This window comes from Taudactylus pleione, unplaced genomic scaffold, assembly GCF_031769625.1.
Source record: "Taudactylus pleione unplaced genomic scaffold, aTauple2 ptg000760l, whole genome shotgun sequence".
NCBI classification, from domain to species: domain Eukaryota; kingdom Metazoa; phylum Chordata; class Amphibia; order Anura; family Myobatrachidae; genus Taudactylus; species Taudactylus pleione.
Genome location: NW_028285162.1, coordinates 3,056,360 through 3,200,538, shown reverse-complemented (window position 1 = coordinate 3,200,538; position 144,179 = coordinate 3,056,360). Strand labels below are relative to the sequence as shown.

Here is a 144,179-nt window from a genome sequence, read left to right as displayed (position 1 = left end):
TATGTTCCATTGCTCATTACGATTTGAATTATCCTGTAAGATTGCAGATAGAGATGGCAGATATCTGATATTAGTGGGAAAACTAGATGATAGAGAAATTACTTTAGTCTCCCTGTATGCTCCTAATACGAGACAAATCCCTTTTCTAAAAAAGATGTTAGAGGCCCTTCGTGGAGTCCAAAAGGGTGGTGTGGTGATCATGGGCGACTTCAACCTAGTACCAGATATTAAAGTAGACAAGTCAAATGTAGGGGGTTCCACTAGAACTTACTCAGATTCATCCTCTCCGCTGAGCAGTTTACTGAAAGAGTTTGATCTGTATGACGTGTGGCGAATTCACTCCCCAAGAGTGAGAGACTATACATATTTCTCACATGTTCATAATTCATATTCTCGGATAGACCTGATTCTGTTAGACAAATGGACTTTACAACACACTAGACAGTCCAAAATTGTTCCTGTAGTTTGGTCTGACCACGCAGCTGTGACCTGTTCATGGAATTGCCTCTCAATTTCCCCCTAGACAATGGAGATTCTCGGAATATCTGCTACACACACCCGAAGCAGCCACTCCTCTATTGGACGCTTTCTCAGCATATAAGGCTACTAACTCCCCGGAGGACACATCTATAACTACTTACTGGTGTGCTCTAAAGGCAGTCCTTAGAGGAGTCGCTATTCAGACGGGTTCTAGACTCCGTAAGGAATACCTACAACAACAAACTGACTTGGAAACCCGCCTGACACAAGTAGACTCCTTAAATCGAGCTCGCCCATCGCGTCTCCTTAAAAGAGAGTTGGTGTCTATTAGAAACCAACTTCAAAAATTGTTTATGGAACGTATGAAAAGCACCTTGTCTAAATTACAACAGAAATTTTATACATTAGGTAACAAAGCGGGCAAATTCTTAACGCGTAAATTACGCTTACGCCAAATAAGAAATAGAATTAAAGGTATCACTATGTCAGATGGACAGAGATTGCTTAATCCCTCGTCCATTGCTGAGGCATTTGCTAAATATTATGAAAAACTGTATAATTCATATAATGATTCTAACACCCCTCAACCCACTCACAACCTTATTTCCTTGTTTTTAGAAAAATTACATCTACCCAAATTGAAGGCTGACGAACTGGAGTCCCTAAATGCACCTTGGTCAGAGAGTGAGATTGTTGATGTTATTAAGACCCTCCCTCTGGGTAAATCACCTGGCCCGGATGGTTTTTCAAACTCCTTTAATAAACATTTTTTACTTGAGGTTGCCCCTATTCTCACTTCGCTCTATAACTCAGCCACTAAACAAGGATCCTTTCCAACTGAGATGTTGGAAGCACGGATCATTACTATCCCTAAGCCTGGGAAAGATCCCTCTTTCTGTCAAAATTACAGACCAATTGCCCTGCTAAACTCTAATGTGAAGATTTTTTCTAAAATAATTGCCAATCGCCTTTCCCCACTCGTCCCGCAGCTTATACATCCTGACCAGGTAGGTTTTGTTAGGGGCCGCCAAGCCTCGGACAATACCCGTAGGGTCTTTAAACTAGCTGAATTGTTAGTTAAAAGAAAACGGGAAGCGCTTCTGCTCTCTTTGGATGCCGAAAAGGCGTTTGATCGCCTACATTGGGGATTTCTTACATCCACCCTAAATTCGGATTTCATGGAGCAATACGCTCGTCAATAACTGCTCTATATAGTAACCCGACGGCCAAAGTCTTGAGTAATGGTTTTTTATCATCTCCATTTGTTATTTCAAACGGTACAAGACAGGGTTGCCCCCTCTCACCTTTGATGTATGTGTTAGCTATAGAGCCATTTGCCACTTCTATGAGAACTATGCCAGGTTTCCCGGGAATCACTGTAGCATCCACGTCACACAAATTATGTTTATTTGCAGACGACGTTTTATTATTTATTACCAACCCGGAGACTTCTTTGCCAGTTTTACGTGAGGTTATAGATAAATACAGCAGGGCATCCCTATATAAATTAAATACTTCCAAGACTTAGGTATTACCTTTCCATATATCCAATAGGATGCTTGCACATCTTCAAATTGAGTATAAATATCAGTGGAAGAAAGAATCCATTTTATACCTTGGTATACATATTCCAAATAATGTTACTAATATTGTTGGGATTAATTTTTCTCCTATTATATTACATGTTGCGAATCTTCTTAAAAATTGGTTGAGTTTTGAAGTCTCCTGGCTGGGCAGATTGGCAGCTTTCAAAATGATGGTTCTACCCAAGCTAATGTATCTGTTCCGCACAATTCCCTATTTGATACCACAGCGCTTTATAGCTCAAGCACATAGACTTATTTTGCAGTATATATGGAAGGGTAAAAAGCCACGAATTGCCTACAGTCGATTAACGCGTCATAGAAGCCGAGGAGGTTTAGAGGTCCCTGACCTATTGGCATATCACCACGCATGTTTGGTAGCCCAGATTAGTGACTGGGCTCTGCCTGTCGGCTCAAAACCTTGGGTTGATTTGGAAAGATCTCTGTTCCCGCATTTCCCCTTAACAGAACTGATTGGACCCCTAAGCAATTTTGCCTATCTTCACCAGACTCCCCTAAAACGATACTGGATTCTCTTGCCGCATGGGACTCTGTTATAGGTGTCTCTCGATGTATGATTCTACCAACCCGTAATATCTCTCTCTTGGCCGTTTCTCGTTTAATTCCAGACTTGCGTATCTCAAATTGGCGCTCCAGAGGTATAAATACAATGGCCGAAATATTGAGTAATAATTCTATATGTCCCTTTTCGTATTTACAGACTCAGTATAATATTCCCTCAAGTGAATTTTTTACCTATTTACGTATCAGCCATTGGGTTTCTGATGTGTTTCGAATCACGGGCTCTTTGGCTTTACCGCCCTCTACTATCTTAGCCAAAATATCATCTGGCAATGCTAGAGGTGCTATCAGATTTTGGTACTCCCTGTATATAGAAGACAAGACCCCCACAAAATCCTCTGCACAACTACGGTGGGAAACAGATTTACAAATTGTATTCACTTTTCAACAATGGGAAGAAATATATCTAACAGCACACAGGTTTTCTAGATGTTCTAATCATTTAGAGATGCAATTTAAGCTATTACATAGATTATATTTTACACCTGAAAAGCTTCACAAGATATGGCCCTCCCAATCAAAATTCTGTTGGCGGAACTGTTCAGAGCAGGGAGATATCTTTCATATATTTTGGAACTGTCCAATCATCCGTAGCCTTTGGCATGAAATATTTGGTTTAGTATATAAAGTTCTAAATGCCCGGGTTCAGGAGTCACCTTCTATAGCCCTTTTTCATATATATCCTCCAGAGCTGTCCAACCCTGATAAATATATACTAGGTCATATATTGATTGCAACTAGAGCAGCTATAGCACAAAATTGGAAGAGTCCGTTCCCACCATCTTTACAAAAAGTTTTAGGTAAAATTCACTATGCTTTCCAAATGGAAACCTTAGGTACCTCATACTCCTCAGCGGCCTCCTCCCCCATGGTAAAATGGCTCAAGTGGCAGGAGTTTGTCACAAGGGGAGAGGGAGCCACGCTGCTTCTGGATGCTAACTGAACTCTATGCATGAGCTGGTTCTTATGTAAATTTTTATTTCATTTTTTTTTTGTATATACTGTGTGGGTTAATATTATTCTTCTAGAGTACTGAGTAAAGTGTTGATAATAGGGGCTTAATGCCTAAGTGCCTCATTGCCTTACTGCCCGTCTTATTATTATTATGTTATGTTATAATTTATCTGCGGTGTCTAATTATGTTTTTATATGAGGTATTATGGATATGTTCAAGTTTTTTTTTCTTTTTCAAATATATTGTAACCAAGATGTCTATTATATTGACAGTATTGTCTGATTCCTTCTCCCATCCCTGTGTTTGTTTTTGTTTTGTGTAACTTTTTTCTGTATCCCTCCCTTTCCATATTGTTAATGGAACTAAACTTTAATAAAAATTATTGATGATAAAAAAAAAACAACCCTTATACGCCATCTGCGGATCTATAGGGATCATTGGTGGGATGTGGGGTCTCATCAAACCTATAAAGGAAGTTTGGGGGGTTTTGAGAATACATTATCTAGGATGTTTAAAAATAACATTAATAGTACATCTATGCATGACCACACGATTTTTATATTTCATCATCTGATGGTACATTCTAATTCAGGGTTGTAATACAGTTTTTCCTTGACCTTGGTATCCATATTACCATTGCTTACCACCATCATAATCTCTGTTTCTCTGTTTGCCCTTGTACATTTTCCGTACTTCAATACATTAGGAACACACCTGACACATAAGGCAATTACTAAGATGACAATAAGTATGAGGATCAAGAGCTTACCCACAGTAGCAACCAGTTCCTGGCCCACTCTCCTAGACCAGAGAACCATTTCACAGGGTTCAACCAAGAGAACCACTCTTCTATCTTTTCCTCTACTTCAGCCAGTGAGGCATTATGGTTCTTTCGAAATTCCCATTTCAGCTGCAGAATTTCATCCATCTTCTGGTCTATCATCTCCTTGGGGTCACTAGTGTTATTTGTGATGTACGTGCAACACTTGACACCAAACTGGGTGGCCAAGGTTACACAGTACCCACCAGTAACAGCTGTTAAATAATTTAACACTAGCCTATGTTGCACACGTTCTTTCTTATAAGCTTGTAGCTCCTTGCCGGTATACCTGAACGTGTCATCATACATCTCAGTGATATTATCTATTCATTTAGCAAGGTCTTGGATGTATCTAAAATTTAAAGTACCCCAAGCGATCCTGGTGGGATCTAGTGTTACTAAAATTTGGAAACCAGTTGTTTCACTAATCAACTGTGTAGCTACATGTATGTCACCAGGTATCATGTTTCTCTTGTCACGGTGTTCATAATGCTTATGAAGATATGGAGATGGTGTGTTTTTATGGATACCAAGCATTTCACCATGTGTAAGGGTTATAACCTCTGGAAGTACCCTTCCCAGATAACATAAACCTTCGGAACTCAGAGAGAGCCACTTATACGCTTTCCTTCCACATATAAAATATACAACATCTGGGAGTACATAAGGAATAGAATGCATCATTATCATTGGACACAATTCTTTGACTAATACTTCTACCCCAGATTTTCCCATTTGACTAATACATGTTTTAGGTTGTACAATCACTGCACAGTACCCTTCTGGTACTCTGCCAACCATTACCTTGGTGGAACTAAGTGTATGCTTATACCAAAAGTGCCTTCCACTGGTAATGTTTGCGTATAAGTCCACCATATTTTACCGTAACCTCATTATTACTTTTCAAATCATCCTGTGGACTTACAATCAAGTGCGGATGTTTCCCAAACAGTATTTCAAAGGGGGACAAATTAAGAGGAGCTCTAGGAGTGGTTCTGCTGCTATGGAGGGCAAGCAGTAAAGCTTCTGGCCACCCCAGTCCAGTCTCTGCCATGGTCTTACTTAGTTTGTTCTTAATAGTACCATTTACCCTCTCCACCTTGGCAATGGCTTGCGGTCGGTAGGGGGTGTGAAGTCTACTAATAATACCCATGAGCTTACACATATTCTGGAAGATGTCACCTGTGAAATTAGTACCCCTATCACTTTCTATGATTCTAGGGATACTGTATCTACATACAAACTCCTGAACAATCTTTTTAGCAGTAAAAGCAGCAGTATTAGTGGCAGCTGGATATGCCTCAACCCAATTAGAAAACACATCTGTACAAACTAATACATACTTGAGATTCCTGCAAGGTGGTAATTGGATGAAATCAATTTGTATTACCTGAAAAAGTCCGACTGTCGGAGGGATTTGGGATTGCTCAGCAGGGACTGTTTTCCCCACATTTTTCCTCAAGTAAGTCAAACAGGACATAGCCCTCTTTTCAGCTTGAGAGGAGAAGCCTGGTGCACACCAATACGCCCTGACCAACTTGCACATACCTTGCTTTCCTAGGTGAGTCAAACCGTGTGCTGCCTCAGCCAAGGTTGGGTAATATGCCTTGGGTGCAACAGGCCTACCTTGTCCATCTCTCCAAAGTCCAGAGGAGTCTTGGGCACATCCCTTTGATCTCCAGACTGCCTTTTCCTGTATGGAACACAAATTTTGCATCTCAATTAATTTCTGCACATCAATTGCTTGGAAAACCATCATTTGATTAATTGGCATGTTCACTCTTAAACCTGCTGCCCACTTGGCAGCTTCGTCTGCCCTGTTATTGCCCAGTGACACTGGGTCTTCCTCACACGTGTGGACTTTACACTTAATGACGGCTACTACCTTGGGTAGTTGAATTGCTGTCAGGAGTCCTTTTATGTGGTGTGAGTGTGCGACTGGTGTACCTGCTGCTGTCATAAAATTTCTCAGACGCCAAAGAGCTCCAAAATCATGCAATACCCCAAAGGTGTACCTGAGTCAGTGTAGATGTTAGCTGACTTACCGTCTGCCAACTCACATGCTCTCCTTAATGCCACCAGCTCAGCTACTTGTGCTGAGTGAGGTGGACCAAGTGGTTCAGCTCCTACAAAATCTTCATCATTTACAACAGCATAACCTGTGCATAATTCACCTGTGTCAGTTTGTCTATGACAACTCCCATCCATGTAAAACATCAAATCTACATTTGCTAAGGGTGTATCACGTATGTCTGATTTTGCAGTAAAGGTCTGATTCAAATATTCCATACAATCATGTGTATCAGTATACCTGCAAAACTCACCTTCAGCCAGTGGCTCACCTCTCTCCACCCTTTGTGCCATCCTAGGCACATATGGTAAGTATGTTGCTGGATTTAAAGTGTTACATTGTTTAATGGTGATATTTGCAGGTGTCGTTAGAGCTAGTTCCCATTTTGTGTACCTAGCTGAAGAAACATGTCTGGTTTGGGCAGAATTCAGCAAAGCAGATACAGCATGGGGTGTAAAAACAATCATATCATGACCTAATACTACATCCTCACTCTTATTTACCAAAAGAGCAGTCGCTGCTACACTTCTTAAACACGTTGGGAGTGATCTTGCCACAGTGTCCAATTGTGCATGCTACAGGTCTACTAGCGTCACTAAGTTTTTGTGTGAGGACACCTGCTGTGCAGCCATCAGCTTCCGTACAATATAACTCAAAGGGTTTTTCATAATCTGATATTCCCAGGGCAGGTGCTCTTGTCAGACTATCCTTAAGGTTAAGGAAAGCCTGCTCTGTCTCCTCAGTGTATGTGACATGATCGGGTTTTGAGGATGAAACTAACTCCTGCAATGGTAATGCCAAAATAGAAAAACCTGGGATCCACATTCTGCAGTATCCATACATTCCCAAGCAGGTACGGATTTGCTGTTGGTTTTGCGGCAGTGTCATGGTTTGTATGGCCTGTATTCTGTCAGTTGTCAAATGTCATAGCCCCTGGGTTAGACAGTGTTCCAAATATTTGACCCTAGTCTGGCATGGCTGTAATTTGTCCTTTGCAACCTTGTGCCCTGTTTGTGAGAGATGAAGTAACAACAGTTTAGTATCATTTAAACATGACATAAATTAATCAGAGCATAACAATAAATCATCTACATATTGAATTAGAACAGATCCATTAGCAGGTTGAGAAGATTGCAAACAGTCGTGTAAGGCCTGAGAGAAAATACTGGGGCTATCTATGAAGCCCTGGGGCAATCGTGTCCATTTGTATTGTACCATTCTGTATGTGAATGCAAATAGATACTGACAGTCAGGGTGAAGAGGGACAGAAAAGAATGCAGAACACAGGTCAATGACAGTGAAATCGGTTGCGGATGGTGGAATCTGCATAAGGTTGACAGCTGAATTTGGCACTATGGGGAAATGGCTCTCAACTACTTTATTAACCCCTCTAAGGTCCTGTACTAATCTATAGCCCCTCCCCCCAGCCTTCTTCACTGGAAAAATTGGACTATTGGCTACACTTGGTGTACGGACCAAAATTCCCTGTTGCAATAACTATCTCTACTTCTGGTTTTAACGGGTACTGGGGAATTTTTGGAGCTTGCCTACCACTTTTTAGATTTACCATTATGGGAGCTACATTTGCCATCAACCCAGTGTCCTGTCCATCTTTGGTCCAGGGGGACCCTGGTATTTGTAACAACATTTCCTTTACATGGGGTGAAATTTGCTCTAGAACGGTAGAGTACAACATTAGTCTTTGTGGGGTGACCAATATATCCCTTACCTCATGCGCAACCTTCTCTGGGATATCTAGGAATATACCATCAAGGGTACAGTAAATGACACATCCCATTTTACACAACAAATCCCTTCCCAGTAGGTTAGTAGGAGCCGCTGCTGCCAAGAGAAAAGAATGTTTGGTTTGCAATGGTCCGATAGTAACTTTTGCGGATTTGGTTAAAGGATAATTTTGCACTTTACACGTTACCCCCATGGCTGCTATGGTCTTGTTAGTAACCTAAAAATTTAATGGAGAATTTATCACTGACCTGGTCGCCCCTGTGTCTTCAAGAAAAGAATGTTTAGTACCAGCTACATCAACTGTCATTTTAGGTTCTTCCCTAGTATTCTCAGTTAACCTGACTGGCTGTAGACTACAGGTATGACCTGACCCCTAGCACTGACTATCTTCTTCCAGTAAAGCATTTACTGCCACTATGTGTGCTGGTGACTGTTGGAACTGTCCTGACTTCTGTGGGTGTTTAGGTGCCCCCTGGTAAGGTGGCCCCCTCCTCTTCTCCAGTTTCTACTTATGTGTCCTATCTGATTACAGTTATAACACCTTCATGAATATGTGTTGAAAGGTTGTTGTTGTGTGGGTTGGGGTACATGAAGAGTTTGAGGCTGTGTATGCTATGTGTGTTGAGGCGAGGTATGTTGATATGTGTTTTGTTGCGGATGCGTGTGTGGCTGCGCAGGATAGTATGTACTTAGAGCATGTTTTTGCGCTGGTGTACATGTCTCTTGTGGCTGTATATACATTGCTTCCAAAGCTTGAATGCTGACAGCCATTAGCTTTTCGCTTTGTGTTTCTCTTTTCCTGAGGATGTTTTTATCATGTTCAGTAGCAGATTCCCTGAGAGTTTCTAACGTGATTCCCCTCCAGTTATGCTGGGAGGTCTGAACCCTGGTCTTTAGGTTGTCTTTAAGACCATCCATAAGTACCGTGACTGCTACTTCCCTGTGGTGTGCGTCGTCTTTTATGTCTTCTATCCCAGTGTTAGTCTGCAGTGCTCGAGTGAAATAATCTGCTGCAGACTCACTCTCCTTCTGTTTAATGGTGAAAATTTTACTCCAGTTCACTACTACTGGGAAATATACGGCCAATTGGGTGACTATGCGGGCAATGTTATCTTGGTCACTTTCATCAATTAAGGGATCGTCTCTTAATTGAGCATTACCGAGATCCTTAACAAATTTTTGGCATTTAGCTAATTCTTTTCTAGGGTTGGGAAAGTCTGACATAGAATGCACTCTGCTCCCGTCCATGGACAATGCATAGTTACATCCCTTGTAGGCACTACATCGTTTGCATCCGCATTCCCATTAGGAACTGTTATTGTCTGGACAGGATGGATGCCTACCACATCGCTACCTTTGACCTTGGTACTTGGGGGGTTCAGTCTACTACTGCTACGTATTATATTACTTCCACCAACCACAGCTGTCGCTTCAGTTGGTGGCACTACAGCTGATGGTATCACCTCTGCTGCTATACCTGGTGGGGTCACTCCCTGTGCTTGCTGTGGTGGAATAGCTAACATTTGAACAGCATGTGAAATGGCAGACACTACAACAGGTTCATCATCTGATTCATAATCATTTTCCTTATACTTACTCAGTATAGGGTACAAGTTACTTGTTACATTTTTATTATTTTTGGTATCAAATGTACCTGAACCTTCAGCCGCATAGGGCAGCGGAGATCCGCCTGCGCTAACGCCTGCACCTTCGGCAACGCTACCTTGCCGTGCGTGCATGCTCCCTTAAGGTGCGCACACGGCGCTATTTAGCATTGCGTGCGTGCTCCCTTGTGTCATGAGCGCGGCGCTATTTTGCATCACGTGCATGGCGCTAAGCCACGTGTTCCCCTCATGTTGCCATAGTTTTAAACAATCATTATACTTTATTTGTTTCTTTAGAGATTTCACCACACAGATGGTTTCACACACATTCTGGTCATCTTAACCCATATGTCACAGTATGCAGCTGCATACGCACCATATTTTGTATACATTATATGCCTTGCCAAACCTGTTGGTCCTTCCAAAAGCAGCACATCGTCCACCATACCCAGCGTCTGCCTGGCACCTATCTGGGAAAACGCTAAGCACTTTTCGCTAGTATGTGGACCGGTGAACGATTCCCGAGAGCTACGTTCACGCACTCCTTTTGTGCACAACCGGCCCGATAAGCGTTGCGGACAGCGTGCACAGGAGGATCAAGATATTCCTATGCGATTATCCTGCTTTCAGACAGATCTCTGCAAAAGCTCTGTCTCGGCTTCTTCCCGTTATGTGCTACCAACCGCTGAGCATTACTGCCAGCGCACAACGAGGATCAAAATAATGCCTATGCACTTATTCTGACTCCAGATGAATCCACACAAGCTTCGCCTAAGCTTCCTTTTTGAGTACTTTCCACTGTTAACATTTAAGAGTTCCAAAAACTCTCACCCTTTCCAGTGATTTCATCCACTACCCCCAGTCACATTCACAGTCTGCCCAACTGTGCGGTCCAACTGCAATGCCCAGAGAACCTAACTGATCAATGGACCTTTGCAACCACTATTTGAGGGCCGAATTTCGAAAACCTACTTGTTTTCTCCAAGGTACAAAATCCCTGTTAGTGGGGTACGTCACTCCACCCCAATTATGGTTCATCTATGTCTCTGTAAGTGGCTTGGTGCCCACGTATCCTTGTAGCTCAGTCCAGCAATCGATAAGGTTTCTTGCTGTGTAATCCTAGATTGGGATTTTTGCTATTTATCAAAGTATACTGCTGTGGAAGACAGCTATTGCCTATGTAAGAAAGTCAAATTAATATCTATATGAATCACTATCGCAAGAACAAATTTGCATGAAGATAATTTGATATATAACACAAAATTAAGCACGATGTTATGTAAATATTGGACTGTAAAACATCTACCTATATAGGGCCTGATTCAGAGATGTACGCAGGCGTGTCTGACAGTTTATATGCTGTTATATAGGTGTGCATAAATCAGCCATTGCGATCACATATGCAACATGAGAGCACTCTGCGTGTCAGGAGAGATGCTGTATTTGTGACAGGTCAGACTTGCTGCAAGGGCTGCATGGTTGGTCGATGTGCGTCTATGTTAGCAATTTTTATGTAGGTAAGCAAAGTTGTATGCAGATGAGAAGGCAACAATGGACGTCGCTATACGCAGGCAGGGTACGCAGCCGCGTACGGCGCCAAGTTGTAAGGGCGTCACCATCTGAGTCTCGCCGATGTCCCCCACAGCCGCCGGCATTACTATGAGTCACGCTGACTCATTAGTTGCCACTGCCCAGCCAGCACAGCCGCTGCCTTAAAAACAGCCCAGACGTTGTTCAATGACAGACTGGGCATGGCCGGAGGGGGAGGAGTGGCTGCTCTCTTCTGCTCAGCTCCTCCCCCCAGAGTCACACAGTTTACATGTCTGTGCCTGGCTGGAGGAGTAGGGGCCTCACTTTTCCCACTCCTCAGCTTATCCCCTTTGGTGCATTACAGGCTCGGCAACAGGAGGGGACTGTCCCAGGCCCCAAGGTGCTAGGGGGCCCCGGAGTGTAAATGCTGCCTGTGCTGCTGCTGCAGTGGTCAGCAGGGTGCAGGCATGTACGGGCCCCTGTTGATCACTGCAGCAGCAACACAAGCAGCGGTTCGAGGTCGGTCCGGCAAGGAGCCACTGTATTGCACCCAGGGCTTTTAACGAGGGAGGCTTGGCCGCTCAGCTGATAGTAATGATCCGGCTGCCCATGAAGAACAAGCTGTGCGCTGGCGTCACCATGCCCAGTGAATTCCACTACCCGTGCATGTCTGTCAGACTGACTCATCATCATCAGCTATGTAAGGGAGAGGAGGCAGAGAGATCCGCTGTGTTTGCAGAAAGTACAGGCAGTGCTGCATTGTCCCAGTCCCATTCATCCCCTGCGCAGTGCTGCAGTTGAGGAGGACTCGAGGCTAAGCTGCTCAGCAAATTGTGTGAAGAGGAGCTGCCCACGGGGAAGTGGAGAAGCAAGGAATGGAAAAGAAGCAGCAGAGAAGTAAGAATTCAGTGAAATGTTCTAATATGAGGCTGTGTACTAAGATGGAGGTAGACTGTGTGACATAGCAGTGTACTGGGGTAGGGGTGACATACTAGTGTACTGAGATGGGGGGAAGGGGACGTTTGTGTGACATACCAGTGTCCTGGGGGAGGGGTTACATTCCAGTGTACTGGGGGAGGGGTGACATACTATTGTACTGAGATGGGGGGAAGGGGACTGTTTGTGTGATATACCAGTGTACTGGGGGAGGGGTGACTTACCAGTGTACTGAGATGGGGGAGGGGGACTGTTTGTGTGGCATACCAGTGTAACGGGATGGAGGGAGGGAGGACTGTTTGTGTGACATACCAGTGGGGGGAGGGAGACTGTGTGACTTGTCAGTGTACTCAGATGGGGAAGGGGACTGTCTATGTGACATCCCAGTGTACTGGGATGGAGGGTGGGGCACTGTCTGTGTGACATACCTGTATATTGGGATCGGGGGCACTGTCTTTGCGACCTACCTGTGTACTGGGATGGGAGGGCACTGTCTTTGTGACATACCTGTGTACTGCGATGGGGGGGCACTGTGTGATATACCTGTGTACTGGGATGGGGACATGGCACTGTCTGTGTGACATGCCTGTCTACTGGGATGTGGGGGTGCCCTGACAGCAGAACCCACCATGCTCATCCGCTGTCACAGGCCCTATTGCCAGATCCCCACTGCTGCATTTGGATGGCTTCTCTTTCTACTCCGGCGGATGCCCATCCAGCTCCATGACCCCTACAGCATTGGTGTCCCGCACAGCTCCCAATCCTCCCATACTCTTGAGCAGCACACACATAATAATAATAATGTTGCTTTGCAGCAGCCCACCACCTTGCTCTTCTTCCAGCTGCAGATCCTCTTCCCCGGCATACCCAGGACAGCAACCCGGGAAGCATCCCCTGCGTTAAGTCCAAGGTTAAAAGGAGCCATCCATGCGCTGCAGTTCTGGCCCCAGGTAAGAAAATTGAACTACCCTGTATTTGTCATGCACTGGCTGTCACCCTCTCCCTGTGGTCACCCTCTCTCTGTCATCCAGTGCTGTCATCCTCTCCCTATCAGCCACTGCTGTCACCCTTTTCCTGTCACCTAGTGCTGTCGCCCTGATTCTGTCGTCACCCTTTCCCTGTAACCTAGTGCTGTCACCATCTCCCTGTCACCCACTGGCTGTCTCCCTCTCACAAACTGGTTGTTTCCCTCTCCCTGTCATCACCAATTGGTCATTCTCTCCCTGTCACCCACTGCTTTCACCGTCTCCTGGCGTCACCCTCTTTCTGTCACCTAGTGCTGTCACTCTTTCCGTGATCAGGGCCGTTTCTAGGGGCAGGCGACCCGTGCAATCGCACGCCTCCTACCCCTGCTGCAGATACAGCCTGTTAGTTGCCGGGCGCCCGCTGAGATTCAGTTACCAGTGGGCGCCCGGCAGTGTAGAGCAGACGGAGACGGAGGCTCCGGCTTCCGGCTCCCGGCTCCCCCAATGTGCACTATGGGAGGACGTCAGAGAGAGGAGCAGCCGAGCGGAGCGGACGCCGGAGCGGGGCTGAAGGTAAGTATTACTGTTTTTTTTGTTTTTTTTGTGCAGGCAGCCTGGACAATACTTGGGGGGAGGCACTACCACTGGGGGCACCCAGGCACTACTACTGGGGACATTACTCTGGGGGCACTTCTGCTGGGGGAGACACCACTACTGGGGGCACCCAGGCACTACTACTGGGGACATTACAAGGGGGCACTTCTACTGGGGTCATTGCTTAGGAGACACCACTACTGGGTGCATTACTCAGGGGCCAGGGGCACTTCTACTGGGGGCACTACTACTTGGGGCTTTACTACTTGGGGCACTACTACAAAGGGAGCATTACTATTGGGGGCACTAATACAGGGGCATTAATACTGGGGAATGTATACAGGGGACACTACTACAGGGGGCATTACTATTGGGGGCAATACAACTGGGGACACTACTACTGGGGCACTACAACAGGGACCATTACTATTGGGGGCATTACTGATGGGGCATGACTACAGGGGACATGACTACAGGGGGCTCTGCATAAGTTACACTACCACTGTGGGCACTGCATAAGGGGCATAAATACACGGGACACTGCATATGAGGACAACTACAGGGGGCACTGCATAATGGGCACTTTTGCCTGAGATCCAGTGTGGGGGAAGCCTAAGACCTGTCAGGATGGAATGGCAAGGGAGGGGGCTGGAATGAAGTGTGTATTATGTGAATCATGTTTTTTTCAATGTGTTTTATGTGGTTCTGGATTTAATAATGTATTTGAGGTGGATGTGGTTTTAAAACGTAGTTTATGTGCCTCTGGCTATTCCAATCTATTATGTGGAAGTGGTTTGTTGCAGTGTATTATATGTGGATCTGGCTTGTATTTTCAATGTGCTGGGCTCGCTCCAGTCCCAACGCGACGATGCAAGGTCATACTTCTGCAAATTGCACACCAAAGGCATACACACAGAAATGCGGCGTGGGCTTGTGACAGCCTCCGGCACGCGCATGCTGTCTGTCTTTTGTTTAGCTACATATATTTTTCAGCGCTTTGCCTCTGACAGGTTAGACACCCCTGTACTCAGTGGTCACAGTGGCTGACATTCTGTGGTCTTTCTAGATCACGCTCCCTTACTGTGATACCACACCCCCTCACGATGACACCATGCCTACTCCACAATATTACTGCTTCAAGGGGGGGGGGGCGCATTTTGACTGCTCGCACTGGGAGCCTCAGACCCTAGAAACTGCCCTGTCCGTGATGTCACTCTTTCCCTGTCGTCACCCTCTCTCTGTCACCCAGTGCTGTCACCCTCTTTCCCTGTCATCGCCATCTCCCTGTAACCAAGTGCTGTCACCCTCTGCATGTCGTCAACCTTTCCCTGTCACCTAGTGCTGTTGCCCTCTCCCTGTCGTCACCCTCTCTCTGTCACCCAGTGCTGTCATCCTCTCCCTGTCGTCATTCTGTCCCTGTCACCTAGTGCTGTCACCCTCACCCTGTCGTCACCCTTTCCCTGTCACCCACTGGCTGTCTCCCTCTCTATGAATAAGTATCTTAGGGTGTAATTGTAGCTTAGCACCAAGGGTGGTCATATTTTATAGGGGCCCTATAACACTTCATACAGTTTCATGTAAGGGCCTATGTGTGTGTTTTTTTCATGCAAATCCTATATGTTTTACTATTTTTATGAGGGTGCTAATGTGTGTGTTTTTTTCTCATGTGGGGGCCAATGTGTATTTTTTTTTCCCGCAAAGCACTATGGGGCAGACATATGAAACTCTGGAAGTGATAAAGTGGAGAGTGATAAATGACCAGTCACTCAGTTCCCAACTGTCATGTTACAGACTGTGTTTGAAAAATGACAGTTAGGAGCTGATTGGTTGGTCATTTATCACTTTCCACTTTATCACGTCCCAGAGCTTCATACATCTGCCCCTGTGTGTTTTTAGTTTCATGTGGGGGCTAATGTGTTTTTTTTTTTTTTTTAATGCGAAGCCTATGTGTATTGTTATTTTCATGCAAAACCTATGTGCTTTATTATTTTCATGTGGGGGCCTATGTATGTGTTTTTTATTTATCATGTAGGGCTCTCCGCAGTGGGCTTTAATGAGTGTTTTTTTTCTCCCTGTTGGGTCCATTGTATATTATCACTAAGGATTCTGTATGGTCTGATGCAGGAGAAAATCCATGTGTGGTGACACCATGTGTGACTGCACTCGTTTACACCAACCCTAGTGACGCCACTATAGTATAGTATAGCAGGGGCAGAGGTATGGGAGACAATGGAGGCACCTGCCGCCGGGCGCCAGCACTGAAGGGGCACCTCCTCCATCACCCAAAATATATTCACCCCATTTAGGGCTGTAAATATGGGGGATAGGGGGGTACTAAATTATAACTTGCCTCCGGGCATCTGGGATGAACTTTCGCCTCTGTAGTATAGAATTACATTATAACCATTTGTACATAAAGCTGGTCTTTTCATCTACAGATCCCCTTTTGTCATTGTTACATTATTATATGTACTCCTGATATTTCACACACCGAAATATGAGGCTTTATTTCAACAAGGGGCGCCAAAATCTATATCTGCTTACCAAAAAAATTAGGCTCGGGCCGGCCCTGTACGCAGGTAAGCTTTGGAACTATTAGCATATTTGTGTAGCTGCGATCGCTTTATAATCCATCTCTGAATCAGGCCCTTAGTGTACAGCCAATAATACTCCAAACAAAAGGTCAAAAGCATAATATTAATACTAAATCACACTATAAAGGCAACACAGGTTCCAAAAGTTAATATAAACCAAACAAATATGGAAAAATTAACTGAAGTACAGTATGTTGCACAATTAGTTTCCAGCTGTTCTAGAAGCCTTGTATATAGAGACTGCAGCCATGAGCCTCTTTTGTCTCCTCCATTATGGAACCGAGAGTTGTAGGCAAGTTTGCAGGATTTATAACACAGTTTACTGCCTCTGTTACCAATCGCACTTTGGCCTCTTAAATAGTGCCCGGACAAGATGGGGTTACTCCAGTGTGTTCCCAGGCCAGGACGATTGGCACGCCCCAGGAAGTGAGATCATGGTTGCCCTGCTGGGTAATTGGTGCTCCTGGATATTTATACCCTTTGGATCCATGCCGCTTTGCCGACTATATTGGATTTGTTACTACATCGGCTGCTACATGGTCAGCACTTCACTTCCTGCTGCTGGACACGCTGTCGTCCTGCCACCACCGTGTACCTTAAACTCCAGACCGGCTGCTACTTGCTGACTCCGGGTGCTGGACGCTTCCCCTTCGGTACAGCTTCTCCAGATCCCTGTGCTGCCATGGGCTCTCCTCAGCCACAGCACCATCTGATCCTGCTCACTCCGGGTGCTGGGCGCTCCCTCTTCGGTGCAGCCTCTCCAGATCCCTGTGCTGCCATCGGCTCTCCTTAGCCACAGCACCAGCTGATTCCTGCTTACTCCTGGCGCTGGGCACTCCCTCGTTCCAGGCTAGCTTCCCTGGCATCCATGTCCTGCCATCGTCTCACTTAGCCGCAGCACCATCGGTGTTCTCACACCATCGGCTCAGTGGCCGCACCATCAGTCCTTAGACCGAATCATCGGCCTGTTGGCCACTCCATCGGCTCACTAACCATCACCATCGGCTCAGTGGCAGCGGTCCCTAGACTGAATCATTGGCCTGTTGGCCACTCCATCAGCTCACTAACCATCACCATTGGCTCAGTGGCCGCGGTCCCTAGACTGAATTATTGGCCTGTTGGCCACTCCATTAGTTCACTAGCCATCACCATCGGCTCAGTGGCCGTACCATTGGTTCCTAGACTGAATCATCGGCCTGTTGGCCACTCCATCAAGTCACTAGCCATCACCATCGGCTCAGTGGCCGCACCATCGGTCCCTAGACCAAATCATCATCAGCCTGTTGGCCACTCCATCGGCTCACTAGCCATCACCATCGGCTCAGTGGCCGCACCATCAGTCCCTTGACCAAATCATCAGCCTGTTGGTCATTTCATCGGCTCACCAGCCATCACCATCAGCCTGTTGGCCATCTCATTGTCTCACCAGCCATCACCATCAGCTCATTAGCCACACCTTCGGCTCCTTAAACCACAGGACCAGTCCGCAGGTTGCACTATCGGCTTTCTTGAGACTTCCGCTCCAATGTCTGCCTTCTCAAACTCCCAGTTAATCTGGACTTTTTTGACGGTTACCTTAAAGGTATATCTGGAGACCATAACATTATAGTCGGCCCAAATAATTAAAAAATGTTTTTTGAAGAATACATTGGGGTTGTCATCGGCCATACCCATTGCTCATTATGGAGCAAGGTCAGAATCCTGCCCAGGTGCTTGCTGCACAGATTCAAGTCCTAGCCCAGAAGGTTCAGGAACTTTCATTGCGGGTTGAGGAGAATAGTGCACCAGTGTACCCAGTTCCTCTTCAGGAACCTAAAATGAATTTACCCGATCAATTTTCTGGAGATCATCGTCAGTTTTAAAATTTTCGGGAAAGCTGCAAACTTCGTCCAGTGTCTTCAGGTACTCAACTACATCAAGTGGGACTGGTTATCTCTCTCCTTCAGAGGGATCCACAGCCTTGGGCATTTGGATTACCCTCAACACATGCTGCATTACAGACTGTGGAGGCTTTCTTTCGGCCTTAGGCCTATCATATGATGATCCAGATCGCCCTGCTCTGGCGGAGTCAAAGTTGCACAAAGTTAGCACAAATGTTAATGCTTTTTGATTGATATGTTATCAACACTTCTCAATATAACACTTCTTAGAAACTATCAAACCCATTAATTTATATGATTGCTGCAGTTGATTGTTTATTTCTTAACCCAATAGGGGACACAAAGATTTGTATCAGGAACTGGATACATGTTCCCATGTGACAATATTCCATGAATACAAATAGGTGGCCCTCATAGAGGACATTGGGCCTGATTCAGAGCCGCTCGTAAGCGGCCGCTCGTTCGTTCCGACCGATGTTCGCACAACTGCGCATGCGTACGGATTTTAATACGCGTGCGCGAACCAGTCAGTGCGGCCAAAAATCGTTTGTTCGCTAAATAGCGAATGCCTGCTATTTTGAGTGACAGGAGGAGGCGTATGTGGGTGGTAACAGGGGAAGGTGCTTGAAAACCGGGAGTGGAAATCAGAACACAGGCGTGCTTAAAGGTCAAAAGGGGCGTTTTATGGGTGTGCATAATTAATACAGGAGCTTCATTAACCACGTCACTTGGTTGATTTATAGTCAGAACTGCTCGCAAGATTATGGTAGGAAAAACCAACCACAAGAATAGCAAGCAGTTCATACGCTGTTCGATGTACTCGATTAATCTATTAAATAGCGGACATGACGTATGGTGCGAGCGGCCAGGGGGCGTCTTTTTCAAAATTACGACCGCAAGTTTTGTTCGCTCGTTCAGACATAGAGGCGTGAACAGACCGCAAAGTGCGAACGGTTCATTTGAATAGCCACCCCTTTTTAATGAACGAGCGAGCGCATATAGCGTCCGGCTCTGAATCAGGCCCATTGTGCATAATATAGCACCCATTAAATCAACCTGGTTTCTTTTCTACATTTAACAACTAAAGGTGTAATGGCATACCATAATCAATAGATGGCAGCATAATATCACCAATGGAATTTATATCTTGGTTTAGTTTCAACACAGTATATCTAACTACAATTGTGGGTAGTACATGCAGGGCTAATTGATTTCAACTATATAAATATATGTTATGATTAATGACACTGGAGACAACAACATTTAATAGAATCTTTACTCAGAAACACAACTGAAAGGGACACAGAGACCAATGAATTATTAATAATTTAATATCAATTGATGACACACATTTGTTTCAATGTTTTTATTATATTTTTTCTTGGAATACTTCACTAATAAGGTGAATTTTTTTTTTTATTAATTTATTTAATAAAGTTATATTATATATATAATTATCCTCTATGTGCACCAACAAAGAGACAATACACTTTTCTTCTCTTTTTTATGGAGTCAAGGTTACGTACCCTCAGACAGGGTCAGAAGGCAGCGGAGGATTATTACTCAGAATTCCGCCGATGGGCCATCGACTGAGGCTGGAACGATCCAGCATTACGCAACCAGTATTGACTCGGGCTGTAGGACGCCATCAAAGATATCCTTGTCCAACATTCACCCTCAGAGTCACTGGATGATTTAATGCAGCAGGCCTCTCGAATTGATAGACGGCTACGGCAACGGAGGCGTGAACAGAAAATTACCATCTGCTGACTAGACGGAGGATTGATTTCTTCCGATCATGTCAAGTTTAAAACACCCACTCTCCATGTTTCCATTGGGATACTGCACTCTGAGACTTTGTCGTTCTACCTTCTCCATTGCCCCTTGGCTCTGGTCGTACTTGGTTTCCCATGGTTTAAGGATCATAATACTACTATTGATTGGCAATCCGGGGAGATTGTCAAATGGAGTCAGACCTGTCAAGGTCGTTGCTTGGCCATTCCTATACCCTCTCTTCACCTGAGTAGATTCGTCCTGCCATTCCTTCGCAATACCAAGATTACGCTGATGTTTTCTCAAAGAGGTTGGCAGATGTCCTTCCCCCACACAGGTCCTATGACTGCACGATCAACCTCATCCCTGATGCAAAACTACCCAAAGGACAGTTATATTCCCTGTCGGTACCAGAGGAGAAAGCTATAAAGGAATACATCAAGGACGCCTTGTCTAAAGGATTTATTTTTCCTTCCAGGTCACCTGAGGGAGCTGGGTTTTTCTTTGTAGGGAAAAAAGATGGATCTCTTCATCCCTGCATTGATTATCGAGGACTCAATAATATTACAGTAAAGAGTTCATATCCCCCACCCCTCATTCCAGTCTTATTTGATCAGCTATGTCAAACTAGTATCTTCTCCAAGGTGGATCTCCGAGGGGCGTACAACTTAATTCGCAACAGAAAAGGGGTTGAATGGAAAACAGCCTTCAGTACTCATTCAGGGCATTCTGAATACCTAGTTATGCCTTTTGGTTTATCCAACGCCCCGGCTGTTTTTCAGGACCTGATTAACGACATCCTGAGTTTTTTGGGGTTTTTGTTGTCGTGTACCTGGACGACATTCAGATTTTTTCTCGATCAGTAGATTAGCATCATCTGCATGTACATCAGGTTCTTCAAAAGCTGCAAGAGAATCATCTGTATGCCAAATTTGAAAAATGTGACTTCGACGTATCACAGGCTTAGTTTTTGGGATATACCATTTCGTCTCAAGGATTCTCAATGGATTTTCAGAAGGTTGAGGGTATACTCTAGTGGGTTCAACCAACTTCGCTTAAAGCCATCCAGCGGTTCCTTGGCTTTTCAAACTATTGCCGCCGATTCATTAAATCCTTCTCCAGCATTGTGGCACCCATTGTCGATATGACCAAAAAAGGATCTGACACCGTAAATTGGTCAGTTAAGGTGATCCAATCTTTTGAAACTCTCAAGATCGCATTTACTCAGGCACCAGTTCTTCGACATCCTGATCTGGATCTTCAGTTTTTCATAGAAGTCGATGCTTCAGAAGTGGGAGCTGGAGCGATATTGTCACAAAAGGACCCTTCTGATGATAAGCTACACCCATGTGCTTTTTTTTCCCGTAAGTTTTCGTCTGCTGAACGCAATGATGACGTGGGCAATAGGGAATTGCTAGCCATTAAATGGGCCTTTGAGGTCTGGAGACACTGGCTGGAAGGAGCCAAGCTTTGAATTTCTGTCTTGACGAACCTCAAAAACCTGTCCTATATCCGATCTGCCAAGAGGCACGTTTGAGCATTAATTTTTACCCAATTCAGTTTCCTCATTTCCTTTCGACCTGGTTCAATAAACATCAAGGCCGGCGCGCTGTCCAGAAGTTTCGAACCTATTGAACAGACTTTCGGTACTAATGAGGCTATCATTCTGGATTCTTCCTTCCATTGTGCTCTTAATCAAAATCTGGTGAAGCTCATTCAAGCCTGTCAATCTGAATCACCTCCGGAGAGTCCTTCTGGTCAGTTGTTCATCCCGAAAAAGTTCAGAAGAGCAGTGTTATTGAGTTTTCCTGCTGGTAGAGCTTCTGGTCACCCAGGCATCAGTAAAACATGTGAATTGCTCTCTTGCTCTGTTTGGTGGCCATCTCTGACCCAAGATATGCGGGAGTTTGTTCTGGCTTGTGAGACCTGCGCCCGGAATAAAACACCTCGTACGGTCCCTTCAGGTTCGTTACTTTCACTTTCTATACCTAGGAGACCTTGGACTCACATCACCATGGATTTTATCATCGACCTTCCCATGTCTGCCCGATGGTTTGTGATCTGGACAGTGGTTGATCGATTCAGTAAGATGGCACATTTTATTCTGTTACAAAAGCTTCCCACTGTCAAAGAACTTTCCAGCCTATTTCCTCAACATATCTTTTGGGTACAAGGTTTACCAGTAGATATCGTTTCTGATCAGGGTACACAATTCGTTGCACAGTTCTGGAGGACGCTCTGTGCTGCACTGGGCATTGACCTCAGTCTCTCCTCAGGTTATCATCCAAAGCCTAATGGCCAAACGGAGCGTGTTAACCAATGCCGTGAACAATATTTATGCTGTTCTTTTTCCAAATGTCACAATGACTGGTGTCGCATTTACCACTTGCTGAATACCCTTTGGATCCATGCTGCTTTGCCAACTATATTGGATTTGTTACTCCATCGGCTGCTGCATGGTCAGCACTTCACTTACCTGCTGCTGGACAGTCATCCTGCCACCACCATGTACCTTAAAATCCAGACCGGCTGCTACTTGCTGACTCCGGGTGCTGGGTGCTCCCTCCTCGGTCCAGCTTCTCCGGATCCCTGTGCTTCCATCGGCTTTTCTCAGCCGCAGCACCAGCTGATTCCTGCTCACTCTGGGCGCTCCCTCTTCGGTACAGCTTCTCCGGATCCCTGTGCTGCCATCAGCTCTCCTCAGTTGCAGCACCAACTGATTCCTGCTGACTCCGGGCGCTGGGCGCTCCCTCTTCGGTGCAGCCTCTCCAGATCCCTGTGCTGCCATTGGCTCTCCTTAGCTGCGGCACCAGCTGATTCCTGCTTACTCCTGGTGCTGGGCGCTCCCTCGTTCCAGGCTAGCTTCCCCGGCATCCCTGTCCTGCCATCGGCTCACTTAGCCGCAGCACCATTGGTGTTTTCCTACCATCGGCTCAGTGGCCGCACCATCAGTCCCTAGACTGAATCATCGGCCTGTTGGCCACTCCATCAGCTCACTAGCCATCACCATCGGCTCACTGGCTGCACCATTGGTCCCTAGACTGAATCATTGGCCTGTTGGCCACTCCATCAGCTCACTAATCATCACCATCGGCTCAGTGGCCAAACCATCGGTCCCTTCACCAAATAATTGGTCTGTTGGTCATTCCATCGGCTCACCAGCCATCACCATCAGCCTGTTGGCCATCTCATCGGCTCACCAGCCATCACCATCGGCTCATTAGCTGCACCTTTGGCTCCTTAAACCACAGGACCAGTCTGCAGGTTGCACTATCGGCCTTCTTGACACTTCCGCTCCAACGCCTGCTCTTCTCAAACTATAGTCGATTACCCTGCAGTTCCGTCGGCACGTTTTTATTTTTTTCTTTACACAGGATCAATCGTTTAATTGATTGTGTGCCTCACGCGCTCATTAGGGAATAGGGACAAACAGTCATTGAAATGACTGTATTGTCACATGATGGATCGCATGAAAAAAAAAATTACACGTTCTGAATACGATACGATGGAACATATGTGCTGCACATATGATCATAAGATATGATTGAAGGACCCACGGGAGCCCGTATCGGATGAAAATGAAAAAATGCACGATTTCCACAAGATTGAACGTACGTTGAGTCGAAAATCGTGTGATCGTCCAGAAATTGCATAGGTGTATCGGAGCCTTTACAGTATCAGGGGAGAGAGGGAAATGTTTAACTTTAAGGAGAAGCACATTACATTGCTTAACCTTAAATAATAGGGATCTAAGACATTATACCCATAATATTACATTTATGTTTACAACAGAGATGCAGTATTTACCTATAATACACTACAAATTAAAAATGCTGATTAAAATAAGACTAAACATTAATATACAGTTATGTAACATTATAAATATACTTAAAGTATATTTAAAATAAGAATGTTATATTAATGATATTCCATAACCAAACGGTGTGATGGTTTCTGCAGGGTCACTAAAGTTATCCTATTGGAATACAGAACAGAACAAGCCCAAGGAATGGTGCAATATTATGAATCACAATAGCATACAATCAGATCTCATACAATCAGATTGACTAATCATTAATTTGTAACCTATATAAGTAAATGCCTTCATCCAAGATATCTATCTTTAACACTATAATTGTGCAAGCTGCTGCCAGCCGGTAAATGATTCTAAAGTGTCACTGTCAGAACCACTACTATGTGGGCTTGGCCCCGCCCACTCACAGGGTTACTAAAGGTTAGCCTGTGGTTCTCACCATTGACTTCAATGGTGGGAGCCGTTCATTGGCTGAGAGAGGTGGAGGCTGACCTCTCTCAGCCAATGAACGCTCAGCCACGGCACTTCAAAGGGAAATTCCATGTCTGAACCTGTCATTAAGGAGGTACCATCCTTCAAGGATGGTAAAGAGGGCCTGATTCAGAGCCGGACGCTCTGACAGAGCGCTCGCTCTGAATCAGGGCTGGTCTTTTTTTTTTTTTAGAAAGGCCTCCTGGCCGCTCGCATAGCTGTGGGTGACCACCCACAGCTATAGAGAGCGGCCAGGATGATGGTCGCGATGGTCAAGACCATCGCGACCATCCGGCTTGCGATGAGACCCTTGTCGTAGGGTCTTGTTGCCGCAAGCCCCAGAGAGATTTTGGCTCTAACAGAGCCGAAATCTCTCCCACTGACATCACTCGTGATGTCAGTGGGGCTGCCCCCAAACAGAGGCGTTCACATGGGAACGCCTCCATTTGGGCAGCCACTCCCCCGGCCCGCCCACCAAAGCGGGCGAGCTGTCACTCAACATCAACAGCTCGCCCCCTTTGTTGCGAGACCCAGAGCGACGGAGTGCCCGTCGCTATCCGGGTCTCGCGCATGCGCACGACGGAGCCGGCTCCGTCGTGCGCATGCGCACTGGCCCACCATCAACCCGGTTGCGAGCGCACAACGCTGGAGTACGGGCTGGTGTGTGAAAGCGGGTGGGAGATCCCTGGTATCCGCTGTCAGCTGCTCCTCTTCTCCCCCGGCAGCTGTGTGCAGGCGGCCGAGGCTTCCTTAGGAGCCCTGGTTCTATGTTGATATCTGGTTCTGACCTCAGCTATTCCCTGTGACCCATTTACGTCTGCTCCCTGGTACCGCATTGACCATTTGGTTCTGACCCGGCTAAGTCGACTACGCTCAAGTCTCCTGCATACCAACCCAGATGCCAGCACCTGTATAGGGAAACCTAACCTGAGGGCCGCGTCCTGTGTGTCGGACGCAGCCAAGTCCATACCTTCTTGCAAGGGTCCCTGGTGAAAACCACCGGCACATTAGACTCCGCGCCTCAGGAATAGGTCTAGCCAATTCCCTGAATACGAGTAGCATCCACTATCTGCCCGTGAGTTTGTGACATTCTATAAGTATTTTGCGAGCTCTATCTCCCCCTTACTTACTTCTTTATTTAATTTTGTTTCAGGTCAGGGTAGTTTTCCAGCAGAGATGCTGGAAGCTCAAATTTTTACTTTACCTAAACCAGGAAAACCTCCCACTACTTGCCCGAACTTCTGCCCAATAGCCTTACTCAATTCCGCTATTAAAATTTACACCAATATGTTAGCCATATGTTTATCCCCTTTAATTCATCATTTGATCCATCCGGACCAGGTGGGCTTTGTCGGTGGCAGACCGGCATCAGTCGGTGGCAGAACTGATGTTGAGGCGATGCAAGGAGTTCATTCGTCTATCTCTAGATGCTGAGAAGCCATTTGATCGACTTCATTGGCAGTTTCTCTACGAGTCACTATTGTGTTTTGGTTTTCAGGGGGTTGCGTTGCAGTCTATCAAGGCTCTATACAGCAACCCTACAGCTAGGGTTTATAGCAATGACTTTTTATCATCCCCATTCAACATTAGGAATGGTACAAGACAGGGATGCCCCCTTTCCCCACTGATGTACATATTAGCTATCGAACCACTTGCTTCAGCAATTAGAAATTCTCCTTAATTTCCTGGAGTGGAAGTAGGCATGAATTCACACAAATTATGTCTGTTTGCAGATGATATTCTTTTGTTTGTAACCAAGCCGGTTTCTTCATTGCCTACCCTTCATGAACTACTAGACAAATATAGTGCAGCTTCTCTGTATAAGCTCAACACCATCAAGATGGAGGCTCTGCCTTTTAACATCTCTGATCGGGTTTTGTCCCGTTTAAATGCCCAATATAGATATAAATGGAAATCAGACTATCTCCTCTACCTAGGTATTAATATACCAAATTGTCTAGATGACTTTGCTAAAATAAATTTTGATCCAAGCCTTAAACATATATTCGGAACCGTTACACAATTGGTTGGGCTTTGAGGTCTCCTGGTTGGGTCGCCTCGCGGTATTCAAAATGATAATTCTGCCAAAACTAATGTACTTAGGACCTCATTCAGAGGCTCTGAATGAGGGCGGCCGCTGCTCTGTAAAGAGCCGGCCTCCTGGCCGCTCACTAAGCTGTGGGTGACCACCCACAGCTTTAGCGAACAGCCAGGTTTATGGTCATGATGGTCAAGACCATCGTGACCATCGGGGCTTGCGACAAGACCCTTGTGGTAGGGCCTCGTCTTCCGCAAGCCCCAGTGAGCTTTCGGCTCTAATAGAGCCGGAAGCTCACCACTGACATCACTCATGATGTCAGTGGGGCCACCCCCAAACATCAGGCGTTCCTTCGGGAACGCCTCCGTTTGGCCAGCCACCCCCCCTGCCCGCCTCCCAAACATGGCAAGCTGTCAATCACCATCAACAGCTCGCCCCCTTTGGTGCGAGACCTGTAGCGACAGAGGCCCTCATTCAGAGCCGGACACTCTGAGCAGAGCGCACGCTCTGAATGAGGGCCGTCCTCCATAATTATGGAGCGTCCTCCTGGACGCTCGTATAGCTGTGGGTCACCACCCACAGCCTATACGAGCATGGTCTTGACCATCGCGACCATCGCCACTGCGAGCCGGAGCCTGCGGTTGAGTTTCTCAACCGCAAGGCCCAGAGTGATTTTGGCTCTATCAGAGCCAAAATCACTCCCACTGACATCACTAGTGATGTCAGTGGGCCGGCTTCTGACGGTAGGCGTTCCCTTGGGAACGCCCCCGGCACGCCCACCAAAGGGGGCGTGCTGTCAATCAACATCGACAGCACGCCCCCTTTGATCAGACACAACGAGCGAAGGAAAGTCCTTTGCTCGTCGCGTCTGGCGCATGCGCACGACGGAGCTCCCGCCGTCGTGCGCATGCGCAGTGCACACCATCGACCCACTTGCGAGCGGACAGCCGATTGTGAGTGGGTCTGAATCAGGCCCAGAGCGCCCATCGCTGGCTGGGTATCGCGCATGAGCACGCCGGAGCCGGCTCCGGCGTGCGCATGCGCAGGGCCTCAACATCAACCCGCTTGCGATCGCTCAGCGGTTGCGAACGGGTCTGAATGAGGCCCTTATTCTGCACCATTCCTTTTTTGGTCCCAAAACAATTACCTAATCAAGGCTTGTAAAATAATAGTGTCGTATATCTGGAAGGGTAAAAAACTATGGTTAGCCTACCGGCGCTTGACTAAACCTAAGAATCAGGGGGGTTACAAGTTCCAGACCTAGTTATGTATCATTCAACATGCTTAGTTTCCCAAATTAGTGATTGGTTTCTTACCCCCACCATTAAACCATGGGTTGACCTAGAAAGGGCATTATTAGACGAATTCCCCTTGGTAGATCTAGTTTGGACACCCAAACAAATGCGCCCACTAAAACATACCCCTAGAGCAATTATTGACTCCCTTAAATTGTGGGATGAAATGGTACTTAAGTCCAAATGTATTAACCTATCATCTAGAACTTTATCTTTAGCCGCTATTTCCCGCTTGATCCCTGATCTATCGGTAAAGCTCTGGTAGTTCCTGAGGGATAGAATCTATTGTAGACATCTCGAGCCCTACCTCACTCATTCCGTTTGCCCAAATACAATTTCAGTTACCACCTGTTGAATTGTTTACCTATCTCCGTATTCAACATTGGGTGGTTAGTGCTATTACAGTGAGCGGTTCTCTGGAACTACCCTCACCAGATTTTTTGGCTAAACTACTATGTGCCTTGAGGCTAGCCCCCCAGTCAAATATAAGTTTCAAGATCAGTTGGAGTCAGACCTTCAGGAGTCATATACTCTCCAGCAATTGGAATCTATTTACACCACTGCCCACAAACTGTCCAGGTGTTATAATCATTTGGAGTTACAATATAAAATACTTCATAGGTTATACTTTAATATGGCCAGCTCAATCAAAATATTGCTGGAGATGCAATGTGAATGTGGGAGACATATTCCATATTTTCTGGAGTTGTTCTCTTCTTATGGCTTTGAGGCAAGCTATATTTGACATGAGTTCCAACGTCTTGAAAGTGAGTGTACAGCCATCCCCTTCTTTAGCACTATTACACATTTACCCTTCAAGCTTGTCCAAAAGTGACTGCTGTATAATGGGACACATTTTAATAGCAGCTAAAACAGCATAATTATGGAAATCATCTACCCTGCCTACTATCTATAAGATTATTCATAAGGTACAATTTGCATTTCTGCAATGATGCTATGGTTTAAGTGGCATGAATATGTAACTGAAGGTGAGTGTGTGGACCTTCTACTTAGGGATATGCCCTGATGCCCTGATTATAAATTACCTGTCTGATTTCTGTATTAACGAATTTACATTTGGTTTTTTTTGGTTGTGACAATATATATGATAATGTTTATTATTGTGTATTATGGCACTCTCCCTTCCGTTTTTCTTTTCTTTTGTTGTACACCCTTGCCCCCTGATTTTTGTAGTTTATTTTATTTTATTTCTATTCTATTGTGATTTATTGTATATGTGTTTTCTTTTTGAAAAATTCAATAAAAGTCTATTAGAAAAATAAATAAATAAATAAATGTACTCTGAATTCAGCTATAGTCAGGTTTGGTGAGCTTCCTAGCTTAGGGAAGATTGGAATGTATTGGAGATAACATTTTATGTCTGTTCCCATACTCACTCCCTTCGTAACCCTAACAGTTTGTCCCTCACTCCTTGAGTATAGATAGTAATGTAATGAATACTAACAATGGGTGATTATATTGAAATATGCTGAGAAACACCTGCTATGTTGCAATGTGAGAACACTATGCTTTATAATATTGTACAACACGCAATTAGAGTCAGAGAAAAACTGTTAAACACAGAGATGGTCTTGTGTCATTTTTTTTCTCTCTTCAGTTGAATAACTAAAGAAGTGCACTGCACAAGGGATCTGACACACATAATGAGCTCAGGCCTGGTGACCGGACACAAAGGGATATATTATCGATCTGTCAACTTGAAGATCCTTATCGAGATTTCCTGCGCTGATCCAAGGACGGACACGACGGGAGTGATCAGGATAGCGAACACTGAGTGTCTTCTGCTCAGTCAGATTCCATTGTCTTGCAAACTCCTGTGTCTGTCTAAGGGTTCAGGTACGGATATCTATGTATCTCAGACTCTTGTTTTTTTGGGGTTTTTTGATTTCTGGTTTTATCTTATGAAATTACATGTCTAATGATTTTTTTAAAATGTATACAGACTATAGTCCTTATAGATTTAAATGTGAGAAATGCAAATGTGTTATTGTTATTTAATAGTCTGATAATTGGTTTTCCTGATTAGCATGAGTATTGTCCCTTGATACATCTTGTGATCTTTGTACTTCCAGAGATCAAATAAATAGATATAGAGATGCCTTTTGTTTTTTGGTAGGTTGCCATATTGATAGAGATTATCTCCAAACCAGTGTAGGAGATATTTGGGATTTGTTCAATCTATATCTCAAAGGTATTATCATGACCAGCTGAATGGTATTCCCTGCTGAGGGGTACAAGCTGAGGTTCAGGGCTGAAGAGGGAATATGTGATGTGGGGCCTGTACACAAGACCTCCTCATCTGCGAGTACCAGTCATTGGCAAGGTCTAGCCAAAGGTGTGGTCTAACCAGCCGGGAGGTGTTCACCAGTGACCATTCCAAGCGGGATATGGGTTTAGCTGCACCTAGCTGGCAGATCGCGGTCCTTTGGTCAGGTGTCTGGTACTCACGGGAATAGAGAATCCTGCTACTGTGGCCCTAGAGGATGTTTCTACCAGAAATATGCTATACCTCTGTATGGCATCCAATGTATATACCAGAGGATCTGTGAGGCTCAATGGTGCTGAGGATTGGCGCTTGTAAAGTACACTAATGAGAGGTTCCGGATGCACGGTGGCACAATGGGTAGGCACACCTGCGCACACAGGGGGGGTTTCTGAGTACCTAGAAACCCCCCCCCCCTGCCAGCTGCTCCATCTCTGCGCAGCTGAACTATTTTTTTTTTTTTTTTTTTAAAAGAGAAGCTCAGGCAACTGTGCCTGCTGTCATACTGTGCTGGCTGTAGGGGGAGCTGCAGCGGCAGCGCACAGTCCCTCCTAGGCAGTTCACATGGCAGCACCAGCATTGTGAGAGGCTGAGAGGGAGCTGCTGCCGGGTGACAGAGATCTGATCGTACTGCCGGACTCGAGCTGCACTGCAGGTCTGTGTATAACATGTGGGGTGCAATGATGCCAGAGCTGTATTTACTTGTGTTTTTAAGTGAGAGGTGTGTGTCAGTGTAGTCTTTGTCAGTGTGTGTGTCTGTAATCTGTGTCAGTGTGTGTGTGTCTGTGTCAGTGTGTGTCTGTGTCAGTGTGTGTGTCTGTAGTCTGTGTGAGTGTGTCAGTGAGTGTGTCTGTCAGTATGTGAGTGTGTGTGTCTGTGTCAGTATGCGAGTGTGTGTGTCAGTGTGTGTATGTCTGTAGTCTGTGTCAGTGTCAGTGTGTGAGTGTCTGTGTCAGTGTGTGTGTCAGTGTGTATGTCTGTAGTCTGTGTGAGTGTGTGTGTCTGTCAGTATGTGAGTGTGTGTGTCTATGTCAGTATGCGAGTGTGTGTGTCAGTGTGTGTATGTCTGTAGTCTGTGTCAGTGTGTGAGTGAGTGTGTCTGTGTCAGTGTGTGTGTCTGTAGTCTGTGTGAGTATGTCAGTGTGTTTGTCAGTATGTGTGTGTGTCTGTGTCAGTATGTGAGTGTGTGTGTCTGTCAGTGTGTGTGTCTGTAGTCTGTGTCAGTGTGTGTGCATATGTCTGTAGTCTGTGTCAGTGTGTGTGTCAGTGTGTGTCTGCAGTCTTTTAGATTTTATTTTGTCATTGATTGTGTAACCTAGCATTTGGAAACCTCCCTTTGCAAATCCTGCGTTTGCCACTGTAGGAAGGTGTTCGTCCCACGGACGATATGCCGGAGGACGCACTTAGCGCAACAAAGTGGCAATTGCTCCATGCACAGGTGAGATATTCAGGGCGCACTTTTGCACAACGAGGTGGCAATGGCTTCGCACACAGGCGGGATGTTCAGGACGCACTTTTGCACAACGAGGTGGCAATGGCTTCACACACAGGTGGGATGTTTCAGGACGTACTTTTGCACAACGAGGTGGCAATGGCTTCGCACACAGGCGGGATGTTTCAGGACGCTGTTGAAGTCAAATAATTGGTTATGATCGTCGTACAATTGATATCTGACGAGTTAGTCGTCTATAGTCTGATGGCGAGTAAAATGGACGCATGCTCTGCGTCAGCGCAGTCTGATTGCAGCACAAATGTGTATTTGTGTCTGTAACAAGTTAATTAAAATGTAGCACAGTCTGAATGCAAGGTTGGGAATCATTGTCAGAGGCCTGCAGGTCGTTAGCAATTGTATACCTTTTTGTTCAGTACTGTTTTGGTTCATAGGAACTGATGCCTGCATTCTAATTAAGTTGAGAAAAGCCTGTCGCAAGCTACCAGACAGAGTGGCAATGGCAAACAGCTGGGGGTCTCCCCCTGCTTGGAAGTGAACCTTGCTGTTTGTGACACCTTTTACTGTAGTTTGGGCAGCTTGTTAAAATATGTCAGAAGGAAAATATATATATGAATCCATCAGAAATACACTGAATTACATAACACACATAGACTTACATGCATACACATACGCACACACCTTTGAAGTGCGCACGAACCCACACATACGCGCAACGCAAACTTGCGAAACTACACAATATTCTCACACTTACACATACAATAACTTATAAAAAGGTTCCTTCACATTAAAGTGATATTAGAGGTTTTATTAGCGAATAATTATTTTGTGAAATGTATGTATATGATATTTAAGGTACATAAGCTAGTAGACATGTCATGTTTGGTACCATTCTAAAGCCCTGTTTATTTGCAGATCTTCGGTTCTATCAGCAAGGAGATCGCAGCAGGCGTTCGCAAGATATGAATTATAGGTTAGAATGTATCTCTGTATGTAGTGTTTTTTTATTAGCTCTTTGGAGGGAAACCTACACAAAGAAGCAGTTGGAAAGCTAATCCAGAGCAAGAACCAATGGAATCATGCCAGCTCGTCTCTATTGTTGTATATGTGATCTGGGCTCTGTGAAGTGTAAGGGAGTCATTTACCCTTACTAGATGACTGCAGGCTTCAGGATTGATGGCTGAGTACTGGATTCGAGAGTGCTAGCGTATGTATCGGTTTCTACCTTTGTATTTACTTGCTTTTTGCGCTAATTGTGTTAGATGAAAGCGTGTAACTTTCTTTTTATTGCAATATAATGTTTTGTGCTTTGGAACCACAATTGGATTGGAAAGCAATTATTTCTTACTTGTAGCGCTAAATAGCGACATTTTGGGTATATAGATTTAGGGGTATTCATAACGCACTTTTGCACAACGAGGTGGCAATGGCTTACGCACACAGGCGGGATGTTCATGATGCACTGTTGCTCACTATAGTCCATACTGGTAAGCACAAGGATAACACAGGGATAGAACCTGGAACAAGATAAAATCAGTAGACACAGGAAATGACAACATTGCTCGGGCAACTTCCTACCGTCCGGAGGCAGACTTTATACTCTAAGGTAGCAGATCATAAGTGGACAGCGTCAACTGACCACTACCATGCTACCATTGGGTAAAGGGCAGTCAGGTGATATGAACGGCGACCGCAGTAACCAAGGCACGGTGTGAAAAATGGATGTCCACATGGCTCTAGGAATAATGCTCAGCGTGTCACCTGCCACTGCACCTGGCGTCTGACCACCAAAGGGATCAGGGGAAGCCGGTACTGCGGTGAGTAACGGACGATCCTAGGCCGCAGCCTGACAGGTATGGTCATAGTGTGCTCAAATCTACTAAGGATACCCTCCTTGGTAACAGAAAAAACAGACTGTTTGTTTTTTACCTTACACAACAGACAACAAAACAGGATTTAATAAATTCACAGATATGGATAATACAGTGCACCTGTCTGATTGTCGGACCAGCCTCATGGATCTAGGTCCTGGGGCAACAGAAGGAATGTCCAAACTCTTTAAAGAAGCTGACATCCACAGAAATGGCACACTTGACCCAATTAAATTACAACAGATACATAAGTCATGTGGCCCCTGCATAAAGAGTAACAAACTTGAAGGCAAACTTTTGAATTGGATTGAAGAGACACCTGTAAGGACAGTAGGTCAGAGTTGTTCAGTGGAGAATAATATTGCTAAAAAAAAAATTGTTATGCCCCAATAGAGATTGTCAAGCATGTGATGATTTGGAAGTGTGTGCAGTAAGTTATAGAGTTTGTAGACTGAAGGTATTATGTACTGAACCCAGAAAAGATACCAGAAGTTAGGATGGAGATAAGAAAAATACATGAAAGTTGCCATGATTGTAAATGTAACAGAAGCTATGAATGGGGATTAGTAGAGTTAAGAAATAGTTAACGTGGAAGATATATAAATCAATGTGTATGTTCAATAAAATCTAAATGTGAAGTTAGTGAAATATTCTGATACTTTGAGGTATGACATAATTGTTCTTGTCTTAATTAGCCTTTTATATGCCTAATTCACAAGAGGCTTAGTGAATATCTTTTCAAATGTTAAACAGGAAGTTTCTTTTGAGAGCGTAATCTGTCTGTGCAAGTTTGTGACATTTGCAACTTAAAATAATTTTTATTTTTTGCTATTAACCTTTGATTTAGTGACAATACATAAATATATATACAAGTTGTCTGATTGTGGTATTAATCATAGAACATAGTCTGTGCCAAATAATGACCCACCGCAGTATCAAAACCCTATGGGTATATCAATTAAGTAGGTACAAGCTATAATATATAAGTGCTGTATAGGAGCTGATCCAAACTTAAGAAATAATAATGAAAGAAAAATACATTTATTATAACCCGCTTAAAAAGAACCCACTTATCAAATAAAAAAATGAGCAATAAACAAAATAAAACAGTATGAATTATATAATAACAATTTGGAAACAATGTTGCAGATATACAGATGATAGTATTACTTTTCTCAAAATACCGTTCATAAATTGATAACAGGAGTGAATACTTTGCATATATTCTGTGTATAAATCTCCTGAATAATTCCAATCACCACTGTGAGTCCGGCAAAAAGAAAAATGTGTGGAGGTGACCCTTCCCAAGTAAAAAAGTTTTTTCATACAATGCGGTCATGGGCTCACTTCACTCAATGTATTTATGTCATTCACATTAAGTATTATTTGATGCCAGTGTTCATATAAATGCACTCCAAACATAGCCGAGTCTCCTCCTGTATAGAGAGGAAAAAACTTGCATATATTAATATTTCCGTAGTGTGGATATATTCGGATATAAATACTCTGATGCAGGGCCGCCGTCAGGGGGGGACTACCGGGCATGGAGTCCTGGGCCCGGAGAGACCGGGGGCCCGGGTGACAGCAGCAGTGCAGAATATATGAATCGACAGCCGGGGAGACACAGCACCGCCAGAGATATTTGAAATATGGTGCTGGCTGCAAGACATTACAGCTCGCGGACCGGCAGCCAATCAGGAGCAGCCATTGCGGCCGCTCCTGATTGGCTGCCGGTCCGCGAGCTGTGATTGGCTCACGGGCAGCGTCATATTTCAAATACCACTAGCGGTGCTGTGTCTCCCCGGCTGTCAATTCATATATTCTGCACTGCTGTCACCCTGGCCCACTGAATAAACAAGATAAGAGTCCCTGCCCTGTGCCCCTCCACCTAGTGCAGCAAGCCTTCCCTGCCCTGTGCCTCCCCCCTAGTGTACCTAGCCTTCCCCCCAGTCCAGCCAGCTTTCCCTGCCCTGTGCCCCAATTAAGGTCCAGCCTTCCCTGCCTTGTGCACCCCTAGTCCAGCCTTCCCAGCCCTGTGCCCCCATGCCCATCCTGCCTTCCCCACCCCAAACTTTGAGCATTTTTAAACTGGGTTATGCACAATTGATGTCCAACCCCCGTGTAGCCCCTCCCATATTATACATAGCCCCACCCACCTCTGCGCCATCCCCCGGGGGGCCTAGCTTTCTTTGTCAGTACCAGGCCCCACAATTTCTGATGGCAGCCCTTCTCAGATGTATCCTGAACTCACCGCAGAAGTAAAAAAAGGCAGTCCTTAGTGCAAAAAATGTGAAATGTAAAGATAGCCAGTTAATCAGGCAAACACTAGCAACCTTACTTTGTATGATGAACTCCGCGTACATCCAGTAATGAATAAATCATCAGTAGTTCTGATGTGTACTCACGGTAATCTGATGGGACATAATGGGGGCCCCCTTACTTGTAGTATCCTGAGTCCCATTTAGATTTCCAGAGTAACCATGGCTGGCCAAAAGCTAAGGATCCACTATCCTTTTAACGGTATCTGGAATCAGTGTGGTTAAAGCATGGATCAATACTATCTTGCAACAGTGTGTCTGAATAGCGCCCCGCTAACTCGTTTCGTCACAGACCATGTGACTTTTTCAAAGGTGATTGTTGTATTCAAAGGACAGTGTAAGTAATTCTGTCCACCTCTTCCTTATCCTGTACAAGAGCTTATTAGGCTATTGCTACTTACATACAGATTCTATCCACAATGGGCAAAATATTTTATAACACTGAAGTGTTTACAACAAGTGTTGGAATGTGAAGCGTATTTTGAAAGTACCATTAATAATATGCCTGCCCAAGATATCCCACAAGGACGTAATTAATCTGTCACTGATTACTATTAGCAATGTAGATAGAAACATGAGGTTTACAGGGTTAAATTACAAAATACTAGCGATCTGAAAATGTTTAAAAATTAGGATTGCCCTCGTCTCAGTGAACCCAGAGCAGAACACATAGACAAACAAGCATTGGAAGATAGCCCCCAGAGTCACATACTTCCTGATGTAACCAGTCCTTGTGACCCACAATGTACAATAATGGAAAAAAATAAAATACCACAGTGATAGTAAATTCAGTCTAAATTAATCTCACCAGAACTTTTGACCTCCTCTTTAGTCTCGGCCACTGGCCTGGATGGTCAAATGTAATATTTGCAAAAGACAAAGCCATTGCAGATTACTGTAAATAATGGTGTGACATAGAGACACAAGATGACTGCCCACTTAATCTTTTTAAAAGCAGATTTAGTGTCAGCATTGAATGCCACAATAGCATACAGAGATGGGGAAGTGACTCTAACTTCCAAACCAGAACTTCTTGGAATAGCCTTTGATACAAGAGATGTACTAATAGGTCTCATTTATGTTGTTAATACTGAAAGCCCACACTTAAATAAGATATTTGCTAAAGTGCCTGATACGCTATGGGCAAAGGGTAAAATGGATGTAAGGCCACTGCCCATCCAGCCTGTGAAAATTAAAAAACCTAAAGCTACATGTGCAACCAGTTAAAATAATACCCTTTAAGACCAGATGAAGTGGCTGCAGTAACTAAACAGTTAGAAGAACCTGAAAGCAGAGGTTCTTAGGGAATGTCGTTCCAGTCAGAGCTAGTTTTTTTCCTGTTAAAAAGAAGACCCCAAGTCCAGATGAATCTCCCTCATTTAGGATGATTCATAATTTAAGAGAGATTAATAAAAGGTTACAGGTTAATACACCAACTGTACCTAATCCGCACACCTTGTTGAATGGTATACACCCTCCTCAGTTTTTACTGTTTTTAGGTCCTTATAATAAAAGGGAAGTATGCTTGAACTAAACTGCCACAAGGGGGTGCTACAAGCCCTAGTGAATACTCAGAGACAATGTCATTTGTTTTAAAAGATTGGCTTTCTGCCAGTGCAATCACGATTGTTAAACAATATGCAGGCGCGCTAAGAACCGCGCCGGGCCCGGGTAAGAAGAAAAGTTTAGAGCGGTGCTGCGCGCTGGTGAGGGGGGCGCAGTGAGCCCCCTCAGCCCGGCGCATAACCAGTGGGGGCCAATCAACTTGATCGCACCCCCCACAGGCATAGGAGACTGCTGTGGCTGCTTCTTAGCAGCCGTTAGCAGTCTCCCAGTGCAGCCCAGCACACAGCAGCGTGTGCTGGGCTGCTGTGATGTATGAGAGTGCCGGGCCCCTCCAGCAAGCCCAGGCCCAGGTAATTAGTACCCGCCCCCCCTCTCAGCGCCCCTGACAATATGTAGACAATGTATTTATATGTGCTGACTCACGGTAGGATTTTTTACATGACACAATATCATTACTGAATATTCTGCACAGTAAAACAAAATTGTAAGGCATTTAAAAAGAAATTGCAATCCACACAGACAAGAGTTGATTTTTTAGGACATTGCATATGACCTAAGAACAGGAGAAATAAGCAAACAAATAAAACTCTAAGAGCAATGTGTGCAAATGCTAGGAGCATAGGGAATAAAATCCCCGAACTAATTGCAATAATGACAAGGAATGATCTGGTTATTGTGGCTATTACAGAGTCATAATGCAATGAAAATATGACTGCGACATAGCTTTACCAGGATATACTTTATTTAGGAAGGACAGAATGGGAAGAATAGGAGGAGGAGTGGCAATGTATGTCAAGGAAAGCATAAATATTACGTTAATACATAGTATTGAAGAAAAAAACGAGTCCCTTTGGGTGACTGTAGAAACAGGGGAAAAAGTGATTCTTCACATTGGGGTGATCTACAGACCAACAGGTCAGGAAGAGCAACTGGACAATAAACTATTGCAGGACATTACTAAAATGGCATTAAAAGGAGAGGTTATAATCATGGGAGATTTTAATCTACCCGATATAAACTGGGAGGTGTCTGTGGCAAGTTCCACTAGAAGTAGGGACATCCTGAATTCATTGCAGGGAGCCTCCCTCCAGCAATTGGTGAGGGAGCCCACTCGGAAAGACGCAATGTTAGACTTAATATTTACAAATGGAGACAGAATATATGATGTAAAAGTGGAGGAACTTGAAAAGAGTGCAGGAAAGGTAGGAAAATTTAAAAAGTGCAATATTAAAGGCAACAGACCTTTGTATCAAAAGGGTTAGGAAAACCACAAGGAAAAGGAAGCCAGTGTGGTTTGGGAAAGAGGTAGCAAGTATTGTGAAAGCAAAAAAGATGGCCTTTAGGAAATACAAGCATAGGCAAGATAATGAAGACAAAGAGATGTATCTTGTAAAACAGAAGGAGGCTAAGAAAGTAATCAGATGTGCAAAGGCAAAAGCTGAGGAGAAAATGGCACAGTCAGTGGGTAAGGGGGCAAAACTTTTTTAAGTATATAAGCGAAAGGAGAAAAACAAAAGGTGGAATAAAAAGACTGAAGACAGAAAGAGGGAGTCCTGTTGAGGGAGACAATGTAATAACTGATCATCTTAATAATTATTTTTGTTCAGTATTCACTACAGAGAGAGAGAGCAAGGGGCCACAGTTAAGTTGCAGGTGTAATCAGAAAAATGAGGTAGGAACAAGCACATTTACAGAAGAGAAGATCCTAACAGAACTCTCAAAACTGAAAGTGGATAAATTAATGGGGCCAGATGGGATGCATCCAAGGATACTAAAAGAGCTTAAATGGGTGCTGGTAACACCATTAACAGAATTATTCAACCAGTCACTAGCTACTGGAGTAATTCCAGAGGACTGGAAAAGAGCAAACATTGTCCCACTGCACAAAAGTGGAAGCAAGGAAGAGGCAAGCAACTACCGACCAGTGACCCTTACATCAGTAGTAGGGAAATTGATGGAAACACTCTTAAAAGAAAGAGTCATAGATTATTTCAAATCCAGCAATTTGCAGGATCCCAAACAGCATGGATTTACTGGGGGAAGATCATGTCAAACAAGTCTTATTGACTTTTTTGACTGGGTGACTTAGGAAATAGATACAGGGGGCCATAGATATATCTTAGCTAGACTTTAGTAAGGCTTTTGACACTGTACCACAACGCAGACTGTTAAATAAACTGGAAAACATGGGATTGGATACAAAGATAGTTGAATGGATAAGATCATGGCTGCAGGGTAGGAAACAGAAAGTTGTAGTAAACGGAGGGAAAGGTTACCAGTGGAGTACCTCAGGGATCTGTACTTGGACCAGTGCTTTTTAATATCTTTATTTGTGACATTGCAAATGGTATTGAAGGGAAACTATGCCTTTTTGTAGATGACACAACGGTATGCTACAGGGTAGACACACCAGGAGGGGTAAAACAAATGGTAGACTAGAGGAATGGTCAAGAACGTGGCAACTACAGTTTAATGCCTAAAAATGCAAGATCATGCACTTGGGTCTCAAAAATCCTAAGGCTATATATAGTATTAATGGCACTATACTGGAAACTACTGAAGAGGAAAGGCATCTAGGAGTCACTATTTCAGGTAACTTAAAGGCAAGCAAACATTGTAACAAAGCAATGAGGAAGGCAAGTCAGATGCTTGGTTGCATAGGGAGAGGAATCAGTAGCAGAAAGAAAGAAGTGATAATATCACTGTATAGGTCACTGGTACGTCCTCATCTCAAATACTGTGTTCAGTTCTGGAAGCCACATGTCCAGAAGGATATTAATACATTAGAGACTGTACAAAGAAGGGCAACTAAAATGGTGCAAAGCCTACATCACAAAACGTACCAGGAAAGACAAAAAGATCTTAATATGTATAGTTTGGAGCAGAGAAGGGAAAGGGGGGACATGATAGAAACGTTCAAATATATAAAGGGTTTTAACAAGGTAAAGGAAGGAGACATTCTTCAAAGAAAGAGAAGTATTAGAACAATAGGACATGTTCTGAAACTGGAAGGTGGTAGGTTCAGGGGAAATTTGAGAAAAAATTACTTCATAGAAAGGGTAGTGGACAAGTGGAATAGCCTCCCATTAGAGGTGGTAGAGGCTAAGACAGCAGAGCAATGCAAACATGCATGGGATAGACATAAGGACATCCTTCAGAAGAAGTAAGGATCAATAAGGGTTGAGGTAACAATATGTTTAAATATGGGGCAGACTAGATGGGCCAAGTGGTTCTTATCTGCCGTCAAATTCTATGTTTATATCATACCAAGCTGAAAACTTACAAAAGAAACAATGTGATTCAAAAAGCAGATGTCCCACATACATGCAAACAGCTTAGAGCCTTTTTGGCCTTATTTACATATTGTAGAGAATGGCTACCTTATGTAAGTACATTGTAACTTTTGTATGATGCTTTCAAAGGACCTATACAACAGGGTCCCCTTGAATTAACATTTGAATAAATTGAAGTCCTTCATGTTGTGAAACAAAATTAATGCACCAGCATTCATTTTACCTGTTTATAGTAAGCAATTCATACTGTTTAAAAGCGCTGACATAATGTTAGGACACTCCATCAGGCTTAAACAAAACAGTTGTCTGCTGCTAGGCTTATAAAATTTGAGGTAGTTTTTCTTCTGACACCATATGTCACTCTAAGTGTACAGTGTTGAATCCTGCATCATTGCTCTCACAGTACTCAAAAGATAGGAGAGGAGATAATATATCCTTGTACAAATACAAGCAGTAGTAATTGTGACAGCGTCAAGGACACTAAAAATATACACTTTTTCATTTTCAATTGTGTTGTGTTTAATTTATGAAGCAAAAATCATTGTCTTTATCTAACTTTTTGGATGTTCCTTCTGTAGATACAGACCTTACTCTCTTTGTAGATGAAGTTCCATACATAGGACATGTTGGCCACGTCAGAGCATTGTCTACTTCATTCCAGTTATCCTAAAGGCTTGTAGTGACAAAGATAAAGGTACACTTGAAAGACTACACCTGAAGCTGAAGGCAATAGACTGGTAGACCAGGTCGCACGTACTGCTGCCATAAGTCACTACTCCCAGGGTGAGCCCACTTATGTGGTATATCCCACCTCCAAGATTGACTTAAGTACCCTCATAAAGCTCCAGGCACAAGCTCCAGAGGCTGAGAAAAGCAAAGCTAGGAGCTAAAGACAAATGGTGAGTGGGGGGAGGTCAACATTTCTGTCTACCAAAAGCACTTTACCCAGTTATGGCCCAGATAATACATGGTAAGGTGCACTTGGGGAAGGATATAATGGTAGCTATCATCAACCGTAATTGGACAGCTCCTGGTTTTGCACAGACAGCACAGGCCTTTGTAACAAAGTGTCTAATAAGTGCATTGAACAATCCGGGTAAGTCTGTCCCAACCCCTTTGAAAAGTATTCCCCAGACTCAGTATTCCTTTCAGAGGATACAAATTGATTTTATACCACTGCCCAAATGCTCCGGATATGAAGTCTTCTAGTACAAGCCTCATCAGTCACTGGCCCGGAGGGTAGGCGTGTCGGAGGGCAGATGCAAAGACAATGGCCAAGATCATTTAGAATATCATGACTGAGGTCATCTGCAGATGTGATATACTATGTATCAACCCTATAGAAACAAATAACTAAAACACATAGTTAAGTGTTTTCTTCTATTCCAGACCCTTATCTTGATGCAGGTACCCACCATTTACAGCCAGGAGATTGGATGGTAAATTGGAAACATATTAGGAAGCCTGTTGAGCCCAGATTTGAAAGTCCATTCCAAATGCTGCTGACTACAGTATATACCCATTTCAGTGAAACTTCAGGGTAAGGACACCTGGATTTATGCCTCTCACTGCAAAATCTTCACCCAAGAGGCGTTGGAGTAATTTGAAATGATGAACAGATATATGTTGCTATGCCCAAAGCCAGACAAAGGCTTGTGGGAATGTATACTTTGCTTTCATTTTGGTATAGTTTTAATTTTAGTTAAATTGGAGAAGTGTGTAAATTGGAGATGTGTGTCTCCAGTGTCCCAAGTATCCCCTTCTTGGGGTATATCATCTCAGGATCTGGGTTGGACATGGACCCCAAGAAGGTCCAGGCTATACTAGATTGGTCCCGACCGACATCTCTGAAAGCCATGCAGAGACTCCTTGGCTTCTCCAATTATTACAGATGCTTCATTAAAGGCTTCTCCTCGTTAATGGCTCCCATCACGGCCTTAACCCAGAAAGGTGCCAATCCTTCATTTTGGCCTCCTGAGGCGGAGACAGTTTTCCAGCTACTTAAACAAGCTTTCATTTCAGCACAAGTATTGCAACAACCAGATAACAACAGGCCTTTTTTATTGGCGGTAGATGCCTCATCTGAGGCGAGACAGTGGGGGCGGTTCTATTTCAAAGGTTTGAAGACAATAGGATCCATCCCTGTGGGTTCTACTCAAGGAAGTTCTCCCCTGCAGAAAAAGATAACATCATTGGCGAACAGAAGCTGCTGACTGTGAAACTGGCCTTGGAGGAATGGCGGTACCTCTTAGAGGGCGCCAAGTTTTCCTTTACCATCTTCACAGATCATCGCAATCTTCTTTTTCTGAAAAACATACAATGTATTAGTCCTCGCCTGGCTCGCTGGCCCATCTTCTTTGCTCGTTTCTCCTTTACCCTAACTTACCACCCAGGAGTCCTGAATCAAAAAGCTGATGCACTGTCACGCTCATTTTCCGCTGATAATGACTTAGAAATGCTATGAGATACACCTGTATTAGAATCTAAAGTCTTTGCCGCTGTCCAATTACAACCTCCCACTGGAAAGACCTTGTGGCCCCGGAATTGCGGAAACAACTCTTGACCTGGGCTCACTCTTCCCGCTTTGCTGGTCACTCCAGCATCCGTAAAACCATGGAGTTCCTGCAAAGGTCATACTGGTGGCCAGCAATAAAATCTGAGGTAACTGAGTTCGTGTCATCTTGTACCCAGTGTGCTCAGCACAAATCCCCTCGACTTGCTCCGGCTAGTGAATTGATGTGTCTTCCTGTACCATCTTGCCCATGGACACACTTGTCCATGGATTTCGTAATGGATCTGCCACCTTCCAATGGGTATACCACCATCTGGGTGGTAGTGGATCATTTCTCAAAAATGGTCCACTATATTCCACTCAAGAAGTTACCATCTGCTCCTGGCTTGGCTCATCTATTTGTGCATCACATATTTAGGTTGCATTGACTTCCAACAGAAATTGTATCAGACTGGGGGGTTCAGTTTGTGGCAAAATTTTGGAGGGCCCTCTGCTCTGTGTTACAGGTTAAACTTAACTTTTCCACAGCTTATCACCCACTGAGATGGTGAACCAGGACATCGAAACTTTCCTAAGAATCTTCATGTCCTCATCCCAGGACAATTGGTCCAAGTCTCTCCCCTGGGCCGAATTTGCGCGCAACACATCCTACAATTCTTCCTCTGGACAATCTCCCTTCTTTGTGGTCTACGGTCTTCACCCGAGGGTTCCCGATGGATACAACTGTGCAGAACTTCTCTTTGATTTGGTCTCAATTGGACAGCCCTTACTAAGACTTCACTGTAATAAAAAAAACAAGCCGACAGAAGACAGAGTGCTTCCATATATCTTTGCTCAAGCTTCTGATTCCCAACAAATTCCTTCACGTCCTTCCTACTCCTCCTAAAGTCCAAACTGAAAAGGGGGTGGAATTTGAGGTGGCACAGGTTCTGGATTCCCGCATTTGTCATATTCACTTGCAGTGTCTGCTGGATTGGAGAGGCTATCGTCCGGAGGAACGCTGTTGGACCTAGGCCGAAGACATCCACGCTCCTAGACTTATCTGTAAGTTTCACCTGACCCATCCTGGGAAGCCAAAGGACTGTTCTGAGGCCACCCGAAAGGAGGGGGCACTGTCACGACCAAGGTATCTCTTCCCAGGAACTTGTGGTGCTTACCAGTGCGGAAAATGTGTTGTAATCCTTCCGGCGGGGGAGCAGGTACTTGGAGACTGGCACTGGGTGCGCGCAGGGGTCCGATGTCTTTGGGTCCTGCTGGCATTGGTAAGGCTATCGGCATCACCATGCTGCAGGTGTCTGGGCACGGCCATCTTGCCATAGTGACATAGTGAGCTTATCCTGATGCATCAGGTGATTTCTCCCAGCCACTCACGCTCTGCTACTGGGTACTTAAGGGGGTTTGGAGTTCCCTGTAGTTGCCAGTGCAACGTGTTTCACAGCTTGCTGTGAGAGAGTTCCCTGTGCTCCTAAGCCATGTTTCTGCTTCGGTGCTAGCTTTGCCTCCTGTCAGCTAAGTCGGCTACCACAGACCTCCCAGCACAGCTCTGACTAGTCTCACAGCCTCCAGTCTGGTGGTGACTGCACTGTCTCCCACAGGTTACTCACTCCTGTGTTCTGAACCTGTCATTAACCCCTCGTTCAAGTCATTCTACAGGATATCAGGATATGTCATTCAAGTCTTTCTACAGGATATCTTACTCAAGTCATTCTACAGGATATCAAGATATCTCATTCAGTCATTCTACAGGATATTTGGATATCTCATTCAGCCATATTACATCATTTCTGGATTTCACTTCAAACATCTCTGCCACTTTTCTGGACATTGGCTTCATCTCTCCCACTACAGTTACCTATCAGCCACATACCCCGGTTTCTTAGTTTACTTATATTGGGACTCTAGTTACTATCTGTATATTTTCATGTCTACTAATATCCATATAAAATAACCAACTTTCCAATTTAAATCTGTTTCTGCTTCCACCCCGGGTCCACAAAAATCCCAGTACGTAACATATTTAACCCTTGCTGCACTACAGCTTATTCAAAATGGTATAATTTGGTGCCTGTGCCCACTTTGCCAGCCTATATCAGGGCCAAAACCTTGTTAGGCCAGGCAAAGTACAAGTGACTCATATGTAAGTGACCACCTTGTTTGGGTAGGAAATGTCGAATGTGTGGCCCAAGGCTATTTAACCCTTGCAGCACTACAGCTTATTAAAAATGGTATAATTTGGTGCCTGGCGCCCACTTTGTAAGCCTATTTCATGCCCAAAACCTTGTTGAGCCAGGCAAAATACAAGTGGGTCATATGTAAGTGACCCCCATCTGTTGGTTGCAAGTGTCAAATGTGTGGCCTAAGGCTATTTAACCCTTGCAACACTACAGCTACTTATTCAAATCAATACAATCTGCACATTTGCCCACCTATTTCATGCCCAAAACCTTGTTGGGCCAGGCAAAATACAGTTGAAATTTGTGTAAGGTATACTTTCTTATTTTTACAATGTTAAAATTTTGATCCAATGTGAGTTAACTTTTTTAATATAACTTGTTCTGAGTAAGAAGCTGGAGCACAAATAAGAAATGAATAAGAAGCTGGAGCACGAATAAGAAGCTGGCCGAATAAGAAGCTAACTTCAGCCTCGTGACACCACCTCAAATCACTTTAAGAAATCAAATATATGGCCCAAGGATAGCATCTCCCATAGAAACCTATGGGTATTGTAGCTGCTGTCGAAAATGGAGGGACCGCAGCATACCTCCCAACTTTTTCACCCCTTGAAGAGGGACACTTTGCCCGAAAAGGGGTTGGGGCTTCACCAGAATGGGCATGGCTTCCCGGAAATGGGACGGAGCCTCGCGGAAACCCCCACTTGTGTCATTATAGGGGGCTCTCCGAGATGCTGGGCAGCCCCCAGGCTCTCACTACACAGGTGAACAGATGCAGTGCGCATCACTTCACTGATAACACAATGTGTTTTGGATAGTATTTATAAACCTTACTTATTATAAGAATTAAATAATTCACACCAATACCAACTCTAAAATAAATTACACTGTTTTACTTAAAAGCAAATTAATTATACATGCATTATTGTTAAAGCAGACTTACAACATAAAAAACATAAATTCAGCAGCAGTGACAAAATGATTATTTGCAATGCCTAGCATAGACTAACAAGGTGACAGTCAGCCATGTTTATACTTACACCGTCCCGGGACTCTCTCGACCTATGATCTCTCCTGCTCAACCCGACTGCTTGACCCCTCCCCTATTTGATCAATCTTTTATACTTTTTCCCTCTCTGCTACTGACATATTCTAAAATGACGAATATTAATTAATTAATTCAATATTCATGCGCACTAAAAATTTCACTGATGTTTTAATCATAACAAAACCTATAATCTCCTTTCTATGTTCTCAAAATTCTTGTGACTGCTTGTAGGCCAAGGCTATCCTGATTAGCTCCCTCCTTGTTTAGCCAGATCTGAGACCTACTGTCTCCTAGTCTGTTCGTATTAAACTAACCCATTATTCTGTCTTGCTAGAGAAGAAATGGTTTTCATCACTTCTAATTTACACCTATTTCCGTAATAACACCTATACCTTTAGATTAAACAATAATAACTGTTGCTTCAGACACACACCTGCCTACTTTAGAGAGAGGGTAGACCTCATCTCTAGGCCTGAGGCCATTCGACACATGTTGTCCTCTGCAACTTACAACTAATATATATCCTGAATCATTTCTATGTACTCTTAATTGCAATGAAAATAATAATGAAAGCCATAAGCATGCATATATTGGTGAATTGCTGAAGGAATATGTACGGTCACATACTCCGGCGTTATCATCACCTTCTGCACACCCGCATAGCGAGCAGCGGTGTGTGCTCTCCCCAACTTCCCGCCTCCACCGCGGAACACTGCGGCCCGCATGTGCGACAGCAGGACAGTCCCAGAAAAACGGGACTATCCTGCTCAAAGCGGGACAGTTGGGAGGTATGCCGCAGAACTGAGATATCTATAATACTTCTGGGAGATACTTACGGGTGTCATCGAGGAGCAAAGTTATTGATAAATGGGCCCCCATGTATAGAATGCTGCTATTAGCTTATTTAGATCTGACACTACAGATAGAGAAGATGTATCAATCCTAAAGAGGACAAATGGAGAATGTACCTATAGCAACCAATCAACTTATATCATATAACTGTGATGTTATTGCATTAGATATGCAAACAAAACAATAACTAGTACAAAGATAGGTAGTGTTCACTCTAGAGGGCACGTTCGTGCGTGCACTGCAGGCACGCGCGGCCGAGAAGGGGGCGTGTCTATAAGATGCGTCCCCTTTTCGTCACTCTTTTGGGCGTGCCCGGCACTTACGGACAGTCCCCAAGCCCTGCAGACAGGGAGAATAGATGCCGGGCGCGTGCGCCCGGCGTCTATTCTCCGGCGGTGACCGGGTCACCGCACATTTCTTCACCCGCGGGACACTGCGACCCGCGGGTGAAGACAGTTCCCGCAGGCTGTTAGGGCAGGGCGCTTTTTGCCCTCCTTCTGGGGGACAGGGCGCTTTTTGCCTTCCAGAAAGAGGGCAGGGCGCTGCACCCCGCTAAAACAGCCTAGCGGGAACGCTAGATAGGTAGAAATTCATTGGTTACTGTGGGCAACTTCTTCACCTGTCATCTTTAGGAAGTTTGATAAGTCTCCAATAAAATCTCCCAGCGTTACCTTCCCACCAGCAATACAAACAGTCACTGTTGCTATATGATTTATTTACGGGAGACAGCGTGGTATAATAAACCACACCCACCCACTTCGTAAATAAATTTAACAGCACAGCAGCCCACAACCAGCAATCTCTACACAGTTTTTCCCAGGGGCCGCGGCGGGCGGACGTGACGTCACAGGGTCATACAGAACATGGAGATTGGTTGCTGCGCGTGCGAGTATTTCGGTAAGCGCATGCGCAGACACTGGTGGCGCCGCCGCTACTATATGGTGTGAGGGATCCAGGACGGCGCAGTGACTATTGTGTGTGAGAGTGGTGCTGTTGCAGGTAACGGTAGCTGGGGAGGAGGACGACAACGCGCTGTGCGCTGCTGTGACAAAGAGCGCTGCTTCCACTTACAGCATGCTCTGCTTATTAAGTTATCATACCAAATGTCACCTATACCCCAAGCTCCCGCCGTGTGACACAAGCAACTATAGGGTATCCCCAATAGCCATGTGAGGTATATATGTATATTCAGACTGCATAGGGTATCCCCAATAGCCATGTGAGGTATATATGTATAGTCAGACTACTGTGGGATACACACACATGCGCTCAGTCTGTTTGTGCAGTTACTCCGTGATACATGGTGACTGTCATATTTGCACCCCATGATGTGGTATTATTGATGTGCAATAACTTCCCCGGTGACCCGCCTCCTGCGTTATTATCCACAATGTGGTTATGCGTGTCTTGTTTCATGTAATATACAGACGAGAGGAGAAGCTTGTATATGTGCTTCTATTTGTAGTATGTTATTGGGCCTTAACTCTACTTTGTGCTGCTGACTTGCTTTGAATATTCCTTATGTTTATCTGTCCACTTTATGTTAGGGTGGAGTGTTTTAACAATGTTTAAGATATTCTATAATATATTTGTACAGTAAACCAGAGTGAAATTCACAGTTTAACGTTAATCTGACCTAACTTGTTTTGGTAGACCCTATCCACTTTCATAATAAAGGATTTCATATAGTTGTGTGTGTGTGTGTGTGTGTGTGTGTTTTTTGTTTTGTTTTTCCCGCTGGTGACATAACTTTGATTATCTAGTATAGGCCTGGCCAACCTGACCTGTGGCTTTCCACTTGTTGTCCCAGCATGCTTTACCAGCTGATCAGTGGTAGGGTATGGTGGAATGGTACAGCTTAATTACCCTTCGCGCTAGGGACCTGGAAGTGATGTGAGTGAGGGCAGTTCCATGCCCATTAAGGCCACCTAAAGAAGAAAGTTGTCCCCTCGTGGGCTCACTACGCTCGCCACAATATTATATCCCCCCCTCTATGCCCACTTGGATGGTAGGGAGTGACTTTGGACAGTATCTGACGATGTCAGGGTCCTCTCCGCGAAGGGAATTTAGACATTATCATGCTGGGTATGCTGGAACTTGCAGTTTCAAAATGGCTGGTGAGCCACAGGTTAGCCAGGTCTGATGTAGTAGATATACACTGAAAAGGAATTTGCCTAAATACACTAAAAGCCTCCTAAATATACTTAAACTGGTTGCAAAACCCATGCTTGTTTGTAAGTGTGTGTATATATAATTCCTAGATACATTATTTTCAGGACTTAATTTCACTACTCAATGTCAAGTTCACACTACGATGTGCTACCCAGCGATTAAATCGCGTGTGCCGTACACCCTGCACAATCTGGTGTACGGCTGCGCAATGTGTTACATGCTGCATGTAACTGCGCTTGGTCGTCTATCACATCTAGCGTTCCCGCTAGGCTGTTTTAGCACCCTGCCCTCCAGGAGGAGGGCAAAAAGCGCCCTGCCCTAACAGCCTGCGGGAGCCGTTCTCACCCGTGGGACGCAGTGTCCCGCGGGTGGACAAACATGCGGTGACCTGGTCACCGCCGGAGAATAGACGCCGGGTGCATGCGCCCGACATCTATTCTTCCTTTCTGCAGCGCTTGGGGGCTGCTCGGCATGTCCGTAAGCGCCGGGCACGCCCCGAAGTATGACGAAAAGGGGATGCGTCTTAGACACGCCCCCTTTTCATAACCACGCCCCCTGCTCGGCCGCGCGCGTGCCTTCGGCGCGCGCACAAGATTGCCCTCTCTAGCTCCGGCGCCCTGCCTGCCACCAGAGCTAGAGGGAACACTAACATCGTCCCATCTGCTGTGCAGAACAGCAGATTGGACGATGTGATGAATGACCATTGTGTACTTGCAATCAAGCGTACACATTTCATGATCTGAACAATATAGTGTGTATCCAGCTTTACTCCTGTTCTGAGAGTGCAGATGCTCATAAGATTATGTACCATTGTTTACTGGAATGGTTAACACTGGCACTTGAAGGATGCCTGCAAAATTGCTGAATCGGAACAGTGGCTCTGTTCTAACACAGCGCATGCCTTGGCACAAATTGAGGAGATTGCTATAGAAAAGGTTTTTGCATACTGTACAGAGTAATTAATATTTATATAGCACCTGCTTATTCTGTTGCACTTTACAGTTGGCTTTAATATAAGTCCATGTCCTATGGAAGCTTAGTGTAAATTCCCTAACATACAATATAGAGCGCACACATTATGGTTAATTTTGTCAGAATCCAAATAATCCTACCAGGACACTTTTAGGAGTGTGGGAAAACGCATGGAAACACTGGGAGATTAGTGTTCACTCTAGCTTCAGCAGGCGCACCAGAAAAGAGGGCGTGACCATCGAAAAGGGGCGTGTCTATAAGACTCGTCCCCTTTTTGTCACTCTTGGGGGCATGCCCAGCACTTACGGACACGCCAGGCAGCCCCCAAGCGCTGCTGACAGGTAGAATAGATGCCGGGTGCATGCGCCCAGCGTCTATTCACCGGCGACCTGCGGGTGAAAACTGCACCTGCAGGCTGTTTTAGCGGGGCGGTGAGGGCAGGGTGCTTTTTGCCCTCCAGAAAGAGGGCAGGGCGCAGTGCCCTGCAAAAACAGCCTAGCGGGAACGCTAGAGATAAGACCCTGGTTAGGTACTGAACCCATGACCTCCGTGTTTTGAGGATTTAATGCTAACAAATATGCCGTGTGCTGCCCGAACATTCTTGTACATTATTATACACTGGTGGTGATTCAGCAAGGATTGCAATTCCGTCCTTGCTATTATGCGAATGCAGCAGGAGGTGTATGACTACTGCATTTGCGATCCCAGCACTGCGATGAATGTCAGACTGGGATCACCATGGTCGCGAAGGTGGACGGCGCTGAGCCACCAGCCAGCTTAGTAAGCCTCAGCTTACTCAGCGTGGCCGGCTTGCGAGGCCAGATCACTGCATCGGTCCAGCAAGTCCCTGGCATTGCCACTCCTGGATAACTGGACTGACTCCCCCATTTCCAGGAACGCCCACCGCGCCTTAAATGTGTTTGTCAGTCAGGCAGAGGCATCAAAGGGGCTGCTTGTGACTACGCAGGCCCCATTCTGCACACTTGCGTACGCACAGATTCCCTGTAATCAAGAATCTGCGATCAACCGTGCACTTGCATGAATCAAGCCCACTATCTTTAAATTGCTACAGAAGTGATCCGTGAGCAGGAATATGCATGGTATTAACTCTTATGCCTGCCCCAACCCTCTGCAGCATAACAGCCCTGACTGTGGCTTTATGTTAAAGGTCTCAAGTCAGCTAAAAAGTGCTGCACAGAGCAGGCTACCGGTAGGGAGCAAACCTAATAAGAAATAATTTTCACCAGCAGCTGGTAGTGCCGTGTGCTGAACAGAGCGATTCAATTGTTACTCTGTTAGGGTGCTAACAAGCGCTGGCATTTCTGCTTGCCTCCTCCTGAGGACTGAGGTCCTTAGCACTGCAGGAATTCAAAGGGTGGAATTCAATTGATTTCGCGGCCCGCATCTCCCGTCTAAAGTGACAGGAGCTCGCGGGCCGCTATTCAATTGTGCCAGTGTTTCACGCTGATCGCACCCAAGGTGGTTGGGTTTAGCCGCGTAAAACGGCTAACCCCGACCAAAGTGCTGGGCGCGATCCCGAAAAGTACCGTTTGGGCGCCCAAACAGGACACTTTTCGCTGATTTCAGCCCGCACCCCTATGGGGCTGTGAGCTGAAATTGAGCGCTAGCAGCTGATCGCACCCGACAGGAGCAACAATAGAATAGCTCCGTCCGGTGCGAAGGGGGGAATAATCAATTGAATTCCGCCCAAAGGGTCTTACATGGCTAAAGCCAGTCTATTTACCTATGACGGGCGTGATAATGGTTGACAAAACAATGTAGTGTTCCTGTTCGACTGCAGGGAGCCTCTGCACGCGCCTCCGAAAAGGGGATGGGGCGTAGCCTTGTCACATGCCTCCAATTTGTCACACATGGGGACGTGCCCAGCACTTATGGAGGTGCTGGGCTTCTCCCAAGCTCTCCCATCACAGTGAATGGATGCCATGCACAGGATTAGTCACCGCAACCTTTCCCACCCATGAGATACTGCGGCCCGTGGGTGGGGAAGGTTGTTTTAGCGGGGCGCTGCTAAAAGGGTAAGGCACGTCTCCCAGCTAAAACGGCCTAGTGGCAACACAAGGTGTATTTGCTTCAATAAAGAGTGCCCCCCATCCCGCGTGGTAGAGCAGCTTTAAGACTTGTTATAAAATTCTGTGTTCTCCTGTGTGAAAATAACCTTAAATACAGTAGTGGCTAATGTGCAGGCAATTGTCAGTCCTGCAGCAGATTATTATTATATGGCGCCACAAGTGTTCCGCAGCGCCTTACAAAGTACATAAACGAGTAACCAGTGACTTACAATACATGGACAAGGATAATAAACATTGCTATATTAGTTATACCAGGTTAGTATACATAATTTTTTGTTGTTTATTGTTGTACTTTTTCAGGTTGGGGAGCTGTTGGGATGATTTGAGAAAACATTTTCTGATCAAGAAGGTTAATCATTTAATTTACCTGCTTCTCTGAGAAGTGTCCTACAAAGAATATGGATCAAAACAACAGTTTGCCACCTTTCCAGGGGCTGGCATCGCCCCAGGTGAGTAACAATTACTTTTCTTTGGACAACTAAAAAGTTATTCTTTGCTTGAGAGGTATAACACTGTTGCTTATTCCAGGGCTCGACAAATGTTTGTAAAATCTAGGAGCCGTCTTTAGTTTAGGAGCCAGACCATCATCCATTACCAAAATATATGAAAGCTTGTATAGACCACCACATGCCCTTTCAGTGCTCCTCAACCTAGTAGTAGTGCCCCCTGTAGTAGTGCCCCCAGTACTAAGCCCCCTCTAAGTGTGCCGCTCGCACACACACACAAAAAAAAAACAGACTATGATCATGTGTCAGCTGCCGCTCTTCGGAACTATGGGAGAGACGTCATGACGTCTCTCCCATAGTGCCCGTGGGGGGAGCCAGACGCTGGAGCTCAGGAGGGAGCTCCGGCTGCTGCTGCTGCGGGAAGTCGGACGCCCGCTTGTAAAATTTCAGCGGGTGCCCGGCAAATGGATCTTACCTGTGGGGTGGGGAAGGGGGGCTTGGAAAACTCGATCGCCAGGACTAAAGTTGCGACCTGGCAAGTGGGATTTGTCGAGCCCTGGCTTATTCAACTTGGTGTTTCAATGTCATTGGATTTTTCACTTAAGCCCTTCAGTGCTATGGACGAGTAAGCCTCTTCCTTCTCCTATATCTCGTGAGCGTGCAGCAACCCGGGTTACTTTGCTGTGTGAAAGGGCAGGGTTGAAATAAGCCAGGTTGGGTAAACCGGCATTTCAACCCTGGTCACGAGCAAATTTGAACACTGGTTCAACCCGGCTTGTGAAGCAGTGTGAACAGGTGACCTGGGTCCCATTCTCTGTATAGGAAGCGCCAGCGCTTGAAGGTGAGATCATCACCAATCGCTGGCTCATCACGTGTTGCCGATGGCGTCATAGCATTCCCGCTAGGCTGTTAAGCGGGGCCCCACACCCTGCCCTATATCTGAAGGGCAGAAAGCACTCTGCCCTCCAGTGCGGTGCCCTGCTGACACAGCCTGTGGGTTCTGCCCTCCACCCGCAGGCTGCAGTGTCCCACAGGTGGGGAAAACGGCAGAGCAGTGGTCACTGCAGAGGAATGGATGCCGGGCTATTCAGTGACCGCATCGCTTGGGCTGCCCGGCATGTCCGTAAGTGCCGGGCACGCCCCCAAGAGTGGCGAAAAAAGGATGCTTTATTGGCCCCACCCCATTTTCGGGAGCGCTCCCTCAGCGCGCAAAAGTGCCCTTTGTCTAGGTCACCTAGAGTGAACACTACGTCATCAACCCAGCATTAGTGCCGGGTTAGGCCATCTGTCTGACTGGTCTCAGCAGGGTCGCTCCCGGGATGGGCGCATGAACATAATCCCGGGTGCAGCCAGGCAAAGTAGTGGAAAAGGGGTATGTCACCTCCAATCCTACAGAAAGCATTACGTTCAGTTATATGGGGTTAATGCCCAGATATCCTAAAGGTGCGTGTACACACGCGCAGACTGAAACGACTGCACGATTACGACACTGTAATCGTGCAGTCGTTTCAGTCTGTGCTGTGCCTACACTGAATGTTCAGTGTAGGCATATCAATCATTCCCAAACATGGGCAGTCAGTCGTTATCGGCACATTGACCAGCATGTTCGGGCGATGATTGTCGGAAACGACCAGTGGGAGCACGCATTGCTGGTCATTTCCGACATTACTTTGCACGATTTGTGCTCGATTACTGAGCGATTGCATGATTAAGACGTCGTAATCGTGCAATCGCTCAGTAATGTCGTGTAGTGGATACACTGCATTAGTTTAACAAATTCAGTGGTTATCTCATTTGATGTATTTTTCAAATTGGCTTGCATTTCATTCAAACTAATGTAAAAAAAATAAATTATTTTTACGTGCAGATTTATAAATGGGCATGCACCTATTACTAGTTAAAGCCATATAAGTTTTTATTATTTTGCGATGTTTGGATAGGTATGGCAGTACTTAATAGAAGTGGAGATATTTGTTTTTCTCAACTCGATGAGTGCAGTTATTTGTGTAAGGTGTAGCTTTTTAAAAATGGATGACTATTTTTAATGTTATAAATATTTCTTAATATATTCTGCTCAGCAGACTGAGCGGTGGCATATACTGAGTGCTCCACTCCCATGGATTGGGCCTCCCTTGGATTGTCTGAAAACGCTTGGATGGCCATCCCTTGCCCACCGGTTACCTGATGCTGCTGCCCGTAATAGTTGCTGGCCTAGGGAATTCTTAGCTTTGAGCAGATGATCCTAAACTCTGCCCTCAAGACACCCTAACAGTCCAGGTGTTAAGGATATCCAAATTCAAAATATATTACTTCTATGGGGCAAATCCAATTACCCGCGGGACTTCTCCCGCGAGTAATTGAGGCTTGAAAGTCCCACGGCGCGGGGTTAAGCTATTCAACAAAATAGCTTTTTCCCCGCGCCGTTAAATCTGCGAGAAACACGGAAACTGTGTTATTGCCTCTAGCGCGAGGCCGATTAGGGCGGCTTCACGCAGATTTTACCTCGCACCTACATGCGGTGCGAGGTAAAGGCCGACAGCGGGGACTCGCGGACACCCGCGCGTGCATTCCCTGCTAATTGATTTCCGACAAGCGCGGTAACTAGCCGAGGTTTATTCTGATAGTTTAAAAGTTATGTTTTAATTACATCCCATTAGGAGTGCTCACCAAACAGTTCTTTCCTTGTTTCCTCCATTTTTCATTTGTATTTAACTCTAGTGAGCACCACCACTGCCCAGGCCAACCTATTTCTGGTTACAGAATTATATGCTAGGAATAGAGGTCTCAGTATTACTATTGTTACAGTATTGTGCGCCTGTGCGATGATATCTCCTTCCCTTACCCTTGTCGCTTCATAGACTTAATTAGTGCCTCAGTTAATCTGATTTAACCACCTGTGCTCAACCATGGATATTTCTAAAACCTAAACTGTTGGTGTTTGGGAACCTCTGGCTTAGAGGACTCCTGGCGGCCTGGGGAAGGTATGTCCGGAGAAGGAATTTTGCGGACAAACTCCGGTTAACGGACCCTCGTGCAGGGGCCAATCCCTCTGCACCAGCCCTCCTGCATTGGCTGATTGTTGAGCTGCTGGGACCCCTCCATTCAGCACAGGCAGCTTGTGCCAGCACCATCTTGGATTAATGTGCTGTCTGTGGCCTGCTGCTTGGCACCCAGTTTTCTCTATCTTCATGTTGTCCAAAGATTGTGCCTTCAGCCCTCCTGATCCACTCCTGGCTGATCTCCCCATGCGGGTCACTGGGCAGTACCAAGCGATGCAGCTTGGTGACTCCTCAAATGGACCCTGTATTGTGGTTACCGAATTGCGAAGCTTGTTGCAATTTGCTATAATTGGTTTTCTTCTTCAGGGTCCGTAGGGCTCCACAGGGATACAATGGGGTGTAGGTGGCAGTGATCGCGCTGAGCAAAAAAAAAAAACAACTTTTACCTTTTTTTTTTTTACTTCTCTGTTTCTGGGTCCCATCACATATTATGGGGGGTGAGGGCAGGCCGCAGTTGGGACAGTTCTATGGGCAGGTAGCAGGTGAGGTAGTGCTCGAGGTAAAGGCAGAGAACATTATAATCATCTATGAAATATCCTGAGATCGATATGTTAATTGGGAAAGATATGCAGGCACTGCCAACGGCTCTCACTGCCGCAGTGGAGACTGGATAGACCTGCAGATGAGAGCCCTGCAGCGCAGGCACGTTTCAGTGTCTGGGATTAAGGCTTGGGTGACCCCTCATATGCTGAGTGCATAATACTAGTCTATATGAAAATCCGCTATGGCCTTTCCCCTCTCCATCATGCGCAGTGGTAGCCAGGGTGTGCGTCCCACCATTGGCTCCCACTGCTGTGACAGACGCACAGGACAAGTTTGTAGCCAGGGCAGAAAGGGCTACTATGCAGCACTGGCCACACTACCGAGCGACCTGGTAAATGACTGGTCAAATACAGTCCTTTGTTTTTGCCTATAGGCGCTATCTCCTGCAAACCTTACTTTACTGTAACTAGCAGTATAATGCACCAAGAGACAGAGATGCAGGCAGCATGGTTAGGGAGATGACCGCAGTGACCACACCTCAATTTCAAAGAAAGCAGACCTTGTATAGCTGGCTGGATGTTATCATGAAGTCTGTAGATATATGTAAATATATGTCAAACTTGTTTACCCTGTCATTGTTATGGAACAGGTGACCAGGATCTGCTGCTGGGAAATGGCGGGTGCTGCACACTGCATGAAGGAAGAATTCCGCCGCCAGGGGTTGATAGGCAGGTCGGCAACCAATGGGAGACCCCCATCCCATCCTGCAGGCTCTCCCATGGGCTGATACGATCCCATGAGATGCCGCCGCGGCTCCCCACTGTCACTAACAATCTCTTCGGTTTCTACGTCGGTTGCTGCCTCTGACTGATGTGGAGCTTCCAGGAGTCCAGGCAGCAGAGAGCACCCCTTCAAGATGGCGCCGCTGTCATTATAACCTGGCGCCAGCCGCAAGCCAATCACAGCTCGCGTACCGGCAGCTCTGCACCCACTGCAGTTATATTATGTTTTTCATTGTATGTGACTTGTGCTAGCGCTGCTGTCTTTCTTTCACAACTGTTGGCTCTGGAATACTGAGGTATAGGGGGTTTATTATACCTCACATCTCCATATATACATATATATACCTCACATCTCCATATATATTTGTGAGGGTTATCACATACTATATATCGATGTTGTGCACTGCACTGTGCCAGATTGTGTGCTACATTATCTTGTAAGTCCTGTTTAGCAGGCTTGACTTCAGAGGATCTCATTCAAGATGGTCTTTGTGCATCTTGTTATATGGCACTTGGCCCATCCACCTCTACGTCCTCTCCTCAGGACCCCATCCCCCCTCCCGAGCTTTTTTTCACAGGTGTTGTCAAAAATTGCAGACCACCTACCGGTCTCTGTGGTAGCTCCCACTATGAGATGGCCACGACATGTACGCCCTACAAATCCTTTGCTTCCCCCACTGGGAGACTTGCCTTATACCTCAGTGCAGAGTCTGGAGGATACCTCCTACAGCCTTTCAATAAATGCTGCAAAAGGAGAGGCCCTTTTGCAGCATTGCAGCTATGTTAACTACCCAGTCCACTCAGCTATCGGATTCTGATTTATCATCTGGGGAGGCAAAAGATGCAGACCTCTCTCACTCTGACTCTCCCTCGGTTGACGAGGAACCCCCTTCTAAATTGAATATTCCGCCACTTTTGAAAGATGTAAAATCTATTCTACAGATAGAAGAGGCAGAACGCACTCCTAAAGCTGGGTACACACTGACAGATACATTGGCCGATCAATTGATCGTTCAATATATCCGCTGGCCGTTGGCCAGTGTGTACCCGTAATATGTCGGTGAACGTCGGCGTTTCCCGACATATCGCATTGGTTGAGCTGCGCAGCCGATGGACAGATGTCTGCAGACATATCTGTCCATAGGCAAGTGTGTGCAGGCAGTCTGCAGACCGCCCGTACACACACAGCGGCAGCCGTGGGGAGGGTGGTGGGACACGCCTCCTGCTTCCACAACCTGCGGGCAGACAGTTGATGGTGGTTCAGTGTGTACAAACAGCCATCTGCAGATTACTCGATCTGCAGATATATCTGTATAGTGTGTACCCACCATTAGGCCAAAGAGCCATTATTTAAACGACGGAAGGTAGTTTTGCCAGAATTACCTCACTCTGATCAGCTGTCTGATCATGAGTGTGCCATGGAATATGCCAAGTAAAAGGTTTCAGCTGCCTAAACTCTTAATTTCCTTTTACTCCTTTCCATCTTCTGATTGCACTAAATAGGAAGTTCCCCATGCAGTGGATTCCCACGTGACATGCCTAGTTAAAAACTCTACCTTACCTATACATACTGCAACCTCCTAAAAGGAGACCATGGATAGAAGAATCGAAGCTTGCCTGAAATGTGTATACTCTTACAGGTGCTATTACTCGTCCTGCCAGGGCTATAGACTGGGTGGCAAAAGCCATTGAGAGTTGGGCAGAGCCCCAGAAGAGACCTTTCCCTGTAATGCTGTAAGGGAACAGCTGTCCCAAATATCTCACATTAGAGATTCACCCTCCTATTTAGGCGAAGCATCTTTAGATACTTGCCTCCTAGCTTCTGAGGCTTCTGCTACTTCTGTGGTAGCCCTCTGTTTTGTTTGGCTTCGCTCATGGAAGGCAGATTCGGACTCTAAAAGGCTTTGGAGTCTCTGCCTTATTCTGGGGAGATCCTGTTTGGTCCAGATTTGTGTACCTTGGCAGCTTTTCAAGACTGCGTTCTTGCCTTCTGCATCTACTGCGAAGCCTCGAATGTCATCCTTTTTGGTCCTTTCATCCTCAAGGAAATGCTAAAGGTCAGTCCTTTCCAAGGCAGTCGGTATCCTCTAAGGTCTCCAAGCCTAGGACTGAACAGGCCTGGGCTACTAGATGTCAACCTACCAAATCTGAGGATAAGCCTTCAGCCTGACTGGACGGGCCTCTCCCCGGGGGCTCCCAGGGTGGGAGGCAGACTTCTTCGGTTCGCCAAGTTCTGGCGTCGGAAGACAACAGATGCCTGGGTAAGAGAAGTGGTCTCCCACGGATACGCCCTCCCCTTTCTGAGGCGGCCCCCCCCAGCAGTTCTTTTGCACAGGACCTCCATCGGGCCCAAGCAAAGCCTTGCTGCTCCAGAGGGCCATTCAGTCCTTGCTGCTCTTGGGAGTAATAATCCCCGGTCCCCTCTGCACAGTGAGGAAAGGGGCATTAATCTACCCTTTTCCTGGTTCAGGAGACCAACTGGTCTCATCTGCCTATCCTAAACCTCAAAGCTCTGAACAAGTTTATCAAGATGCCCAGCTTTCGTATGGAAACCCTACGCTCTATTGTCCTGGCTATGGAGTCTGGGGACTTTATGGTGTCTCTGGTCATTCAATACTCTTGCCTTCATGTACCTATAGCGCCTTCTTATCAGTGGTATCTCTGGTTTGCTATATTACAGCAACATTACCAATTTCAAGCTCTGCCTTTTGGGCTTTCTACAGCTCCTCGGGTCTTTACCAAGATCATGGAGGCCTATCTTCGTCGTCAAGGGATCAGATTGCTCCCATACCTGGATGATCTCTTGCTCTTAGCAAGCTCCCCAGAAACTCTTCACCACAATCTTCAAACAACCATTGCCTTTCTACAAACGCATGGTTTGCTAATAAATTGGAAAAAGTCTTCCCTGACCCGTTCTTAAAAGAATGCTACATCTGGGAGCCTTCCTGGACTCTCAGACTCAGAGAATCTTCCTGACAGCAGACAAATCTCTGTATTACAGCACAGAGTGCGCAGATTACTGCCCAGTTGCCGAGTGTCAATTCACTCTGCAATGCAGACCTTGGGATCCATAGTGTTCACCTTCGACATGATGACGTTCGCTCAATTTCACTCCAGGCCCCTACAACACCTGATTCTCTCTAGGTAGAACAGGCTGCCTCATCTCTTCAGATCCCAGATGACTGGCCTCTCTCCAGAGGTTCACCTGTCCTGTAGCCACAAGGATAGGAAGTCCCACCTACCCCTTTTGGATCCTGAACTGGGCACTCCTCACAACGGACACAAGCCTCCGCGGGTGGGGCGCAGTGACCAGCCAGCACTCCTTCCAAGGACGCTGTACTCCAGCCGAGGCAGTCTTGCCAATCAACGTCCTGGAACTCTGAGCCATTTACAAAACCCTTACTCTGGGTCAGGATATTCTTCAGGGCAAGCCTGTACAAGTACAGTCCGACAATGCCAGGGCGGTGGCCTACCTCAGTCACCAAGGAGGCACTCTAAGTCGTTCAGCAATGGCAGAAATGTCCCGCATTCTCACATGGGCCGAACGCCATTTCCGCAGTGTTCATCCCAGGGATTCTCAATTGGGAGGTGGATGTGCATGCAGAGGAGTGGTCTCTCAATCAAGAAGTCTCAATTCCTGGTGGACAAATGGGGTCTACCGGACGTTGACCTCATGGCCTCACGATACAACCACAAGCTTCCAGTGTACGGGGCCAGGACAATGGACCCTGACGCAGTCTTCGTGGACACTTTATCTGTGAAGTGGACTTTCCATTTGGCATACCTTTTTCCCTCCGGTCTCCCTTCTGCCTCAAGCTCTTCAGAAGTTCAAGCAGGTAGGGGGCACGGTCCTGTTGGTAGCTCCGGATTCCCCCAGGCGCCATTGGTACTCCGATCTTCAAAGTCTCTCCATAGACGTTCCCTTCCAACTTCTTCTACGACCAGACTTGTCTCAGGGTCCCTGTCTACATCTGGACCTGGCCCGTCTGTCTAACGGCTTGGCTCTTGAGACATCCCTCCTAATGGCTAAGGGTTTTCCAGCTGTGTGGTCCAGACAATGTTCAGAGCATGTAAACTGGCCTCTGCCAGGATGATCAGAGTGTGGCATACATATTTTCAGTGGTGTGCTACTAGAAACTATGACCCTCAGATATTTTTAGGGTTTCTAGAATCCTTGCTTTTCTTCAAGCCTGATTTGGTTCTCTGACTCCTCCGTCTATCCTCTCTGAAAGTGCACGTCTCTTCTCTGTCCGTCTGGTTCCAGCGCAGAATTTCTCCTCTACCGGATGTTCACACCTTTCTGCAAGGTGTTCTCCATATACAACCTCCCTTTGTTCCTCTTGTGGCTTCGTGGGATTTGTCAGTGGTTCTCCACGCACTTCAGGAACCTCCCACTCGAACCCCTGGATTCAGTAGATGGCTATAGCATCTGCCTGTAAAGTATCAGATTTAGGGGCGCTTTCCTGTTTCTCCCCATTTCTAATCTTTTATCCGCACAGGGCTTTTCTTCGAATTCTCCCTGGCTTCCTTCCCAAGGTGGTCTCTCGTTTCTACCTCAATGAGGAAATTGTGGTTTCGGCCTTTCAATCACCAGACCGCTCGGCAGGTGAGGCCCTTTGGATGTGGTCTGTGCTCTGAAGATGTACATGGATCGTATTACTTCCTTCAGGAAATTGGACACACTCTTCATCCTATATGGATTCTACAAAAATGGTTGGCCGGCTAACAGACAGACTCTGGCCAGATGGATTTGCATGACTATCTCATAGGCTTACACGCAGACTGGACTTCCTGTGCTGGCTACAATATCTGCTCATTCTACTTGCTCTGTGGGTCCCTCGTGGGCAGCCAGCTGTGGCGCCTCTGCAGATCAACTATGCAATGCGGCCACGTGGTCTTCTGTCCACACCTTTTCTTAGGTTCTATGCCTTTTTTATACATTTGCCTATCGGGATGCTACCTTTGGGCGCAAGGCTCTCCTCTCTGCTCAGGAGCGTCCCTGCACTTGAACAACTGCTTTGGGACAACCCCATTGGCTTCCTGTGAAGCCCTATGGACCCTGAAGAAAAAGAAGAAGAAAAGGGGAGCTATGGTAAAACTTACCCTTGTTAACTTTCTTCGAAGTCCACAGGGCACCCGCCCTGGCTCACTTGGCTTCTACGGGTTTCTTCTCTTGGTCACTTGTTTCCTTCTGTGTGTGATTCTTCAGTGTACCAGTCTTCCTTCTCTCCTATCCTGTGCCTGCCTTGGGCTTGTTAACAAAACTGAGTTGCTTTCAGGCTGTGGGCGGGGTATAGGGGGAAGGATCTGAGCATCCTGGTACAGAAAAAAAGCTTTGCTGTTGGTGTCCAGTCCTCCAAGTACATCCTACTCCCCATTGTCTCCCGGTGGACCCTATGGACTTCGAAGAAATATGGTAAAACTTACCCATGTTAACACAAACTCTTTTTTTTTTTTTTTGCCAACATCACTGACTTAATACTGACATTTTATGCCTCAGTATTTGAGCCTTTTATTCTCTCCACCTGTATGTTTATACCCCTACAAGTTTCACATCCTACCACATCTAACCTATGCAATACACCCAGGATGTCTGCCCTGGATAGTTCCGTCATAACAGGATTAACAACATGTGGATCTGTTCATGCAGTGCATATCGCGCCCACACAGGTTTCAGTAATCCATCTTTTGTTCCTTGTATGGCTTATCTCGCACACTGTAACCTTTTGTAGTGCCCCAAAGATGATTGCCCTGTCTGGTACGCCCGCGGGCGGGATGAAATATACATAGATCTGTTGGCTTTGTAAGGGCCTTGCTCTTAGCTCTAGTATTCTGCAACTTCCCCATTTTGTGTCATCTCTACTAGGTGTTACCTATGTAGATTGCACAAATTGGCTGCCTCACCTGGTACACTTTGCATGTGAGATCTAGAACTCGTGGAAGTTATTACCCAAAACGATTAGACCAATCACTAATTATGTCTATTGTACCCATTATGGTGTGTTGTGTTTTGTTTTTTTTGTTCTACTAAACCCACCTGTCCTTTGTTTCTAAAGTTGTAAAGTGACTGAGTCCTGATGGAGAAAGGCGCTATGTAAATATTAATATAATACTCAAAGATCTATTTAAACTGCACACATTCTAGTTAAGCCATGGCTAATATTTTAATAAACTGTCCCAAATTGCAATGATATATTGACTCCCAGTTTTTGTCTAACTTTTCTACAGTGTGTAAGGTAGGCCTGGGTAAAAAAATGTTTTGAATAGCTGGGAACTGTAGTTTTTGTAACTATGGTGAGGCACAGAAATTACGTCTGTGTTATGCACCGTGGTCGGTAACATCTTTACAATGACCAACAAATGCTTGCTCCAAAATATTTTGTGGTAAATGGCCAAAATGATAGCATATTATTCACAGCCTGTTCCTGAAAAAAGAGCACTATTTGATGCAATCTTCACTAAATTCTTCCCTACCTACAGGAAATGTATAGTGTAATTGGTACTAATGCTGCCAGAGCCTCTTGCACTGGTTATGTAACTAGAGTTTGTGTAAGCCATGGAAGTATTGCAGGTTGTCTCCCATATCCAAAAATGCTGGGGACCGGGAGTATTTTGGATATCGGAATATTCCATATTTTGGAATAATTGATACCATAATGAAATATCTTGGAAAGGTGACCCAAATCTAAACAGAGTTCATTTGTTTTATATACACAAAGCCTGCAGGTAATTTTATACAATATTTTCAATAATTTTGTGGCTCAAACAAAGTTTCATGTATGTACATCAATTCATTTGTTTCATATACACCTTATGCACAAAGCCTGAAGGTAATTTTATACAATGTTTTGTAGCACAAAATAATTAAAAATAGTTTATTTACATTGAACCATCAAAAAGCAAAATTCCATATTTCCATGTATTTGGATATGGGAGCCTAAACCTTTACTAGGGATTACCAATGTTTTGCGTTCTTTCTGTGAGGACTAAATGCCGGCAGCTATTAGGAATAATAGAAATCTGTAGAACAATGAGTTTCTGTCTCGAGCATTACAATTGTTTTCTAAAATCTTCCTCTCCTTTTTTTTTTTTTTTTTTTTTAAATTTAGGGAGCAATGACTCCTGGAATCCCAATCTTCAGTCCCATGATGCCCTATGGAACTGGCTTGACTCCACAGCCTGTACAAACCACCAACAGTTTATCAATTCTGGAAGAACAGCAGAGGCAGCAGCAGCAAGCACAACAGTCTACATCTCAGCAAGGCACTCAGGGGTCAGGCCAAACTCCACAACTGTTCCACTCACAGACTCTAACAACAGCGCCTCTCCCAGGCAACACACCACTATATCCCTCACCAATGACTCCCATGACCCCTATTACCCCAGCCACACCTGCCTCGGAAAGCTCTGGCATTGTACCTCAGTTACAGTAAGTGCACAATATTATTGATTTCTACTTCAGGGTCCATAGGGGGTCCACAGGGTTGATCTTGGGGTATATCATCTGTATCCACGGGCACCACGCAGTTAAAGCTTTTGCTACTCCCAGGATGCACTTGGGTCCTTCCTCCTCTATACCCCGCCCCTGAGCCACAGGCACCTCAGGTTTAGTTGGTGCCCGGCTGGAGTCGGGTCACCCTGGCGCAGTGGGGCCGCATATGCAGCCCCTAAGCTTATTTTTTAAATGAATATTTTATTTATTTTTACTTTAGCGGTCCCGACTGCAGTCCCTGCTAGGGCATTGCCCCAGCCTACCATCCCCCATTCCCCGGGTATTCCGCATTTATTGCAGTCTCCCCCCGTATCTCAGACTGTGGGTACTTATTCGGGGTTGCCTGTGTATGTAGTGTCTCCCTCAGTGACTCAGCAGTACATGGTGCCCTTTCAGGGGTATCCTCAGGCAGTTCCTCCACCCTGGGTGGATGTACTCTCCAGCTCTGTTCAGAGTCTGGCGGCCTCGTCTTTGGCTTTTCAGTCGATGTTACAAAGTGACATGCCCCCAAAGGTGTCCAAGCGCCCCGTTACGGCTTCACTGGCTGCGCAGTTAACTGACACGGACGTGTCTTCAGATGACTGGGAAGTACATGAGGACACGAACTCTGATGCCATGGCCCAGGAGGTGGAGACTAAATCCTCCATTAATGTGCCGGCACTGGTTAGGGCGGTGCGGACCATCCTTCACATTGACCTAGGAGCCAGTGCATCCTCTAAGTAGCCTAATTTTAAAAAGGCTAAGGTAACTTTGAATGTTTTTTTCCCCCTGTCTGACCAATTGACGGATCATATGGCGGGGGCCTGGCAGTCGCCCAGTAAGAGATTTCAACCACACAAACTGTTGGCATCCAACTATCCTTTTCCTGAGGCTCATTGCAGGAAATGGGAAACCTCACCTGCGGTGGATTCCCATGTCACTCGCTTAATTAAAAGCGCTACATTGCCATTACTGTCTGTCTCTTCTCTGAAGAATCCCACGGACAGGAAAGTGGAGGCTTGTTTAAAGTCTATCTACTCGCTCTCTGGGGCAGTGGCCCGTCCGTCCATGGCCATCTCTTGGGTGGCTAAAGCCGTTGAGAGCTGGGCCAACGCTTTAGAGGATACTTTTCCAGACGATGCTCCGGATATCCAGAGAACGTTAATAGGACAGATGAGAGATGCGGCTTCCTATATTGGGGAAGCATCGTTAGATGCCGGCCTGCTGACCTGGGGTTTCGGCTGCAGCTGTGTATGCTCGTCGGTCCTTGTGGCTGCGGTCTTGGAGAACTGACGCAGACTCTAAAAAGGGCCTGGAGGCCTTACCTTTTAATGGGGAGTTGCTATTTGGTCCAGACTTGGACAAAATAGTGGATACTCTGGCTAAATCCAAATCAGCCTTCCTTCCTTCGGCTTCAGCGCCTGCTAAGGTGAGGAGCTCCACCTTTCGGGTCCAGGGTAAGGCCAAAGGTCAGTCCTTCCCGAGGCAGTCGGCGACCAAGACCGTCTCTAAGCCAAAGAAACAGGCCTGGAGTGCCAGACGCCCTTCTTCCAAGCAGGAAGATAAACCTTCTGCCTGATGGACGGGCCTCCCTCTGGGGGACCCCAGAGTGGGAGGCCGACTTCAGTTTACCCAGTGCTGGCACAATACCACCACGGATGCATGGGTTCGAGAAGTGGTCTCCCGGGGTACGCCCTGTTTTTTTGGCTCAGACCTCCCCACCAGTTTTTCTGCACGAGTCCTTCTCAGGACAAAAACCAAAGCTTTGCAGATTCAGGAAGCTATAGAGTCCTTGCTGAAAGCAGGGGTCATTGTTCCCAGTCACAACAAGGGACGGGATACTACTGTTTTTGGTGCAGAAACCAAATGGTTCTTATCGCCCTATCCTCAGTTTGAAGTCTCTGAACAAATTCCTCAAATTCAGGATGGAAATGTTACGTTCCATCATTCTGGCGATGGAACATGGGAATTGCATGGTCTCCCTGGATATCCAAGACACCTACCACCATGTTCCGATAGCACCTTCACACCAGCGGTATCTGAGGTTCGCTATCCTACATCATCACTACCAGTTTCGGGCGCTACCCTTTTGGCCTCTCCACGGCACCAAGGGTTTTCACCAAAGTGATGGCGATCATGGCCACACATCTTTAGAGCCAGAGCTGCTGCCGTACTGTTTCAACATCTCCACCTGACTTTCGCTTGTCTGCTAGCGCACGGGTGGTTGAATCAGGGAGGACTTTCTCCAAATTATCAATCACAGCGGATGGTTCATTTGGGAGCCCTGCTAGATTCTTGTCAGCAAAGGATCTTCCTGACTCCATAAAAGGTCTCCTCCCTACAGCTGCGGATACGCAGTTGCCGCCTGTCGGTCCATTCGGCAATGAGAGTTCTGGGTTCCATGGTGTCAGCATTCGACATGGTGGAATTTGCCCAGTTCCATTCCAGGCCCCTGCAGGGACTGACTATCGGAATGGAATGGGTTACCTCACCGGATCCGGTCTCAGAGGCTGGTGTTGTCCACGGAGGTTCGGCAGTCTTTGGCTTGGTGGCTTCAGACAGCTCATCTAGTCGAGGGGCGCCCCTTTTGGATCCCAGACTGGGTCCTGCTCACAACAGATGCCAGTCTCCGGGGTTGGGGGGCAGTGACGGGCTCGTTGTCACTTCAGGGACGTTGGACTGCGGAAGAAGCACTTCTCCCCATGAACATCCTGGAACTGCGGGCTGTGTACAGGGCCCTGCAGTCGTCGTTGAACTTGAACCGCCCTTCAAGGAAGGGCGGTTCAAATTCAATCCGACAACGCCACCATGGTGGCGTACATTAACCACCAGGGAGGAACTCTGTCGGGCTGCGATGTCGGAGGTGTCTTGCATCTGTGCTTGGGCGGAGTGCCGCATTCCAGCAGTCTCGGCTGTCTTCATCCCAGGAGTCCTCAGTTGGGAGGCGGACTTCCTCAGCCGTCACGAAGTGTATCCCGGGGAATGGTCGCTTCACCCAGATGTGTTTCAGCTACTCGTGGACAGATGGGGGCTTCCGCAGCTGGACTTGCTGGCCTACCTTCACAATCACAAGTTGCCCGTGTACGGGTCAAGGACAAAAGACGCAGGCGCAAGTCTGGTCGACGCGCTGTCGGTGAAATGGACGTTTCAACTGGCGTATTTGTTTCCTCAGATATCCCTGCTACCTCGGGTCCTGCGGAAATTCAAGCAGGACGGCGGCACGATCGTGCTGGTGGCTCCGGCGTGGCCCAGACATCCTTGGTACTCCGATCTGAGTAGCCTCTCCATCGACGCTCCGTACAGTCTTCCTCAGCGTCAGGACCTATTGTCTCAAGGTCCTTGCCTTTACCCGGATCTGGGTCGGCTGTCTTTGACGGCGTGGCTCTTGAGACAGCCGTCTTAAGGTCTCGGGGCTTCTCGGGTTTGGTCATTAGTACCATGCTCAGGGCACGCAAGCCTGCTTCCGCATGGATTTACCACAGGGTGTGGCGCACTTAGTTTCTGGACTCACCACTGAAAGTATGATCCTCAGGTGTTCCGACTGTCTAGGATCTTGGAATTTCTGCAATCAGGCTTGGACCTAGGCTTACGTCTTGCCTCCCTGAAGGTTCATGTGTCCGCGCTGTCTGTGTGGTTCCAACGTAGGATCGCTACACTGCCAATGTTCACACTTTTTTCCAAGGTGGTCTCCGAATCTAGCCTCCCTTCGTGCATCCTGTGGCTCCTTGGGACTTGGCGGTGGTTCTTCGGGTCCTGCGGGGTCCTCCTTTTTTGAGCCTCTTGAGTCGGTGGAACTCAAGTGGTTAACATTTTAAGATTGTTTTTTCTCCTGGCAACTGCTTCTGCCAGGAGGGTGTCAGAATTGGGGCACTTTCCTGTCGTCCCCCTTTTCTGATTTTTCACCAGGACAGGGCTGTGCTTCGCACTGGTCCTGAGTTTTTGCCTAAAGTGGTTTCGAAGTTCCACATCAATCAGGAACTTGTTGTGCCAGCTTTTCAGTCACCTGATCTTTCAGCTGATGAGGCTTCCTTGGATGTAGTCCGTGATCTCAGAATTTATGTGGACCGGACTGCTTCCGTTAGGAAGTCTGATTCTTTGTCCTCTTTGGTTTTCACAGGAGGGGTTGGCCTGCCAACAAACAAACGTTAGCCCGTTGGCTTTGTTCTGTTATTTGTGAGGCTTATGCACAGGAGGGTTTACCTGTTCCAGCCTCTGTTAAGTCTCATTCCACTCGTTCTATGTGTCCTTCTTGGGCTGCTAGATGTGGCGCCTCTGCTGTTCAGCTATGTAAGGCAGCCACCTGGTCTTCCATTCAGACGTTTTTGAGGTTCTATGCGTTTGACATCTTCGCCTCTCAGGATGCATCCTTCGGGCGCCGGGTTCTCCTTTCTGCACAGGAGTGTCCCCGCCCTTAGTTGAACTGCTTTGGGACATCCCCAAGGGCAACCCTGTGGACCCCCTATGGACCCTGAAGTAGAAAACAAGAGATAGAGATAACAAAAGGTAAGTTCTTACCATGTTTCTACGAAGTCCATAAGGTCCACAGGGCACCCGCCCTGACGCACCTGGCTTTATATGGGCTGTGTGGCTGGTCATCGGTTTTCCATCTCCCATTTCTGTGAGTATGGTTTCTTGTGTGTTCCAGTCTTCCTTCTCTCTGTTTACTCTCCTCCTCCTCCGGCCTTGGCTGCTTACCAACTGAGGTGCCTGTGGCTCGGGGGCGGGGTATAGAGGAGGATGGACCCAAGTGCATCCTGGGAGCTACAAAAGCTTTAACTGCCTGGATCCAGATCCAGCTTATACCCCAAAGGTCAACCCTGTGGACCCTATGGACTTCGTAGAAACAGAGATAACAAAGGTAAGTTCTTACCATATCTCTTATTTTCAAGCAGGTAGGGGGCACGGTCCTGTTGGTAGCTCCAGCTTGGCCCAGACGCCATTGGTACTCCGACCTTCAAAGTCTCTTCATAAACGTTCTACTTCCTCTTCGACCAGACCTGTTGTCTCAAGCTACCTGTCTACATCCGGACCTGGCCCGCCTGTCTTTAACAGCTTGGCTCTTGAGACATCCCTCCTAAGGTCTAGGGGATTTTCTAGTTCCAGACCATGATCAGTGCTCGTAAACCGGTCTCTGCCAGGATTTATCATCGGGTATAGTATACATATTTCCAGTGGTGTGCCCTTTGAAGCTATGACCCTCAAGTTTTTAAGGTTTCTAGACTACTTGCCTTTCTTCAGGCTGCACTGGATCTTCGACTCCGCCTAGCCTCTCAAAGTGCACGTCTCTGCTCTGTGCGTCTGGTTACAGTGCAGAATTGCTCCTCCACCGGATGTTCATGCCTTCCTGCAGGGTCTTCTTCATATACAACCTCCCCTTTGTCCCTCCTGTGACTACGTGGGATTTGTCAATGGTTCTCTGCACTTCAGGAACCTTCATTCGAACCCTTGGAATTAGTGGATGGCAAGTGGCTCACTGCGAAGACTTTCTTCTGGCTATAGCATCTGCCCGCAGGGTATCAGATGAAGGGGTACTTTCATGTCGCACCCCATTTTAACTTTTTATCAGCAGGGCAAGGCTGTTCTTAGAATGCGCCCGGGCTTCCTTCCCAAAGTGGTTTTCTTGTTTCCATATTAATGAGGAAATTGTGGTTCCAGCCTTTCTATCGCCAGACCTCACGGCAGGTGAGGCCTCTTTGGATGTGGTCCATGCTCTAATGATCTACATGGACCGCACTAGTTCCATCAGAAAATCAGACTCCCTCTTCATCTTATATGGATTCCATAAGTAGGGATGGACAGTTAACAGACAGACTCTGACCAGATGGATTTGCATGACTATCTCACCGGCTTGCACATAGACTGGCCTTCGTGTTCCAGCATCAGTATTTGCTCATTCTAATTGCTCCGTGGGACCCTCGTGGACAGCCCGGCGTGGCACCCCTGCAGATCAGCTATGCAAGCCGGCTGCGTGGTCTTCTGTCCACACCTATACCTTTTTGATACATTTGCCTCTCCGGATTTTCCTTCAGGGCACAGGGTTCTCCTCTCTGCTCAGAAGTGTCCCTGTCCTTGAACAACTGTTTTTGTGACATCCCCATTGTCTCCCTGTGAAGCCCTATGGACCCTGAAGAAGAAAAGGAGAGCTATGGTAAAACTTACCCTTGTTAACTCTTTCTTCGAAGTCCACAGGGCACCTGCCGTGACGCACTTGGCTTCTATGGGTTTCTTTTCTTGGTCACTTGTTTCCTTCTGTGTGACTAATTCTTCAGTGCACCAGTCTTCCTTCCCTCCTATCCTGTGCCTGCCGTGGGCTTGTTAACAAAACTGAGTTGCTCTCAGGCTGTGGGCGAGGTATAGGGGGAAGGACCTGAGCCTTCTGGTTCAGAAAAAAGCTTTGCTGTTGGTGTCCGGTCCTTCAAGTACAGCCTACTCCCCATTGTCTCTCTGTGGACCCTATGGTCCAGAGTGTGGTGTTTTTTTTTTTTTTTTTTTTTTTTTTTTCATATACCATAACTCCTTTTTCACTTTCATTCTGTCTGGGTTCGGTGTAACTGCTATACTGAAGGGATCAAGACTTATTTGCATCAAATGTACATGTAAAAGCAAAGCTGCTATGTTTTTACACATTTCATTTGTGGTATATCTAGTCGATCGCCTGAGAGTTCTGCCTCTGTAGTAATCTGTATTGTTAATCATGGGTATCTACTTGTTTTATCTGCCAGTGAAAGTCTCTCTGCTCCTGAAGTGCATTAAGTGGTAGGTTTGCATATTTGTGTCTTCATGGAGCTCCCTGCTTCACTGTAACTTGCTAGTGCCAAACTGCACTTTGGTGTGGAAACTGATCTTGATTTCTTTACTGTTATACTATTGATAATTACAGTTCTTTTTAACTCTTGGTGTTTTTGTAGAAACATAGTGTCCACAGTGAATCTTGGCTGCAAATTGGACTTGAAAACAATTGCACTTAGAGCTCGAAATGCTGAGTACAATCCAAAGGTAAGTCCTGTCTAGATCAGTGAAAAGAAATGGTTTCATATATAACTTTCACAATCTTTTCTAAAAATTGTTAGAGCTAGATATATTTGACACAAATTTCAAGAACACTGCTTCTTTATGTAAATCATATTTCCTAGCTGGACAATTCCAAAAGACAGCTTATTGCGGGTCACACACCTGGGGCATGGTCTATCACTTTTGCTCCTCTTGGTTGAAATATGAATATTCACATTTCTTCTTCATGTTCCATACATATAACACAGGCAGAGACCATGGGGTATAGGTGGAGCAGGAGGAGTCAGGGCACCAACTAGTTAAGCTGCTTCTCCTAGCCTCAGGCAGGCCAGTTTAGTCTGTCCTTCAGGAGCAAGGCACATGTTTAGAGCCTGCTCAGCAGTCTAAGCTTTTCTCTCATTTTTTTCTACTTCAGGGTCCACTGGGTTGACCTTGGGGGTATATCTGGATCCACGGGCACCATGCAGTTAAAGCTTTTGCTGCTCCCAGGATGCACTGGGTCCACCCTTCTCTATACCCTGCCCCTGAGCCACAGGCTCCTCAGTTTTAGTTGGTGCCCAACCGGAGTCGGGTCACCTTTAGCGCAGGGGGGCTGCTTTGCAGCCCCTAAACTTTTTTTTTTTTTTTTTTTTTTTTTTTTTTTTTAGAGTTTACTTTTATTTTTTTTACACTCTTCAGAGCGGCAGCATCTGACTGTCCATTGGACGTCCACGCTACCGCTCCTACACCCCGCCGGCGCTGTGACGCCAGTGCAGATCTGGGGATCGCAGCGGGACCCCAGAGTCTGTTCTAGCTGGACTCTGGAGGAATCCCATGACTGCTGCCGGATCGCCGGGGAACAGGTAAGTTGCGGGTCACTATGCAGTCTTCAGCCTCCAGTCTCTGGGGACAGACTGGAGGCGCTGACGGCGGGCTCCCCCTCCATCGAGGGCATACCCTGCAGGTCCACTAGACCTCCAGGGAATACAGCGGGAGCCAGCATCCCGGAGGTTAAATGCTAGCCAGGGGAGGCAGCCTTCTCTGTCTAGCGGCTCCTCCCCTCAGCTCAGGACGCCTTTCCGCTCGTCTCTGGCGACGCTGAGCTGCATTCCTCCTTCGGCCGCTCTTCCTCTGAGATCTCCGACGCCCATCTTTTCTACAGTGGCAGCGCAGATCTCTCGGCAGCGTGCGGACCTGTCCCCCTGTGTACATCTCCCCTGGTAGAAGAGCGTACACAGCACTATAGCCCTCCCAGATACATAATCTGGGCAGGTTGATTGTAGTGACAAGGTGCAGTGAGTATTCCTTTCTGCATTGTATGTGACTTTTGCTAGTGCTGACTGTCTGTCATTTATTTCCAAATACTGTCACTCTATACCTATCCCTTTCCTTCTCCTACAGCTCTGGCAGGTGCGTGTGTGGGAAGGGCTTTTCTTTGATCTCACTTATATAATTTAATTGTATTTGTGAGGTCGGTCACATACAGTTGTGTGCTACACTGTGTCAGATCTGTGGGCTTGTGGGTGCGCCATGAGTAAATCAGTGAGCTTTCCCTGTTGTGTAGATAGATAGATATAGATATATATTTTTATCTTGTCTGACGAGGAGGTTGAGCGCTCCGCAGCCCCTACTCTGTACTCCTGCAGACACTGCATCGCAGGTGTAAATCAGGAGGATTTATCACAGGATGGGCTGTGTGTGAGGTGCCAGCAGTTACCTGGTCCCTCTAAACATCCCCCCCAACACACAATTTCGGGACAGGGCGGTGTTTTCTCAGGTGCTGGCTTCCATCGCGGAACGTCTGGCAGTCCCGACTGCTCTCCCCTGTAGGGGGTTACCCCAACCAGCCACCCCCCCTCTCAGGGTATACTGCATCTATTGCAGTCTCCCCCTGAGCCACAGACTGTTAGTCCATATACAGGGTTACCTATGTATATTCAGTCCCCTTCAGTGAACAGCAGTCTGTCTTTCCCTTTCAGGGTCTCTCTCAGGCAGTTCAACCACCATTGGTGGATGTGTTCTCCAGTTCAGTCCAGTTCAGAGTTTGGCGGCCTCATCTTCAGCCTTTCAAACTTTGCTACGAAGTGACAGGCCTCAGAAGGCGTCTAAACGCCCTGTTAGGTCATCCCTGTCTGCGCAAGTATCAGACTCTGAGGCGTCTTCGGATGATGGGGAAAAGCCTGAGGACTCTGACTCTCCTGTCCGGAAGGTGGAAACGAAATCTTCCATTAATGTGCCGGCATTAGTAAGGGCGGTGAGGTGTATTCTTGATATAGAGAAGGACGCACCAGCCCCTAAAGCCAAGTTTCCAAATGTCAAACGGGCAAAAGTGACTTCGGCTGTTTTTCCTCTATCTGACCAGCTGACTGATCATATGGCGGAGGCCTGGCAGTCACCTAGTAAGAGGTTCCAGTTGCAGAAATGTTTAGCGTTTAGTTATCAGTTTCCTGCAAGTCATTTCAAAAAGTGGGAAACCCTGCCTGCAGTGGATTCTCATTTTACTCGCTTAATCAAGAGTGCTACCTTGCCTGTGCCTTCCATTTCATCCCTAAAGGATCCCACAGACCGGAAGGTGGAGACTTGTTTAAAATCTATCTATTCTCTCTCAGGGGCGGTGGCCCGTCCGTCCATGGCCATCTCTTGGGTGGCTAAAGCAATTGAGAGCTGGGCCAACGCTTTAGAGGATACTTTTCCAGACGATGCTTCGGATATCCAGAGAACGTTAATAGGACAGATGAGATGCGGCTTCCTATATTGGAGAAGCGTCTTTGGATGCCAGTCTTCTGACTTCCAGAGTATCTGCTGCTGTGGTGTCTGCTCACCTATGTACTGGAAGATACTTTTCCTGAGGAAGCTGCGGAGATTCAGAGAGCTTTAGTGGGACAGATGAGGGATGTCGCTTCCTATATTGGAGAAGCGTCTTTGGATGCCAGTCTCCTGACTTCCAGAGTATCTGCTGCTGCGGTGTCTGCTCACCGGTCTTTGTGGCTATGTTCTTGGAGAGCGAATGCCGATTCCAAGAAAGGCCTGGAGGCCTTACCCTTTAATGGGGAGATATTGTTTGGCCCAGACCTGGACAAAATTGTGGATACCCTGGCTAAGTCTAAGTCAGCTCTTCTACCATCGGCAGCTGCACCTTCCAAGGCTAGGACCTCTGCATTTCGGTCCATTCGTTCTCAGGGAAAGTCCAAGGGACAGTCCTTCCCGAGGTAGTCGGCAACCAAGGCCGCCCCTAAACCTAACAAGCAAGAGGAGTGCTAGACACCCTACTTCCAAGCCAGAAGATAAACCTTCTGCCTGATGGGACGTGCCTCCCACTGGTGGATCCCAGAGTGGGAGGCCGACTTCTTCAATTCGCGCAGTGCTGGTACAACACCATCACGGATGCTTGGGTTCGAGAAGTGGTCTCTCAGGGGTACGCCCTCTTCTTTGATCACAGACCTCCCCAACAGTTCTTCTGCACGACTCTTTCTCAGGACCAGACCAAGGCCTTGCAGATTCAGGAAGCAATAGTCCTTGATGAAAGCCGGGGTCATTGTTCCCGTTCCGCCTTCTCAACACGGGACTGGTTACTATTCTACTGTTTCTGGTGCAGAAACCAATGGGTCTCATCTGCCTATCCTCAATTTAAATTCGCTGAACAAGTTCCTCAGTGTTCCCAAATTCAGGATGGAAACTTTGCGTTCTCTCATTCTGGCTATGGAACCTGGGGATTACATGGTTTCTCTGTACATCCAGGACGCCTACATGTTCCTATAGCGTCCTCAGCTGTCACGACGTGCATCCCGGGGAATGGTCGCTTCACCCAGAGGTATTTCAACTACTCATGTACAGGTGGGGACTACCGAAAGTGGACCTCATGGCCTCCCATTACAATCACAAGCTGCCCGTGTACAGGTCCAGGACAAGGGACGCCGGCGCAAGCCTGGTGGACGTGCTGTCGGTGAAATGGACGTTTCAGCTGGCGTATCTATTCCCTCACATATCCCTGCTGCCTCGGGTTCTCTGGAAATTCAAACAGGACGGCGGCACGCTTCTGCTGGTGGCTCCCGCTTGGCCCAGATGTCCTTGGTACTCCAATCTTCGAAGCCTCGCCATCGACGCTCCATTCCTTCTGCCTCAACGTCGGAACCTGATGTTGTCTCAGGGTCCCCTGCCTTTACCCGGATCTGGGTTCGTCTGTCTTTTGATGGTGTGGCTCTTGAGACATCACTCTTAAGCTCCCAGAGTTTTTCCAGCTCAGTCATCAGCACGATGCTACAGGCGTGCAAGCCTGCTTCCGCCAGGATTTACCACCAAGTGTGACATTCATTTTTTTTTTTTTTTTTCAGTGATGTGAGTCCAGAAACTACAATACTCAGGTGTTTCATGTTTCTAGGGTTTTGGCGTTCCTTCAGTCTGGTTTGGACCTAGGCTTACGCCTAGCTTCTTTGAAAGTTTCATGTGTCTGCACTATCTTTGTGGTTCCAACATAGGATAGCTACCCTGCCAGATGTCCGCACCTTTTTTCCAGGGTGTTCTCAGGATTCAGCCTCCCTTTGTTCCCTCAGTGGCTCCTTGGGATTTGGCGGTGGTGCTTCGGGCCTTACAGGGTCCTCCATTTGAACCTCTTGAGTGGTGGTACTCAAATGGTTGATTGGTGAAGACTCGTTTTTCTCTTGACGATTGCTTTGGCCAGAAGGGTGTCAGAATTGGGGGCGCTTTCCTGTCGTCCTCCTTTTCTGCTTTTTCACCAGGACAGGGCGGTGCTTCGCACTCGCCCGAGTTTTCTACCTAAAGTGGTTTATAAGTTCCACATTAATCGGGAAATTATTGTGCCGGCATTTCAGTCACCTGATCTCTCGGCTGGTGAGACTTCCTTTTGATGTGGTCTGTGCTCTCAAGGTTTTTGGACCGGACTAGTTCCATTCGGAAGTCTGATTCCATGTTTTTCGCCTTTGGTTTTCACAAGAGGGGTTGGCCTGCCCACAAACTGACTTTGGCCCGTTGGCTTCGTTTGCTTATTTGTGAGGCTTATGCACAGAGGTTTTGCCTTTTCCGGCCTCTGTTAAGGCTCGTTCTACTCGGTCTGTGGGTCCCTCGTGGGCTGCTAACCGTAGCGCCTCAGCTGTGTAAGGCGGCCACGTGGTCTTCCATCCAGACCTTTCTGAGGTTCTATGCTTTTGACACCTTCGCATCTCAGGATGCATCCTTCGGGCACCGGATTCTCCTTTTCAGCACAGGAGCTTTCCCACCATTAGTTGAACTGCTTTGGGGCATCCCCAAGGTCAACCCTATGGACCCTGAAGTAGAAAACAAGAGATATGGTAAGAACTTACCTTTTATTATCTCTGTTTCTACGAAGTCCATAGGGTCCACAGGGGTCCCGCCCTGACACACCTGGCTTCATATGGGCTATGTGGCTGGTCACCGGTTTTCCGTCTCCCTTTCTGCGAGTATGGTTCTTGTGTGTTCCAGTCTTCCTTCTCTCTGTTTACTCTCCTCCTCCGCCCTTGGCTACTTACCAACTGAGGTGCCTGTGGCTCGGGGGCGGGGTATAGAGGAGGATGGACCCAGTGCATCCTGGGAGCAGCAAAAGCTTTAACTGCGTGGTGCCCGTCAATCCAGATCCAGCTATACCCCCACGATCAACCCTGTGGACCCTATGGACTTTGTAGAAACAGAGATAACAAAGGTAAGTTCTTACCATATCTCGTGGTATTTTTTATTTATTTTTTTACTATTTTTATCTGAGTGTGCAGCGCTAGTCGTCGTCCTGTAGGACACCCGCACTTCTGCTCCATCGACCCCCGGCGACCGCAGCACTGGCGAGCAGGTCTGTGACTTTGGCCGGTCCTCCAGCACACACCAGGGACCCGCAGCCGGAATCCGGGGTAGGAGCACCGACGGTGCTCAGAGGTAAGAGTGACACTCTGCTTACTACAGGGAGCCGTGCTGCCGTGGCTGTTACCGCTGGTGTGGGAGACCACCGGCGGTGCTGACATCGGTCACTCAGGCCGCCTGGCACCTCCACTAGACCACCAGGACACAGGCAATGGGGCGCTTCATTAGAAGCAGCCATTGCCCTGGGGGATCTGGTTCAGCAAGGGGGTGGTAGGCTCTTCCCATTCAGCCACTCCCTTGGCGCACTCCACTGCAGAGGCCATGCCACAGGGATTCTCCCGCCTCTCTCTCCCTCCCAACTGCGGCCCTGAGCGGCCATTTTGTCCTGCGCCTGCTTCAGTCAGTCTCTGGAGAGCAGTAAAGGGCTCCTGTCTCCCTGTATTACCTCCCTGGTCTGGTTATACACTAAGGTCCTTCCTACTTAATGGGGTTTGGATTTTTGAGCATTAACTGCCCATTGTTACAGCATTGAACGTTCTGTGTGCATGTATTTTGTGTTTAGGAGTACAGGTTTTTCTCCCCTGTTCTCTAATTTATTTTCTGTCTGCCTTTATTCTTCTGACAGTTTAGTAAATCCCTCGTTTGTAAAGCCCCGCTTGTTGTGGGGTGAGGGCACATTCATTGTTTGGGGACTGCCCTGGATTGCAGTACCAGGTTTTCCAAAGGCAAAGCACCCAGGGATGGGGGTGCTTCAGTGTTGCGTATCTGCAGGACTTGTGCCTCTGTACTTTCTCCTCAGGCTCTGTGTTAGTCATCCTGGACTTCTACCTGGAACCGGCCTGGACTACCTCTCTCATAGGTAAGGTTACAGTTGGCTAAGGGCTAGTGCACATCCTCTGCAGTGTGTGTGGCCATAACACACTGACAACCCCAGAGCCTGCTCCCCCTCCTAGTATCTGTACAGGGGCCCAGCTTGGGTACCTTACATCATTTTGCCTTAGGAGCCATGAATGCAGCCCTTCTCGCTTTAAGCGCAGGTATCTGCATCTTTCCAGCAGAGGCTGGACAGGAGCTGCATTTCAGGCGCAGACCTGCCAGTCTAGATAGTGCTGCGTCCCTGTACAGTAATAGTTCGGACTCTGAAGTTCCTCAGCTCACTGGGACATTTTATGTCTAAAATTTCAGACAAGACCTTCGTCTATTCTGGAGGACTTCCTACCGCAGCTAGATGTAGCCGCCTAGTTTAATGGAATGAGAGCTGTTCTACGCTTCAGATGCTGAGCAGACCCCTAAGGCTAGCGCTCTGGTCTTCAAGCGTCTGTAGACTGTTTCTGCAGAATTCCCATCTTCTGCGCAGCGAGTGGACCTTCTATGAAGGGCTCACTCTAAAACGCATCCAGGGTTCTAAACGCATAGCCTCCTTCAATTCAGGCAGAATGAGCCACCTCAGTGGATGCTCACATGGCCCGCCTAGTCAAAAACGCTACCCTTCCTAGTCCAAATACGGCATCCCTTGGGATTTGACTGACAAAACGTTGCATCTTCACTCAAAAGGGACTTCTATTCTGTAGACGCTATTGCACGTCCAGCCCTGACTTCTGCTTAGGTAGATACTGTTCAGGAGAGCCTCAGCTCAGATTCCCATAGGAACGTGCTATTGGCGTCAGGTGAGAGCATCAGAGGGTGGCCGCTTTTTTTTTTTTTCTAAATAAATGAGTGGCAACAATAGATACTGGTGTCCTAGCTTTCAGGGTGTCTGCATCCTTGGTGGCTGATAGGCAAGCTCTCTGGCTTAATTTCTGGTGCTCTGACTTTAGCAAGGCCATAGGGGCTCTTCCACTTTGAAGTAATTCGTTAGGATCCTGTTTTGGACACGATTGTAGCCACAATGACTGCGTCCAGGTCTGCCTTCCTCCCTACTGTGACCTAGGTCGTGAACTTCTAGTTTTCGTCCAGAGGGAAGGGCCAATCTTTCTGAATGCTCTGGTTTCAGGCTCGGGTCTACCAGTTATCCTACCTCCAGGCCTACTGTCAGGCTTCCGCTTGACAAGGCAGACCTCCACCTAGTAGGGGTCCCAGCGTGGGAGGCTGACTTTTGCTGTTTCAATCACCTGGATGGTGACCATGTAGGATGCCTGAGGGCGAGGTTTTCTCTCCTGGGGCTATGCCGTAGCCTTTCAGGAAAGGCCTCAGAACCTATATTTTCTTCAGGGTCCATAGTACTCAATAGGGACACCTTTGGGGTTTAGGTGATGGCAAGGACATCCGGACACCACGCAGATAAATATTTTCTCACAGGATGCACTGGGCCTCACCCTATACCCCGGGCCAGAGGCACCTCAATTTCGTTTGGTGCCTGGCCGGAGTCGGGCCACTGTAGTGCAGTGTGGGGCTGTGTAACAGCCCCATAAGATTTTTTTTTACGGTCATCTTTCCATAGTGGACAGTTCAGTGGGATGTCCGCGCTGCCGCTCTACACCCCTCTGGCGCTGAGACGCTGGTACTGATCCGGGGATTGTGGCGGAAGCCTGGGGTCTGTGCTAGCCAGACCCCGTGGGACTCCCAGGACTGCAGCCAGACTCACGTGGAGGCAGGTAAGTCAGAGCGGATCACCACTTGCGGTGATCCGCTTATTGCACTGCTTTCCTCCTGGCTTATGCCTATCCTTTTCCTGAGGAAATTATACTAAATGGAAATCACCTCCGGCGGTGGACTCTCATGTGACACGCTTAATAAAAAGTGCTACTCTACCTATGCCATCCATTTCTTCCTTACAGGATACCATGGATAGGAAGGTGGAGGTGTGTTTAAAGTCAATGTATTCTCTTTCAGGTGCAGTTTCCAGACCAGCTATGGCTATCTCCTGGGCGGCCAATGCTATGGAGTTCTGGGCAGACTCCCTAGAGGAGTCTTTTTTTTTTTTTTTTTTCCATCGGATGCTACCACAGATCAAGTGATTCTGCTGGGTAACCTCCGTGATTCGGCTACATATATCAATGAGGCTGCTTATCCTCCAGGATTTCGGCTGCTGCAGTGTCTGCTTGCCATTCCTTATGGCTGCTCTCTTGGAGAGCGGTCGCGGACTCTAAGAAGGGATTAGTGTTTGCCATATAATAAGATCTTGTTTGGTCCAGACCTGGACAAGATTGTGGATACGTTGGCAGCAGCTAAGTCTGCCTTCGGCATCTACTTCTTCAGGATCTCGGACCTCCTCCTTTCGGCCCCAGGGTAAGCCTAAGGGTCAGTCCTTTCTACTTCAGGGTCCACAGGGTGACCTTTGGGTATAGGTGATGCAGAGTCATCCGGACACCTTATGCAGTAAATTTTTTTTCCCAAGATGCACTTGGGTCTCCCTCCATACTCCGCCCTCGGGCCAGAGGCATCTGTTTCATTGGGTGCCCAGCTGGAGTCGGGTCACTGAACACGGGGGGGCTGTAAATAACCCCTGAAGATTTATTATTTTTTTTAAAGAAGACAGTTTGCTTCTGTAAGTGGACAGTCCAGGGGACGCCGTGCTGCTGCTCCATCACCCCGCTGGCGCAGAGACGCCGGTACTATTCTGGGGATCGCGGCGTGAGCAAGCCAGACCCCGGAGGACTCCCAGGACTGCAGCCGGATTTACAGGGACATCTGGTAAGCTGCGGTGGTCCGCATTTGCAGTCCTTTCCCCCCGGGTCTCTGGGGATGGACCAGGATGACCGTGGTGGAGCCAGGCCATAAACACCTTCGCTTCCACTGAAGACCTGCCTGGGGGGACACTGGGTGCAGTGCTTTGAAAACATTGTGCTTCCAGTGCCCAAGGGGTTAATCACCGGCCAGGGGAGGCTGCCTTCCCTGTTCACAGCCGGCTCCTCCCCTCTGCACAGCGCTTTCTACTGCAGTCTGTTTTCGCTGTAGCAGCTCTCCTCCCACAAGAACGCTTCTTCCTGGACCTCTGGTGACCATTTTCTCCTTGGCAAAGGCACACATCCCTGAGGAGTGCGGAGCTTGGGTCCCCCTACATACCTCTCCCCAGTGTATGGTCAGCGTATGCAGCACTATATCCTACCAGACGCTAAGTCTGTGTAGTTGATTGGTAGTGCCATTAAGTGCAGGTGTTATTTTTCTGCATTGTATGAGACTTTATGCTGTCTGAGTGAGTTTCTTGTTTTTTTTTTTTTTTTTCCCCTCACTGAGCCCTAATACAAGTGCTATCGGGGTGCAGCCTCAGTCTGTTAATCTGTGTGGTGGATCACCTACAGTATACTTGTAACTTCTCCACCATGTCTGGTAGTGAGAGTGATATGCCAAATTTGGCGCCCGGCTGTTCTGTAAAAAGTGTACAGTGGAATTGTCCTTGAGGGATTATGTTTGAGGTGCTATGCTACTCCAGGTCCCTCTACGTTCTCTGCCACTCTGCAGGAGCCCCTTGGACGTGCTTTGCACAAGCACTAACGGCCACTGTGGGACGCTTTAGCTGTACCTCCTGTGTTTTCCCCACTGTGGTTCACACAGCAGCAGCTTATGCCCTCAGAGCCTGCTTCAACCGGCTGCATCCTTGCAGGGGTTCTCCCCTCTGGGTTTATACGATTCCCAATGCGTTGCAGAATGTGGCTGAGGTGCGGAAGGAGAAGGTACCCCAAAGTTGACCGGCTAAAAGATTTTTGCCGTCTCAATCTACTCTGTATGATGACGACGATATGTCATCTGATGATGGGGTGCTCCCAGGTGAATCTGACTCGGATTCTACCTCACGTGTAGAGGACTAAGTAAAAAATGTATATTCCAGGTTTGATACAAGCTGTCCGTGCAGCCTTGGTCATAGAGGACATAAAGGTGACCGCTGCTGTATTTCCTTTGTCTGACCAGCTGGTGGACCACCTGGCGGTGTCATGGGAAACACCTGGAAAGCGTTACCAGACACAGAAGCGTCTGTCCTATGCTTACCCTTTTACTGAGGATTATTTTACTAAATGGTAAAACTTCACCGGTGGTGGATTCCACGGTTTGTTAAAAGCGCAACCCTCCCTATGCCTTCCATGTCGTTTCGTCCCTGAAGGATACTACGTATAGGAAGGTGGAGGTTTGCCTGAAATCAATTTATTCCCTTTCAGATGCCGCATGCAGACTGGCCATGGCTATCTGCTGGGTGGCTCGGGCTATGGAATGTTGGGCAAACACCCTGGAAAAGTCCTTGTCTTCGGATGCTACCAGGGAGCAGTTGAATCTTGTGGGCAACCTCAGAGATTCAGCTACCTATATTAACGAGGCTGCCTTGGCTGTCAGCTTATTGAATGCCAGGATTTACATTGCGGCTTGCCGCTTTCTGTGGCTTTGCTCTTGGAGGGCAGATGCAGACTCCAGGAAGGGCTAAGAGTGTTTTACCTTCTAATGATTGTTTTGTTTGGCCCTGATCTGGATAAAATTATGGCAACGGCTAAGTCTGCGTTTCTCGGACTTCGTCCTTTTGTACCTATCGGGCCCCAGGTAAGGTTAGAACTCTGTCCTTTTCCTAAGCCATCAAGTACCAAGCCTAAGAAACCAGCTTGGAGTGCAAGACATCCGACTGCCCAGCCTGACAAGCCCTCAGCCTGACGGGACAGGCCTTCCCCTGGGGGACACCAGGGTGGGAGGCCGACTTCTTCAGTTCGCCCAATGCTGGTGTCAGACTACCACAGACACCTGGGTGAGAGAAGTGGTCTCTCAGGGGTACACCCTCCTTCCGCAGACTGCCTCCCCATCAGTTCTTCTGCACAGGCCTCCTGTCAAACAAGGTCAAGGCCTTGGCTATTCAAGATGCTGTACAGTCCTTTCTTCAGGCAGGGGTCATTGTAGCTGTCCCATTATCCCAGAGGGGAACGGGTTATTCCAGCCAGTTTCTGGTTCAAAAACTGAACTGATCCCAACAACCTATCCTCAATCTCAAGTCCCTGAACAAATTCCTCAAGGTACCTCTGTTCAGGATGGAAACCCTACGCTCAATCATACAGGCTATGGCACCTGGGGATTTTATGGTGTCACTGGATATTCAGGCTGCATACCTACATATTCCGATTTCTTCGGCTCACCAGCGTTTTCTCAGGTTTGCTGTGTCACAACAACATTTCCAGTTTCGGGCTTTGCCGTTTGGCCTCTCTACTGCACCTTGGGTGTTTTACAAAAATTATGACGGTAATGGCAGCCCATCTGTTACCATACCTGGACGACCTCTTACTGTTAGCAGGGTCTCCAGTGGTAGTTCACCACCTACAGCTGACAATATCTGTGCTACAGATGCACGCGTGGTTGGTCAATTGGAAGAAGTCCTCCCTGTTCTCATCTCAAAGGATGCTCCATCTGGGAGCTCTGTTGGATTCACAACAGCAGAGGATTTTTGACCGCAGAAAAGACCTCCACTTTGCAGACGCGAGTGCGCAGATGCCTCCACAGTGTGTCCATACACTCAGCAATGCAGTTACTGTGATCCATGTTATCTACATTCGACATGGTGGAATTTCATTCTCTGCCTCTGCAGAGATTGATCCTCTCCAGGTGGGACGGATTTCCCCATCGGCTAAGAGCACAAACGATGGTGCTCTCTGGAGGTGCATCTAAAGCTGACTTGGTGGCTGCAGACGGTCCACCTAACCAGAGGGCGCCCCTTTTGGATTCCGGACTGGGTCCTTCAAACTACAGTCTCTGGGGTTGGGGCTCACACTCCTTTCAGGGACGGTGGACAGCAGAGGAGTCTGCTCTTCCAATCAACATATTGGAACTTCGGGCAGTCTTCAGGGCTCTGCAACAAGCCAGACTCATACTTCACTGAAAGCCTGTGCAAGTTTGGTCAGACAACGCTACAACGTTGCTTACATAAACCATCAAGGAGGGACCTGAAGTCAGGCGGCAATGACAGCGGTGTCGCGCATCCTGACATGGGCGGAAAGCCACCTACCAGCCATATCGGCAATGTTCATTCCAGGAGTTCTCAGTTGGGAAGCAGGCTTCCTCAGCCATCACAACATGCATCCCGGAGAATGGTCTCTTCACCTCGAAGTGTTTCAGCTCCTAGTGGACAGGTGGGGCCTTCCGTATGTGGATCTCATGGTCTCTCGACGAAGTCACAAACTGCCACTGTACTGGTCCAGGACAAGAGACGCCAAGGCTCTCTTGGTAGACTCTCTCAGTCAAGTGGACCTTCCAGTTTGCGTACCTGTTCCCTCCAATCTCCCTTCTTCCTCGAGTACTTTGGAAGTTCAAACAAGGAGGCACTGTCCTCTTGGTGACTCCAGTGTGGCCCAGACGTCACTGGTACTCAGATCTTCAGAGTCTCTCCATCGACACTCTGTTGCTTTTGCCTCAACGTTCGGACCTGTTGTCTTGGAGTCCTTGCCTTTACCCGGACCTGGGTTGTCTGTCTTTGACTGCATGGCTCTTGAGACATCCCTCCTAAGGTCCAAGGGTTTTCTCGGCTCTGTGGTTAACACCATGCTCAGAGCACGAAAACCTGCCTCTGCCAGGATTTACCACAGGGTGTGGCATACCTACTTTGAATGGTGTCGTCCCAGAGGTTATGACCCCCAAGTGTTTAGGATATCCAGAGTTTTGGCTTTCGTGCAGTTGGGTTTGGACCTTGGTCTCTGCCTTGCTTCCCTGAAGGTGCATGTCTCTGCCCTTTTCAGTGTGGTTCCAGCGAAGGACCACTCCTCTTCCTTATATCCGCGCTTTCCTACAAGGGGTTCTTCGCATTCAGGATCCCTTTGTCCCTCCTGTGGCTCCTTGGGATTTGGCTGTTGTTCGGGCCCTCCATTTGCACCCCTGGACTCTGATCTCAAATGGCTTACTGCTAAGACAGGTTTTTCTTCTGGCTATTGCATCTGCCAGAAGTCAGATTTGGGGGCTCTTGTCGTTCCCCCATTTTTGGTTTTTCACCATGACAGGACGGTGCTTCGGGCTCACCCTGGTTTCCTTCCTAAGGTGGTCTCTAGTTTCCACATTAATGAGGAAATTGTTGTGCGGGCCTTTTATTCCCCAGACCTCTCGGCAGATGAGGCCTCATTGGATGTGGTACTTGCCCTCCAGGATTTATGTGGACCTTCGGAAGTCAGACTCCTTGTTTGTGCACTCTGGTTTCCACAAGAAGGGTTGGCCACCCAATAAACAAACTTTTGGCTCGATTGCTTCGCATGGCCATCTCTGAGGCTTACACTCATGAGGGCCTTCCAGTGCCGCCCTATGTTCATTGTACTGTCTGTGGGTCATTTGTGGACAGCTCGTCGTGGCACCTTGGCTGTTCTGCTTTGAAGGCAGCCATGTGGTCTTCTGTCCAGACTTTTTTGAGGTATTATGCTTTTGATACCTCAGGATGCTTCGTTCGGGCGGCAGATTCTCTCCTCTGCACAGTAGCGTCCCCACCCGTGGAGGTACTGCTTTGGGACATCCCCAATGTCACCCTGTGGACCCCTATGGACCCTGAAGTAGAAAATGAGAGCTTTGGTTAGAACTTACCTTCTGTTTATCTTTCTATGAAGTCTCCTGTGTGAGAATGTGATTCTTGAGTGTTCCAGGCTTTCTTCTTCCTTCCCTCCCTCTGGCCGGCCTTTGGCTTGCTACGAAACTGAGGTGCCTCTGGCCCAGGGGCGGGGTATGGAGGGAGACCCAAGGGCATCCTGGGAGAAAAATTTACTACGTAAGGTGCCCTGATGACTCTGCATCACCTATACCCAAGGTCACCCTGTGGACCCTATGGACTTCATAGAAAGAAAGAGAAATAACAAAGGTAAGTTCTTACCATATCTCTCAGCAACATCATTTCCAGTTTCGGGCGCTGCCGTTTGGTCTCTCCACAGCTCCTCGAGTGTTTACCAAGGTTATGGCTGTTATGGCAGCCCATCTACGGCATCAGGGGGTTCGACTGTTGTCTTACCTGGATGACCTCTTATTGTTGGCAGGGTCTCCAGAAGTACTTCAACACCACCTATAGCTGACAGTGTCTGTGCTTCAGGCTCACGGATGGTTAATCAATTGAACAAAGTCCTCCCTGATTCCATCTCAGGGGATTCTCCATCTGGGTGCTCTGTTGGATTCCCAATAGCAGAGAATCTTTCTGACCGCAGAAAAGATCTCCATTTTGCAGATGCGAGTACGCAGATGCCTCCACAGTCGCCAAGTGTCAATCCACTCAGCAATGCAAGTACTAGGGTCCATGGTATCGACGTTCGACATGGTGGAATATGCCCAGTTTCATTCTAGGTCTCTGCAGAAATTGATCCTCTCCAGGTGGAACGGATTACCCCATCGGATAAAGGCACAATCGATGGTGCTCTCTCCAGAGGTGCGTCTCTCCCTTGCCTGGTGGCTGCAGACGGTCACCTCACCAAGGGGCGCCCCTTTGGGATTCCAGATTGGGTCCTCCGGACGCCTGTCTCCAGGTTTGGGGCGCAGTGACAGGGCCACTCTCATTTCAGGTGCGGTGGACAGCAGGGGGTCTGCTCTACCAATCAACATATTGGAGCTTCGGGCGGTCTTCAGAGCCCTTCAGTAAGCCAAATAGAAAACTTGTGCCAGTCCTATGGTCCTCCGCCCAATACTTTCTTCCGCTTCTATTCATTGACACCTTCACTACTGTGGATGCGGTTTTTGGCTGAAGGGGTCATCAGCGCAGCTCTGGCGCGTCCCCTCCCATAATGGGATACCTTTGGGACGTCCCATGGTCTTTACCTGTGTCTCCTATGGAATGTGAAGAAGAAAAAAAGGACTTATGTCTTACCTAGTTGTCCTTTTCTTCGAACTTCATAGGGGACATAGGCTGCCCACCCTGACTCATCAGGCTGGCAGGGTTTTTATTCTGTTTCCAGTCCTTTCGCATTTCTGGGTGTTTGGACCAGTATGTGTAGGTCTGTATTCCTTCTCCTCTTCCTCACTCCTGCCTTGGGCTTTGCTAACTTAACTGGCCTGCCTGAGGCTGGGGACATGGTATAGCGGGGAGGAGCCAGGGCTGCTGGGAGAAGAAGCTTAACTAGTTGGTGCCTGGACTTTTCCTGCTCCACCTATCCCCCATGGTCTCTGCCTGTGTCCCCCCATGGAGTTTGAAGCAAAGGACTTAACCAGGTAAGACACAAGTCCTCTTATTGCAATGCTTGTGGCTAAACTGTCATAACCTTGTTGGATTTCACAGGGCTGCATAGAACATTTAGGGGCCTATGTTTCAAGGTGAGTGGGTTTTTTTTTTTTTTTTTTTTTTTTATAGAATTCTGCAGTTTCTGCATAATTTTATGAATTGTTGCTATGTACTAATAGCATAATGCAGGAGATTTCACATAAATCTCTGGCAGAGTGCTAATTGGCACTGCAGATCTGTCCCCATTACTATCAATGGGGATTACTATCTCTTCCTTATGTACCATACACCCGGTAGTTTACACCATCTTCAGATGTTGTAAACTGCTTTAAGCCTATGGAGGCTTAAGAGCAAGAGAGCTTTCGGTCTCTCTTCCGCAGCCTCCTGTTGGCGGCGGAAGCTGACATTATGCGCATGCACAGCGTCAACTTCCAAAGGAAAAGCCTTTCATAAACTAGTTTCCCCTTTGTACATAGCGGGAATATTTTCATTACAAATAAAGTGAAAATATCACCCGTGATATAGATTCTTAATAATCGCATCAGTTCCGTGGTTATTAGTCCCTTAGTCACCTGGTACTGAGTGCATGTGTTGTAGGTTCCTGGCTGACCAGTTTGGAAAAAAAAATATATATAATATATAGATAGATATATATAGATATATTTCTCTTGATGCAGACATTTATTCATCAAAAACTCTTGATCAGTTGAAATTGCCATGCCTACATCTGTGGCCAATTTTTGGGGGCATCACGGTCTGTATTCAGTTGTGGTGTATACATACTGTCAGATTTTGTGTCAGATCTGTTCGATAACCATTTTAAAAATTGTTCATACATGAAAGAAAATCTGACATGTCAGCTTGCAATGATGAACGATGCGCGTTCCTGCATATCAGATAACGATATCTGGCGTGTTTGCAGTCAGATATGGACGATTCCATTAATTTTCATTGTTCAACTGACAGATCTGACCGTGTATGCACCATTAGAATGCATGTGGGATTTCAGCAATGGTATGGCAAACTTACAAATGTGTACTTTGATTTATAATTCTGTACTCACTAAACTGCATATTGTGTGTTTTTTTTTTGTTTTGTTTTGTTTTTTTTTCCCAATCTCTATCCCAGCGTTTTGCTGCAGTTATAATGAGAATAAGAGAGCCACGTACAACAGCACTTATATTTAGTTCGGGCAAAATGGTTTGCACAGGAGCTAAAAGGTAAGTGTTGGTCTATTTTATTTGACTAGCTTTGTTTATATAATACAACAATTGTTGAGTTATGAAAATGTAATAAGCATTTAATGTGCATACACATTGGGCGATATTACTGAGCGATTACGACATTGTAATCGTGCACTCCTATGTGGGAAATGACCAGCGATGCACGCTCCCGCTGGTCGTTTCCGACATTGGCCTACATATTCAGGCGATAGACAATCTGCCAATAACGACAGATTGGCATATTCAGGAATGATGGACTGTCTGCACTTAACGACTGATCGTTCAGTACAGACACTACAGGTGATCAGGAACGACTGTACGATTACGATGTCTTAATCGTGCAGTATTTCCTGATCGCCCAGTGTGTACGCACCTTTACACTTTTCTAAGAGGCAAAAGCCCCAGACATGGCCCACTGGTGAAGGTTCTGACACATACCACCTACCTATTGTGGCAGACCAAGTACATCTTCATGGCAATTGTATTCCCTGATGGCAAAGGGTGCAAGGTGTTGACTTGTCCTCCAAATTCCCCAGATCTCAAGCTGATCGCTAATCTGTGGGATGTACCGGAAAAACAAACGAGTCATGGAGGTTGCCCTTTGCAACTTACAGGACTTCTGCTAACGTCTAGGTGCCAAACAGCACAGGACACCTTCAGATGTCTTTTGGAGTCCACGGGGGGGAACCTAGCGTTTCCCGCTAGGGTGTTTTAGCGGGGTGCGGCGCCCTGCCCTTCTTCAAAAACCACCTTGCCCTCCAGATGGAGGGCAAAAAGCGCCCTGCCCTCACAGCCTGCGGGTGCCGTCTTCACCCACGAGTCGCAGTGTCCTGTGGGTGAAAAAATGTGCGGTGACCCGGGCACCGCTAGAGAATAGACGCCGGGCGCATGCGCCCGGCATCTATTCTCCCTGTCTGCAGCGCTTGGAGGCTGCCCGGTGCGTCCGTAAGTGCCGGGCACGCCCCCAAGAGTGACTAAAAGGGGACGCGTCTTATAGACACACCCCCTTTTCAATGGCCACGCCATCGGAGCTAGAGTGAACACTAGGAACCTACACAATATTAGGCAGGTGGTTTTAATGTTCTGCTGGGTGTATTTCTTTTTGCTCAAACTTGCCATACAAATGTCCTGCAAACCTATAAAAACACAATTAAAATTACACTAATTTGTTACTGGTCTGTTGCTTATGAATGTAAATATTTAGAGACTGCTAAACGTTTCATTTATTGAAGCTCATATGAAGGTACTTTCAATAGCAGACAATCAAACCATGAGGATAATAGAATTCAGCTAAGTGTTTATGCTCACCATACAATGTTGGAAAAATTCACGACAGACCATTTATCTGGTATTGCTATACACTGTTATGCTAGGTACACACTCTGTGCAATAGGACCGACCAGCCAAGAATTGTCAAAGTGTACGCAGCACACAGAGCTGACTGCCCTCCATAACCTGACAGATCGGGACTACATGAGAAGTGCTGCAGGACATTTGTCAGTCCCGAGGAGCCGATGTTATGCAGCAAATGCAGTTTGTAGAAGCATCGTCTGACAGCATGTAAAAATTGCCTCAATGATTATGTAAAGTAGTGATATGTTTCACTCTCCACTGTTTTGGCTCAGTGCCACTTGCTGACTGCATAATTTGCAGGAGCAGCACTTTCAAGTATACTCGGCAGATTATATAAAGAGAGGTTGCAAAACAGGCTCCATGGCACCGGTACCAGCATATACCTGAGAAGGTAGGCGGCTGATGACAGTATGTGTCCGCAGGACAGGCTCCGTAGTGTCTGCCGCCTACCATTTCAGGTACACACGGGTGACTGAGGAAGGGCTCCTTAGCAGCGGTGACCAGCATGCACTGGAGGAGATATGCAGGTGTACAAACAAAATCACAGATCCCCACAATGCGGTTAAATAGTGTCCTCAATTAATTAGCAGCAGTCGTGCATGTATTGTTCAAACCAATAAAAGATAAATCCTTTCAAATAACAATTCTTTAGTATGTCTAAACCAAACTCTTCTTGATCATTCATATAGAACATATAAGATCATTACAATGAATACATAACCTATAAAGAAAAAATAGATAGGATTGATTCACATATCATACAAAAATAATCAGAGACTGAAGTGCTAATATTGGTCGTAAGTTAAATGTTGATGAGCCTGTAATCTTCTATTTAGTCTTTCTATTATCCAGTATTTAGTGATTCTCAGGGATTGTAATTATGGGGCTGATTCTGAATTGGGATCAATGCAAAAAAAACCTAACTTTGCATATTGGCTAAATTATATTGCACTGCAGGTGGGGCAGATATACAATGTGCAGATGTTTAGGTTTGGAAGGGGTGAGTCCAAACTCAAATCTAAATTTCAGTGTAAAAATAAAGCTTTTGTGGTCAACATGAAAATGCAGCCAGTATTTCCCCTCATGCAAAAATATAAAAAGGTATGTGCACCCCTTGCATTGCATCACACCTTTTGTAATGCAACAAGTGCAAGGTTACTACTTTTCTCCTTCATCCACTAGGGGACACTGAAGTTACACTGGGGTATAGATGGGTGGTGAGTGAAGCCTGGCACTGTAATACCCCTTTTACACCAGAGCAAAAACCTGGGTTTTTGCTGGGTCTACCTGGTCGCAGCTCGGTGTAAAAGGGTCCCTGAAAAATAACCTATGCCAAGTGACCCGGCAATCCAACCCAGGTAGCTACCAGTATGGACCTGGGTAATGGTGCAGTGTGAACAGTGCAACCCGCGTTATCCGACCTGGGTCATGCCTAAAATTAGCTGATTGGTGGTTGTGGGGCAGTCACCTCCCACTTTTTATGACCTCCAAGTTTAGCAGGGTAGACCCAGGTTCAGTGTTGTATAAACAGTGTTTGACCTGGGTTGGAACCATGTGTGAAAACTCAGGTCGGACCCGGGTTTTTGGTGAAAAAGAGGTATTAATATTGTCAAGAATAGAAGTTGGGTCCTCTCCCTCCTATGATTAATTTTTTTTTTTTAAATTTGCTTTGAATTTCAAGCTAGCCTTGAACAGGCAGGCTGTAAGCTTGGTGGGTCTGCTATACAGTTGCTGGTCTCCCAGCCCAGCAGCGCCTCAGAAGCAGCGGCGTGGGAAGCTTAACACAGCTCCCTGGAGTGGGTGGCACTTTTATATTTAAGAAACCTCTCACAAAGCGGTGGCAGTCGGCAGCTTATAGCACTGCACTGGCACGGGCACTATTCAGCAATTGCAGGGGCACAGTGAAATTGGCAAGGGCAGGGCTTAGTGGCAGCATTGCAACGCCTGCGTTTCCTGCTGGTATGGTTGTGCTGTGGCTTTACGCTGAGGCACTAGAGCACCCGATGGATCTGGCTGCCCCTGAAGCCCAGGAAGAGGCTACCTGTCGAGGCAGACACACTCCCACACGCATGGCACCCTCAATTTGTCATGTACTCTGCTGAGCACCGGCAAGCAGCCAAGACGTCAACATTTTGGGCAGTGGCAGTGAGTAATGCTGGGCTATGATGTCAATGCCCAGTGTCACTCTTCCAATCTGCATGAGATGCAGAAATAAACTGTAAAATAACTTGTACATTACTCCAGATGTAATGCACACTGAACTTCTGCCAAGATATAATATATTATGTGTGCTTTGTTGGCAGGTGTTTGTCTTTAACAATACTTGTGCCTGTTCAATCCCTCCAGCAGGGAATTTGACAAAACATCTTGGAGTCACTGTATATGATATAAAGTTGTTGTGCTGTAAAAGTAGCTCATACATGTGCTCATATACCGTTGTGCAGTATGAGCCAACCTCCTACTGTATATAAGTACCCCTACTATAGTGATTACTACATATGCCTTTGCTACAGAATACTGAAGTGACGCGCAGGCTGTAGTTACAGCTGCTACCACAGAATGCTCTGAAGTCTGCAAAAACAACTTGGTGTATCCCTTGACTAGGGCCACTCCACCCTGAAAACTCAATCTTATTTGATCCCAGAAACTAAGCAGGGTCAGGCCTCGTTAGACAACGCCTAGGAATACTAGGGATGGTAGGCTTACAGTTGTCACGGTTGCTCCGTTATTGGGCATTGTTTGTGTTGGGGTTTTCCCTCTCTGCTCTACACTAAGGAGTAAAGTTACTGAAGTGAGTGTTCTTAGAAGGGGAGATGTTGCCCATAGCAACCAATCAGATTCTACTTCACATTTAAATAGCACCTTCTCGAAGATGATGGCTAGAATCTGATAGCTATTGTCAACATCATCACTTCTAAAAACTCTCACTTTTAGTAAATTTTTACTTGGACCTTTTAACGCTTGTCCTGTGCCAACGGTACAAAAAAAAGACATGTCTGGATGAGAGGTGAGGAGTTTGTACAATGTTTATTACGGTAATTGCTCTATCTGCTTTTAAAGGGTTATAGGCACTGACCTATTATCTGACCTTGGACGTATAGGCCTTTTCCAGGGTACGTTGTGTCCATCTTTCGGCTCAGCTTCTCCCTCCCTATTATGAGCAATAGGTATTGTAACATACACACACTGCTCATACATATAGGCATTCTCATATAATCTCAGGGGAAAATCCTTTTTAGGCCTAATTACTAGACTTATGGTTGGTCTGTCATTCTATATCCCTCCTTCAGATGATACGCTATGAATATGGTGTTTTTAATCACTAGCCCTCCTTTGGGTGGGCTCACTATATCTAAGCTACATTACATGTCTTTCCAAAGGGGGATGTAATAAGTGCTTGAACATACAACGTATTAGTATAACTATGCTTCTCGAGAGTGATAAACTGTATTACGTTGCACTGTAATGATTGGCCTCTCTATCTCTCTTGGCAAATAAATAGATTGGTCAGTCTAGACCACCTTGTTGTCTATGTACATCACCAATGGATCACTCTCAGGTTACTGGGCTGTATAGTCTGTACCACCCGCACATTTCCATCACATTTGAAAATCTTATGTTTCGTGTGCACTGCTTAGTTTTTTATTAACTGCTTTCTTTTGGCTGTCCTGCTTTCGTTTTCCCTCCAGGCGGAAGTGGATGCTGAAAGTAAATATCGAATTGGCTGCGCAGGCTAGTTATAATTAATTAATCAACATATGTATATGAAAACCATTTATTGACAAGTTATACAAATGAAATAAAAATGTAATGTCACAAATAGTTATTAAGAACTTTCATATTAGAAATTGGAATAAATGTCCCATAAAAACACAAATAAGATGTCTTTAAATTTATGAGGTAAATATTTACCAAGTCCCGGTAATGTCACCTTAGAAAGCTGATGCTGCTGAATATTGCTCCAAGAAAATGTCCAGATAGTTAAGATGGTAATATCCACAAGAGCCATAGATTGTGCAGTGAGACAGGTGTCCCTCCTGTATGTTCTAATGAGGTGGCGTCCCACCTATCTGCGGTCTGCCCAGTTCTCTATGCTGTGATCAGGATGTAACAGCTGGTGTATTCCGGGTATATGAGCAATGGAATGTGGACTCGGCTGCTGCAATAAATGGAGGATTGAATCCGGAACTCTAATGAATAGTAGTTTGCACTGCCGTGTGCGCTGTCGAGCTCAATGTAAAAAGCAGTGTGATGGAGGTCCACAACTGCTGCGGCACACGAAGGGTCCGGCTTTGAGCTCCGTGAAGAGAGAGGTATAAGCTAATATGTCAAGGTCTCATATGGTAGCTTAAATTCGGTAGAGCAGCAATAGGCATCCAACTCAACGCATTTCTGTGCTCATAAGCATCTTCGTCTGGAAGTGGATGGTGGTCCTTGCTCGCTTAGGGTGCAGGTGGCTACCTTTATCAATCTGTTTTGCTACCTGTCTACAACCTTTCTGCAGAGAGTTCTTGGAGTCATGTCGTCTTTGGGGCCCCCTCATGCCCCATCAGAACTCAACCTGGTGGTTAAGATCTAAACCATCAGACTCATCCATTCCCTCCTCTCAGCTTTTAAGCCTCTAGACTAGGTGGACCACAAGTGTGGTCCTGGACGACCGTTCAGTGGTTGGCCCTTGCCTTCCCTTGGCAGGGTCAGAACTTGGGGCTCTGTCCAATCACTTCCCTACTTAATTTGTCATGGCGATCAGGATGTTCTTTGCACGAGCTGGCCTCTTTTGCAAATGGTAGTCTCAGCCTTCCTTGCTCATTATCCTTGTGGTTCTTGTGTTGTCGGCTGCAGATTCCTCTTTGCCATCTCCGGAGGTGGTTTAGGTTTTCTAAAATCTTGTTCTCGTATTGCTTTCAGGCTCCAAAAGATTCCTTGTTGGTGCTCTGATACCTCAGGTCTGCTTCTAAGCAGACTTTTCCTGCTGGCTCCATCTATTTATTGTCAGCCTTATGTTGCCTACAGTTAGTTTCTCCATGGCTTCATCTCTGCCTTTGCTTCGGTGGGATCCTCGGGGGGGGGGGGGGCTGTCAAGAGAGGAGCTTTCTTTTCTCAACATGCCATGTGACTGTTGGGCACATAATTCGTAATTTTGTTTTGTTCTCCAGCGGCCCCTGTTTAAGGTTGGCCGCAGGGTTCTGCAAGTTTCTCAGTGCCTTCCTGCTTGGGAGATCAGCTTTGGGATGTCCCTAGTGTAACTCCAGTGTTCCCTAGTGGATAAAGGAGAAAACAGGATTTTTGGTACAACCCCCAATAAAACCCTTTCTCCGATTCCAGAGGACACAGGTTGCCCTCCCAGTGCTGTTCCTTGCTGCTTTTGTTCTCTGGGGCATTGCAGGTGTATCTTGGTTGTCTGCAGCGTGTCTATTGTGGTTGTAGTTGTTCTGTTTCGGTCTTTGGCCCTTTTTCGTAGTTGGTTGGAGGAACCATTAATCTGAACCTGAGGAGCGAACTTCTGTTCTTAAGACTATTTCAAGTGCCAGGCTCCACTCATCACCCATCTTTACCCCAGTGTAACTATAGTGTCCCCTATGGAATCTGAGAAAGGGATTTATTGGTAAGAATCACAATCTTGTTTTCCTCTTTTATCCATCTGGGGGATGCCATTACTTCTGGGTTATGCATAGTGAGTCGTGGCACTAACTAAGACTGGCTCCCACCCCCTATATAACTCTTCCACTAGAACCTGTGGTTTTGTTTGTGTTTTTTTTTTTTTGTGCCTTGGAGTACGGTACTAGCTAGGTCCTAGCTTTTTAATTGGGTTTAATTTTCTTTATTTTCCTGTTTTTTGGTTTGGGTGCTTAGTTCCTGGCGACAAGCACTAGCAGAGTGGGAGTTAGATAGAATAGAGGTTTGTGTGAACCTTGTATCCCACTCTAAAGACTGCCCCTGGGAGAGTCACCAGACTACAGTCCCTGGGTCTCTCTCCATACCAGATGCACATCTGAAGGGGGCCGCTGGAAAAGGGTGAGCTTTTATATGTAAAATACCTTGTTGCTGTATTTTCTACTTCCCAGCAGGCCGCTTTTAAGCCGAGCGGCCGGGCATGTTATTACTCACGTGGCAGCAGCTGTAGGTGCCAGTGCATGTACCTCCACCTCCCCGGGCTTCTGCAGCACCCACCGCTTTCAACCATCGCTAGATGCCCCGACTGTTCTTCCCGGGTGACCGCCGTCTGAGATTAGAGTGGAACATGTTGCCGGCTTCTGTGGGAGAGGGAGGCTTGTTGGACATGCAAGCACGCAGTCTGTGACATTACTATGAGCCGCTGTAACATCAGAGCTCTGTGGTTCTCTGGATGGAAACGCGGGCAGCTAGGTAATGCCTAGGATGACGACGTGTCCTGAATGAAGCAGGACACAGATGGCCTGCCCAGCCACACCTTCCTCCGGGTATTTGAGTGACAGCAGGCTCACGGGGCTTCAGAGCCATGCCCAAACATTATTTGGCCATTGTTGAGCACTGCTGGAGTTCTGCTTGGCTGAGACTCGCTGCAAATTACAGTGGAGATGGCTTTCTTATCAGATGAGCTTACTTTTGGGTATTAACCTGGTGATATGTTAGTCTTAAAACATGCGTATGTATAAGCACTTTTTACTGCACAGTTTCTCAGGAATCTAGGCAGTAACATATATGGTTGTACTAAAAATTCTTTGTTTTGGTGTTTTTGCAAGTGAATGTGGACTTCAAGGAGTCTGTGGGGTTTTTTTTGGCATTTACACAGGTGATAGTCTTATTATAGCCTCTTCACTTTTGCTGTCATTTCAAAAGCAGTGGCTGTGCTATAAAAAAAAAAAAAAACACCCTCCTTTTTTGTATTTTTTCGATTCAAACAGTGCTGCACTTTTTCGAGAGGAATTTTAGATCTGTATTGTTTAGACTTTCTCTCTTTAGTCTGGAGAAGACAGACAAGTGTTCCGAAAACAAAAAACAGGGATCAGTCGCTTTTTATTGTTGTACTAAATGTGATAAATTGTCAAAAGGTACGGACCCAGGATTGCTCTGTGCTGGTTGTTCACGGGGTTCATTACCGGGATGTTCGGCTGAACAGTCGGTGATGCCTGATTTGGGCCAGAGACCTTGCCCAGGCCATAGGTGAATTATGTCATACTCTGGCAAATTGTTTCCCTGTGCTCATGCTCCTACTTTGTCTGATTCCCTCGGAAGAGCCCAGATGGTCCCAGGATATGGGGCGGTGTCTTGCTCAGATGGCAACATCCCTAAATTAAAATGGTAACATCAGCAGGGGCCACAGCCGCTAAGATGTTCAGGCCATTCCTCAGTCGATTTTCCTGGAGAAGAGGCTTCAGCTACCTGCTCCCAGGAAGTAGGGGATTTGGATTATGACTGGGAAGACGCCTCAAACTATATTCACTTTATCAATAGTGTCTCTGTGCCGGTTCTGGCCAGCGTCTGGGTGATAAAGGCTATAAATTCCTGGATGAACCAGATGATTGCTAGGTTTCAATCAGGGGATTTGTCTGAAGCTAGTTCTTTAGCTTAGCAGATTTCGTAAGTTCTGACCTATATAGGTGATCTTTTTTTATAGATGCTATTCATGTACAGTCTCCTATTTCTGCTTTGGGCTTTTCCACCAAACGTTCTCTATGGCTTAAAACATAGAAGGCAGACATATAGGGGCATATTCAATTCCAGGCAAAGTCCCGTACTTTTCACATGCCAGACTTTTCGCTTACATCGCTGGTTTTCAATGCGAAAAAGTATTGCGCGTGTGCCCGCTTTTCTCCATATTCAATTAGAAAACGGGACCCGGGGAAACTCTACCATGCGTAAAGCACTATCAGATTTGGGGAAATCAGCCTGACACCCCCCATATGATGCACTGAGATTGGGGATCACTCTAGATACCCCCGAATAGCCCTGCTGAAGGTATTTGGGTTGCTTAAATGCTCTCAATAGCTGCTATTTCGCGTCTTTGCTGAATGCTATTCTTCACCACTTGTGCAGTTTTTTTTTTGGCTCAAAATAAGTAGTCGCAGCAAATTTGGGGTTCCTGAAAATGCATCAGATCATATTTTAAGTTGCTAAAGTGTAGTTTCAAATGTAAAAAATGCACCTGCAAACTTAAAAATACCTGGGGCATACTTGGGGACCCCTCTGGAGTCTATTTTGCTAGTTTTTTAGTTTGCCCCCCCAACTTTGTGCTTTTTTTGCCCCCAAAATGAAAGTACTTTTTGGGGTGAACTAAAAAAAAATTTCAACCCTTTTTTTTTTTTTTGTATACGCAGTTTAACTTTTGGGGTACTGTTTCCTGGGTGCATGGGGGTTTCTGCAGCTTTGCACCCCAAAACCCCAATTCTGCACTTTTTTTCCGACACCAAAAAGTCTCTGGAATTGAATACGGAGGAAACTTTTTGCATGCCGAAATGACGTCGCTCGCGATACTTTTCCGCAGAAATTGACTTTCGCGCCTAATTGTATACGGCCCATAGACTCCAAGAATGCTTTAGAGGTATTGCCTTTTGAAGGAGGTTTTCTGTTTTAGGTCCAGAATTAACTAAAATTATTTCTCAGGTCACTGCAGGAAAAGTCCTTACTTTCCCGTAACAACACCAAAACCAAAATCCCCCTAGGTTTCATTCCTTTCGGACTCTGAAGCTTTCAGGCCTTCCGGGGTATACCTAGGAGTCCTTGTAGAGGTGCCTTCAGGGGACGTGCTGTCCCCAGCACACGTTGCCTTGCTGCCAAGTCGTCAGGTCAATCCACATGACTGTCACGAGACTGGGAACCGTCCTCTGGTGGGAGGCTGCTTACTCTTATTCCTGGAAACTTTTGGTTCAATGCAACCCTGATTTTTGGATAAGTCCACTATTTTAGATTTGGAGAGTCCTGTTTCAGAAAGATTTGTTTCCCCTCCTCTCCCTGTGAATTGTTGCAGAAAGGCGGCTTTCATACAGGCAATTTCTGCGCTTTGATTCCGGAGTAATTATTCCAGTTCCGGTACTACAGCAAGGTCTGGGATTCTGCTACAGTCTTTTCTTGGTAGACAAACTGGAGGGTTCGTTTTTTCCCATTCTCAACCTCGGGGAATTAATTGCTTATCTCCATTTGGAAAACTTCAAGATGGAGTCCTTAAGGTCAGTCATTTGTTCAATGGAGGAAGGGGAATTACTGGCCTCCATAGATATAAAGGATGCTTGCCCCATATTCCTGTATGGAGGGGTCATCAACATCTTCTGCAATTTGCTGTGGGGCACCAGCATTTTCAGTTCTAGGCTGAGACTGGAATTAACCAGTTGCGTGGCATGGTCGTACATTTTCTGACCACACCAGGCAGTTCTTTATCTGTTCTGGACGTAAGATTTTCGTCCAGTCAGATAATGAGGACGGCTGCAGGAAGAGAATCTTCCCACAGCTGCTGATCTCTGAGGGACCTTCCGGTCCCTCTGCTTGCCGGCACCATCTCCCCCTCTGTCTGCTGTTTTGCCGATCATGCTGATCGGTCAGCAAAGCAGGACCCCCTACCCAGCGCCTGCAGAACTGAGCAGCCGCTTAGGAAAAGTAAGTTAACCTCCCCCTCATGCCCCTGACATACCTGGTTCCTGTATCCAGTCTCAAATTGTACGTTGCAATGTTTCCGATGTCCCGATGGTGGTTCCTTTTTTTTTTTTTTTTTGTTTAAAACCATTTTGGAAAAGGTTAAAATGTATGTTCCTCCCCTAATTCACTCATAAAAAAAAAAAACCCACTATTTTTGAGCGGTTTTTAGAAAAAAAAATTGCCAGTTAAGGGCGATACGGTATGCATTGGTTCAGGCTCCAGTCCATCTAAGGAGCCTACCAGGACAAATCCAATCTGACAATGCCACGGAGGTTGCTTATATAGCAAGCAGGATGGCAGATGCAGCGGGGGAGCAATGAGGGAGGTTTCTCACATCCTTCATTGGGCAGGAAATTGGGTTCCAGCTATTTCAACAATTTACATTCCAGGGGTGAACAACTGGGAGGCGGACTTCTTAAGTCTCCACAGTGTGCATCTAGTGGAATGGAAATTACACCAGGAGTTGTTTTGCGTAAATAATTTTCCAGATGGGGATCTTCAGACGTAGATCTAATGGCTTCTTGTCTCAACAAGAAACTTTAAAGGTACGGATCTCTGTCCCGGGATCCTCAGGCATCTCTGGTGAATGCCATGACAACATCTTGGGTGTTAAAGCTGGGATACATCTTTCCTCCTCTGGTAATGTTACCAAAGGTAATTCAGCGGATTCAGTCATTGGCATGGCCGGTCATTCTGGTGTCTCCAGACTGGCCCTGCTGTCATTGGTACACAGTTCTTTGGAACATGCTGGCAGATGTTCCATATAGTCTGCCCCTGCGTCCAGATTTGTTACTTCAGGGTTCGATGTCACCCTGATTTGCCTTGCTTAGCTTTGACTGCATGGTTTTTTAATCCAATATCTTGATGTCCAAAGGGTTTTGAGAATCTGTTGTGAAAACCATGATACAGGCTTGCAAACCAGTCACTTCCCAGATTTATAATCCTATATATTTTATTTATATCATATTGTATTCCATATATATATATATATATATATATATATATATATATATATATATATATATATATAAAATATAAAATATAAATTTTATTTCTTGGCGTGAACGACACTATCAAAACTAAAAGGTTCTGAGTGTTTCGTCTGTTGTCTTTTCTGCAAGAAGGGTTCTTTAAGGTTCTTAGATCGTCCTCTCTTTAGGGCCAAATTCCTGCCCTATCGATCCTGTTTCAGAGGAGATTAGCCTGAAGTTGAGAGCTTCTTGCAGGGGGTTCCGTGCCTATAGCCTCCTTATGTCCCGCCTTTTCCTCCTTGACACTTGAATTTAGTTTTGGAGGCACTTTAAACTGCACCGTTTGAGCCTTTTGGAATATGTAGAATTGTGATATCCCACTGTGAAGCTTTCCCCCCTCCCCTAAATTGGCTTACTTTGGTATATTTCAGAAGTAATGGCATCCCGCAGATGGTTGAAAAAGGAAAAACTATTTTTACTTACTGTAAAATCTCTTCCTTGGAGTCCATCTGGGGGATGCCAAGGACCTCTTTGCTTTGGTTTCATACTAGTGACCTGTTGGTTTCTATTTTCTCAGTTCTTCTGTGGATCTTTCTCTGTCTTTGATAAACAGTGGAAGGGGAGGCATTTATATAGGGGGGTTCTAGTGGAAGGGGGGAGGGATTATATAGGGGTTGGGAGCCAGTCTTAAGCTGGCCACACACTAGACCAACTTACATCCAACCAGCCAACTAGTAGATTGGTTGGAATGAAAATCTGGTAAGGTATGAAAGCAAATGACAATCAGCAATTTGCTCCCAAATGCCGGAAAATGGACAAAAAATGTTGTTGGAACAAATTGTTTAGATCAAACATTTAACAAACTTGTCTGACCGAACATTTTCATCTGTTTTCTGGCATTTAGGAGCAAATTGCTGATCATTTACTCCCATTCCTTACCAGATTTTCACTCCAACCAATCAACTAGTTGGATGCCAGTTGGTCTAGTGTGTGGCCAGCTTAAGTTAGTGCCCGACTCCACACCTCACTATGCTTAACACAGAAGTAATGGCATGCCCCAGATGGGCTCCAAGGAAGAGATTTTATGGTGAGTAAAAATCGTGTTTTTTTTTTTCATTTGCTCCCAACTCTGAATCAGCTCCTGTGTTAATTCTGTATTCCGCAATACTTTTCTGGTTTAACTCTGTTTGCATCCACACATTATCTATTATAGCGGTGCTTTTATTTGTGCTTGTTAAAATGTATTGGATATTACCATTCATTAACAATATTGGTATCTCTTGCTGAATAAGAACAAAAAAAGTAGTCTGTTTTTTTTTTTGTTTTTTTTTTTAACCTCTTCAGCACCTAATATCCACATGCTTGTATCTCAATCTCTTCTTTTTGCCTAAATTGTCTCACTTCATTTCACTCTTCTGCTGCTATGAGATGCTATTCTTGTTTTATATGTATACTTCTCTTTTGTGGCTGCGTCTTTTAGAATTTTTTTGATGTCTTAAGTGCCCATTACTTATCGGAGCAATTCAATTGTTTGTCTGCTATGGGTTGGATACGGGATGCCTGCGCTCAGCCTCCTGAGGTGCAAGATAAATGTGTGCAAAGTCCGTAGTTTGGGCGTCCAAACCAGGAGTTTTTAGCCGTTTTGAGCATCTAAACCTGATGCTTCTGGGTTTGTTAAACACTAATGGCGTCTATCAGAGAAGCAATTGAATTGCTCTGATAGACTCCCATTTGATAAGAACCCCAAAAGACTTTCCCCCCCCAAACTGTTTTTGCTAATGCACGATGAGTCCCAATATGTCGTATATAATATAATGTGGTAGTGCTTCAGATACTAGTGGCCACAAATGCTGTTATTTCGCTAGTATGCTTGCCTCACTTTTTGTTTTATATTAGCGTTAATCGTCCAGTGAACGAATGGTTAAGGGAATTCTATTAAGGGGATGGTGTATGTTGATAGATTGGAATTGATCTTCTGTGGAATCACCAGCTAAAGCTTATTTTACTGTATGTCAGACTCTTGTGTACAGAGTATACTCTGGAGAGGCAAATCAAGACTCATCCATCAGTCGTGTGTTCAAAGATTGCTCTGGCTATATTTGCGTGTCATACAATAATATAAAGCAAAGTGTTCTACTTTGCGACATATCAGAATATTCACATTATTATAAATGAGGGAGTGAACTGTTAGCAAGAAAAGGGAGGTGAACACACAGTTTAGAATACACATTCTATTCATGCTTATCTCCGTTAAAAGTAGAACACATCTGCTGAAGCCAAGGTCCTCTGAAATTCAAAGCTCAGCAGAAATCTGTCTCTGTAATATACATTTAAAACTATGAATAACTTAAAGGCACACACCATCTTGTGACAAGACTCCATCTTGTCACAAGATGGTGTGTGCCTTTATGTGGATAGCTTAACAGATTTATCAATGTAGAAGATGCAACCTAAAAACTATTGAGACGTGCCATCATTCTTACTATGTATAATTTTTAATTTAAATTTTTGGTTTAAAGATTGAAGAATTAGCTAAAATTTTTCAACCAAAATACAGGTGTAGAACGTACCAGTGAATGAACGATCAATGCTAATGCAAATGAACAGAAGTCCAGTAGCTCTAATCTAAGATTGTATGCACTAAAATGTCAGATTACTGTATTAAAATTTAAAATGTTCATTCATTGACTTTCACCCAACTTTATTCTTTCAGTGAAGAGCAGTCACGTTTAGCAGCCCGAAAGTATGCCCGCGTTGTACAGAAGTTGGGGTTTCCGGCAAAGTTTTTAGATTTTAAAATTCAAAATATGGTGGGGAGCTGTGACGTGAAGTTCCCAATCAGACTAGAAGGACTGGTCCTTACACATCAGCAGTTTAGCAGGTAATTATTTGCGATTGTTTCTCCTAACATGCCCCCCCGCCCCCCGGGTTTTTTTTTGTTTTTTTTTGGAGCAAAGATTCTCTACTGACTGATGTATTCATGACTGCACATGATGATGAAACAGGTTTGAGGACCCTTGTGTTACCAGGACATTCATTTTAACAATGCAAGTGTACTCAGTGGTTGTGCAGAGCGGAAAAAATTGTTGGGTCCCAGGTCTCCCACTTTAAAAAAAAAAAAAACATTGGGTCCTGCCCCACTTTTTCTGGGTCCCATCACACATTATTGAGGTGAGGACAGGTAGCAGTTGAGATAGAAGGGGGTTAAGGGCAAGCAACAGTTGGGGTTGAGGCAGGGAGAAGTTGAGGTAGATGGGATTTAGGGCAGACTGCTGAGGGCAGAAAGCAGTTACGACAGTGCTTTTGGCAAGGAGGAGGCTAGGGGCAGGCACTGCTGGGGGTATGGAGGGGCAAGGGTAGATGTCTCAGTACTGAGGGGTTTAGGGGCTTTCACTGGCATTGCACTGAAGGGTCCCACCACACAATGGCAGCACTGCTCAATGTGTTCCAGCAAACACTGGCACTGCAGGGTCCCATGGGACAGTGATGACAAGACTGTGGAGGGGCACGGGGCAGTGTTGACCTGATGGGGTGAGGGCTATAGGGCCCTGACATGATGGTTTGTTGGGGAGGGGCGAACAGAGCTCTGACTACAAGCTACTTAGACACTTTCTATAGATGAGATACATTATATTTTTCTTTCTATAATTTGCCTGACCTAACAATGTAAAAGGTTGACTTTTAACTGCAATGCTGTTCCTGCATTCTACTACATGCTAAATTTAATATGTTCAACTAGTAAATTAAATGCTTGAGCGTTGGTAGATGGACATAGGGGAAACTCTTGACCCATAAGACCTAGAAGGGGATGGGTACGGGATCCCGTTGGTCAGAATACCGACTGTGGCATCCCGACAGGATTAGGTAAGTATACGAATACTTACCGTTGGGATTCTGGAGCTTGGATTCCACCTGCTGTCGGTATTCTAATGCCGCTATTCTGATCACCGGGATGCCGACTACATCCCATGGCCAAGAGTTCAATATGTACGTGAATCGCGGATAACTCCTTTTAAGCTATTAGTGGCATATCCAATTAGGTGCGAGTTTACCAGAAACCTTGCACGTGCAGGTGCAATACTTCTTTGGTATCCAATTCAATGGTGTTTTCCCCACCCGCGAGACACTGCGGCCCGCAGGAGGGGACAGAACACGCAGGTTGTTTCAGCGGGGCGCCGTGCCGGAGGGCAGGGTGCTTTCTGCCCTTTAGAAACAGCCTAGCGGGAACAAGAGATAGCGAGTATGTATGTATTCCTCCACCAGGGGGCACAGGGATCACTCGGCATTGTTTTCACGGCACCCCAAAGTTCTTAAATAAGTTACTGAGAAATTCAGAAAAAATGTGTTAAGTGAAGTAAATTGTGCTTACCCTGTCATCCTTCTGTTCAGTTATGTGGTGGTGGAGGACAGGTTTGTGCTTCTGTTTTGTCCACACATTTACATTAAATTGACCTTTAAAAACTTTGATTTGGTGCTGGACCACCAACCGAGGCACCCCTGCAAGTGTCCTGAGGCACGCCAGGGTGCCACGGCACAGTGTTTGGGAACCACTGGCTCTTAGTATAGCCTGGAGAGGGAAGAGTCTGGGCACCAAGTAATTAAACTCCTTCCCCCTATACACCGCCCCCAGCATAAAGCAGGCCAGTTTTGTCTGGTGCCTTGCAGGAGCTAGGTCCATGTATAGAGACTGCAAGTCTAAACTTTTATTTATTTTCTTTTTTTTTTTTTTTCAATGAGCAGGCAGCTTTAGGCATCCTATAGGATGCCTGCACTGCCGCTCTACCTACCCCTGCCGCTCTACCTACCCAAAGCTCTCCTAAGGCTCCACACCACGATGGGCTGTGTCCGGTGTTTTTCGAATTTGGACTACCTCTTATAGATAAGATTGCAGTTGGCTAGTTCACATTCTCTGCAGTGTCAGTGTGTCCGTCACACAGAGGGGCAACCCCAGGGCCTGCTTCCCCTTCTACTGGTGCCTAGCTGGGTCCTTGAAGGATTCTGCTTTAGGAGTCATGGATGTAGCCCTTCTCGCATTAATTGCAGGTGTCTGTATTTTTCCAGAGACGCTGGACCGGAAACGCACTTCAGGCGCTAGTTTAGATAGTGCTGTGTCCCTGTCTGGTGATGACAGCTCACTGTAAGATTGTATAATGGTTTAGACTAGACCTTCGTACATCCAATACCGCAGCTAGATGTAGGAGCTGTTCTTCGCATCACTTGCGGGTATAGCTCAGTGGTAGAGCATTCAACTGCAGATCGAGAGGCAAGATGCTGAGGCCTATGGCCACTGCACCCTGAACAAGCCTGATGTCGTCTGATTTCTGAAGCTAAGCAGGGTCAGGCCTGGTTAGTAACCAGGTGCTGTAGGCTTCAGACCACTAAAGCTAGCGCTTCAGATCATCAGTGAGGTTGTTCCTTACCTGTTCCTCCTTTTGGAGTAACAGATGTGGTGATAGGGGAAGACTGAGTATGTTTTTACCCTGATCCCCAGCACCGCCCTGATCGAACCAGGGGGTGTCATTCTGATACCTGACAACTGCGCTGATTATCGATGATTACAAGCTTCTGTAGACTTTCTACAGAATTCCTGTCTGTCTTCAGGGTCCATAGGGATCAACAGGGATACCATGGGGATAATGTGGAGTGATCCAGGCACCAAACAGTTTAGTTTTCAGCTCCCAGGATGCCTCTGGTCCTCCTCCATATATATCACGGCCAAAGGTATTCAGTTGTTTGTTTGGTGCGGCAGGATTCAGGCGCACCTTTTAAAAGCTTGGGACTGCATGAGCAGTCCAGTTACATTTTGTTTTATTTTCTATGTTTTTGAGAGCAGTGCTGAGCGTCTGTATTAAGACTCATGCACTGCGACTCCATCTACATCCGCTAGGTCGCAACCCCAGTAACGTCTCTGGTGATTTTGATGGGTCACGGCAGAGCTTGCTAGCAGCGATGCTGGGGCCCGGACTGCAACCGGACGCACTGAGTTGTCAGGTAAGGCGATTCTTTGCTTACAGGGAATCGCATGCGGCTGTCCTTTCTTCTGGAGCTGGAGACGCACCAGAAGCTGTTGTAGTGAGGGCCCGTTGAGTCCGCTCCCTCACTAGACTACCGGTGCCTTATCTTATTCTGCTGCTATGAGGCCAGCATACCTGTTCGGTTGATGCAGCTTGGGGAGGTAGGCACTCCCCTGACCCAGGCGCAGATCCATCAACGGCTTTCACGTGTTTGGGTCGCTCCTCCTATCCTCCTCGTGTAAATGAGACGCTCAGTCTATCTGTGCTCTGTTGAAGTCTCCCTGTATACCTCTCCCTCGGGTCAGGTATATGGTGCCCTATATTCTGCCAAGCCTTGTGTTTTGAGTAGTTGATTCAGAGTATATTGCAACTAAATTTGCATATGCGTTGTTTGCTAGCTGCTGTGTTGATACTGCCTTTTTTTCTGACTCATTTAGAACTATCACTTTTTTTTTTTTTCTCTCTCCTCATCCCTCTGGTACAGGTGGATGGGGTTTTTCCTGTGCACTTCATATTTAATAGTATTTGTGAAGGCCATTGCATTGTTAACTTTTATTATGGAATAAGCAAAAGGAAACAGGAGGTTGAGGCCTCTGCTGGTTTCAGGTCAATCCTGTTTGGAAGGCTTCTCCCCTCAGGACTTTGACAGACAGCACACCAACCATCCTGTATAAAGAACCACATCACCAGTCCAGTCGACCAGCGCTGGTACAGAAGCCATCTTAGGTGCCTCCTGGTCCCAGGTGATGACGCAGCTAGTGGATCATTTGGCTACTCCTACACTGCCTCCTTTTAATGGGCTACTCACAGCATACTATGTTTGTCCCTCCTATACATCCTTCCTGGTTGGGTGTTTATACCCACTTAGGTCAGAGTATGGCAACTGTTACGAACAGACTGGTAGGCGCTAATGCGCTTAAGCGGACGTTAGTTTTTTGTCCGCTCAGCATGTAGATTCAGACGCATCATCGGAGGAATCAGATGATGCGCTGGGTACTTCTCCAGAATCTAGCTCAGGAGAGGAGCACCATCCTTCTACAGTGGATGTCTTTTTTTCTTTTGGTGAGAGCAGTCAAAGTATACAGCATGATGTGCCAGCTCCTACAAAGAAGTCTCCAGTATTTAAACACCAGAAAATGGGAAAACCTGAGTTTCTTAAGTCTGAGTGGGTGGGATGTCAGCTCACTGAACTGATGAGCGGCATGGCATAACCCAGATTAACGGAAAGATTAGCATCTTTGTATCCTTTCCCAGCTACTGAATGTACTAAGTGGGAAGTCCCTCCTACCGTGGCTTCTCTGGACATTCAGGGTGCGTACTTCCATGTGCTGATTAAGCCATCTCGCCAACAATTTCTACGGGTTGCTGTCCTGAAACATTACCAATTTTAGGCACTGCATTTTGGGTTCTTGACGGCCCTGCGGGTCTTCACCAAAATAATGGCAGTGATGGCAGCATATTTCCTAGCTTCAGGGATTCAGAATAAGGCCATACCTGGGCGGATCTTCTGATAATGACATGGTTTCCAGTGATTCAACAACACCATCTCCAACTGACATGGCCTGCCTACAGGAGCATGGTTGGATAATCGAATGGAATAAATATTCTGTCTCCAATACAGCGGATTGTACATCTGAGGGCACTTCTGGATTCTTGGGCATGTTTCTGCCAGAGGACAAGACTGTGGCCCTGTCATTGCGAGTACGCAAATTGTTCTGCAATCAAAGGGTATCCATGCTGTCAGCGATGCAGGTCTTGGGGTAGAATGGTATCTTCCACATGGTGGAATATGCTCCGTTCCACTTGCCTTTGCAGCGATTGATTCCCTCCAGATGGAACAGACAATCATCTATTACGATACCGTCTCACTCCGGAGATCTCTCCCTCTCCCTCTGGTCATCACATCTGCCCATAAACATGCTGGAGCTTCAAGCTGTGTACAAAGCACTCGTCATGGCACAGGACCTGCTCCAGGGCAGGTCGCTCCAGATCCAATCCGACAACGCGACCACAGTAGCCATGGAGGCCCGCAAAGTAATGCAGCCATGAAGGAAGTGGCAAACCTTCTGGTTTTGACAATGTCCTCTTCTGGCTATCTCTGCAATATTCATCCAGGGAGCCCTCAATTGGGAAGTGGACTTCCTAAGTCTTCAGGACATACATGTCGGAGAGTGGCTTCTCCTCCTGGGGGTTTTTCAACTCCTAATGGACAAATGGGACCTACCAGACATAAGACCCCCCCCAGCCGCCTTCAGGGACGCACTGGCAGTAAGAAGGGACTTCAAGCTGTCTTATCCCTTTCCTCCAATTTCCCTTCTCCCAAGGATCCTCAGAAAATGTAAGCAGGAAGGCGGAACCGTAATACTAGTGTCTTCCTGCCTGGCCTAGATGTCATTGGTTCACCGACATACGGAATCTGTTTATAATCAGATTCCTCTTCCTCTATAGCCAGATCTATTGGTGCAGGGTCCCTGCCTGCATCTGGACTTACCTTGTCTGTCCTTGACTGGGTGGCTCTTAAGGCTTCCATTTTAAGAGCCAAAGATTTCCACAGCTCTGATTTAAATGATGCTTAGGGCACAAAAAAGTATGATCCTAAGGTTTTGGGTTTTTCCGGGTACTTAAATTTATCTAGGCTGGGTTAGACTTTGGTCTCTGCCTAGCCACCCTGGGAGTGCAGGTTTCTCAGTCAGTCTGCTTCCAGAAGAGAATTTCTTCTTTGCCGGATGTTAAAAAATTTTTCCAGGGGGTTCCCCGAGTTCAGCCACCTTTTTGTAGCACTGTGGGATTTGTCTTTGGTTCTCAAGGGGCTACAAGCTCCCCCATTGGAACCTCTGCACTTTGTAGATTGGAAGAGGTTGACAGCGAAGACCTTCCTTTTTTTTTTTTTTCTCCTCGCTTTCTCTTCAGCACACAGGACCTCATTCGGAGCCGGTCGCACAGAGCGTGCGGTCGGTCTGAATGAGGGGAGGATGTCTTGAATTTTCAAGACGTCCTCCTTTGCGGTGGTAAGGCTGTGGGTTAACACCCACAGCCTTACGACCGCCTAAGGTGATGGTCGCGATGGTCAAGACCATCGGGGCTTACGACGAGACCCTAGGGTAGGGTCTCCCTTGTCGTAAGCCCCGGAGAGCTTTCGGCTCTGTCTGAGCCGGAAGCTCTCCACTGACATCACATCCCATGGGAACGCCTCCGTTTGGGCTGACACTCCCCCGGCCCACCTTCTAAACTGGGCGAGCTGTCAATCAACATCGACAGCTTGCCCCCTTTGGATCGACAGCGCCGGTCGTAGCGGGTCTCACGCATGCGCACGATGGCGCCGTCGTGCGCATGCTCTGTGGGGGGCCATCGACCCGGTCCGAGCGCATCGGCGCTAACTACCAGGTCTGAATGACCCCCACAGTCTCTCTGATTTGGCAGCACTTTGTTTCTTCCCATTTTTTTATTTTTTTATCACCAGGGGAGGGTTACCTTTCTAAGGTAGTATTCATTCTTCATGTAAATGAAGAAATTGTGGTTCCAGCTTTTTCAGTCTTTAGATCTTTCTGTAGGTGAATTCTTCCTGGATTTGGCTTGTGCTCTCCATATATGTGGAGCGTACAAACTGTTAGAAAATTAGAAAATCGGACGCTTTTTATGTGTTATGGTTTTCGCAAACAAGATTGGCCAGCCAACAAACTCACTCTGGCTCAATTGTTACATATGTATCTTCCAGGTTTACACTAAGGCTGATATCCTTGTCCCAAACACGACGACAGCATATTCTATTGTCTGTGGAACCATTGTGGGCGTTTCATCGTGGTGCCTATGTTGAACATTTGTACAAGGCAACCACGTGGTCTTATGTCCGCGCTTTTCTTAGGCTCTTCTTGTTGCTATTTTTGCCTCTCGGGATGCTTCCTTTTTGGAGGATGAATTTTCCTTTCTGTTCAGGAGCGTCCCCCACCCACTGCTTTAGGACATCCCCATGGTATCCCTATGGACCCTGAAGAAGAAGAAAATTAGTTATGGTAGACTTACCATAAATAATTTTTTTTTTTTCGATGTCCGTAGGATCCACAGGGCACCCACCCTGATGCACCTCGTTTCATTGGGTAATTTTTTCTTACAGGCATGGATTCTGGTGTACGATCATTCTTCCTTCCCCTCTTTCCTTTATCCTGCCTTGGGTTTGTTTACAGAACTGAAAGCCGGGTGTGGGGTATATATGGAGGAGGGCCAGAGTCATCTTGGGAGCTGAAAACTTAACTGTTTGGTGCATGGTTCACTTCAACCACATTATCCCCATGGTATTTCTGAGGACCCTATGGACTTTGAAGAAAAACAGTTATCAATGGGAAGTCTACCATAACTCTTGTTTTTGCACAGCAAGTGGACCACCTACGGAGGGCTCACCCTAATAGACACCTCCAGGTTTCTAAGCGCATTGCCTCCTTCAGTTTTCTTCAGGCTGCGATCCGGGCATAATGAGTCTCTGCCTCAGTGGATGCTCACATGGCCCACCTAGTCGTTGTCTTCCTAGTTCAACTGCGGCATCCCGTGGGATCCGAAGGACAGGACAATGGAACTTCCCTCTAGAGGGATTTATATTCTGCAGACGCTATCGCGTGTCCAGCCCTGACTTCTGCTTTAGAAGCTACAGCTATTGGAGGCTGGATGAATGCTCTTCAGAGAGCCTTAGCTCTGTTTCCCATTGGAACGAGCATGCGTCAGGTGAGAACATCAGAGGGTGGCCTCTTTCATATAGGAGAGGCAACAATAGATAATGGTATCCCTGACTACTTCAGATGTCTGCATCCTCGATGGCAAACTCTCTGGCTTAATTTCTGGCGCGTTGACTCAGACTTTAGGAAGGCCTTAGGGGCTCTTCCGCTTTCTGGTCATTCATGGAGATCCTACTTGGATGGGATTATATCCACAAAATGACTGCGTCCAGGACGGCCTTCCTCTCTTGTGACCTAGGTAGAAAATTTCTCATTTTCGCTCCTTTCATTGGAGAAAAGGGCCAACCTTGCTCCATGTTATCCTTCCTAGGCCCCCAAGCTAAACAGCCCAGGTCTACCAGTTATCCTAACTCCAGGCATACTGACAGGCTGGTGCTTGACAAGGCAGACCTCCACCTATGGGGGTCCCAGCGTAAGAGGCCAACTTTGCTGTTTCCACCACCTGGATGGCTACTGCATAGGATGCCTGAATGTGAGGTTTTCTCTCCTTGGACTACACTGTGTAGTTTAGTTTTTTTTTTTTTTTTTTTTTCTTCTCCTAGGCTTTCCGGTCCAGACAAGGTGGACTCGGTTCACACCCTGCTGGCCTCCAGAATGCGTGTCCCAGTTCCCCTTAGAGAGGCCAGGACTTTTATGCCAATCTTTCTTTGTTCACCTTTTAAATCCTCAATAGGCTTTTTGAGGAGTCTGCATGGAATCTCCATCCATCATTCTGGCTCTGGGGGATCTCTGGGCCTCCTTGGATTTCCGGGAGGCCAATTTGCAGTTTCCTATCTGACCCAGTCACCAGAGTTCCTCTGGCTTGCAGTCCCAGAGGAGCATTTTCTTTTTCAGACTTTGCCATTTGGCCTTTCCAAGGCTCCTCAACTGTTAACGAAAGTCATGGTAAATCATTTCTTCCGCAGGGGTATCTGGTTTGAACCTTTTCTAAACAACCTTCTGATCCTTGAAAACTTCCGGGAAAGGAACACATCAGTCTCTCAATAGGTCTCCTCCAGTCCCAAGGAAAGCTAATCACTGGGATGTATTCTACCTGGACTACATTGCACCATCTGTGGTTCAGGCGTCCTGCTTAGACAAGGGCCACCCCCTTCGGGATTCTGCACTGGGTACAACCTTCCAGGGTCAGTGAACTACTTCTGTGTGCCGATCAACTTTGTGGACCTCCGAACAATCTTCTGAGTTTTCTGCTTGGCTCGGCTGCTCCTACAACATAGTCAGGTCCAGGTTCAATCCGATAATGTGACTGCCTCCCCCTACAACCCGCAGTCATGGCGCATTGAAGTAGGTGAGTCGCGTTCTCATCTGGGCAGTGTCGACTTCCGGCCCTGTCTGTAGTCTTCCTTCCCAGAGTCCGGGATGTGGAAGCGTTTCCTCGGCGAATAAGGCTGCGTCCAGACTTATTTCGGATCCTAGTTCTTGGCGGGTAGTGGGCAGACATCGCCTTGTTTGCATCTCGACAGACTACCATGGTACTGCTCCTGTACCAGGGTTCCGAGAGCCCTTCAGGTGGACGTCCTGCCGTAATTCTGGTTTCCTATTATGTGCCTTGGTGAGTTTGGTACGCAGATCTTCTATCAATGCACTGCTGTATGTTCCTTCTGGCCAGATCTACCGTCTCAGGACCCGTGCTCTTGACTCCTCAGTCTTGAGCGCTACAGGGTTCTCCAGGTCAGTCATTCATGCTAGGCTATATACCCTTAAGTTCCCATCAGCAAGACTTTGTCACTGCTTTGGAGGATTTCCTTCGCTTGGTGTTCTGACAAAATTTTCCCAGAGTGTTTCCCTCTTTTGAGTCTTTTTTTTTTTTTTTTTTTTTTTTTTTTTCTCCCTTCAGGTTGGGCTGGATTTTTCCATTCACTTTTCTGCTTGGAAGTTGCAGGTTTCCACTCTTGCTGTCCTCTTCAGAGACGAATTGCTCTGATGCCTGACTTCTGAACTTCCCTTCCATTCAAGGTGTTCTCCTCAGATGATGATGTTGTTCCTTGGCCTTTTGTCTTTGGTTTTTCGAGATCTTCAGTTATCGCTCTTGGGCTCTGCTGACATTCATTGGCTTACGTGGATGACCGCTTTCCTGCTCCCGGCGAGTCTTTCTCTGGGGCGCGTTGTCCTGTTCCTCCCCAGTGTTTTTTTTTTTTTTTTTTTTTCCCCCCACTGGGACTGAGCTGTTCTTTGTTTGCTTTAGTTACCTTCCTGCGGTAGTCTTTCGGCTTCTCATCACCCAGGACTGTTTAGTCCATGTGTTTCAGGCACCTATTTTTCTACGGAGGGGGCCTGTTGATTTTGCCGGCCCTCCAGATCTTTGGTTAGGACTTTGGTTCTCCATGGGATGGATCCCCTTTTTGTCCTGTACTAACTTCGTTAACTGGACTATCCGGTTCCCAAACGGGAATTGGCCTTTTGGCTCCCTTTGAGTTTCTGTCACCCTTCTGCAATGACTGTCCTTTCTGTTCCGTCTTCACAGTCTGATCTTTTCACCGGTTTGGTGGGTACTCCTTGGGTCGCTTGCCAGCGGTGCCTCGGCTGAGCAGTTTCGTAGAAAGGCCCTATAGTCCTCCACCATACATTCTTCCGGTTTTGTTTGTTTGGCACCTTTGCTGGCTTGGCTTCTGGCTGAAGAGGTTCTCAGCACAGCTCCGGCGTGTCCCCTTCCGTAATGGGATTGCTTTGGAACATCCCATGGTCTCTGCCTGTGTCTACTATGTACTGTGCAGAAGAAAAGGGGACTTACGTCTTACCTGGTTAAGTCATTTTTCCTCGAACTCCACAGGAGACACAAAGTCCTCTTTTTGTGGGGGCTGCTTTTAAGTGGCCCCATGTTTATATATATATATATATATATATATATATATATATATATATAATTTTTTATTTTTTTTTAAACCTATAGATGGCAGTGCCAGGCGTCCTATAGGATGCTGTCACTGCTGATCCAATGACCCCAGTCTGTGACTTCCGCCACAGGTCTCCGGGAAGGGACAGCACCGGAGCCTGCTGCCAGACGTCGATGGGTGGCAGGTAAGAGCAACTCCCTACTTACAGACCACCAGGGGTGCTAGGAGTGTTGGTCCTGGGTGTCCACATTCCATACACTAGACCACCAGGGCTTGAAGCTAACAGGATGCTGCTGGCAGCTGTGAGGGCCATGTCCCTAGGGTCCACACAAGAGGGGGCAGTCTGGCTTTTCCTGTTTGCCCATCCCCCTCACCTGAGTGCACACTCTCATAGCAGACAGCCTGTCCCAGTCTCTCTCCCCTCATAGAGAAATGCCAGACAGCCATTTTACAAAATGCATGCCTTGTGGCGTTTTATGATTCACGGCACAATCCCGTAATCTACACATGACTGTTATAACTTGTGGGGGGGGATACATTTGGATTACTTTTTAAATGCCTTTCAAGGTTGAAGCACCCAGGGAGGTGGGTGCTCCTGTCTGACAGCTGTTGAACCTTTTTCTAGAGCTGTGTACTAATGTACTTTCTCTACAGACCTCTGTGTTCTGAAACTGTGATGGCAGAGGAATCCCTATCACAGACCTCGGTGCCTGGTGTTTCAAAGCTATGCTGCTTGAGTGTTCCTTCGTCCATGGCTACCAGTCAAGGAAGCCAGTAGAGACTTTAAATTACAGGTAATGTGGATGTTAAGCAGCTTGCAGCTCCCCGGCCCGGGTAGTCTTCTAAGGTCCGACTGACTGTTGTGAGCCTACTTGTAGGAAGTAGAACTGCACACCTGCCGGAGAGCCAGGTTGATGCAGCATTCCTTCATTTACTTAGTTCAGGAGTGGCTGATGCTAGCCAGCATGGGCATGGCTCAGCACAGACCTTCCAGGCCTGACAGCACTAGGTCCAGTCACATTGTGAATGTTTCTCTGCACAGGAAGCTGGAGTCTCCATTCCTTTGAAAAGGTAGACACTCTGATGAGGATCTTTGTGTACTTTTAAACATAGCAGCAGGTACGTAAAGCTGAGGATATGTCAACTGTATTCCCTTCCTTTGCTCGAAGACCTCTTAGTGGAGGCTTCTGGATACCTTACTTTAGTTTATCTGCTATTAACAACTGGTCTTTCAACATGGGAATTCCCAGTTGTTTCTCTTTGTCCGACTTGTTAGATCTGCTATTCTGGGCTATTGTATAGTCTCCCCAGAATGAACTATTCTAGTGCATGTCCCCTGCTTTGCTTGGGCAGCTAAGGCTAGGTGCTGCTGGACAGATGCCCTTCAAGACCGTCTCATTTCGAGTACAAAGTATTGTCCCTTGTGGGCAAGTTGTGCTACTACTTAGTTAATTAGGATGTCATTGACCTAGTCGTATTAACCTCTTAAGTGCAGACATCTGCTGTGGTGGCCAGGACATGGCTACATTCCTGGCGCACTGTCACGGACTCAGTACTTAGAGGCTCTTCTATATTTAGAGAGTGTCCTCGTGGTCCGGGGTTGGACAACAGTCTCTAGGTAGTGCCAAAATAAATTTTTGGCCTTCTGAACCAGTCCATCTACCTTCTACATTAAGGAGTTCCTCCTCTATGGGCCCTGGGTCCTAACGTAGGTGACCTTTAGTCTGCCATACAGCTGGCAGGTCTGTTTCCACACATTGGGGTGGATTTCCACTCTGGGGAACCCCAGCATGGGGTCAGGATGGCCAAGTGGTCTAGGGCGCAGTCTCCTCTGGACACTTGAATTTAGATTCCACTTCTGACAAACAACCTAGCTGATCACATCTTGGGACCAGCACAGCCCATGGTAGAGTCCAATAAGGGACTCTCGTATGCCTTAGCGGGTTTCACAAGCACTCCCAGGAGCAGCCAGAGCTCTGGGAGACTGCTCCCCTATGAACTCCATGGTCCTTGTCTCTTAAGGTGCGAGTTACTATACCAGTCTCTTACTGGTCAGACGCCAGACTGCTTGTTCCAGCCCATCCTCATTCTGTGGGTGCTAGCAGGGACTCCAGGATTCTCAGATTCCATATGGGGTCACACCGTTCCATCATTCGCTCAAGCTAGCGGTTTTTAGAGCATCCTTTCACATCTAAGATGCCTAATTACATATTTGGCCAACCGAATCAGTCACCAGCGCTTTCTCAGTTATGCTGTGCTGGAAAATACCTTCCAGTTTTCGGTATTGCCATTATGGAAGGTCCACATGGAGGGTCATGGCAGCTCTTCTCGCCCTGCTTATCAGGGCTCAGTCACTCGATGTCCATCACTCTAGAGGTAGATTTTCTGTGGTCCCACGGATGGATAATTTCTTGGAAGCTTTGCTGCATTCCAGGGTTCGGGGGGTATTCCTCCCTACCGTTAGACTAACAATCTTCCGGTTACTGTTCCCTCTATTCTGGCATCTCTAGTGTTTCTACACCCTTGCAGGCAGATCTTGGTCTCTCATCTACCCCTTCGAAGGGGTTGAGTTGCTGCAGTTTGCTCAGTTTCATTCCCTGTCTTGCACATCTTCATGGGTGGAGGCCAGTAACCTGACATTAGACCTTCAAGATCGGTGGGCAGCTCAGGGGAGCCTGTTACCAATCTTCATTCTGCTTTTCTGGATGGTCTTCAGAGCTCTGTCTGGTTCTACCTTTCCTCCAGCATCGTCCGGTCCTGGTCTGGCCCGACAGTGTGATACCCATTGCCCACATAATCCATCAGGGAGGCGCTCTCAGTTGCAGTTCCTTTAACACTGTCAGCCGCTTCCTCAGTTTTGCGGAGCGTCATCTTATGGCTCTGTAGGTGGCCTTCCTTCCCGCAGTTCTCCTGGAGCAGAGGACCCCAAGGCTGCCAGGTCATTCACACATGTAAGTGGGCTTTACAGTCTGACGCTTTTCAGCACCTTCAGTGATCGCACAGAGCAAAACAATTTGTATGTCCCAGGGACCCATCACTTTAAAAAAAATTGAGTTCTACTCCACCGTTTTTGGGTCCCATCACACATTATGGGGGATTAGGGCAGACGACAGTGCTGGGGGCAGGTAGAGGGGATTAAGGGCAAACAGCAGTTGGGGTAGAGCTGGGGGTAACAGCATGGAGAAGTTGGAAGAGTTTGGTGTAGAGGGGAGTAAGGGCAGGATATGCTGGGGGTAGGGAGAGTGCAGACAGCAGTTGTGACAGTACTGGGGGGCCAGGAGGAGGCTAGGGGCAGGCAGTGCTGGGGGTTGGAAGAGGGCAAGGGTAGATAGCAGTATGTATGTGAACAGTGGGTATCTGTGCAGTATGTATGTGTGAAGAGCTCTGACAATGAGTGGGTTAGTAATGCAGCGGAAAGCTCTCTGTCATGGTGTTGCAGGGGAAGAAATATGGTGCTGGTGCAGTCCATTTAGATGGATCTACAGGCTTGCTACAGATGCCAGGATGCAATGTTATTAATGGTATAAGTCTTGTCAGCACAGGGTCACAGCCTTTCAATATGGACCCATTTCCTCGGGCCACAGCAGGAGAGGCAGAGGGTGACCGAGGCAATGGGTGACTGGGAGAGGCAGTTGGTGACAGCTGGTGGAGTCTGGTTTGCTGCTACACAACCAGTGGTTTATCTTCTGGCTCCAAGTGCCCGGCCCTCGACCCGCTCCGGGGTCGAGGGCCGGGCAGGTGGGGAATTTGACTTGGCGGTACACCTGTCAAACCGTAACACAGGTGTCCTAAGTCGAGCTCAGGGAGTACAGAAACCGTCCGTGGAGCAGAAGGGCAAGGCTGCAGCCCCCTTCTTTCCCCCCCTCCCTCCCAGTAAAATACTACACTGTTCAGTGAGCCAGTTCACTGTGACTGAAGGTGGCTTCCTACTGGAAGCGCCACCTGCTAGTCACGCTGAAGACAGGCAGCCAGGGGGAAGTGTCTCCTCCCCCTGGGACTGCCAGTCCGGTCTGTGAGCAGAGAGCTCCAGTGGAGGCCGCTGCTCTGCCTTCCGGGCAGCCATACAGGACTTCTCGGGTCTGCAAACAATGCAGCCCAGAGAAGCTGGTGTTAGGCGTGCGCGGCGCCATCGATGTGTTTGCGAAGGTCCCGACACCTGCCAGTTTCATTGAGCAGGCGCCGGGACCCAAGCCAGCAGTGGCAGCCCCCTCAGGTAAGAGGGCAGGAGCCGCTGCTGAACACAATTAAACTATTTTAGTTTAAATGGACTCCCTACACCCAGGGGGGCTGCATTGTGCCCCCACCCGCTGCAGACACATATACAAACATCCCCCAAGACAGAGACAAGGGTATAATAAATTGGATGCTAGTACAGAATTACAACAGCAGCAATATCTGCACTAGATCTTATAGCAGCCACAGGAGTGCAGACTGTGACATTGTCAGACAGCCTGACTATGAATCAGCTACACTCTGGTTCAGTGCCACTCTGTCACTTTCCTGCACTTCTCACCAGCATGTAAGTGGAGTGATAATAATGCAGGGAGCGGGCTTGGGACTTAGGCAAAGATGTGCTACAGGTGGGTGTGGGGGGAGAGTGTGTTACGTTAGGGGGAGGGAGAAGTTTAAGTAGAGGCATTTGTGTTAGAGGAGAGATTGAAACAATGGGTTTTCAAATAGAATTTGTGCCCCCATCAAACAAGTACAATCTAAAAACCCCTCCACTTCTTCCCGGTCACGCACACGCTCACACCCGGCACTTGTACTTGCCGAGAGTAGCCTCAGTAGAGTGCGGCATCCTGCCCTCCTTGATCCGGTGAGTAGTGGTGGTTGTGTGGAGAAAAAGGCAGTCTCCAGGCTCGGGGATGAATGGTACTTGATCCGCGAGGAGACAGGACAGAGCCCAGCGGCGTCACGTGATCGGGAGGCGGAGGTTTCAGGCGGTGATGGGGTAAGATGCTGCTGCCAGCAGTAATTGGTTAGGGACTTGGGGAGACACTGAAGAAGTTATCGGCTGGCTGCTACACAGCGCGTCCTGCAAGACCCGCTCATTTTTAAAAAGCGAGTCCCTCACTGCATGTAGCGGGTAAATATGCGCTATAGAGCGTATTTTGCAATCACCAGCCTTGTGATCGCTGGGGCCTGACTGACATCGAGATTATGGTGTCATAACCACGACTCAGAGATACTGTTCCGGCTCCAGAGTTCTCGGGGCTATCCTATTGGTCACTCCAGCGGTAGAGTGGAACTTTCCGCTCTTATTTATCGTTCCTTCACCGTTCATGCTCCACGGGTCGCAGTTAGAAGGGAGCACAGTGGCTTAGCTTGGCCATGGCGGCCGTAGGACGCAACTCCATCCGCCTCTCAGTTAGTGCTTCCATGCGTCTTCCTCTACTGTCTGTTCTATTCTGGCCCGCCTCGCTTTGCCAGAGTGGCTTTTGTCAACTGTCCTAAAAGCTAGGAGGGTATTTTCCAGAGGGGTCAGTTGTACTCTGTTGCATGCCGAGTAGCCTACTTCGGTCACAATTTCTTTCTGAAATGGACGACCTATTAGGGAGTTTGTTTAAAGGCTTCTTCCCCAGATGATTCCAACAATCTATAGAGTCCTCGATCTGTGAATTTGGTCCTTTGGCCCTCTTCCTGGGGATACAAATATCAGACCTGTCGTTTCTCCAACGACTGCTTCTGCGCCTACCAGAGGTTCGGACGTTTTTCTTTTTTATGGTGTCTTTTATGTGCAGTGACCAGTTGCTCTTACCAGGTGACTCCGTCAAACCTTTCCTTCGTTTTTCGGTAGGCTCCCTTAGGAGTTCTTGATTCCTTAATTGTGATGCACTTGACTCATTCATTAGTTTTACCGAGCAGATGTCTTCTTACTTGCCATTGCTTAGCACGGTGAGTGTCCTGAGTTGCTCCCTCTCTCTGATGTTATACTTGGATTGGGCCGTTTTGCATTTTCGCTTGGGTTCCTTCCCCCAAAGTTGGCTCTGTTCCTCTCCTACCTGGAGTTGTATTGATCCGGCTGTCGTTCTGGACTCACCTCACCGGTAATTTTTCTGTGGACCGACTCTGAGATCAGTTTCTATGTGGTCCTGTATGAATTTCACAAGTGGGACTGGGCGTTTTTTTAACAGATTAGCCAAGCGGGGCCACCAGGATAATCTGTCACATTCAGGTGGATCTCCTGCCCCTACTGTGGTGATTGCTCATTATGCCAGGTCAGTGGGACCTTCTTGAGAGGCTCCCAGAGGAGGACAGCTTTAGGACGTCCCATAGTGATCCCTGTGCCCCCTAGTGGAGGAGGAAGAAAGGTCTTATGGTCCTTGCCGGTTCTTTGTGCACCTTTCTCTGACGTGTGTTCTGAGCGTGCCGGTTTTCCTTCTCCTCGCATTGGCTTGCTAACTTAAACTGGCTGGCCGGTTGATGGATGTGGGGTATAGTGCAGAGGGCGTCTACTGGAAAGAAAATTGGTTACTATTTGGTGCCCAGACTCTCCCTCTCCAGGCTATTCAGAGTGATCCCTGTGCCCCCTATGGAGTCGAAGAAAAGGATTTAACAAAGTAAGACCATAAATATAAATAAATAAAAAGTGTGTGTGTGTGTATATACAGTGCATCCGGAAAGTATTCACAATGCTTCACTTTTTCCACATTTTGTTATGTTGCAGCCTTATTCCAAAATGGATTAAATAAATTTTTGTCCTCCAAAATTCTACACACAATACCCCATAATGACCATGTGTAAAGTTGACCATAGGTGCATCCTGTTTTCACTGATCCCGAAGATGTTCCTACATCTTAATTGGAGTCCACCTGTGGTAAAGTCAGTTGATAGGTGTGTGCCTTTCAGAAGCATGTCCAGTCTATATAAGGTCCCACACTTGGCAGTGCATGTCAGAGAACAAACCAAGCATGAAGGACAAGGATTTGTCTGTAGACCTCCGAGACAGGTTTGTCTCAAGGCACAAATCTGGGGAAGGGTACAGAAAAATATCTGCTGCTTTTGAAGGTCCCTATGAGCACAGTGGCCTCCATCATCCTTACATGGAAAAAGTTTGGAACCACCAGGACTCTTCCTAGAGTTGGCCGGCCGTCTAAACTGAGCGATCGGGGGAGAAGGGCCCTAGTCAGGAAGGTGACAAAGAACCCGATGGTCACTCTGTCAGAGCTACAGCATTCCTCTGTGGAGAGAGGAGAACCACATCTTAGTAAAAAGCACATGGCAGCCTGCCTGGAGTTTGCCAAAATGCACTTGAAGGAGACTCCGACCAGGAGAGACAAAGATGGAACTCTTTGGTGTATATGCCAGGCGTTATGTTTGGAGGAAATCAGGCACCGCTCATCACCAGGCCAATACCATCCCTACAGTGAAGCATGGTGGTGGCAGCATCATGCTGTGGGGATGTTTTTCAGCGGCCGGAACTGGGAGACTAGCCAGGATAGAGGAAAGATGCATGCAGCAATGTACAGAGATGACATGGATGAAAACCTGCTCCAGAGTGCTCTTGACCTCAGACTGGGGTGACTGTCCATCTTTCAGCAGGACAACGACCCTAAGCACACAGCCAAGATATAAAAGGAGTGGCTTCAGGACAACTCTGAATGTCATTGAGTGGCCCAGCCAGAGCCCAGACTTTAATCCAATTGAACATTTCCGGAGAGATCTGAAAATTTACTATGTACCGACGCTTCCCATCCAACCTGATTGAGCTTGAGAGGTGCTGCAAAGAGGAATGGGCGAAACTGGCCTAAGATAGGTGTGCCAAGCTTGTGGCATCATATTCAAAAAGACTTGAGGCTGTAATTGCTGCCAAAGGTGCATCAACAAAGTATTGAGCAAAAGTTGTGAATACTTAGCAATTTAGCCAAGCGATTGCACGATAACGACATCGTTATCGCGCAATCGCTTGCAATTCGCGCATGCATCGGGCATGTTTTGGTCGGAAGCAACCAGCGATGCGCGTGCCCGCTTCTGACATCCGACATCGCCCGTACATGCTGGTCAACCTGACTATCTCGTCAGGTTCAGCATGTGCGGGGATGAGGGATGTGCCGGGACTGAACGAGTGAACGCTCAGTCTACAAACGAGCGCACGATTGCAATGTCGTAATCGTGCTGTCGTTTGTATAACTACAAGTGAATACTCCCCATTAGTGTTTTTTTTTTTGCAAAAATCGCAAAACTTTTTGCACGTTGTCATTATTGGGTATTGTGTGTAGAATTTTGAGGACAAAAATGAAGGCTGTAACATAACAAAATGTGGAAAAAATGAAGGCTGTAACATAACAATGTGGAAAAGTGAAGCACTGTTTACTTTCCGGATTGTGTGTGTGTGTGTATGTATGTATATATGTGTGTATAGTCAGATGCATAAATATTGGGACATTGACAGAATTTTAATATTTTGACCTCTATTCACCACCACAATGGCTTTGAAATGAAACAAACGAGATGTGCTTTAACTGCAGACTTTCAGATTTAATTTGAGGCGTAATTACATCCAAATCGGGTGAACGGTGTAGGAATTACAACGGTTTCTATATGTGCCTCCCACTTTTTAAGGGGCCAAAAGTAATGGGACTGTCAATTCAAAAGCTATTTCATGGACAGGTGTGGGCTATTCCCTTGTTATTTCATTATCAATTAAGCAGGCAAAAGGTCTGGAGTTGATTCTAGGTGTGACATTTGCATTTGGAATCAGTTGCTGTGGACTCTCAATATGAGATCCAAAGAGCTGTCATTATCAGTGAAGCAAGCCATCATTAGGCTGAAAAATGAAAACAAACCCATCAGAGAGATAGCAAAAACATTAGGTGTGGCCAAATCAACTTTTTGGAACATTCTTAAAAAGAAAGAACGCATCGGAGAGCTCAAACACCAAAAGACCCGGAAGACCACGGAAAACAACTGTGGTGGATGACAGAAGAATTTATTTCCCCGGTGAAGAAAAACCCCTTCACAACAGTTGGCTAAATCAAGAACACTCTCCCAGGAGGTAGGTGTATATGTGTCAAAATCAAGAGAAGATGTAACAACAGTGAATATAGAGGGTTCACCACAAGATGTAAACCGTTGGTGAGCCTTAAAAACAGGAAGACCAGATTAGAGTTTGCCAAACAACATCTAAAAATGCCATTACAGTTCTGGAACAACATCCTATGGACAGATGAGACAAAGATCAACTTGTACCAGAGTGATGGGAAGAGAAGAGTATGGAGAAGGAAAGGAACTGCTCATGATCCAAAACATACCACCTCATCAGTGAAGCATGGTGGTGGTAGTGTCATGGCGTGGGCATGTACGGCTGCCAATGGAACTGGTTCCCTTGTATTTATTGATGATGTGACTGCTGATAAAAGCAGCAGAATGAATTCTGAAGTGTTTCGGGCAATATTATATGCTCATATTCAGTCAAATGCTTCAGAACTCATTGGACGGCGCTTCACAGTGCAGATGGACAATGACCCGAAGCATACTGCAAAAGCAACCAAAGAGTTTTTTAAGGCTAAAAAGTGGAATGTTATGCAATGGCCAAGTCAATCCCCTTACCTGAATCCAATTGAGCATGCATGTCACTTGATGAAGACAAAACTGAAGGGAAAATGCCCCAAGAACAAGCAGGAACTGAAGACATTTGCAGTAGAGGCCTTGCAGAGCATCACCAGGGATGAAACCCAGCGTCTGGTGATGTCTATGCGTTCCAGACTTCAGGCTGTAATTGCCTGCAAAGGATTTGTAACAAAGTATTGAAAGTTAGATTTAGGATTGTGTAGTTTGTCCCATTACTTTTGGCCCCTTAAAAAGTGGGAGGCACATATAGAAACCGTTGTAATTCCTACACCGTTCACCTGATTTGGATGTAATTACCCTAAAATTAAATCTGACAGAATTTGAAATGAAGCAAACAAGATGTGCTTTAACTGCAGACTTTCAATGTCCCAATATTAATGCACCTGACTGTATGTGTGTGTATGTATATCTCGATATCTCTCTCATATATATATATATATATATATATATATATATATATATATGAGATAATTTATTTTTGAGTGCCGCCAGAGAAGGTCTAATTAAAATACATATTTTTGTGCAAAAATCCCACAACAGATGTTTATAATTGAAAAAAAAAATTGCTTTTTTTTATTCGATACTGCGGGTATGGAGTGCGCATACCCGCAGTAATCCAAAATTATATCTTTGTAGGCTAAACCTTGTGGCCAATTGGATATGCCCCTTTGTCTGATTCCACGTAGTCGTCATCCGGCTTCATGCTATCTACCCTAATCTCAAGTGTTTGGTAGTAACAGCCAATGCTTGGGCTTATATTAATCTATTATGGCGTTTGTTACAGATTGTAATAATAAAAAAAATGGCAATCTGGTATGGGCTTGTTTTGGTTTATTGAAATCTGAGTATTAATGTGATATTTTTAAACTTGTGCAGGTTAGTGGCTAAAATCTGAGACTCAGTGCGGTAACTATAGATTGAATGTTTTTGGGTGATTCAGTTGTGTGCAAATAAAATAGCATTTCATTTTAAAATGGTGATATACCATATGATCTACTTATACTCTTACTCTGTGTGATACTCTTATTTAAATGTTGTCACACGCCGGACTGGCAGTTCCTGCTATCATACCCGGTGATTTCAGTTTCTGGCATTACAATTCTCTTCCAAGATACCTGGATCTACCCCATGCCATGCTCCTGCCAGAAACTGCATGACTGCACATTTGGATCATGCCAGAGCATGGGCGCTGCCATATTGGTTTCAGTCAGATTGCTTTCCAACCAACCCTGTGTCAGCTCTTCCAGCTCTTTTGCATGTGCCCTCAGTAGCTAGAGTCCTATATAAATTTATTCTCTGACCATTGCTCCTTGCCAGATAAGCTTCTACAGAAGCCTGTCTTCCTGGCTCCCACAGTGTATGTTGTCCACTTTAGGGTTTGGTCACCAGATTACCAAGTTGAAGTCTCTCCGCTGTTTCTACTAGCGCTAGTTACCCTTAGCTGGGCGCTCATTTTAGATTCCAGTGAAGCTCTGTCCTCTGCTGTACTCCCTGAGCCAGTTAACCTTAGCTGGGTGCTCATCTCCGTTTCCAGGGAGCTCTACTTGCTACTAAAAGCTCCTGCCAACACTTACTGCTGTGTGTTTCTACTACACTATACCTCTCAGCTGTATTCACCTGTGCCTCCCACATTCAAAATACCAGCTGCAGCACCCAGTGACCATCAGTAGTGACTGCAGTGTCCTGTTATATCATCCTGCTATATATCTGTTCTCTGGCTGTCTAGGAATGTACTACCGTGTACCCCAGATTGCTGCTTATTTGAGCTTCAACATCTGGACCTTTTCCTCCTTACTTATGATGAGAAACCCAATCAATCCTCCCAGTTTTACATATGGCTTCCAACCCTCTGTTCCTCTCCGTCCAGAAGACCCACAAGTTCTGACAAAATGTACCACTAGTTGTAGTAATTCTTGTGAATGGATATACAGGATACTTTTACCTACCGTGATGGGCAAATGAATGAATATACATCGCACTCCAGTCCACATCACATCTAATGGCACACCCAATTCTCATTATCTGAATATCAACGGAATATAGTATCACTGGAAGCAACAATTAAGAACCAACAAGATGGATCAGAAGTAAAAAATCAACTCTGATTAACCCATATATTTCTCCAATTGTTCTGATATTGAAAATATTACATAGAGGAAGAAGGATATTACAAATCGTCTCTTACATGTATAGCAAATTTAATATTGGTAAAGGAAATACAGCACCAAATTTTTAATCATCCCTTATTACTTTTTCACAAATGTTTTCCTTAATATTTCCTTCAACCAATGAGAGACTCTGAAACACTAGGGTATTGTAAGAGCCTGACACTTTAAAACTGCCACTGTTTGAACTTTGCTCCTCCACCTCTATACCCTAGCTGGCTGGAAGCTTCAGATTTTTTTTTTTAAGGCATTAAAGATGCCCTGGTTACTTTCATCTATCACCAGGGTGGAGAGCTGGGCTAACAGCAGCATTGCAATGGTAGCTCCTGTTATTGCGGGCACAGGGAGGAAGGACTTCAGTCCTTTCTTTTTTGAGGGTGGCATTTCCTATTATGTACAGCAAGTTCTGCTGGTTTACTTTTAGTTAGCATTTGATTTGGTTAGTTTGTATTTTTGTTTAGATGGTTCCTTGTTAGTAGCCAGAGGAGGTGTTACCAGCTTGAGTGAAAGTAGAGACTCATTATGGATTTGGCAAAGGAGATGACGTGATTTCCACAGCTAATCGAAGGGGACTGTTTTTCAGTTCCTCTGCAGGCTCTGCCCTTAGTCCCCCTCCCTCTGAGATAGCTGATGCCCCCATAGATCCTGGGATGGCCCAACTGATGGATAGACTTTCCATAATCTGTATTGGGATCATCTTCCCTTTGTTCCCATAAAGTCCACAGGGTGTACATTTTTCAGGTGAAATAGGATTCCCATGGATCTTCTTGGGAGTAAGAGGAGCTTTTAGACCAGGACTGGGTTGACCATTCTAGGTGGGAAACTGCTCCTCTGACAGCCTGGGTGCATTTGACCTGATCCAGGCCATCTGTCAGACTTAAAGATTGTGGAGGATGAGCCTCTTGCCTCAGTGGCTCCTTCTGGTTTTTTTTTTTTTTTTTTTAAAGTTGCAGGTGTTTTTAACTTCCAGTATACACATCCAATTTATGATAGACACGTTGATATGGGATATCCCTCCTCCAGGAGACTCATCAATTGCCTGCTTAGCGTAAATGTGAATCTTTGCAAGACAAAACCATGACTTAAGCAATTAAATGGCTGAACCAGAGAGATCCATGGTTGAGCACAGGTGGTTAATTAAAATTGACTGAAGTACTAATTAAGTCACCTGTGGTCAACCATGGATATCTTTAAAACCTGAACTGTTGGGGAGCTTTGAGGACTGCGTTTGGGAACCTCTGGGCTACACTCACACGTTAGAGTACAAAAACTTGAGATGGAATCTTTGTACTCCGTCATTGCTTCCATGAAGAAGGGGGGGGGGGGGGAATTGCTCACATCACTCCAAAGATAAATATTTACATTTTCCTATTTGGGAATAGGATCACAGGCTTCTTTGGTTCGCCATCTGGTCCCTCCATTTCCAGTTTCGGGTTTCCCCTTCTGACTTTTTACAGCGCTCAGGGTTTTCACCAAGGTCATATCCCCTATGGTCGCCCTGTTGGTTCGCCAGGGATCACTGTTGTCCCTTACTTGGATTGACTTGTTGATAAAGGCTTCGTCTACGCCACTACTCAGCAGTCATCAGCAGGTGGTGAGGTTTATTTTTGGAGCAACACTATTGAATTCTCACTTTGCCCATATCCAATCTGGTCCCAGCTCAGATGATGGTGTTCCTGGGGCTTCTGTTTGACACATTTGTCAATGTTTTACTCTTGGCAGACAAGATTATAGCACTGCAGTCTTTGGTGTGCTCTCTCTTGATCCCATGCCGTGTGTCTGTCCTGCCGCAAATGGAGTTGCAAGGGAAGATGGTGGCCAAATTCCAAGCGATTTTCCTTTGCTCGTTTACATTCCAGGGCTCTTCAATGTTCTATCTTACAGCGTTGGAGGAATTTGGATCCTCATCTGGATTGGTGGTAGTTCTCCTTGTTGCTCCTGGCATGTTGCTCCATGGTTTGGTGGCTCCACTCCCCCAACCTGTCCAGAGGTTTTCCGTTCTCCATATGGAATTGGACCCTGGTCACAACGAAAGCCAGTCTCCTGGTCTGGGTGCGGTGACCCAGTTCAGTCCAGGGAGGAGGCCACCCTTTCAATAAATGTGCTGCAACTGCAGGTGGTCTAGAATGGCGTATTGCAGGCTTGGCAGCTTCTATGGGGTAAGGCCCTTTTGGGTTTCAATCAGACAAACCCACAGCTGTGGCATACATCAACAGGCAGGGCGGAACCAGAATGCTTCAGGCTATATTGGAGACCGCTTGGATCATGTGGTGGGTGGAGAAGTTTGTTCAGGCCAACTTCATTCTGGAGGTGGACAATTGGGAAGCAGACTTCCTAAGTCGCCGCAAGTTTCGCCTGGTGGAGTTGCAGTTCACCATTACACGTTCAACTTGATTGTGGAAAGCTATCTTTGTGTCTTCTAGACATCAACCTCAAAATGAACATGAAGCTTCCATGTAATGTTGCGCTGTCCAGTGATCCTCAGGTGGTCTTGGTGAATCCTCTGACCGCCCAGTGGTCCTTCCGTCTAGGTTCTGTTCCCACCCTTTTTCCATGCTTCCGCATGTGATCCACCACATCAAGGAAGAAGACCCACATTCTCCTCATTGCACCTGACTGGCTGTGGAAAGCGTGGTATGCGGACCTTCTGATTCTGCTGGTCGAACTGCTGTGGCAGGGCGTTCTACTCACTCGAGGACCATTTCTGCACCCTGATTTGCCTCAGCTGGCTTTGTGGATGTGACACTTAAAACCAGCATTTGGAGATCAAAAGGGTTTTCTACAGCTGTCAGGACTATACGGTACTTCATGCTCATAAACCGTTGCAAATTTGTTGAGAGCACTGCGGCAGTTCGGAAGTCAGGCTGCTTCTCCGTCCTCTGACACTCACCGGCACGGCTGGCCTGCATCTAAGTAATCCGTGGTTTGCTGGATTACTTCTGCTATCAAGCTTACATTGGTCTGAGTGAGACTGTACCTGCTTCTTTCCGGGTGATTCTACTCAGGCCATGAATGCTACTTCAGCAGCACGACATCCACACTTAAATGCATCCACCCTTGCCGATAACGGCGGCTGGGGGGGCCATGCTGCATTTGGCTGCATGCTGACTGGGGATATCGTTAACGACCCATGGGAGAACGCATCATTCGTTGGTGAGGGCATACACACTGGACGATATGAACGATATATCGTTGAATTATATAGTTGGTGTGTATGGCGGCTTTAGTCCCTTGTATAGCTAGTTCTCAATGCAAAAGCTGCAGCCAGACTGAGCAGAACACAGTAGGGATGGTCCTCAATAGTTTACAAACATCGATAGTTTACTACCGATGTTCAATTGTTACCATCAATGGCAGCCAGTTCTCTTATCGATGGCAAAGTGGAGTACGATGCCCCGCCCCATTTTGATTAGCCCATGGCTTGCCAGGCAGTGGTGGCCATCGAGTTGTGCAAACCATCAATGGTTCACTCTAGCTTGTTATTGGACCATTGATGAATATCACCAATAATGCCATCGATGGAAAACCACAGATGGCCATCCCTAGAACAGAGACCAGTCTGAACTTGCCAGTTGTATGGTTGGTGCAACATGGGTTCAACTGCCGTACTTAATATTTTTTTTTTATTTTTTTTTTTTTCCCAAAGGCATCCCAAAATGAAATTTATACCAGAGAGATTGTATTTAAGTGTATAACAAACTTTTGTGCACAAAAAAATTAAACATACTTTTTTTTTTTTTTTTTTTTATATTAAAGGTCAAAGTTTACATGTGACCTTGAAATGTAAAGTCAATATTTAAATATGAAACTATTTTTTATGAAAACTATGGTCCCTTAGCTTCAAAACAAGACCAACATGAATTCTACCACAATTAGAAGTAAATATAGGGTTAATTTTACTTGACCTTGCAAGCAAAAATTTGACATTGTTATGTTTGCAACCCTGTTGCATGAACAGTGTAGCACTGAGGGCTAAAATTTTACATATGAAAGTTTTTGTCTATTATCCTACCAAATGTCACACAATTTTTATTTTTTTTTTTTCAATCCTCAAAGCCAACTCAAGGAAATATTTTGCCTTACTTGTGGAAGAATAAATCCGTGAGTTTCATGTCTTGTTTTTAATGCCCAGGTATTACTGGGCTTAAATATTATCTGGTATACATAAGTTTATTTAATAAATGTATAGACCCTCTCAGGAATACACATATGGGTCACATAGGTCTACATAATTCTTAGGTTGCACTATATCTCCTTGATGGCTCTATGTTGAGGATGCCCAGCTTCTAAGCTGGACTTTGACAAATTTCATTCCCCCCCACCCTCTTAGCTATTACTCAACATACTTACAGTGGAGTAGATGAGCCGTTCCAAGCTGGAGGACAGCTTATTTAGCAGTGTCTGTGGAGGCTTCCTGGACTTTGAGTCATGGTGCATTTACGGGCCAGTTGTCCAAAGTGGTCACCTGGTCTCTTCTGCATCTTTAGGAAGGTTTTACAAGTTTGTAACTTTTGCCTTCAAGGATGCAACGTTTGGGCGACTGCTACTGCAATAGAGCGCTCCTTTACTTGAGGAAAGTTTTGGAACCTCTCCAGTGTCCACCATTGATTGAAAGAGGAAGTGCCATAAAATCCTTTCTCTGATTCGATGGGGGAGACTGGATGCCCTTCCAGTGCTCTTAGTTTTCTGTCATGTTCTTGTTTGCACAATGGTTTTTTTTTTGTTTGTTTTTTTTAATAAATTCCTGTTCTGTCTTTTGGGTTCTGTTTTAAAAATAATTGAAGCTTCCAGTCAGCTATGATAGAGGGGGAGAAGCCACGTTAAACCGTTTCAGTTTAAGGTGCTAAGCTCCTCACCACTTAAGCTGGGTACACACTGGGAGCAATGTGTACCTGAACTATATAACGGTAGTTCTGATGTTTACTGCCGATACGATATGTCTGTGTAATTTATTACCTTGCATGATGCCGAACACGTAGCACGGCCGATTAGAATATAATGCTAATGACCGTGGGAGCGTGCAGACTGCCCATACACACTGAACGATTTGGTTGTTCCAATTCAGCTGGAAACTACATATCTGGTCGATGTTGCTCCAGTGTGTACCCAGCTTAACTATACCCAGTGTTCCAGTGTCCCCCATGGAATCGGAGAAAATTATTTTACGGTAAATGCAGAAATCTGCTGAAATCCCACTTTTGCAGATTTTCTGTAAAATTTACAAGTTATGAATGTTGACATAAATCAAGTGTTAAACCGCATTAGAATTGGCTACGGCTTTAACCATTGCATATAAAGATTGACATTTTAACAATGTTTGTTTGAGTTTTGTGTACCACAGAAGAACTCTGCCTTTTTCCTCTTAATCTTTAGAAAAAAAGGTTTGGCTGTGCTAAAAAATCATTAGGAACTTCTGTCACGCCGTGTCGCATAGCTACAATGTTATGTATTGGCGCTGTGCTCATGTAACTTAATTCATTGTCACTGGTTATGTAATCTCTCTCTTGCTCACTTAAAAGACTTAAATTATTTTATTATTTTTTTCTCCTAGTTACGAACCAGAGTTATTTCCAGGTCTTATCTACAGGATGATCAAACCAAGAATAGTACTTCTGATTTTTGTTTCTGGAAAGGTTGTATTAACTGGTAAGTAACTGGCTTCATTTATTCTTAAACAGTATGGTCAAAATGTGCCACTGAAGTACATGTCCCCAGAACAAGCACTTGAGTTTGTAGTGAAAACACATTCACTCCCAGTGTACAATAGTTGTCACTTTCAACGTGATATTAAAAGGTTGATTACATTATATCGGCATACAAACTATGTAAGTGATCTAGTGCAAGATACCTGCTTGTCGCAGTCTTTCAACTGTCTGGATGTACTGTATGAGGTTTGAAAGAGCAACATTTTTCCAGGGAAGTTTGTAGTATTCAGCTGCGTGTACAGCTTTCGTTCATTGCATTGTCCTGTCTACTGTGCTGCAAAGCAGATAGGATGATGTAATGAACGAATGCCATGCTGCTAAATGAAGCGTGGAATAACATATTGTGCAGTCATATACACACACTACACAGTTAAGTGTATGGCCAGTGTGATATATCATTCCATTGTGTTATGCCATTAGCTGGGTACACATCGTATAGTGTGTACTCTTTAGTATGCAAGTGAACGCATGATTATTAGGAGGTGGGGAGAGCTGACACAAGCAGGGCAGGAGTAAGGGCCTGAAATGATCAAGAGCCTATTGTAAGAAGTAGGGGAGCTATGGCCAGTGCGCTGTGGGAGTGTACACCCCCCCACACCTTCAGCCCCAATGTCTCCCTAATTTTTTAATACTTTATGGCCAGCCGTATGGGCAACTGACATCATCATGTCATATCGATTGGCCCTTTTTTTTTTTTTTTTGGATGACAGTGACATTTACCAAAGCCAATTGCACAGGATAATTTTTCGTACAGCAACAGGGCTTTACTGCTGCGTTTTTTTGTTGTTGTTTGTTTCTTCTTCTTCCAGGCAATTCAATTACCCGCTGTGTTTACCACATGAAAAAGTTCCGGTTTTCAACCCATAGGGTCTGGGATAAGTTCCTTGATCCATGTTTGGCACTTATTGGGGATTTTTTTTTTCCCCAGGCAGGTGAAGAAAAAACCCTTATAGTGCCAGCTATTGAGGACAATTGAAAAACCCCTGGGGATCAATTAGCCTTGGTAATTTACTGTAGTTAATTGAATCCCCCCCCCCCCCCCTCTATGTCCCTTAAAGCAAAGATGATAATGGAGATATGTGCATCTAGATCAAGGGAAATAAGAGGGTTACACATGCGCTCCCGTCTGGTGTCTGTGCGGGGTTGGGGGTAATGGGCAAGTATCGAGGGGTTGTTGAAGGTGGTTTTGGAATGTTGGGTATGGGGTGGTATTAGTGAAGTTACAGTAAGGTGTATCTGGTTCCCCTCCACTATCTTACCCCCACCCCCCACCTATGAGGCACGGCTCACCGAAAAAAGAAATCCACCCCCCAATTATTTCAATAGCATATAGATCAAGGATTACAGTGATGAGCAGTTTAGGCAAATGTATATGGATTTTCTATTACAAACTGGGTCTAGGAAGTTGTAAGGGTGAGGAAGGCTTTAGTGACAGTCCACTCTGGCAAGATTTGATTGTAGATGACCACTGGTAAGAGACCATTTGTAATACTATTCCATTTGAAATATTTTAGTGTTTCTTTTAGAACCATTTATTCCCTTTTTTTTATAGCATTGAATACAGAAGTTCCGTATTGGTTCTGTACAAATTAGTGCTTTATGGATATGACAAACTGATGGAATATAAACATCAGATGGAATATATACTTTACCATAGAAAAAAAGATTCCCTCCAGCACACTGCAGAAATGTCAACAAAATACTTAAATCCTACATGATATTAGAGATTGAGGTATTAGTTACACACATTTGCAAATATATGAATAAGCGCCAGGCCATCGTCAAGGCTCCTCTATACTGGCGTCCCTAACATTAAGGGGTTCACGTCCGAGAAGCAATGTACCCCAAAAAATTCCAGCCAAAGACCATCCCCAGGGCATCACATGAAAAGGGGAAAAAAAGGTGATAGTGAAGTGTAAAAAATAGATGTGTAAAGATAAATCAATATCTGAAACTCTATTATCATGTAGGCTTTACGTATTTTTTGTTCACATTTCTGCTGTGTGCTGGAGGGAATCTTTTTTTTTTTTTTTTTTTTTTTTTTTTTTGTTCAGTGTAAACCCCACCCTTTACAAGCACTTGTGCTATGTCATTAAGCTGATATGAGCGACCACCATACTTTTTGTTGGACTATATACTTTATCAGCAAAATGTTCTTTCATTTTGATACTTTAGCATATAGGTCTCAAGTTTCCACTGCATGTTATCGAAGGGAACGGTCGGGGCAAAGGAAAGTCCTTTTCTCAAAACCGATAACTCGTTGGATGTCAAAATTCGATCCGAAAGATTGAATATTAAGTCCTGAGCGCCTTCGGTGGCCTTCCTCTGCCTCCTTATTTGGGGTACATTTGGACCCAGATCTAAAAAACGAGCCCTTGTGTGGTTGTCCACTGGCGATTGCCAACGGCCTTTATATCTTTGTTTAGTAGCAACCTCTGTCACTTTTTTACGTAGTGGCTGTATCTTTTTAGGTATCAAAACGTGACCTGTTTAAAGTGCGCTTAAATAGAGGTAGTCTATCTGTTTTAGTGAGCCAATGGTAAACTCGTTGTTCGTAGTCCTAGGTCTACCCTTTTTTTTTTTTTCATTTTTAAATCTAAGAAGATCATTTTTATATACCTCCTAATTGTGTGTTAAGCAGTGTGATTGGATCACTAAGCTAATCACTTGTAAAAACATGAAGGCTGATAGTTTCTGCTGGTTTTATTTTGTCTTTTGGGAGGATAATTTCTTTTAGACTCTTCTATTACGATCCTTATGGCCCATTATAACGTCAGAAAGAGACCTTAAACCTCTCCATAATTTGAAATTAATGTCCTGCTATTGCAGAGGCAAAAAATTAAGAGACTTTTTTGGTAGGTAATGTTTCACAGTTCAGCAAAAGGAATAAAACTTTAGGTTCTCATAAATTGGGCTGTTTATGGGCACTAGCGAACAGCAGGTGGCGAGGCATTTCGCCACAACTAAACACAATCTGTCTTCTCAAGTACAGCATTATTGATCACGCACCTCCTTTAGTTAGGGGAGGTGATCGAGCAAGCAAATTGTTGCAATGTGAATCACAATGGATCATTAAGTTAGACACACTGTCCCCTCAGGGACTCAATGAGGCACTGGAGCTCCAGTGTTTGGTTTATTTATAGTGCTGGTCTTTTTATGGTCACTAGTTATTGCAAGTTAAGGTCAGAATATTGTGGTGATATGATTGGTATCAGTCCTGTAATATTGTCGACTTTGTTGATATACATAGTATTAAATGGCTAGTGTTTATTATTATCCTTTATATGGCGCCACAAAGGTTCCGCAGCGCCTTACACAGTACATAAATGAGCACACAAGAAAAAGTTATTAGCCGTGCAATACAATGCAGGACAAGGACATGGTTTATAGACCTAGCTGCATAACACAAGCAGCAGGTCATGAGCAACCAGGTGTTAGGTGCCTTTGTGGGGAGTTAGGAGTAAATTCTACTATAAATAGGGGGAGGAGAAGCACATGAGGGATGAGGGCCCCGCTCGTGAGAGCTTACATTCTAAAGGGGAAGGGCAGACAGACAGGGGCGACACAGATGGGGTAGATAGTGAGGAAGGAGCATGGAGCAGTGGGTTAGGTTATGTGCTGCGGAATGTGTTTGTATAAGATGACCTGATATGTCAAAATTAACTCCTTCATTCATCTGTCTCTATGTCAAAAAAATAGATTTAGATTATTTTGTACATCTCATGTAAATAACACAAAGTTGTAGCATTTTAATTTCTGTGTTCCATTTTAGCATCTAAATACATCCTGATAAAAAATGCAGCTATTATGGGACTGTCCCGCCATCCTAATACAGTAGTGAATACTTTAGTCCCAGCTGCTGGGCGCTATGCCATGCTCCTGTGAGTGGGTGCAACTCACATGCTCGACCCACCCATAAATGGGTGCAGCCATCCCAACATGCTGTGGTCCCACACAATGTTGCTGTACCCGGGCCCAGAATTTGTATTGGCAGCCCTGGAGGTGACCGGAAGAACCAGGAGGGAATGGGGCTTAGTGGTGGGGTAGCGGGTAGCAAGGCCATGGAGGGAGGGAGTTTGAGAGTGGAGGAACAGGAAAGGCCGGGGAAAGAAGCAGAGGGTTGGAAAGCAGACTGATGAGAGAAAATAGGCGGAGGAGACAAGAGGGGAAGGATAGGGATGGATAATGTAGAGTATTATGTGGGCACTGAATAAGGGGGTGTTTGAAGTAAGGGTGTTCATGCTGTGGATGAGGTAATAAGCAAAATGAAAACTGAAGTGTAGGCTGTGTGATATAGAGACAATGTGGATAAAAGTTGTTAAATGTTCAAAAATACAGATAAAAGAACAGTGCTGCTAATGAATGAGCGCAGCTCCAAAAGGGACAATGTACAGAGCCGATCTAGTCAGAAGTGTTATGAACAACAAAGATCAATCAATAGGAGCAGCATGCAGATAGCGAAGTACTTGCAATGTCCAAGCAGTGAGTGCAGCACTAAATTTTTGCATTGTAGTAATTAATACATATGTGGGCAGTCTGTGCCTGGATACTAAGTGATTTTGTATTATATGTGCAGTTTTTACAGTATTTAGTTTCTAATCATGAGGTATGGTGTACGATCACAGATGTATTTGTATTTCCTAGAAACAATAGTTTTAAATGTCTACCATAGTTATGAGTGAATACATAAACACGCAAAGTGGGGGCTTTGACGTCACTTCCTGCACGGCTGGGTTCCGGCACCTGATGCAGGGACTTGCGTCTGGCATACATGACGGATGCTTGCTATTTAAAGCTTGGTAAGTTGTAGTATTTTGTATTTGGCTTGACAAAAGCGCCAATAAAGACGTTGAAACGTTGCACTTTATATTGCATTGATAGTTATCTTTTTAATGTCTGGAGTGCTGCCTGTGGGACTTTATATTACAGTGGACCTCATCACGAGCTTGGTTGTGGAGGGCACCTGGCACAGTTTGAATATTTGCCGTTGAGTGCTGGATTGTGAATGTATGATATATATATATATATATATATATATATATATCTCATCTATGTCTCTCTCAATCATTCTCATTCTGGTCTTAAGCTGCATATACACTATTTTCCTTAACGATGACTATATCGTTCAACGATAAATCCTTCATATAGTTCATTTTTATGGAGTGAACGAACGACCAACAATGCACGTTTCCGCATTAACAAAATCTATGGTCTTCATGCATGCAGGCCAACTTGGACAAATTTTGTACAGATTTGCCTGTAAAAAGATGGCTTCACTGAAATATATCTATCATGGATATCCATCAGTGTGTACACCCAAAATCTTTTGCCCTGCACTACAGAAAGTTGGAGGGAAATCTATCAACGATATCTATTGTGGTTCAAGTTGTACCGTGTTTGCACCATTAGACCATGTTGAGTTTCTGGAAGAATAGGACTCTGTCTGTCATTTTGGGTTTATTCGTATATTCACAGTTCTGTGCTCAGTACAGAGGATCCTCTGATACCCACAAGAGATTCTACAGCAACCAATCAGACCTTTCCTTGATTACTTTGGTAATTGCCAGTCTTTACGTTGTAGCAGGGATCAGTGTAGCCTTGGCTGAACATCGTTGTCGAGGAGCTACCTGTTCTTTTCTGGTCATGTGGTTTTTGGGGGTTTTTTGTAAATGTTTATTGGAAAAGTCAAACCTGTACATCAGGGGTGGACAATAATCTGCCCTCCAGCTGTTGTTGAACTACAAATCCCAGCTTGCCTTGCAACAGTTTTAGCATGGTCAAATAGTCAAATTGTGGCAAGGCATGTTGGGATGTATAGTTCTACAACAGCTGGGGGGTCGCTTATTGCCCACCCTTAATGTACATGGTAAACCAGCAATTGTACAAATAGTCATAGGTTTAGAATACCACTAACTGAAATGTGGGGACAGCAAAATGTAGGTCCAAAATATATAATCCTGATGCAAAAAAGTACAGAAGAAGTGGCAATCTAGAAAAATCGCTAGGACATCCCAGGGGACTGAAGGGGCTTTCACATTCAAACCTAAAAACATTTGCAACCAATAATAAGCATATCCCTAGTAAAGGAAGAACATTCTATAGAAAGGAGGGTTAGTGACCATAACCGTTCAAGAAAGGAGTCTGTGCTAGAAGGGAGGCGATCAACTGGTCATAATTTCCAAATAACAATAGAAGGTTAGACTAACTCAGGCATGTCAAAGCAGTGTTCCAAGTTTTAAACAGAGTAAACACAAATATTATGTGGCCAAGTCACCTGCATAATATATGTATTTGGACTCATACTGTTGAGCCGCATAAAATGTTTATTTGGACCGCCAGTTTGACATGACTGGTCTAACTGCTTGTATAGTGAAGTCTTTCACTTGAGGAGCTAGTGTTGTACAGTATGGAAGCCAAATGGGAAAAAGTCTCCACCCCAGTCTCCATATCTAAGGAGCATTCCACCCAGTCCGACTGATTTTACATAGTTCCCTCGTATTGATTCCTAATAGTTGCTATTTAGCGCTGCAAGTCGCTTAAGAATTGCTTTCCAGTCCAATCGTGTGGTTCCAAAGCACAAAGTTATTTATGTAATGAAAAAGTAACACGATTACAGATTTAACACTTGGAGTAAAAAGCAATAAAATAGTACAAGCCGATACATACGCGTGCGCACTGGTCCCAGTATACAGTCATCAATCCAGAAGCCTGCAGTCATCCAAGAGAATGGCTGTACACTTGAATCAGCATGCCGTTTATATACCTTACAGAGTTCTAAGTTAACAAAGAAACTAGTTGATAGATTTCCATTGGTTCTTGCTTCTGGATGCTCTGGTCATTGGTCGATTCATACGGTGTCATCAGGGGCATGGCTCAGTTCTCAAACAGTTCCTTTGTGTATCTTTCCCGCCGAACAACTGGTTAAATCTAGCTACCACACTGCATATAGATAATGACATTCTATACAATGACTCCCTATCATCCATAACTAGCGGCCGCAAGATGCGACGACTTTGCCGATGGGTACGGAAGTCTGCAAATAAACAGAGGATTTAGTATGATACCAAACATGACATGTCCACTGTATTCTATACCTTAGATATTATTTATGTACATATTTCATCATTATTACTTGTTAAGAAGACCTTTAATAACTCTTTATTAACTTATCGTGAATAGGAACCATTATATACATATGTATTCGCATATGTGTGTCTGTGCATTGATATAGGAAACATTCATGTGTATGTAAGTGAATACGCATGTGAGCGTCTATGTGTACGCATGTGGATACACATACGAGCGTCTGTGTGCGCGTTGTGTGAATCAGTGTGTGTGTGGTGGGTTTGCATTTGTGCGCATTGGATTGCGCCAACGCAAAGTAGCATCCAATTTACTCTTTATCAGACCATAGACGACTAGATCGTCAGATAATTGCAAACTATCATATCCAATTATTTGACTTCGACACTCGTCTGACACATCTCTGAGGGATTGAATCTTTATTAATCCATTGAGACAAGATTTTTTTTTTTTTTTAGTTGCAACTCTTGCCATAAGCTGCGTAGTATACCTTGAGCAGGCACTAGGAAGCAAAGCGAGTTGAAGATCCCACAATGCCCACTCTTCATCCATAGTAAAGGAGATACCAATGTCCTGAGTAATATAGATCCGAACAGACAACCAGAATTCCTGGACAATACCACAGTAAATCTGTTTCTGAAAGGGAGCACTTAAAACACAGAGGGGCAGATGTATTAAGCTCTGGAAAGTGACAAAGTGGAGAATGAAAAACAACAGTTAGGAACAGAGTGACTGGTCATTTATCAAACACCGCTTGTTACATGACAGTTAGGAGCTGAGTCACTTTCCAGAGCTTAATACTTCTGGCCCAGAGTTTTAAGAGGCACAAATCAAGCACCTCAATTTTGGGGTGTAATATGTCCCATGAAGCAATTTTCGGTGCATCTCGATGTAGGAAGAGGAGACAAGCTGTCTGTTCAGGCGTATACAAGAATTAATGATTTGTGATTCCCACCCTGAGAAAGCAGTGTGCCATGTAGCCAGGCCACTCTGTACCTCTGGACCATATGCTAAGTCTCCAGTTTTCCCTTAGTGTGCAGTGTTTGTCGTCCTCCCCCTGAATTGGTATGATATATCGGTAGTCGGGATGCCTCCTGTAAAAATACAGACAGCGGCATCCCGATGGTCTGTATCCTGACAGGGGTCAGGTAAGTATACTAGCCCCCCACCCCACACCCTGGCGTCTGTCTAGATTCCAGTATCTGGATTAAGATAGGCATCGAAATACTGACACCTATGTTTAGTCCTGTGTTGGACTTGTGACATTTTGATTTTGACTGGCGGCATCCCATTCGCGGGTCTTTTACCCTTCCCTCCTTTATGCCACTGTTAGAGAAATTAAATCAAATTGTACAGCACTGCTTTGGGAAGAACTTACATTTTTATACAATTGTACATTTTAATTCAGTAATATGTAAATTCAAAACAGACGATGATTTAAGTACCCCTTAGCTTAGTATGCTACTATTGCACCAAATTTTTTAGCACTGGCCACCCAGCGATCGAATAGTGTATTTCCCTGCATATAGAATAGTGTCTGCTTCAGACAGTTGACATGCCTTACTAAGTGCTTTCTTTTCTTTCTTTTTTTTTTTTCCCGCAGGTGCTAAAGTACGAGCAGAGATCTATGAAGCATTTGAAAATATATACCCTATCCTAAAAGGCTTTCGGAAGACTACATAACATCTGCTTTTACCATTTTAACCCTTTGTATATGTGTTATGTAATATAGAAACCATTTTTAACTGGCAAGGTGCACCATCAAAGAGATGAACTCTGTTTACTTACGGTGTCCCACAGACTTCAGTATGTTCCTGTCCCATTATCCTTTTTCTCGCACAACCTATTTTTAATTTAACTGCCAAATATTTCCTTAAGATTTTATGTGGAAGGTTCTTGACTTTTAAAAAGTTTGTTTTTAAAATGATCCAGTTTTATGAAAAATTGTTAATCTGTATTTGATTGTAAATGAAAGGACTGTAGTTGGACCATGCAGTGGGTTACAGGATCAAAAGTATTTCTCCAAACTGTTTACTGGAATATGTACCTGTCATGTATAAAATTGGGATCTGGATAAGACCCAACTACTGTAAATATGTTTCAGATAAGTGTTCTAAATTATACTTAATGGGTATATTTTTAAACAGTTTCATGTTTTAGTAAATTATCCAGTCCTCTGATCCTCTTCATTTTATTATCAAACAGGTTCAGTTTGAAAGTGGTACAGAGTCCTTTTTAGGACTCTTCTGTATATTACCCCCACCACTAAATACAACCGTTACACTAGGTTTTACTACTAAAGCCACTTTAAACCATTGTACATTACTTGCTCAAACACAAATTTTATTTTTCTTGTAAAGCTGTAACATTTTTGTGCCAGAAACATTCCTGAATTTGTGTTCAGCTGGGCAAAATAAATGTATTCGCTTTCTTTGGATGTGTTTTGTCTTAATTATTGTGCGATTGAGCATGTTTGCAATGGGGACATAGTGAGAAAATGAGGTCTAACAATGTTCCTCACCCAACCTTCCCACCTCCCACCCCCTTCCAGTAAGTTAGACATTCGATTGTACCTCTAAGCCCATGGGCTCCACTTCACAGTTTTATATACTACATACTGTATATTGCTTCTGAGACATAAGTTTTATAATACCATTTATATTCTGAGAAACCTAATGAGAATGCATATCCTTCTTCTGATGGTATATTAACATTGGCTGTTACCACCTGTATCTTTCATAACAGCAGTCTGACTACATTACAGCTAGTGAGTGAAGCTTTCGAGTGCCGATGGCTGAATTCACGCAGACTCTGCAATGCCAGAACGTCGCAGCAGCCTGCAAATGTATCAGTCAGAGAGAAGCCCTGAGTGTTCCAGAGGTTTAGCTATTTTCTTCTAGAAGGTGCCAGATAAGTAGAATCTGGTTGTTATGGGCAAATACTCCACTTCTAAATAAAACCTCCAATGTATTTATTAAATTCAAGGGCTGATTTGAAAAGTAATCTATTCCATAGGTAGCTGTGGCAATGCTATTCTGGTCATTGTGAAGCTCACACATCGATGTGTCTGAACATGCGGTTGGACTGCCATAGTCATCTTTGTTTGGTCACAGCGAGTGGTAGATCTTCGTATGTTTTCGCCTTGGTCGGATGAGGAAGACGTGTCTGAGATTACGTCAGAGATGTGCGATTGAATTTTGTGTTCAACATGGAAAAAGCAGAAATGAAACTCCTGAAATGTTATGGCAAGCATATGGTGGAGACACAATCACCCTCTTTGTCAGTCACTTGTGTCTTAGCCATGCTGCAGTATTTCACTTCAAAGTGCATTCTGGGAGACCATCCACCGTGGTTAGATGTCAACATTGCCAAAGCTGTGTAGATGTTGCAAAATGACAAAACGTTAACTGTACGTAAACTTTTGGCATCTCATTCAAATGGGTTCAGCATATTGTGACAAAGGAACTGAAAATGCATCGCGTGTGTGCCACGTGGGTACCCAGAAATCTCACGACAAATTGATTCGTGCAAGAACACCGTTCGAATGTCTGAGAAGATACCCGATTTCCTGACATAGATTGTGACGAATCGTGGATTTGTCCTTATGATCCAGAATCCAAACAGGCCAGTGTATGGAAATATGCAAATTCGCCTCCGCCCAAAAGATTCTGTGCAATTTTTCCTTCGGCGTGTGAAGTCATGCTTCTGTTCTTTGATGCGCACGGTATGAGCCTAAACCACTGGGTTCCCCGTGGACAGACCATTAATGATAACTATGCACACTTCCTGAAAACCCATTTTCGTGGAGGCATGAGGAAGGAAGACCACATTTTGATGAAGAAACTGTGGTTTTTGCACAATGCCCGACCACACGTTACTGCTTTTGTATTGGCAGCACTGACTGAAATTAATGGGACAGCACTGGTACACCCTCCATATAGCCTGGACTTGGCGCCCTGTGATTTCTGGACATTCCCAACCCTGAAAAAGCAACTGTGTGGAAAGAAGTGAAAAATGCCACAACTGCAACACTCAATGATGTCACAAAACAGTTTACTGCACACCTTTGAATCGTTGTTATACTGCAAAAAATGTACTGAATGTGAAGGACGCTACTTTGAAAAGTAATGAGACCAATTTTTTTTATTCTGAATAAGATGATTCCACAGGATTGAAAGAACAATGTTTAGATCAGCCCTCGTATATCCCCGAAGCAACGTAGGTGGTAGAACTTTCCAGATCCTGCTATGCTCCTGAATCGGACCTGACTGTAATTCTCAATCTCCCCTGTCAGCGTATTGTATGATGCAGTCCTGGTTACACACCCTGAATTAAAAAAAAAAAAATTCTGCTGATCATTCTAATAGAACAGTGCTTCCCAAGCTCTATTCTCAAGGCACACTTAACAGTCCAGGTTTTAAGACCTTTATGCTTGAGCACAGATTGTTAAATCAAAAGTCCTGAGGTACTAATTAACTCACCTCTGTCAAGTATGGCTGTCTTTTTGTGTTTGTGGTTTTTTTTTTTTGTTTTTGAGGGCCGAGTTTGGGAAAACACTGAGTATTTATCGCAACTCCTGGGGGTTAATGCAACTAGGCCTAGAGATTTTGGTCCATTTTCACCTACGCACAAAGGGTACGAACTCTCTGTTGACCCCTTTGAGGAATAAAGGATCCAGTCCGCCAATATGCGCCTATACATTGGCGACATTTTACAGTGATTTGCAGATCTATTTCATGCAAAGATTGGATCTGCAAATTATGAAAGTATCCATACATCTTAAAGGATTGACATTTTACTAGTCACCTGTTAAAAAAAAAAAAAAAAAAAAAAAATCTGTTGGCGAAACGTACACTGGCAGTCTACAGCCTGATTGAAACAGGTTACATGTTTGATTTCGTAGACCACAGTTTCCAATAATTGTTTGGGTTCGCCCCCCCACACACACACACACACAGGAGACTTAGGTTTAGGCTGTAGGGTAGAGGGGGTTAGGCACTTAGAGTAGGGTTAGGCTCTGTTAAGGGAGGGTTTGGGGAGGGGGTAGGGTTAAGGGTTCTTGCCAAAATCAGCTGACGGGATCTTCACCCCTGCCGGGCTTCTGCTGCCACATTGCATACTGATGAGAATGAGTGATAGGTGAACTTCTGCATTTTTCCATATAATTTTCTAACAAATGTAAAATTAAAAAAATGTGAATTGGCCCAATTGATTGCCTATGTATGGACCCCATTAAAGCCAAATATTCTCTAGTTTGCAGATTATAACCGGCATGTTCACCTGAGGGCAGTTACATTACATCTGGCATCTGCTACAAGAGTGTTCACAAAAATCATAATTGTGACAGCAGGTTTTTTTCTGAGGTTGTATGGGACGGGGGGGGAGGACTCTAATTGCCTACCTTGATTATCTACTGAACATTGCCAATTCCCAGTCTTCAAGGCTTCTGTTTGACATCTGGCAGTTGTG

The 144,179-nt window shown here is 45.9% G+C and overlaps 1 protein-coding gene and 1 non-coding gene across 3 annotated transcripts; both read left to right on the top strand.

The window, feature by feature from the left end:
• The first annotated feature begins 47,907 nt into the window (after nt 1–47,907).
• Nucleotides 47,908–141,141, top strand: TBP (TATA-box binding protein). Of its 2 annotated transcripts, none has more exons than XM_088457401.1 (8): nt 47,908–47,993; nt 52,631–52,779; nt 64,210–64,529; nt 71,480–71,567; nt 88,588–88,679; nt 103,329–103,496; nt 131,474–131,568; nt 140,314–141,141. In XM_088457401.1, exons 2-8 carry the CDS (start codon nt 52,729–52,731, stop codon nt 140,391–140,393), a joined length of 894 nt encoding a protein of 297 aa, XP_088313527.1. In that variant the 5' UTR covers nt 47,908–47,993; nt 52,631–52,728; the 3' UTR covers nt 140,394–141,141. The 2 variants fall into 2 exon arrangements, with proteins under 2 accessions (XP_088313527.1, XP_088313526.1); XM_088457400.1 differs by lacking the exon at nt 47,908–47,993 and adding an exon at nt 48,003–48,095.
• LOC148476955 (U8 small nucleolar RNA) lies at nt 106,013–106,142 on the top strand. The gene has a single exon (XR_015872590.1). It is a non-coding gene; the product is annotated as a U8 small nucleolar RNA (small nucleolar RNA).
• Nucleotides 141,142–144,179: the final 3,038 nt, after the last annotated feature.

What these genes read in the sequence shown, in the direction of transcription:
- TBP (XM_088457401.1), top strand. Translation starts at nt 52,729, where the DNA reads ATGGATCAAAACAACAGTTTGCCACCTTTCCAGGGGCTGGCATCGCCC. An exon ending in GGCATTGTACCTCAGTTACA is followed by an intron (nt 64,530 to 71,479) that starts GTAAGTGCACAA and finishes GTGTTTTTGTAG; the next exon opens with AAACATAGTGTCCACAGTGA. An exon ending in TGGAAAGGTTGTATTAACTG is followed by an intron (nt 131,569 to 140,313) that starts GTAAGTAACTGG and finishes TTTTTCCCGCAG; the next exon opens with GTGCTAAAGTACGAGCAGAG.